We start from the raw sequence: 126437 nt of genomic DNA on the forward strand, positions 1-126437 counted from the left end.
GAGGTGATAGTAACAGCCCAGTGAAACATGACTGCACCTCTTACAAAAAGACAAAACTTTAATCCTTGCAAGTGGCAAACCACACTCTCCAAGGTAGCTGGATTCAGCTATGGACAGCAGACAGAACTGTGCACAGAGCCTGTTCACCAAAACACACAGATGTGAACTAAGAGAAATTCCAACCAGCCACCAAAAACTCCACTTACATTCCAGGTAGTATTAACAGGCTTTGTAATTGCTGCAATAAATTAATTGACTGAAAATGGACACATAGTTCTGGTCAGTTAGCAAACCAGTATTTTTATACCTATTTACTTTTTGGAAATGCAAAATCCTGTTGAAGGTTAAACAATAAAACCAACCACAAAATCAGACAGACACCTAGATACAGCTTCCTCTCAATTTGTTTTATTTGGCAAAGTAGCAATTCAGACAGTTCACACAGCATTTATTCAAGCTCTTCAAGTCTTCTGCATTTCAACTTGTCCTTGTCTCCAAGATTTTACTTCAGAACCATTGCTCCATCATGGAGGAGTTTCCATTTTCGACTCCTAAATGCTACTCCTGGATACTCCTTTCTGTCCGAGTACCTTGGCTACCATCAACCCCTTCAGTGGAATGGGTGCAGTACTCCCACCAGCCTTGGTCCCTGAAGCCTTTACACCCCCTGAAGTGGTTCTCCCCCAGGAAGTTGTCATCGGGTCTCAGCTTTAACACCACTTCCAAGTCAGGCTAGCTTATTACACTGTGTCCAGAGACAGGAATTTGGATACAGTTGAGCTCATATCTTTCATTTAACTGATTAAATTTGTGAGAAGATGTAAATAAAGCTGAACTCAAACTGAAAGATACAGCGACCAAAAGGTTGAATGTTAGCATGCATCAGTTAAGATATTTCACTTCAACACCAAGAACTAGAGTCACAGTTGATCGTGGGTTAGTACAAATTTGTCAGACGCAAGTGGATTTTTCTGGATTGTATTTTCTAGAATACACACTATATTAATTTCTTTATAAGATTAATCTTGTGCATGTGCTCCCAGGCTGCAGTCAGATCAGGAGGTGGTACATTAACTTCCAAACATCTAAATAAATTAAGTTATATAATATCTTTTACAGAGGAATAAAATGGGGCTGGCCTTCAAAAGGCAGGTTATTTAAAATGTTCTTTTTCCATGTTCAGAGGCCTTTGAATTTTTTATGCTTCCAGGGATTAATCCTATCACAAAATTACTGCTCTTCCACCATAAAAAGTTGTTTTGGTTTTTTTTTGCAGTGATCAATATGGATTGTTTTATTCCATAATCCTCCTTATCATTAAAAAAAAAAAAAAAAGGAAATAATGATAATACACTGCTTACTTTAATTACTGGTTGCACAAATATGAGCAAGATGACTGAAGACACACTTCCCCCCTTTCCCAAAGCAGCCCACCTTACTGTACTGCTTTGCAATTTGCTGTTGACATTTTACAGTACCAAAACAGAAAACTTAGGGCAGAAAAAAAGGTTTTCCCACTATTCTTCTATATGAAAACTGAACAAGTGCATCTATCTGTTCTTAGGAGTCCAGGATTCTTTTGCATGCATCCTGTGTTCCTTTTACAGCAATTTAGAATTCCCTTTCTAAAGCAACCTTCTTTTAGAACCAAAGGGGATTCTGTTTTTTTATAAAGAACCTAGCAATCCATATCTCAGACTACATACCCATCCTAATCTTCTACACAAGCACACAACCCCCCTTCTGCTTTTAACTTTATCTGGCAAAGCAGCCAATAAATTATTTGGTGACTGGAACACACATTTACAGAGTTAGATCCATGTGTATCACACCAGCACGGAGCTATAAACCAAAACAGAATTTCCAGATTCCATTAATCAATTTTAGAAGGAAAGGGAAAACCATGTCTTTTATGTCCAACTTGAACAGCAATGTTTGATAAGAGTGGCCACCAACCTCTGATGTCTTGAAATTTAATATATACAAATGCCTGGTTTTAAGGTAAAAAAGCAGCTGATTGTATCTACTACATGCTAGTCTATGACACCATGTCAAAAGCTTAGAAAGGAAGTTCATCTCCTTTTAGTAGCATCTAGCAGACATTGGAACACAGAAAACCTGGTATTACCTATGTAGTGTTGTAAGGTGCACAGAAGCAGTTTTACCAAGGGACACAGGAGCCGAGAGAAGTGAGTGTTCAAGTTCCCCCATCAAAATCAGAGTTCACAAGCTACAGGTCTTTATCCGCAGTTTTGCAGAAATTCACTTTGAACAGATGAAAGTGAAATAAAGGCATGTTAAATAAAACAGTGCCCACATAAAACTTTCCACCATTTCTTTATCAGGTTTGCCTTGAGCATCTAAAAAAATAAAACAAACACCACGCTTTTCCATGCTGATAACAACAGTATAACGAAGTCCAAAACAAGCTGCAATGCTGTTGGTTTTCAAAAAGCTTTTAGAACTGGAGATGAGCAGTCCACTGTAACACTATGTTTGGGTCAAGATGATGTAGCTTTTACAATTCATCCCTGTAGAAAGAAAACACATGCAGTTATGTTTCTTCTCCCCTTGGAAATCATATTTGAAAAGTTTTTATACTGAATCAGGCTGCATTTAAGTGCTCATGCACATCAGCAAAACTTCAGAAATCTCTTCAAGCATTTGAGAAAAGAAACAAACACCAAAGGAAAGGCAACAGCAATCCCATATTGTCTATACCATCTCATATGATTACGTGACTTATTGTGAAATATGGGTCCCTCTATTTTACATTTAATGGATCACTTGCTTTAAGGAAACCCCACACACTGCACAGCTACTAACACAGCTACCTGCCATCCAAATTCTGCTGGCTCCACGCTGGCAAGCAACTGAGCCAACTTACTAGACAGAGTATTGGCAAAATCCATCCTCTGTAGCTGCCAAAAAGGCAAGTTTAGCTTCAGCTGCAGTCTCTGAAGAAAGCTGGGAACACAATCTCACATCCCTGTCATGCAGTTTGTACCACTTAGTTTATTTATTTCTCCGAGGAACTCGATTAGCTCCTGAAGGAGCTATGATAAATCAGGAGTAGGTTATGGAAAGGTTGGGGACAGGGCAGTGTGAGAGAGAGAGAGTGTGTGTGTGTGTATTAAAAGGAGATCCAATTAGGAGAAAGGATGCATCAAGAAGTCTCTCTAAATCACTACAAGGAATCTAGAAAATGCAGGTTTTTGTTCCTGTAGGACATTTAAAACACATTGAAACAAGAAACCCATAGAACCTATATTCCAATCATAAAGTTATCATATAGTAGTGATTTAAGTATTTCTAAAGCATTAATTTTAATACAAAATGCCCATCAAATCTGAAAGCTGTGCACTGTGCCACCATGAACATTGGAAAATTCAAAGAGAAGTGTTTTGCCTTTTTTCTTTTTTTTTTTTTTTTTGCACAAGGGACAATCTATAAAATCACGATCAGTTTGCTGAAATTTTTCTTTTAGTAGGTGCATCGGCCTCATTACCAAAGCAAACAGTGTCTGAATTAGAAAAAACCTCACTAATGTGATTGCTGGCTCAATACACAATAGTATTTCCAGCTATCATGCAAACTAACCCACAAAAATATAGTTCTACATGCACACACAAAACCTTTATCCTCCAGGAATCATACAGCATGGAATGACAGCATGCAAAACATTTCAAAAGCAACTGAAAAGGCTGTAGAAACTAGTGCCTAAATGACTAGTTTTCTCTCTAATGCAGTTGGGATGCAAACCTTGTGATTTGTAAGTGATAAATATTTGCATTCTTTGCACTTTGCACTGCCTCCTCATAGTAAGGTACTAATCATACAGCTTTAGAGTACTGCAGTAATTACAGACAGCAGAAAAACGCAGGAGGCAGAAGAACACATCTTGGCAGGAATAAAGAAAAATCTGTTTATAGCTAAAGGTTTGGAAGCTCTCCATATTTGCCTATCTCACAAAATGGGTATTTGCTTACTTTAAACAGATAAAAATAAATGAACATCTGATACCCAGTTTAAAATGTGGTGCCAGTGAATTCAGGACAAGTGTTTCATTCATACCTAACACTTCCAGGAGCTGCATCATCAGTTAATTTTTACAACTTCAAAAAGTGTTTTTAAGTAACAACTGCTGATATTGCTGGCTTAGCCTCATATGCCTAATTGTGGGTGTGATTTTTATCCCGATTCCTACCATGTATTCTCACAGCTTTATATGGTCTTTTATTGTGACAAGCAATTCTTAATCCTTCAAACCTGAGGTAGACCCTCAAGTAACTGTAAGCCTAAGAAACATTCTGTATTTACTTCAAAACTATTAAACACAATAATTTTACCCAGCCACAGACGTTAGCAAGGTTTTTCCATAATGCTGGTAATGCACTTAAAGTACTTAAAGTACAGGTTTGTTTTTTCTTTTTCAAAATGGTATTTCTACTTAAAATATATAATTATTATATAAATGTGTCATTTAAAATAAATTATATTAACATGGCAATGTTTTAATTGGTGGTATTTTTCATTGCTTTAACATATTCATGACACTACACCCTATACGTGACTTTCAAAATAAGGATTTTCATATTTTGTTTTTTAGAAATTTACTGTGTTGAGGGGATCAGCTTTCCTCAAGAGATTTTTCACTTGCTCTTCACTACTCATCAATCTAACAACAGCATGCCAGCCCAAACCAATCCATGATATACGTGTTAAAATTATACCGCATTTATTTTCTACAGATAGAAGCTGAATTTACATGTGCATTATTGGACTGTATGTACTGGAAAGTTGCAAAAAAGTCTCAGATCACCTGATAGGTAACAGTTGTCAGCTTTCTCCCTAATGTAGAACAGCTTGCAGACATAAATACATATTGCAAACCAGCATCAGCTGATCTGAGCTGATCCTGACTGCATCAGAAGCTGCCGAGCTATGAAATCCTCCAGGTTTCAGCTACTGCTAAGAATCAGGATACAGGTCTATCCTTCCAATGGTAAAACAAGATCTATCTTGCTACAAAGCTTAAAAGAAGACTCTTAAAAGGAGACCCTCAAAAGTAGCAGAAAGGCTGCTCTTTCCTTGTTAAACCTATCTTCTTGTCCTCTAGAGCCACAGGAAAGATCTACTAATTTGTATTCTTTCTGGCCACAGCTATTTGTTATGATTCTTACACAACTCACATAATTTCTCTCCACCTTCATATATGCTCTCCCTCCAATCTGCTTACCAGCTCCTGCTTAGCAGGCAATATATATATTTAGGGTTTAAGTCACCACAGTAGTCCTTAGGCCTTTGGAATTCTCATAAAAGAACCACTCATCTGTCAACTGAGGCATCAAAGCAACTTTGTAAGCTCAAGTTAAAGCAAATTTCAGAAGTCATTAGCTCAAAATTATTATTCTAGAAAAAAATGTAAGAAAGTTTGAAAAATGTTGGCTTACTAGTAGGGAAAACGTATGCATGAATATTCTACATTTCCCATTATGAATATCCAACAAGAAACTAAGAAGCATTCTCATAAAAAGTCTAATAGGTAGCATTTCAGGTAAATGACAGTTTGTCATGAAATTAAAAAAAGAATCACTAATCTTATTGTTGATAAGTTCAGGATACAAGTAAGTCATCCAGCTTTGCAATCCCTCGCCACCTCTTTAGTGGAAGGCATTCAAATTAAATATTTGAACAAACGTTTATAAATCTATTTGAAGTCGGTATCTCACTCTTTTAGATCCCCTTCAATTTTGTCATTAGGCAGCATTTGACTTTCTCTTTTCAATACATCATTCATCTATGAAAAACATGCTGTCATTACTGAAAGTGAATTTCAGAATACAGCCTTTTATGAATTACAAATATAGCATCTACTCAGTGTTTCAGCAGCCAAGTATTTCTCCCCTTATAACTTTAAAGATGCAATATTTAGATTTGTAGCATTTTAATCTGGAAAGGTGCTATTTTAAAATATTTATTATTTGCTACAATCAATCATAAAATTGAGAGTAAAATGAAATTATAAAGAAAATAAATTTTTTCTGTAATCTACCATATCAGATATATCACATGCATTTTTGCATAATTCTATTGGGTTTGTCTGGCAAGGTTTTGGTAGTGGGGGAGCTGCAGGGGTGGCTTCTGTGAGAAGCTGCCAGAAGCTTCCTCCATGTACTACAGAGCCAACACCAGCTGGCTCCTAGACAGACCCTCCACTGGCCAAGGCTGGGCCAATCAGGAATGGAAGAAACACCTCTGTGGTAACAGATTTAAGAAGGAAAAAAGTTATGGTGCAGAGAAGAGTGGAGTGGGAACATGTGAGAGGAACAGCCCTGCAGACACCCAGATCAGGGAAGGAGGAGAGGAGGTGCTCCAGGTACTGGAGCTGAGATTCCCCTGCAGCCCATGGTGCAGCCCATGGTGAGGCAGCTGTGCCCCTGCAGCCCACAGAGGACCACAGGGATGCAGAGATCCACCTGCAGCCCGTGGAGGAGCCCATGCTGGAGCAGGTGGATGCCTGAGAGGAGGCTGTGAACCCATGGGAGGCCTGTGCTGGAGCAGGGTCCTGGCAGGGGCCTGCAGACCCACGGAGAGAAGAAGCCATGCTGGAGCAGGTTTCCTGGTAGGATTTGTTACCCTGTGGGAAACCTGCGCTGGAGCAGGCTGTGCCTGGAGGACTGCATCCCAAGAACAGAGACCTGCCTTGGAGCAATTCATGAAGAACTATTGCCCATAAGAAGAACTCACATTGAGAAGTTCATGGAGAACTGTGTCCCATAGGAGGGACCCCACACTGGAGCAGAGGAAGGACTCCTCTCCCGGAGCAGCAGCAGGAAGAACGTGTGATTAACTGACTGTATACACCATTCCTTGCCTTCTTGCACTGCTGGGGGGCAGGAGGCAGAGCTAAGAAGGAGGGAGAAGGGATGGAGGAAAGGTGTTTTTAAGATTTGTTTTACCTCTCAGTATCCTGCTTTGATTTTGCTTGGCAACAATTCCAATTATCCAAGTCAAGTCTGTTTTACCCATGGTGGTAACTGGTGAGTGATCTCTCCCTGTCTGTAACTCAAGAGCCTTCTGGTGTATTCTCTCTCCTCTGTCCACTTGTGGAGGGAGCAGCTTTGGTGAGTACCTGCCATTCAGTCAGGGTCAAACCATCACAATAATACACAGTTCTTAAATTTAACCTAAAATATTCTGTGCACAGATTCTTTTTGCCAAAGTAAAATAAAAACTTGAACCATAATCATTGTTCTGCACAGCCTGAGGAATTCCATGCAAACAATAACTGCTAATTTCAAATGAAATTGGTCAACTAGGTCATATGGGGCACTTGAAACACTGAGTAAGTTTCTAATCAGAAACATATTAAAATATATCCTAATAAATACATTTTCCAGAGGGGTATTAATCCTGTTTTGTAACAGTAACAGCCCCAGTTTAGTCACTGAAGTTTTTTCTCAGAAAGGTCATACTGTCATTATAATTTTGTATTTTATCAGCAAATATGAATTTAGCATGACATTTATAAATAAATTCTACTAATACGATATATGTAAGACAAAAGTAGTTGTTAACATTTTTAAGCAGCTGCCAGTCTGGAAATCAAATCCAAAATGCAGCAGAGACTCATTGCTAAGTGTTATTTACATTGTTATTCTCTTATGCCTCTGTATCAGCAATAGTGTGGCTGGCAGGACAAGGTATTCCCTGGAGGTATTTAAAAGATGTGTAGAAGTGGCCCTTAGGATCACGGTTTAGTGGTGGACTTGGCAGTGCTGGGTTGACAGTCGGACTCAATGACCTGAGAGGTGTTTTCTATCCTAAGTAATACTATGATTTTGTGACTTTTAAAATTGTCTTTCCATATACGTAGTAAGTGAACTCTCACAGAGAAATAAAACCGGAGAGTTCCTAATTTATGCAAGATTTGCCAATAAGGGAGCCATCAAACCATATTCTCAACTGTGAAACACAAGAGGCCTTCTCTCCATCCTATTTTTTAGTAAAAAAACCCAAGGCAATTGAAAAGTTTTATGTGAAAGGATATCCTTACCAGTATAATCACATAACTGAGCATTGACTGCTGGATCTCTGGCACACTGCATTGTTTTCTTTTGTACCAGAGATAGGATTCCTGTGTGTGTTCTACTTCCAAATGGCCCAGTGAGTCACATTCGAGAGGATTCCCACTAATATTTGGAGCTCAAAAATACTACTGCAACTGAACTAAAACTAGAAAGCTATGGACTAAATTTAAATAAATTTAACAGTATTCACAAATATAATAAGATGCTTTATTTAGCAATGTACTGAAATCCAAGGAATATTTTCCTTCCAGTTAGTCCAGACTTCCTTTTGCTACACGTTCCAGTTTTACATAGCAAAGCATGATACAAAATACCTGAAGGCAGGTTTGACTTCAAACACCACTTAAGAGTGTTGTGCTGCTTCACAAGAGCACCTTGCAGCCCCATAAAAGAACTGTACTAACTTCTCCAAAACATGAACGGCTCAGCAAAAATTTAAACAGCGTCTTTCCTGCCAACTGGAAGGTCTGCTAGCCTAGGAAAATGCTGCTGGCCTTTCAACCGTATTCTGTGAAGGGACACCAATTCTTCATTCAAGGTGATGAAAGAGTTACCTGCATTAGAAATGAAATCACATAATGTAAACTAAAAGAATGACAAACTAAACACACAGAATTGAGCTACTCTTAGAATGATTATTGTTTAATGAATTTGAGATTTACAGCAACTAGTCTCCCATACACTACAGATTTTTATTACAGAAACACTTAGAGATGCTTTTTCAGAGGAGTCTCTAACTGAGCTCTGCTCACAGATCTTGAACAATTTAGAAAAGATAAACTGAAATCTAGGAAGTGCAGACAAAACACCTCTTTTACCCTTGATGCCAGCACAGATAACAAATGCTGACCCTATAATTAGAAATTTCCTTAACAGCAGCTGGCTGACCATATACTTCATAGTCACCAACAAGGAAAAACAAAAAAAAGAAAGACCTCCTGTAAGGTCAGCAGTGCAGACAGTTATCCTAGAAAATGGAATAGGAATTTTCTTCAGATGACAAAAAGGACAATTAAAGAAATACCAAATGTTACATGAAGTGGACTTCTGAGATTTTCTTTAACAGAGAGTTCCCAGACTGAACCAAATTTAAATGCACATTGCAAGACACAGCCTCTATGCCATTGTAGATCAACCCTTCAGGCTAAGCACTGACCTTTTCTGATAACACCAATGTAAATTCTTAAATTAAAAATAAATAAATAAAATCAAGAAGTGTTTCAGAAAAGCACAGAAACTGGTAAGAATTTCTGGGGAAAATAACCCCACAGTATTCATGACTGAAGAAGGCCCAAAGACAAACTATTAGATCTTCCCGAGCTAGCAGACAAAATGAAATACCAAACTGCACAGAAGAGATGCAAAAAACTCAAGAATGCTAATCCTTAACACAGTACTAGTGTATCCTTAACACTAGTAGCAAAGGATAAACACTATCACTTGAGAAACCCTTCTTCCAGTGTTTTATGAACACACACTGCTGCTACCAAAAAGCCCCAATTGCTACTATAATCTGATCAGGTGGAAATGCAGAAAAATCTATAAAACCTCTCTGAGAGAAGGAAGGCTTAAGAAGACTACTTCTCCTTTTTAGAGCAAGCGAAGCATGGACTCCAAACTTAAATAAAACATTTGCCAGAGGAGGAAACTGACCACAAAGAAAAGCTTCCAAAGCCTTACAAAGGCAGGAAACCCCTGAGTACCACACTGAGGGAATACTGGCAATATTCGAGGCCAAAGTATTCATTTGCATAACAAATACAAAACATTTGAATAACAAGTATGATTCACAAGCTTTGAACTAAGCACTATCTCACTCAAGTTGTTTCAGAAGTAATTTGTCCGTGGTGGCTATATAGTTATCCAAGAAACACTGAAATGAGGTTTCGGTAAGCAGCGGCATGCAAACTGCATTATTTGTACTTTTTATGAATATTTTGATAGGTTAGACTAAGTATTCATGTATTCAGTTCACAAGCTGTACTCCAGAATATCAAGGGAAAAAAGCCAAAAATCTAAATTTAGGTTATAAAGCTCAAGAGTTGTTTTCAGAACCCATTGCACATCTCTGCACTTCATTAATGCCAATAATACATTCACAAGCACTTTCTGCCAGGAAGCAAAACAGCACTGCTGCTTTGTTCATTCACACACTAATGCCTAGCATGGCTTAAGCTGACAGCCGCATTAAGTCTACATTACTGGCTGTTCAATCCAGCAAACAGGAAGGTTTCCTACCCCTAGAAAGGCCTTTAGAGTTTGCTGTATTGGCAAACATAAATACTGCCCCATCAGAGACAGATGACAGACTTCTAATAACACATCTGAGAAAATTTTCTGAACACTACTCAACTACATTTATACTTTAGGGAAAAAGGAATTATGTTTTCCACTTTTTGCTACTTGAGTCTAAAGGAAATGTGCTTGCAAGAACATCTACATTTTCTACAACGGATTTTGCAAAAATTTTTCTTCATTTGTAGCGTTTCAGAAAAATAAAAAATGAACACCCAATTACCACTAACTTACAGGACAAACCAGTATTTATTAAGTAAAATTTTACACTTCACCCTAATTATTGGGCAAAATAGTTATAAAAAGTTCATTAAAAGTTAAGGTTAACCTTAGAAAATGCTGTGTTTATAACGACAAATAAGAATCTTCAAAACACCAAAGACTAAAGGAAAACATGTCCAAAAGAGACAAAGTGCAACCCATGCAATATTTTTCTTCTGCTTTTAATTGAACTCAAACTTAGCATAACCTCCTTTGGGTGATGTAGTAATGCAGACTGAGTCACTTTTCATGGTATGGAGAAGCAGAAAGCAATCACAGCAGCAAAGGCAGGCCTTGCAGTCTATCTGCTAAAAATTCACACCCTTTCACCTTGCATGTGTGTGGAAGAAGTAAGTGGAACAGAAAATCACTTCCACCTGGACCACTGCTTCTCTTTATCTGTTAAAGGCACATATATCACTCCCATCAGAGGCTTCATTTTGACACTGCCATCTTCTAGTTTGTCATACTGTTCGAGCATCTGGTTTCCCCCAGCAGGGCCAACTGGTAATATCAATCTTCCGCCAGGTTTTAACTGGTCTATAAGCTAGAACACAACACAGAAATTAGAATGTAACCAGCCACTTCACAGAAGCTGGATCCAAAGTTTGTTACAGTAGATTAATAGCTTTGCCATTATGTATCTATCTACTTTTATGCAGTAGATAACTATTTCCATTAGGAAAAATAAAAAGTGCACTGAAAATGAGAGTATCACAGCAACATGGTACAACAACTGGTATTACAGTAAAATAATTAACTGGGTTGGTTGCAGTTTTATTTTCTATATATGTGGGGGAAAGGTAAATAACAATATTTTTACAGCAGATTGAATCTTTTTAAATTGTTTGGTTTAACTGTTCAATAGTTACTGTGCATCGGTACAGGCCCATCGTCAAAAATTCTGGGGGTAACTGATCTCCCCTTAAGTCCTCAGAGTAAGATTTGAGATTGGTGACTTTTTATTATTTCTCTTCCTGGAATAATTTTGTCTACAACACACTCACTATCCAACAGCTCCTCTTTCATTCTGTGAATGGAACAGCCTTTTATGAAACTAGTCTAAAATATATGAATATGAGTAAGATAAGTGACAAGTAAACAGAGTATATGAGAAATGCTTGAAATTTTTTTTTGTTTTCATAGTTAAAGGAGGCTAGTCACAGTAGTCTCAAGGAAAATTGCACACTTCCTAGATGTCATGAAAAAAAACTTAATCCCCATTGCTAACAAAAGCTATAATTAAGAACTGTTTCATTCACTAATAAGCTTTCAATTACTTTTTAAATTGTCATCTGTCAACACTTTGCTAGGAATACCCCCCTACACACCTACACACAAAAAAACCCCAAACCCAAACAACAAAACCCAAATAAAGCCCCCTTGAAAAAAACCTAAAAAAACCAACCAAGTTAAAAAAAATGAAGCAAAAGAAAAAACCCCACCACTGGTCATTGTTTGGAAATGTCCAATCTGTCTATAGCACCTCAAAGTCCAGTCTTTCACTATCCTTCATTAAGATTTAAAAACCTTAACTGGCATCTAGCATATCAAAATCATGTTATGTATTACCATGTGCCTGATGAAAGGAAGAGAAAAAAAAAAATCTAATCTGCAAAAAATGGACTACATGTATGCACACTCCAAAGCCCCTAGTTACTCTTCAGCTTCTCTAGTAAGAATTGCCCTGTATCCATTTTGAAAGCTACAAACAAATGGCACTGTTTGTATTTCCAGCTGAGCATTTTACTTTCAACAGGCTCAGTGCTTTGGAACTCAGGAAACACACTTAAATTTTGTAACTCAGTGTTCGATAAAATTGAATTATCTTATGAAATAAAATGCTCCAGTGTGTTGTTGTAATAGAGGGTTGCACACATGTAATTTTAAAATATGTTTATTTAGAGCAGAGTTATTAGAACAAACAGCTTTACCGAACCAACAGGAAGCCAAATTATAACAGAGACAAAAACCCCACACCATACAGTAATACCACACTGCCCACTGATACTCCCAGCAGTGCAAGCTACCAAGTATTTTACATATAGATGTATGCAAAGCATTCTCTACAGCTAAGATATTACAGAAACACACACACAAAACATAAAGGCTTACTGCTTGGGGCACAACCGGGGCTGCAGCTCCAACATGAATTGCATCATAGGGAGCTTCTTCTGCATATCCCATTCGTCCATCTCCCACTGGAAGAAAACACTTTTTTAAAAAAAAATTTCAAAAGGACTGGAGAAAACAGCTGGTTTCCCATATCTATATGTAAAAAATAAACACATTTGTAAAATAAATGCAATGAAGCACCCTCATAGGTGCATATACATGCTTATAAAAGATATTACATACTATTGAAGCATCTGAAACTGGAAAGCATGGATTTATAATGAAAGTTCTTGGAAACACATGGTCCACCTAGAAAAGATACTGAAGTATTTATGTTTCCTACCATTCCCAATGCAGGTGAGTTTTATCCCCTCATTACATTGCTTTGCCTTGTCTTCCTGCACACCACTCCTGAATATAATGCAAATCATAAGTCCAAAGCACTTAACGTCAGAAGGACCTATCAGAAGACTCCAAAGGTGAGGAAAAGACAAAGGAAGTGTTCCCATGGACTATACGCCTACAACTACACTACCAGTTGGAATAAAAGCCCACACCTACATGCATTCATTAATGCAGTACTGCAGTAACCTCTGCACACCCCATGTTTGCCAGCAAATGGGCCTCGCTATTCTTCCGGCAGGCAATCACTGGACTAACACAGAGAGCCAGGTCAGACTCATGGCTAAAGCTCCAGGTGGCTGCTTGGAAGATGCTAGGAATAATTACAGTTTTCAGAGGTTACCAGTGCTGCTCCAGCTTTGGTGGAGAACTCATGGAGAAGCATCCTATCACAGATATCTCATACCACCCCAGTTATGCAGAAAGAAAGAGTAACAGTTTGAGGGTTTTAAGCCAATGAAATGTGACAAACTAAACTGGACCCCGAGTTAAGTTTTGAAAGAAGATGATGTGAATATGACATCCACAGTATTTACAGGAAACCAACAGGAAATTCAGAGCAAGTTAGGCAGACTCCCTCTGGAGTTATTTAGAACAAATGTAAAAAATGAGGCTGAACCATCCATAAATTCATACTCTGTAATTACAGAAGTCCCAATAATCAGTCAAGAACAAAAAACATGGAGGTTAATGGGCACAGCCCTCTGCTCAGCACAAGTAATTTGGGGTTTCCCATCTTCAGGCTGAACTTTGACTTCTGTGCAGTCACCAATAGCACAGGTTAATTAGAACTGAAAGAGTCAAAAGAACTACTACAGCCCAGTCAGAGGCTGAAAATTTGTCAACTTTTTGCCTTCCAACAACTCACAAGGCAGGAAAAATACACGGTCACCACAGCAGGCTTCACTTTGACCTCCATGATAAGGAGGGCTATTGGGATAGTAAGAACACCCTTAGGTATCCAAGACTGTACAGGAAGACTTGGACAGCTCCTCAAAACAATTAAAACTGGGGTGTTTGTCATCTTCCTTATGAGGTCCTAAAAGATGACCCTGGCAAGGACCTTCTGCACCCATGCTCTTTAAGAGCACATTTCCTCAGTAGCTGAGAAGCCTCTTAGAAGTCAGTGGCAAAAATCCTCATATCATCAATTCCGACCAGCACAAGCTCCAACCAAGGGCCACAAGGAGAAGCTGCCAGACAAGAAGTACCAGTGCTTCAAGAGAACTCATACCTATCGATCACCATTTCCACTAAGTCAGCTGGCAAGAGAGATCACCAGTAACAAAAATTCCATTATTTCCAGGGTGTAATCCTTCTGACTGCCAAAGTGGGTTCTACTGGAACAACCACCTCAACGCAGTCAAGTATGTAATTTGTACTTCTATATCTTAGTAGCACTGTACACTTCTTCTAAAGAAGCAGCAATGAGGTGTTACTGTGTCTGCTGTTCCATCAGAGACAGCAAATGAGAAAGACTTCTTCAGCTTATTCATACAGATACTGCTACAAATTATGTTAGCTACACAAGGAGGCAGACCCTCATTCCCCAGGGTGCAGCAGCAGGCATTAGAAGCAGTGATCTCCAGTACTGCTGGAGAAAAAGCGTTTGCCAAGTTGAAGAAGCAGCTGTGAAAGAAACTGCTGTCACTTCTGAAGAACAACACATGTATTCTGAAACATAAATGTCCCTAGTGCACTGTCTAGAGAAGTCTGAATGTGACTTCTGCACATCTTATCACTTCACCGACAGCAGTAAAACAGATCCAAAAACAACTAACTCCTTTGCTCTTAGAATCAATAGCTAACATCTTCAAAAACAGCACACACCCAACCAAAAGGGAAGAAAAAATCATGCTCCTTCATATGCATCAGGCACAGCATGGCTCTTCCCTTTTAAAATCTACAAAAATTCTTATGGTTACAGAAGAAATATATCCACCCACAATTGCAACACACTTTTAGACATCCAGAAAATTTTAAAAATAGTTAATTCAGCATTCATATATTCAATGTTATTCAAATTATTATATTATTCAATGTCCAAGGGGAAACAGCAGCCCAAATTTTCAGTTTGTGCTTACATCTTGAATAATGTCACCTATCCTATTCACATCTCCAGTTACATGCAGCCTGTTAGTGAAGTAATCATGGTGGTGGGTGGCATCTGGTGATGAGGAAAAGCACATCAGGACTTTTTGATATAAAAGGGTTCTGTAGATTGTTTATGAACCTAGACCGGATCTGCTGATCACAGTACTGAAGCCTTCAGTGCCTCTACACAGACCTGTTTCACACAGAGTTGTAGCATGAGCACAGAAACAGAAAACTACTTCCCTCATTTGTTTAGAATACCTCATCCCCTGCATCAGCAAATAGTGCAGTACAATAGAAGCAGATCTGTACAGCAAAAGTTTTTGCTGAGAAGCTGGTGTCCATGCAACATAACATTTCAGAATAACCGCTTCAGTCTAGATCTAAGTCTAACTGTCTTAATATCCACATATCAAACATATTTGGTTGCTTCTTGGAACACAATCTTGTCTAGTTTCATTCAAAAGGAATCAAAGTTTGTGCCTTCCAGGAGTACTCTCATGTGAGCTAAAGTGTAGTAAGGAGAAGCACTTGAGAGATTCACCTCAAAGGCTTCCTCATGATATTAAGAGTAAACAAAATAAAAGTCAAGCTATACCAAAAAAAGCACCAAAACACCCACAAACTAACAAAGTTAAGTTAATCCAAGTATACCTATTCCCAACTTCTCAATGCAGTTCTATTACTGAGACACCCCAAAATAATTTTGGTGCTCCTGAAATGCAGGTATGGTACATGTGAGGTATGACAAAGCAGTGTAGAATGTCTGAAGCATAATGTGAAAAGCCAGCAACTTCCCATCATCAATCAACTGGTTTTCGCAAGTTTTTTGTTTGTGTGTTTGCGATAGGGGTGTTTGGGTGGGGTTTTCTGCTGCTTTTTGTCTTAAAGAAACACCTGTCTGGATTCTTGCTCCACATCAAAGAGCTCCCAGGAATCCAGCACAGCTGAAACATTCTTCTCCACTTAATTCACAGAAGTATTACTTGTCCATCTGTACTTTTTAAAAATGTACCTCACAACAAAACTATTCACAAGTCTCTTAGTCATCCTGCTACATAGTCAAAAATAAAATAGATAATGATGTTTACTTAGACTTCTAGACTCGCAAGAGCACCAGAGTTTGTTTCAGGAATGACCAGAAGCATAAGTCAAAACTGCTTTTGTACAGCAACAGTGGAAATTATTCCCTCATTCCCCCTCTACAGCCCTAGCAGTCTAACTTCTTTTCCAGTAAGTTCTGAGACATAAGTGTTCTCAGCAAGATACATTGCATGTTATACATGTGTACGTGTTGATAAACTTATTAAAAAAGTATTTAGAAAAGTCCCTCATTTACCAAAAAAGACCAAGAATCAAAATGGTAATTAACCTAAGAGCCAAACATCACATAATAATTTTTCCAAGTGTTCTTGTAAGAAGCCTCAAAAACATCCACACCTTCAATTTCTTCTTTAAACTTAATGAATAGAATACTTTCCTCCTGCCAGCCTTGAATCGTCTAAGAAAAACAAACAAACAATAACCAGACAAAAAACCCCAAAAAAACAAAGAAAAAAAACCAAACAAAAAATCCCCCAAAATCTTTTTTAAGTAAAAAACCATATTTAAAACAATTCACTGTCCTTGTATCATTTTGGCATTATTTCCTCTCAGTAACTCTAACTGAATTAAAGTACTTTGGTGTCAATTAATCACTTCCCTAACATACAATTACTGTCAATTTTAAAAACAAGTGAAATAAACTTCAGTGTGCATACTGCCAATCTACTTGGCAATCTACTTTTTCCACTTGAATCTTTGCATGCAGCTTTCTCAACTACTCTATCAGAAGTGTAAAGACTTTGTTAAAACACCCAAATTTAGATGACAGGGTATTTATTCAAGAAAGGTTGTGAATTCAACCCCAATTTTAAACAGCAAATTTAACACGACAGACCTTCAGCATGTAAAGTATTTTCACCAAAAAAACATTTCCCCGTTAACATTTTCTAGTAGAATGATTACATATTCTTTGAGATTACCAGAAGTCATACTCTCAAAACTGGGGGAAGATACCATTTTTCAAAGGCCTAAAGACAACTTGGATTTCAAAGTTTTCATTTGGCTCTTCTTTCTTGGGTTTAACATCTTAAATTCGAACTTTTAACAACATCCAATTCAGCCATTTTCAACCAGCTGCTAGAAAGAATATCAGTTTAATTAGTAAGTATATCAGTCTGATGCTCACCAATCAGTTTCACTCTTCCTGAAGACAGCAATGTGGGATCGTCTTTTTTGACATTATTTATTGAGTCATCTACTAGTTCTTTGATATGATCAATTCCTACAACTTGTCCTTTGGGACCAACCTGGAATAAAAATATACAGTTGAACAATTTCTGCTAGTTTTATTTACAGAATAAGTACTTATACTTCCTGAACCCATTTCTCTAAAATAAAAACAAAACCAGCAAAGTGGAAGTATTTTCCTAATGTTATTAAAACTACTGCTTGAAATGACAAATGATCCTGACTGCTAGAAGCACCTGATAATTAAAGTGTGTCTGCATAGTTTTATAAATACTTGTAATAATGATCTTTTTGAGATGTGATTCAGTTGTGTTATAGTGTTAGTGGAGATTTCTTCTTGGAATTTTTAGAAGTTAAATTTGATCACATTTGTTTACCTGCAATAGAAAGTAACAACGTCAAGAACAAAGACTAAAACTAATCTCCTTTCACACTGAACAAAACTTACTAAGAATTAAGGTTTTTCTAGAGAAGACCTTACTTCAAAGATTAAATCATGCCTTTTATTCTAAATTATCTCAAGAGTCCTATTCTTTCAGAAGCAAATGCTGCAACTACCAGTCAGGGACAAATTACCTTCCACTTATCCTTACATTCATGAATCTACTTTCAGATTTACAGCTCTCCTCCACTGGAGGAGTGGAACTTCTGAGAGCTCATAACTCAAAAAAGGTCACAAAATCTCTGTATTCTGAAGGGGGCGGAAAGAGGTCTACTAACAAAAACCTCTCCATTACACGTAATTCTTCTAGAATCTTGCCTTTAGTATGGAAAAAAATATTCAAAACCAATCCAAATCCAAATCAAAAATCTGACCATTTTTAACAGGATCCAAAGAACACAATGGCAGAGTATGTCATAGCAGCAGCCCATGTTGCCTAACAACTGTCTTTGGACACATCTGAATGCAGATGATGCATCTGAATTGTTTATGTTTCTGTATCTTACATTTTAATGTTGTTAAGACATGGAAAATTAATAACTGGTTATCCTGGGGAGGTTTTTTTTTTTGTTTTATTATGAACAAGTCCTATGTTAAAAACATTAAAAGAGCAGTGCTAGCTTTTCTTGTCTGAGTGGAAGACCACCACCCTTTGCAACAGAGCAAGACACAGAGCAAGTTTTCACTGTGACAGCCATGGGTTGCTGTTTGGAGGAATGCCTGGCAGTCAGTTGTACTATAAGCTGTCAAAAGATCCAGTGTACTCCAAACAGTAATGTAACAGAAATGAAAATTTAGCAAAATGGTCAGAGCATGAAATAGCCTGATAAAGTAAGAGAACCACCTGCTGCATGTGACAGTCCATTTTGCTGAGTCCTCATCAGTCACCTCTGTGTATTACCTTGGAACTGTGAAATGCATCCAATTGAGACAACAGAAAGATGGCACAGTTTTTGGGATCTCCATGTTAGGAATAAAAATATACCCCACTCTTTTCATAAATCCAGTACTGACAGGATGAAAACTGCAATTAATTTGATTTGCCAGCAACCTTCAAAAGTAAATAAACTTAATTTTGCAAGCTATGTAGATAAGTCTATCACAGAAGTTCACCATGAAAATCCAAACAACAATCTTAAAGATGCTTTACTAGTCTAAGTAAATATAAAGCTTTCCCAGAGGTACCACAAATGAGATTATCATCATAAGAGTACAGTTGTCATCTATGGGCACTGAGGCACTTGTGCCACAAATGTGAGCTACTAATTCTAGATCTCAAGTAGACTGAGAAGCAACATCAACATAGTCACAAAAAGCACATCCCCAACTAAATTTTGGTGGCAAAACACTCTACCATTAATTTCCATAATATACTTCTTTCAAGTTTTTGTTACTGTTAGTAATGCTGTCAAGCAGAACGAAAGCATTTACTCAATTTTTCCAACACACATGTCTGTAAGGCATTCCACTGCAAACTACCATGGAGGATTCATAAGAGGCACATGACATTCATATGGCAATAAAAAGATAGAGGGATTAACTTCACCAAAATTGGAAAGAGATTTCCTTTTTGTGCTGGTTCTGACTTCTCCACAGCTGTTTTAGTAGAGAAAAGTGCACAACCACAATTTAGCATGTCCTACTGAAAATGGCTATTCCTTTATGCATTCATAACTTCAGTGAGAAATACATATAGCCTGGACAAAAGTTTTAATGCTTGAAGGATTGGCGTTCCCATGCTAGCACTTGATTACTGACTACACAGTCAGACCAAAAATAATAGGCAGAAAGTTGAGTTAAGTGCCATTTAAGATTTCCTCTAAACTGCAGTTTGGTTAACTACTTTTTTTTTGTTTTTTGTAATTTTGCAGCTAATACTTAGAAACCTAAATACTTTTGCAAGTGTATTGACCAGTCCTAAACATTCTTAGCTAATTCTTAACAGCGGGAAAAAGAAGTTTTTGTAGACTCAGATTGGCGCTTGAAAACAGAAAAGTAAGTAGCAAAGAAACTTAAATGAGAAATTATCATATGTATCAACACATTTCGAATTGACTTTGCAGAAAGACAAAACAAAAGATCTAGTCGGCAGTTTAATGAAGGTCTCTACTAGCCATAAAGCAATTATAAAGCCCTGGAACAGAGAAGGAAGAACTGATTATATTGCCCTTCATGAATCAGTCTAACAATACTATAGCTACAGCCACTAAACCCCAAATTTTTAAACCTTTTTTTCCCCGATGTAATATAGGAAAGAACACAGAAAATTCCTTAGGTACAGGTTGAATAACACAACTGAGATTAAGTTACTTGGCAAAGATGTAAAATACAAATTAATATCTAGCTTATAAAAGGTTAAATGGACACTTATAGTAATGTTTGTGCAATATAACAAGAAAAGAAAGCAATTAAATTCAAAGAAAATTTATATATACAAGATATTTTCTTGTATATATATAGGATTCTTTTAAGACTCAAAAGTCACAAAGCTCTCATCACATCAGGAATCCGTGACAATTTATCACAATGAGAACATCCATAGTCACACAAGATAACAAAAACTGAATTGTTCAAGACAAACATCTTTTTCCTTCAAGATATAAAGCAACAACTAAAATGCAATCATTAAAAAACTCAAAACAATCCAAAAACCCCAAACTTCTTCACTAGCCGGTTTCTTCACCATTACACAATTTATTGAACCATTTAACTTGAACATCTACTATCAGCTACCACACCAAATGGGTACCAATCACACCCAGGAGAGTAAATTATTTTCTATATATTTCAATCCACTATGAAGGATGCTTTTTTTTGCTCTGCAATTCAGTTACACTTGAGTTCAAGCAGTTCTGATGATCAAGTGATTAAATTATATAACTCACCATTCGTGAAAAGCATGCTGTAAGAATTCCACTTCCTGATCCTACATCAAGTGCTTTGGCTCCTTCATGTAACTGATCAGACAGAAGTTCAAGTGCATATGCATGCTAAGAGAAGACAGAGAGAGAAAATTTCAAATTATTTTAAATGTCTGTTTTACTCAAGATATGTTCATTTCTTCAGAGATTTTGGGAAATGCCCAGAGCATTTGTATAAGAAATTTCAGAATAATTTCTATTACAAAGAATGGGGAGGGGGAAGGAGTTAACTACATGATATAATCATTGTTACTTCATTGTCTTCAACAAATTTCATGAGTGTATTTTTTTTTATTAGCATCCATATACAAAGCCTCATCTGACCATTCAAGCTTCTAGCACAGACTCTATTTATATATTGGGAAAGACACGATAAATCAGTTTATTTCTCCTCAAGTCTGGTGACTCTTACTATTCTGGCAGTATACGGCCAATAAAGCTTATCATTATGCTATATGCACTGGAATAAGCTGGGACGAAAGCTAGCTAGGAAGAAGGTAGCTCCAGAGCATCAAGGAAAATGGCTATTGAAACTACCTCCTGTATTACCTGCACACTTGCTGTATCAAAGAATAGGAAAAAGAAGTTGTCTTTTCCAAAGGCAGATAGCCAGGCTCATGTATGGAATGCAGTAGTCTATAGATACACTTGACGACTTTTGCTTTTCTATGTGGTGGACCAGTACATAAACTAAGCTTAGGCTGCACAGTAAAAAACCAATTTGTTCTTTAATGTTTCAGAGATAGCCATTACCACACTATTTCAGCTTAATCCATCCTACCCAGAAAACAGAAATAATTAGAACATTCCCTGTTAGAACATTCACTGTTAATATTTGCTTAGAGGATATATTGCCTTTTTGCTCTGACACTTCATATACTATTAGTGTTAAGCATTGGAAAAATAATGACTGGAGGGACTTAAAATTTTAAAGCACAATTAATATTTATTTTTCCCCCTAGCAACAGTACTTTTTTCTGTCTTTTCTTGAATAATATTGTTAATATTTCTATACAAAATTCCTGATTTTTTATATTGATAACTAAGTAAATTCGAAGCCAACTACACAGCTTTTAGTCAAGAGAAGCAGACTTTTACTATGTTTTGACACTTTCCAAATAATGAAAAGACAGAATACATGCACCTATTCACTTTTTATCTCAAATAAAGAAACACAGAAAAATTACATCTGCGTTAGATGCATGCACTGGAATCCCAACTGGAACACTCACCCTGATCTCAAACCACTTGGCAAAAAAACCTGCAACTCAGTACAATGTATCTTTTTTCTGGTCCAAAGATTTAAAGGCATTACAGCAATACCGTACTACAGAAATCCCTGTCATCCACTCCTGAATTCTTATATAAATTACAGAGTCATTTACATTGGAAGATCTCTGGAAATCTTCTGGTCCAGTCCTCTTTCAATACATGGGCATTTTAAATAAGGCTGCTTAGAGCCCTGTTCAGTCAGCTTCTTTGTATATCAAAGAACAGAATTTCCACAAGCTGCAAAGCTTGTTTCAGTACTTAACTATCCTCAAAGTTTTTTTTTTATTCTAGAAACTAATCAGATTTCCTATGTTGCATTTTTTGGCCCACTACCCCTCATCCTATTACTGTACATCTGCAAGAAAAATTTTGATCAGTCTTTTCTACTCACTCCCTTTAGGCAGTTCACAACAGCATCACTGCAATCAACTACTCATTAAATTTACTAGGGTAAATATTTTATTTCAAAAGCATCTGGATGTTTATAAAAATGCTTATAATTTTTTATTTAAAAATTATAAAATAAAACCTATACTAATCACCTAGCTTTAAAGCTTACCATATGTGGAGCACTGATTGTTGCTTGGAAACCTGTAAAACAAGAGAATGGAAGATGTTCATTGTTGTTCAGACAGCAACCTTACAATCTTTATTACCTTGACTGTAAAATGCAACACCTTCATTGTCACCCTCATTCAGGGTACAACATCCACACCCCAGCAGTTACAAAGGTACTCTACATCAGAAGTGAGTTATGGTACATCAGCTCAAAGCTATGCTGTGTCAACTCTGGACAGGAAAAAAAAAAAGGTTTTATCCTTGACCACAATTACAATCTCCATTTTTCCACTATACATTGAATTAATATCACATATTGATCAAGTATGTTCAATTCAGAGGAGTAATGTCTCCCAGAATAATGTAATTCCTTTTTCACTTAGCCCCTATATAGAGACTTGAATTTGTTAGTTTGAGTTTCATGTGATGGAGACCATAGAACATTTGGAGAACAACCTTGTGCATTTTGCAAACAGCAAATGAGAACAAACACCTATAAGAATGGGAGCAATGCTCACTTATATTTATTTTTGCAAAGATACATAAGCCTTTGGGCATGTATCTTAAAATATTTTTTTATTTTCCTGTACAACTAACAAAATCCTAATAAAATTCACTCACCACATACTGTTAAAGACAGGGAGAAGATCAAGAAAAAATAAATTAGTACATTTACATAGTTCATTCCCTTGTCTTGGAAAGACAAACTGGGACCTGGATGGGAAATAACTGTCCTATCAGTACACCTAACTATACAAAGCCTATTTTTAAAGATTTCACATAATGGTTTAAGAAACTTTGCATTGGTCCCAATTGAATAATTTCTAAGATAGAGACTGTTTCTATCATAAACTGGAAGCAAATTGTTTTTAAGTATTTACATCAGCTGCACCATCACAAATTGCTGTGGTTTCAAAAATAAACACATATTAATATTGGCTGAAAAACACCTCTCTACCTGGTATATCCAAATATGCCAACTGCAACCCACAAGAAATTGAAACTTAGTTAAAAGGTATCCAATAAACTGATGAAGAACTAAACAATCTTCCAAATTAAAAAAATTATTTTCACATTCATAACACATAAATGACAAAAGCAATCACAATTACACAAATGAAAACAATCTCAATCACTTTTGCAAGATGCTCTTACCTATAGACTGTGGAGAGTCCATGTAAGGGTTGTACTTTGCATAGTGGCAACGGTCTGTAGCCAGCATTACTTCAAATACCTTGTCTGTTTTGATTATTCCATTTTCTATAAACAAACAAATATATATAGAATTGAAGGCATTGTTTCTCTTCTGCAGTGCAGGAGTCTGTGAAATGTGCTAACATATTCACAGCTTTGTGAGAAATCAAGTGCCTTACACAGATCTCTAACACTCTTCCCCTCATCATACTGTCCATGGCAGGGGTTGGACTACATCATCTTTAAAGGCCCCTTCCAGCCCAAACCCTTCTGTGATACTAAAATCAAATTTGGGATCCAGAGATCAAGCGATGCTTAAGCCAGTGAATTTTGAACAAGACTTTCCCAGCAGTTACAGGTGCTTTTCTAAAACCATTTGCAAAGATCTACCCCCTAGGAAAACTCAACTTCATGCATACTTTTGATATTCCTGAAAATATAGTCAGCAAGAAATTTGTATTACTATACACACCAAACAAGATACACTTCATATTTCTAAGAACCTATGCAAGTAATTATTGAAAAGTATACACAAGCCAAGTTAGAAATGTGACGTTGAAGCACTGTCGCTCAGTATTTTGGTTTCCAGATCTGTTTGTCTTGTGTTAGCAAAGAAAAAAATCCTTTTGTAAAGAAACTCCTACAGAATCAGAATTCTTATGCTGGGGCAGACTGAGGCCAAAAAGTTTTTATATGGAAACATTCTGAATCTTTGTTCACTTTTCAAAATAAAATATAAATGCACATGCATGTAAAATGTCACAAGCAGCCATTTTTCCTTGCAATTTTACTGAAGGGTTTTTTAACATTGATAATTCTATTTTTTTTAAGTTCTGAAGAGCCATTTATGAATAACAGAAAACTCTGGAAAACAAATGAAAGGAATTAACTAATTACTTGCACTAAAGACATAATATAAACTCCAAATAACTAACATTTCAAAGATGGATTTCTGCATTTACTACGTTCTTTAAATATGGATTTATTTGCAAAATTATACTTTAAAAGAAAAAAAAAAAGATCACTTGAGCACCATTAAAATCTAACCCAAAACAAGGAAATCAGATTATGGAACTTTTGTAAGATTGTCTGCAAGTTGCACCAGTGGGTTTTTTTGAAGTACCACCAACAAAACACACCTGTGCCCAGGACTGGGCCAACTTCTGCAGAGACTTTCCTGACTGTTTACTGGGTGCTCCCAACTACACCTATTAATCATAGGATTTTCCTGTCTTTTTTTCTTATCTACTATCTGTGTCCAGAATTAACTATCCTATATAAAATAGGCTTGAATTCAGAGAGCAAAATAACTCCCCAGACAGGACTCCTTTTTGGTCTGAAAACAAAGTATCACATAGAACTGCAAAAGGAATATACTATCACTAAGGAAATTATTAAGCAAAACCATTCCTTTTCTAAAAATATTATTTTTTAGAAATGTTTCTGTATCTGGTAAGTCCCAGTAAAAGCATACACTCCCCTCACTGTCCCCACACATTACATATATCCTGTTCTTTGACTTCATTTTGAACTGAATAGTACAGCAGTATTCAGTTAGAGGAAACTCATTTCAACGCAAAGTTTTAAATCTGAGCCAGTAGACATTTGCAGCAGTTCATAAGTTTACTTACTGAGCAAAATTGTACCCAAAAGAAAACAAACAAACCAGTCCATTAACACATTGGCACTAACAACATAGGACAGTAAGGAGAATAAAAAGTTTTCCCTGACCACTTGAAATTAGTTGAATTAGTTGTACAGTAGTTCTGTGAACAAAGCATAGAAACAAAAAAAATCAAAATTTTACTCTTAGAGTTTCATTAGGAATCACTAAGAATTAGTATCTCCAAACCAAATGTACTTTTTTAAAAAGGAGAATAATCCAGGTGATTATAATAAAAGTGAGGAGATAAAGGCTCTAGGGGGCTGAAGGGATGTCAAAAAGCAGTCGCTGAGAAGCACTCGCAAAAGGTCTAAAATAGTAATTTATTTCTTGACATGCAGATAGATGCACATATTCTAGAACTACAGGTAGCCACCTGCTCTTTCCTTTTGTGCCTCCTGGAATAAATATGCAGAGAACACACAGAACAAGGTTCCAGCTTGGAAGCGCAAGTGCAGGGCCTTATGGTAAGGCCAAGAACCTTCTCTAATTTCACAAAATTTAGTTCCAGTCAAAGTACATACAACTACCAAATAAGATGCTTACACTGACAGGCAAATTACAAAATACCCCTAAAAACAGAAAATACTAATATTCTACATTATTATCTACATAATGCTCTATTTGAGCATTCAGGATGCTGTCATTCAGCAAACACTCATGAGATTTGCTGACTGTTGTACTGTTTTTGATTATTGTCATATTTTTCATCAGTAAATAAGAATTGAAGAAAGTTACCCATACTCAGTCCCCAGAAGAACCTGTGGGAGAAGCTGAATCTGGTGTCAGCCATTGATTTCAATTATTGAATAACGCTCCATCCTCATGAAAAAACCAACACCCTCTCAGCTATTCCCCCATAGATTAAGACTGCTTTCAAATTTGCTTATTATACAATAGAAAAAACATCAAATTTTAGGTGGGAATTAAGAAAAGCAATCAAGTTCTGAACAGTAAAGTCAATATTGACTTAGCTGTAAGTTTTATTGTGTTGATAACAATACGATTTTTTTTCTTAGTCTCACTGCTGAATGTAGAGAAACACAGCAACTGCAAGGTACCGAACTCCAAAAAAAGTCCTTTCTTTCCTGCAACAGTCAGTCGCAAGATGACCAGCTGCCAGGATCTTAATTCTGTCTGGAACATGTCTCCATCAAATTCTCAATTAAGTCCAGAAAACAAGTATATCCCCTAAAGAAGCCAATAATAGAAGCGTATATTGCAAAGAAGACATTCTAATTTAATGCCATCTCTAACTACCAAAAAACCAAAACAATCAAAAAGAAATTAACTATTAATAAAATGCTAATTAAAAACATTTCCTAACTCTTAAAATGAAGCTCTCTATTGCAAAAAAATGATTCACAATTACATGCATATAGGTAGAATATCCTTTCCAATTATAATGTGTACAGAAAACTCTCCTTGAGGATACTGTTGGGTTTCAAGACTACTAATCAGTACTGCAAACAAATCAGATATTAAAGTGTTTACAAGCAAAGGATAATACACAAACACACTGACAGGTTGAAATAAAAAGTAAACTCAAATAAAACAGAGTTATATCAGTGCAACTTCCAAGCTTCAAAGGGCTGAAGGCGAAAAGTAAGTACTTAAAAGTGGAGCACTGCATGCCAAGTTCAAGAGTTACTCTCAGCAGAGGCTTTGGCAATGACAACTTGACATAACTGGAGCATGTTTTGAAAACTCTCTCTGGTCTGCCTCTTTTCCACAAATAACGCTATGAAAACAGGAAAAGAGCTCAGAGCAGTCCTTAGACTTGAAGGTGGGAATTTATCACTGTTGAGTGTAACCTGGGAAACTGGGCAGTTGGCTGTCAGAGAGCAAGTAAAGAAGAGTCTGAAAATGCACCATGGACTTCAAACAAGTAAACAAGCTATCTTTTTATTTTATCTTTTATTTAGCAACAAATGCATTACTGAAGTGCTTATGTTTCAAAGAATTGCCTACATCACTGATGGTATCCTGACTGTTGATCAAACACATTTCTAACCAAACCATAAAATACTGGCAGTCAACATTTACACCAATACTGGCTTCCAGATCGGAAAAGAGGATGTGTCATTGCCACATGATCCAGCACACATGCTTACTATACAAACTATAACACCTACTCAAATACCTCCTGTGGCTGACTTTATGTATTAAAATCCCAAAACCATGTACTGTGCAACTACTTCAGCATCTACATAGTTCAGCTTCTTTTCAGATTACTTTCTCCATAACCACTGCAGAATACTTCACTTATAAAGATCAATTTTCAGAAAAACACTAATGTTTTTAAATCATACAGAGGTCCTTAAGACATAACACAAAGTACATACACCTTTATGTTAGAAAAGATTAATTCATGTAGATTAAAATTACTGATGTGACAAATCATAGAATGGCTTGGGTTAGAAGAGACTTTAAAGGTTAACTAGCTCCAAATCCCTTGCCATGGTCAGTGACATCTTCCACTAAACCAGGTTGTTCAGAGTCCCATCCAGCCTGGCCTTGAACACTTCCAGGGAGAGGACACTCACAACTACTCTGGACACCCAGTTCCAGTGCCTCACCACCCTCACTGTAAAGGACTTCTTCCTAATATCTAATCTAAACCTACTCTCCTTCAGTTTAAAGGCATTTCCCCACACTGTCTTATCACTACATGCCCTCGTAAATACAAGTCCCTCTCCAGCACTGTTGTAGGCCCCCTTCAGGTACTGGAAGGCTGCTGTAAGGTCTCCCGGAGCCTTTGCTTCTCCACGCTCAACAACCCCACCTTTCTCAGACGGCCTTCACGGGAGAGGTGCTCCAGCCCTCTTATCATCTTCATGGCCATCCAGCCATCCTCTGGACTCACTCCAACAGACCCATGTCCTTCCTATGTTGGGGGCCCTGAAGCTGGATGCAGCACTCCAGGTGGGGTCTCACCACAGTAAAGTAGAGGGCAGAATTGCCTCCCTTGACCTGCTGGCCATGCTGCTTTGGATGCAGCCCAGGACAGGTCGCTCTCAACCAACTTGCAGAGGGTGCACTCAATTCCACTGTCAATGTCACTGACAAAGTTAAACAACACCAGTTCAAGTGCTGACCCCTGAGGAACACTACTCGTTGTGGTCTACACTCGGATGTTGAGCTTTTGACAACTCTTTTGAGTGCTACCACCCAGTCTTATCCATCTAATGGTCCATCTGTCTAATCCATGCCTCCCACTTTTAGAGACATAGATATAGTGCAGAACCGTGTCAAATGACAGTCTCCATCTGACCCATGCAAATCAGCTAGCAACTTTCAAAGTGGGCTGGAACAGAACCACATCCTGATTCGCAAGCAATGTGAAGTTCATTGGTTTTAAGCACCTGATCAACCAACATTTTTAAAGTCAAGGTCTTTTTGTTTGGGCAGAAGAAGAAAAGATGGGAAAGAACATGACTCAGTTAATAAACTTTTATTTAAGTAACGAGCATAGCAAGACTTCACTGTAAAGCATGAACACAAAGAAAGCACTTTGAGCAAGAAGTGACGCATCAGCACATAAAATCCAGTAACGGACACTGACCCTAAAACATACAAAGCTCTTTGTGCTTAAGAAATTGAAAGTAGGTGTTTGTAAACAAGTGTTTCTTATACCACTCATACATGCAAACTTCTTGTACTTTGCTGATAATTTAAGAGCTATTTGTCTCAAACTTTCAGCTGCCTATCTAACGTCACTATGATTTGGATTCAAAATAATACATTATCCAAACAGGATGTTGCATACAACTCACTGGAAGGAATCAGTTAAGAGTCCATCATTCAGAGACAAAACAACAGAAAGACTGGGGAAAGCAAGGGTGCATCAGAGCTAATCTTACAGTCCAGAAGTTAAACACAAATGTCAAATCCCATGAAAACCCCAAAGTGACAGAAACTAAAAATAATGGGAATAATAATAGTAATAATAGCAATAATAGTAATAATAGTAATAACAATAATAATAATAATAATAATGATAAATATTCAATTACCATTTAAATGCTACTCAAAACCTGCAGAGGTAAAACAACATGGGAATCATAAGCTAGGCTCGACACAACCAACTAGTATACTAGTAAGCTTCAGTTAAATACAAACTTACCTGTCAACATTTCACTTTTACTTCAAGGTAGTATTCCTTCCCTATTTAATAATAATCATCTTCAAAAACAACCCATCCATTCTGGTATAACAGGTAAGAGTTTTCTACTTATTTTCATGGATCTGAAAGTCTGTGGGTAACTAATTTAGGCATTTTAACCACAGCTGTATTGCCCCCTCCTGCTGTAGGCCAGTGTTGCAAAGTTGGTATTAACCATTTTCTTCTCTGGGGGAGGAGAAAAGCCTGCTAACACAGCCTTCCAGCACACAGATTTATACAGAAGTTCTCTGCAATGCACTCACATTTACCTTAATGGTTATTTTGATTTTGTCTCAATCTGTATCAGCAGCTGAATGAAGAAACTTTGGGGAGTACATGAAAGAAGAAAGTAACTTTAAGGTTGGTATCAGCATGCAAAACCATAAAACCACACCTTCCAATGAACTTTAACACCGGTGTGCAGATGAAGGAGACAACCTCCAAGCACTCCTCAATCCCTCAACATTTGAGAGGACTGAACTTCACCTACACATCACATGGAAACTCAAAACTGAAGAGCTCAATACAAACTGGCAACAACCATCAGTAGTAACTAAAAAATGTTGCAGAGGTTAAGATAAACTGAGCTGGATCAGACAGACAAGGAACTCTCTTCACAGCAAAGCTTGAGGCAAAACTACTTACAGCTTTAGTAGATCTGTAAAGAAAGGCAGATGGTGCACATCTCACACCTTACTGAGCAGATTCCATGCAACCACTCTGCAGATCTGTTTTCAGAAAAGCCAATGCTGTTAAGACCAGCAGCTAGACCACATGAACAGTTTGTTATTATGAAGGTGGTTTCATTAAGACAAGCACTAGTACTACACGAAAACTGAGGATCAGAAAATCAGAAAAACGTAACCCTGAGTCTTGGAACAAAATGACGAAGAGCTGTCCAACTAGCAGAAATTAGGAAGAATTTCTGAAGCTATATTTCAACAGTGCAAGCATTTAAAACTATTTTGTGCTCAAGTCCACTACTGAAGTATTCAGGTTCTGAAGTCTTAAAACATAACTCACAACTCAGCCAGTCCAGGAGAAGTCCACAGTTTACTGATCTCAAGCTTTGAAAGAGTTCACTTTGTTTTTGTCAAATGTTGGTAATTTAAATTAAAATTTAAAACATTATTAAAATTAACCTAATAAAAAATTTAATAAAATTATTTAAAGTGTTATGTAGCACTAAAGAACATGACTTTGAGGGATAACATTCAAATAAACAATAATTCTAAAGAGCATGAATATTATGCATTTCTTTCTAGGCTTCCCAGTACTCTTAGTGATCTCTTGAGACCACATCAGGATGAAAGAAACAGTAGCATTAAAAGAAAAGCTTGGAATTATATTGAAGGTAAACCATAGGAGATTCCCTCTTTTTAAAATGCCTACATGCAACAGTAATGACCTGTTTTGGACAGATTTGCAGTATCATTTCCATTTTGCTATGGATTACTAGGCAGCTGCAGACCACCAGGAAAAAATCGTACCATGCCATTATATCCACATACAAAAATAAAAATGTATCTTCAATCAAGCAAAAGAACTAAACATTTTTTAATTAAAATTATTTATTAGGCATTATAAAGATTTTGATGTAAACAATCAGCCAAAAAATGCCCTCTTTTTTCCTTGAATGACTGAGGACTTGGACTTTGATGCACTGGATTTTGGGAGTTTCTGGGAAAGTATGGGTATGTTTTTAACATTACACTGACACCCTGTCTAACATTAAGGGAAAAAAAAACATGCCAACAACAAAAGAACCAGTTAAGAACACAATCTTAATTAACACACCAATAAAACGTGATGAATGTTCTTAAATTTGGGTTGGGTTTTTTTGTTTCTGTTATCATTTCCTATTATCTGGGATATTTCGTTGTCTTGATTTACTCAAAGGCCTGCCTCTTAAAAGATCAAGGGTGTAGAAATTCCTTCAAAACATTTCACAAACACTTAAATCTTAAAAATAAAAAAGTTTTACAGCAACTCCTTTAGGCAATGATTCAAATTACTTGCTAACAAAATTTTTTTAAAATCTCAATGCTCCAAAAAATAGCATCACAGATTTCAAGTCTGCCACCTGAGACATGAACCAAATTTAAGAAATTTTAGATATTTTTAAATTAACATATCAGTGGATGTGTTCATTTTTAATTTAAAAAATAGTTCAATTTCCAACCATTTCACTACCTGGTCATAAGTTACAATGCTTAGTCACTGAAGCCTCAATACATTTATGATGAATGCACCCAACAGGCAGCGTAAGTGCTTGTACAGGGGAGTCATTAAATTTGGTCTAATTTTCCATTATTATTTCCCTTCTTCGCGTTCATCCAAGTTACATTACTCTTCCTTATGCAAAATTAGATAGATGTAAAAGAGATTTGGATAAACCAAGGGAAAAAACATGACGGGGAAAATAAACAAAACAAAACCAATGTTTACTTCTTGCTGAACCTAGCTTAGGCTTAATATATCTGATGCTTTCCCATTCATGGCAGTTCCCAAAGAGATTTGTCCTCAGCAACCAGAAACCAGCACCAAAGGTGCAGATTCGTTGTAGATAAGCCTTCATGATGACAAAGCATGCCAAGATGTCATTTTAAATTATTTAACATCTAAATAATTAAAACACTTGGAGAAATATCTTTAACGTGTTTAAAAATAGAATTCTCAAACCCTGATAATATTTGAGTATATACTGATTTGAAGCATCATTTACACTGAAAAATTAGGATTCTGGTCTTATGTGAGGTGCAAAATTCTATGGAATTTGTGGCATCTTATAAATTAGAGTTAATACCTTTTGTGATACAAGTTAATTAGGTGAGGAAGGTAAAAGAATGTAGCAAGAAACAAATCCACAGATCGTTAACAACATCTGAAGGTTAGCCACAGCCAAGCTAACTCACCTTCACTTTCACTGAGAAATGTGGATTCAAGAGCAGGTATAGGTGATGAAAACACCACTGGCACAACATGATCAGAGAATTAAGCAAAGCAAGCTTGTCATACGGCAGCATGACATACTGACTGGAGGAAAAAGGCACAATAAGGAAACTTAATGAACTTTGGTTGTTTGTGGATTGTCCTGATTGGACAGGAAACCAGTTTTTCAGTCCTTCAGGTGGGAAAGAAAAGCTGATTTCTAAGATGTTGGCATGTAAAGTAACAGGACCTGGCAAAAGCCCAAGTATGAAAGACAGAAGGAAATCGAAATGATCTAACAGTGACCTATCAGCAGATAGCTGAAGATATAGAGAGAGGGGAAAAAAAAGTTACAGATTTAAAATCAAAATACTTTCAACCAAGCAAGATAACAGTAAATAACTCACCAATTATTTTCCTCCTTCCTCAGCACCTCTATGTGGAAGATTCACAATAAAAAGAAACTCCTGTCAGAGTTATTTATTTAAACACAGGCAATTATTTCTGTGTTTAGCATGATTTCTAACCCCACAGTAACCTGCATTTAGATAGCTTCCTAGAAATGCTGTCTACTAAAAGGTCTTACTTTAAATATATTTTAGGGGCAAAATTTACCCAAATTTGAAGGTGTATGTTCAACTATTTTCAGTTAGGAAGAAGCCAAGATTTAAGTAATTACTCTGTAAAGGTGAAAAATAGGTGTTTTAAGTAGCTTTAATGCAGAAAGAATTATTCAGATTTAAAAAAGGGATTTTTTAAAACTTAGAAGTACTTTCAAGAATCACTGAAACAAAGCAGCTGAAGAGCTCGTAGCAACAGCACACTCAAGGACAGCATTTTTGTTGTGAAGAGTGTGTTTTAAACAGGTTTATTTTGTGTATGTCAAATTGTGTGTCTATGATGCCTCAAATTAACAGTGCAAAAAACCTGCTTACAAAGTTAAAAATCAGAATCCAAAACAATGAACTGCAATATTCCTTAGTCACTTGTCCCTAAGCATGTACTGAAGAAAATTCCAGGGCCCTCTTTAATAGTTTGTCCCTTTTAAGACAGGACAGCAAAGATAAGGCTTATAAAGAATAATTGCCTAAATCTGCATTGCAAATACCCAAAATTACTTGTCACTGCCCTAACACAATCATTGTTACCACTACAGAAAAGTTAATTCTATAGTTAAGGCAACAGTGAAGTGAGCACTAAAGCAAATGTCATGAAATGGAGAACTTTATTGCCACAAAACAGAAGCAATAGTAACTATCAACAACAACTTATAATGAAAAATAATCTTTATTGCTGATTTAAAGGAAAAGAACACGTAGCCTACAGGAATCTTCCAATGATGTTTTTATTTGGAAGCAAAACCAGATTAATAAATTCCCATTCTCCCCAGTCCGCATTTACCCACAACAAAGTTCACTGCTTCTCCAACCATAATAGCTCAACAGCTTACAGACACTGAGGAGTTTAAATCTTGATGTTTCACAAGTCATGAGAAAGTGACCCAGTCTTACAGCACTGCCTTCCTCACAAGCAATTCTAAAAGAATGGTCAAGAGAAGAATTGCGGCATAAAGGCAGGAGCAAGAACCTCTCAACCAGGATTTGCTGCAGTAGAAAACATACTGTGCCACTAAAACCAGCATTATTTTCTTTAAGTTATGCAAAACATACACTACATTACACACTCATTTACTAAGTTATACACAAGACAAACACCGGACAACATCAAATTAACCTCATCCAGTGTGCATTCTTACTTTTAGCATAAAATGCTGTAAATGCTATGTAGCTGTTTTTAGAGAAGGGAAAATACATTGAAAGAGTCTACTACTTCAAAAGAATTCTCTGGAACATTTTAGTCTTTCTGTAACCAATAATTTTTAAGTTTGTTAAAATATATCTGGGAGAATTGTATCATATTAAACAGGACTTTCTTCTAAATCTGTTCCCAACTTTAGCAACAAGGTATCATCTTACCTGAGGAACTCTAACTTGAAAGTTATGGTCTTAACTCAGCAGTTGCTCTGCACTGATAAAGCCCTACACCATGACCGGAGTCCCACCAAAGTTGACAACACAATCTTGCTGCAAGATCAAAAGCCTCTGTGCTTCCACAATATTTTATTGCCAATCCACTATCTCCCTGTTTAACACCATTCAAAACATTTTGGCATGCATATGCAAAACACAGAGGGGGAAAATACAGACTGTAATTTTCCAGAAAATTACCATCACAGCATACTTTGAGATTACAATATTAAGCACTTCTATTTTACTTTCCTCTTCCTATACTACTATTGCTGTGTACTAACCACAATGGTTTTTAGCTTTGTAATTGTTATTATTTGCAACACCCTAAACAGCTTCCATGTGTTGAAAAACTGTCATTGTCTTCTGCAACAAAGAAACTGGTTTTGCCTTCAGGTTCTGAGCACCACAGACTATTCTGGCAATAATTGCTTTTTGGATATATTTTGGAGCTTAACATTGATTTTTACATCAGAAAGTTTTTCCCTGCTGTGTAAGAGAACAATATTTCACTAAAACAGTATTTATAGCCCTTTCAGTTGCAGAACAAAATAAAACAAAAAAAATGCATTGCAACTCTTGTAACTAGAGAAGTTGTTATCTATTTATTAAACACATTTTTACAATGAAATTCTATAATAATTAGTAGTTTTTACAAGGAAACTGAAAGTCACTTCAGCATGTATTATTCTGCTGGATGTGATAGTTCTCAAAAGAAAATACTGGGAAAGACCACAGGATCAGATGATCTAACATAAGCAGAGAAAAGGAGAAAGGAGAAAATAACAAGGGTGATTCTCCTATGACTCCAGAATAACGAGGAGGCCACATAGCTGAACTTGTCTGTGGTCTTGTAGTATCACTAAAATAGGAGACGACTGCCATAACACAAGCTCTAAATCTACGTCCTTTTACGTCTAGGACACGGACTTGAGAAAAAGAGAAAAGGCCAGGAGCAGAGAAGAGAGACACTGTAAGTATATTTAAGACGGGTTAATTCTACGCTAATACGAAAAATGGAAGCTCTGAGTACAGAAGGTGTTGTCGCTCCGTCCTCTCAGGACCTGCAGACTTCAGGATGTACTGAAGTACACCGGCGAAGAAGGGCCCGCCCGAGACCTTCCACATTCAGCACGGGGACAGCACAAACCCTCGGTGAGCGCAAGGAGCGCCCAGTGCCGGGCAGCCACCGCAAAGCTCGGCTGTCACAGCACGAGTCCGCAACCCCGACAGCTCGTCTCCTCTCCTCGCGGTCCCAGCCCACCCCTCCGAGGGGAGCCACTCCGAACCCCGCCGGGGAGGGGGGGAGGAGGGACTGCTGCCACACGCCCCTTCCACCCAACACAAACAGCCGCGGCCTCTTCGGCGCGTTTCCCAAACACGGGCGGCTCCCGCTGCGTTGTTCAGCCCAGGCCTGAAAGAGCGGAGGGCGCCCGCCGACACCACAGCTCCCGCCGCCCGCCGGCCGGAGAGAAGCCAGACGGACGCCGATCCCGGCGCGTGCGGTGGATCACGGGCCCTTCGGCACTGCCGCCGCGGCCCTGCCTCAACTCGCACAAGGCACACAGGGACGAGGAGCCGGGAACGGGGCCGGGGAGGGGGGGGACGCGGCGAGCAGGGAACAGCCACGGCCGCCGCACGGCGCTTCCCCTCCGGGACCGCCATCGGTGCCGCCCCGCCCGCCGCATTGCCTCCCGCAACAACAGCCCGGCCCGCCCTGCGACACCGGCCGCCGCCCGGACACACACCCCCCGCCCGGGCACGCACGGACACACCCCCAGCCGGACACAGAGACACGCACATACAGGGACGGACAGACGGACAACACGGACACACGCGGCCGGGCGCCGGCGCCGCTCCCTGTGACAGTTGGCGGCGAGTCGGGCGGGCGCCGCGGCAGCGCGCGGTCGCTAACGGTCACCGGGCGGCCGGTAACGGCCGCCCCACAGCCCAGGCGCCCCGCCCCGGCACTCACTGCGGAGGTTGTGGATGAGCTCGGAGTGGCTGGCGCCGCCCGACTTCCAGGCCATCGCTAGGCACACTCTGCGGAGCAGGTACAGAGCCGCCTTCAGCGCCGCGACTGCGCACAGCAGCTTCCCCAGGAAGGACACAACCTCCAGCGCCGATACAGGCGCCGCCTCCTCGCCGCCTCCTCCCGCGGCCGCCGCCGCTGCGGCTGCCGCGCGCTCGCCGAGGGGAGGGGCCACGCGCCCACCGCCCCGCGCGCCCGACATGCCCCGGCCGCCGCCGCCGCCGCTCCGCCGGCCCGCGCTGTGCCCCCCCGCGCATGCGCGCCCACCGTGCCCAGGGGCGCGCGTGGGGAGATCCTCGCGCGCCGGGGCGGGGATGCTCAGCGGCTGCTCCCGACCCGCGCGTTTGGCTGCCGGGGCCCTGGATCCCGCGCTAGCGGCGAGACTCCGGTCCTGCCCTCGCCCCAGAAACGGCGGCGGAGCAGGAGGCGCGGGTTTATGAATTTAGGAGCTCTGTTAATGAATGAGATAGCGAAACGGCACCTCGGAGAGCACACACTTTCCCCCCTGCCCCGGCCTTGGTCGCTCCCGTGACACAAGTCGGTACACGCCTGGTACCGGAGAAGGCGGTGTCGGGGCTGGCGAGCCCCATCACGGCCCCGTGGTGGTGGCGGCGGCGGCGCCAGCTCCCAGCCCAGCGCGCGACCCGCCGCCCTTGCGACGGAGCCAATTAGCGGCGTCCCCCCGGCGCGGTGTTTTGCATGGGGCGCGCCTATTGGCCGCGGCCAGCCCGCACGGGCCAGGCCTACGTGTTGGAGGCTGCCATTGGTCAGGGGGCGTGGGAGCTGCGCGTGCCGTGTGTGTCCCGGGCAGGCGACGGTGCCGACGGGGGAAGGCAGGTGCGGCCCGGCACCTGGGAAACATTGAGAAAATTGGAGCGAGGTGGAAGGTTATGGAGAGTTGGCTTAGCCATATATTGGCTAAACGCTGCCAAAGTACCGATATTCCACAGGAGCATCTACCGGTGCAATGCCGACGACAGAGGACAGAGTTGTAAATTAAAATTCCTTTTAAAAGGAAGTCCAGGTCAGTAGCTCAGAATTTAGTAAATGCTGATGGGACTTTATTCTGTCCCAGCATAGGCCCACGATGAAGCAGCCATCTTAAGGGGAAAGTAGCACCTTCAGATCCTCCCACAGCCCATAACATAATTAGGAAAACCAGAGAATTCACTTCCTACAGTAATGTAGTATTCCTGCCTGCTCTGAAACTCCTTTATGATCAATTTCACCACCAATATTCATTTGCCACCTGTTACTTATATATGTCTATTGTTTAAAGGGAAAGCATATACCATCTTTGCTATTTTGGGGAACCCACTGTCAGTGCTGTGACTTCTGCATTTGTGCTGCCTTCTGGTCCCTGCAAATGGGCTTCACACACCTGGGAATAGTTTGCTGCACTTCCTTTCTTAACCAGGCACACTGGCACAGGTGTGGTACCAGACGGCAGGGTTTTCAGTTCTTGGCTTTTGAAACGTGATACATAACTATGGACAGGTAGGCCCTATCAATAGTATATTGTATAAACGTTGGGGAAAATAAGGTGTCATCCAGCAGATATAATTTCCAGCATTATATTGTTTTTTAAAAGCAGTTCTGATACAAGGACACAGCCTAAAATACCACCATGGGAGATTACACAGATTACATCTTCTGTCAGAGAGCACATCTTGGCTGGGAGCGTTGAACCTGTTCCAGCTCCACACAACACATGTATTTCATCCAATCATTGCTGGTTCAGGTGAAGAAAATGAGGTGAAGGTGGGAATCTGCTTCTCTACTTTGCAGTCAATCCAGGGCAAATTTGATAGTTGCTCAATGCATATACCAGATCCCATCCATAGACTTCCCATCTGATTCTTTTAATCCTGGAGACAGATCCACTGCTTCATTCTGTATTCTCCATCTAGCTTCTCCTAAGCATGATCTGGCAACTGTCCGTGTGAGGCTCCCAGCCTGTCCTAGAATATAAAAGGTCTCCCTATTACACCCAGTGGGCTGAGAGAGAAGGAAAGAAGCCATTGGAGTTCAGAGGAATTCCCAACGGGCAGCAAGTACAGAGAACAGACAGACATTGTAAAAGTACAGCACAGAACTACTTACTTGTTTTAAATGGAAAAGACATTTTCTGTTGTCAGATGCAAGCAAACTGTATTGCTCTCACATAGAGAGGTTGTTGGCAAGAAAATAGCTGGCCCATGTTTAAAAGCATTCCAGGGATACTTACCCCCTTGGGAGACCAGAAACACAAGAGAAACCATTTACATACAAACTGATGCTGCTTACCAGGAGCAGCTTGAATTAGGCCTAAGCTTGTCACAGAGCACCAAGAGCGAGCCTGCATTTCTCTCTTAGGAGTTTGCAGTCTTGCCCAGTCACTTTCTGACTGAGTATACCTATTTGCCATGTTCTTGACAAGAGTATTCAGAGAATTAAAACAAGTGTGGGCCTTCCTTAGCAATATCTGGGGTGTCTTGGGTGGATACCAGGCATGTGTGAAGGAAACAGCATTTGGCTTGGCAGGCTTCCAGGAGCTCTAAGACAAGCCAAGTTGTCTCAAAGGGCCCTGGGAAACTAACATGCACCAATAGTGGCAGGATGCACCCATTTATGCAGTAAACAAATGTAAGAGCCCCAAACTCTTTCTGTTCTACAATCCCAGGCCATAAGTCCATTTTTAAAACCTATTAGGAGCACATCCATTGAGATGAAACTAAAAGCAACATAGCCATTCTTTACTAGAATGAAATACAAGCAGAAATTTTTAAAAAAATTGTTTTCTGGCCATCATCATTCATGTGGAACCTCTCCATTTGCTCTGATACTCAGGATATCTGTATCCTACTCCCCCTCATTTGTCCAAACCAGTATGAGCACCTTGGTCCCTGGATGCCCACTGTCAATTGCAGGCACCTTCATCTTCCACACGTAGAACCATCTCCCTAGAACTCCTCAGGGAGCTGCTGCATGGATGGTCCTCTTAGGCAAGAGGCACAGGAATGCCAGCAGCCAGAGTGGGCCATCATATGATTGTTCTGACACGAAGATCCCACTAACTGTAAGCACATCGGCTCTCTCTCCTTTGCTGCACACTCACCCACATCCCAATCCTCTAGCTGTACTTACATACATTTATATATAAACCCCTCCAAGCTACTATTTCTGTTTCATCCCTTCCCTCCCACCTCATAAGCCCATTGGATTTTTTTAAAATTCTTTGAATTTAGAAAGAATTTGAAAAATTGCTCATCACTGTCTGCTCCCATCTGCTTCTGCATACCACAAGCAGAAAATTCCTTGTGAAATGTTCCTGCTGTACATTTCCGCAGTTATGTCCCAAACCCTACACTAATTGGCTTTTACACCTACACACACTCCTCTCCCTGACTCCATTCTGTTTTTTAACTTAATCACTCTCCTTCATCTCATTTCTTTTCCTATCAGCTCAAGCCAGTTTGGTGTGCACCTTCCTTTTGTATTACCATTTCAGAAGTTCACATTATTTTGAATTCCACATCCATGTTTTCCCAGCTCTGCACTCAAAGATGAGGTGAGAAGGACCCAGTCACATCAGCGACTTTCCCCATTAGGGAGCAGCAGAACTGGGATCCCTTCGTGAAGGAAAGTGAGCCTTCCAGATGACACCTTCCAGATGACACAGCAGGACACCATCCCACAGTGTCCAAGCAAAGCAAGCAGAGCTGGACTGGGGACAGAAATGGTTTTGCCACCAAGCAAAGTGACAAGTCAGACTCCAAGTCAAGCCAGCCACCAAATTTGGGCAACACGGCTGAGCACAGGCCCTCCTACAACACAGCTCAGGCCAAGAGCAAGGTGCCCCAGCCCAGATGGGAGCTCCAGCCAAGAGCAAGGCTTATGAGTGCACTCAGGGCCTGGCCCTCTGCTGTTACATCCTCTCTGCAGTACCTGGGCACGGTGACTGTACTGGTTCAAGAGAATGAACTGGGCACAACTCCAGGAATTCTTACCAGCTGTAAACATTGTTTTGGCATCTCCAAATAACTTTCTTTAAATATTGTTCAATGATGATGGGAGGAAAGCAGAATATAAGCAAATCGAATTCAGAATTAGCTTTATCCTGCCCTAGTAGAACCACTGATCTAGTAAGTGCCTTTGTTCTCAGGGCCCCTACCTTCTATCAGAGAGACAGGCATGCTTTGAGTTTCTTTCCCTTACACTCCTAGTGTTAGCCATATTTAAGGATAATCCATAGATGCTCCTTGTTGTCTCAGCTGATATGTTTGGACTCAACTCTCAGAGTAAGCTTCATCTAGACTTAACGTCCTTTTTGAAAACCTCAGAAATATCAGATAAGGCACATTTCCTCCTTTTATATGTTTATTTAAATCTGCCATTACACTGAAATTATATACTAGCACAGTACACATCTTTCATAGGGATCAAGCACAGAGAATATATTTAAAGGTTTACAAAGCAGCCCTAAATCTATCACAGCTCTCACTTTCGTCATATAACATGCTGCCAACATTTTCTTTAAAAAATGTAGGACAGGGAAGAAAAACTGTGACTGTTCTTTTCCTCTAAGTGAAAATAAGCCTGTATGTCCAACTTACTTCCCTTAATACTTCCCAAATGCTTTTGAACAAGCAATCCTAAGCAAAGAAAGAAACCATCCAAAAGCATAAGGTAAAAAATACACACAGAAATCACAAACTAACCAACAAAAATATTTGCCTAATAAAACTTTCAATAATCCCAAAGTGTTTTCTCTTCAACTTTTAGCTATCTGGTCTGCAGCTGTATTCTGAGGCTGCCTATTGATATTTCTCACAAGTGTTATAAGAAATAGCTGAAAATACCCTTGGAGTTGACAGTGACTTGCAGAACTACTGTTAGCAGCTTAATAAAGGGTGCCAGAAGCATTTGCTACTGTAGAATAACAGTGCTACTGTCATGTGCCACAAAGCTGTTGTAAGGTATGTTTGCAGTATGGTAGACTACTATAGCATCCAGCTTTTGGAATATGTTCAGTGATGGATTCTGCTGAATGTAATTACGGAAAAAAAAGTTAAACTAAGTTCAAATGATGCATTAAGCATATAAAATATCACTAATTTGGTATCACACCTGAGGGATTACAAAACAGCATAGCAGACTTGATGAGGAACTCAAAAATGCTGTATAGAAGAAATCCGACAGATGCCTTTACCAGGAAAACTGCAATAACACAGGCGAAAATTTGTCCAAGCCACTGTTAAATCCATCTGAAAGAACCTCTGAGACCTGGCAGCATCAGCTTTGGAAAAAGATGCACCAGAAAACAAAGTTGAAAAAATCTTTGTGGGAAAGACCCTTACCGGACTGCAGTGACTGGACCGATAGTCTCATCCTCTGAAATGACAACTGACAACATAACTATGTCAGCCTTTAGTTTACAACTAACCGCTGAACTTTTTATTGCATAGTTGTTTAGGTCTCAAGTGAAATACTAGAAAGGAAATACATGTGTGTTCCTGTTTGATTTAACAAACTATTTGGGACAAAAAAAAATATTCTGTTTATTTCTGTATAGGTAGGAATCTGTCAGAGCAAGGAGAGTATCACTTGGAATTATCCAAGTTTGACCCCAGCCAGCAAGTACCAGGCAGATATTTGGTCACATAAGACCTACAAAACCCCCCATCCCACCCCAGGGGGAATGGGGAGGAGGGCTGGAATAAAACAAAGGTAAAATACATGGGTTGAGATAATAACTTCTCTCTTAATGACTCTAATATTTAAATCAAAGAAGATAAATAGCCTGTCCCTGGGCAGCAATTGGTCCCTCACGGCCAATGCCCCCCAGTTTATATAGTGACTGTGATATTCTATGGCATGGAATATCCCTTCGGCCAGTTTGGGTCACCTGTCCTGGCCATGCTGCCTCTTGGCTTCTCGTGCACCTGCTCACCGGCAGAGCGAGGACTGAAAAGCCCTCGACTTGGGGTAAGCACCACTCAGCAACAAGTAACACATCAGTGTGTTATCACAGTATTCTCACACTAAATCCCAAACACAGCGCTGTGGCAGCTACTAGGAAGAAAGTTAACCGTGTCCCAGCTGAAATCAGGGCTTACTTAAAAGCAGATGTAGACCAGAGATGCTTGGTCGCCGTGTAAGTCACTCATTTTGAGAAAACAGACGTTGGTGCATGTCATGCAAAGGTGACACACAGACACAACGTTCCGGTAGACGCGGCCCAGCCGAGCAGACAGGTAACACAGCAGCACGATCACTTCTTCCTGTATTTCCTCCTCTCCGGACCCGACCAGCAACCGACGCCGAGCCGATATGCCGGTGCACCAGCACCAGGCGCCAGGCAGGGCACACCAGGTCCCGGTAAGCGCGGGCAGCTGGCGTCGAGCGGCTCCCACAAGCGGCGGGACCTCGGCCCGCCCGCGCCCCGGCCCGCGCGCGCCCCCCCCGGCCTGTCCCTCCGCGCTCGCCGTCGCGCCGCAGCCAATCAGCGCGCGCGGCGCGGGGCGGGCGGGAGCGGGCGCGGGGCGGGCGCGGCCGATGGAGGACGTGAGCGCCAAGTTCGTGTCGCAGAAGATCAGCCGGACGCGCTGGCGGCCCCTGCCCGCCGCCGCGCTCCAGCCCCCCGACCTCTTCGCCACCGGCTCCTGGGACAACGAGGTACTGGCTGGGCGAGCCCGGAGGCGTGGCGCGACCTTCCCGCCGGGGCGCGGGGCGGGCGGCGGCGGCGTCACCCCACGCCGCCTCGGTCCCCCACGCCTCCGTCGCTTGGTGCGGGAGAGCGGGGCCGGAGCCGGCCGTGAGCACGGCCTGGCTCGGCAGTCCCGCCCTTCGCTTGATCTGCCGTGCTCGCGTCCCCAAAGAAGCCGTGGGGGCCGCCCCGCCGCACGGCAGCGTTATTCCCCTGGCAAGCGCTTCCCTCCGGCCGGCGGCGGCTTCCTCGGGAACGGTGCGCAGCCCGCAGCCTATTGCTTTCCCTGGCTGAGGCTTATCGCTAGGTACTTTCAAAAGCATTTTCGAGTAAATGTGGTGTCGTTTCCGTTCAGGATAATAGGGTCTCCATTTGGTCTGCTGGCGACCTTGGAAATGCGGGCCTCAATGATGAATATCATGGAGAACCTCATCTGCTGTGTGACATCCAGCACAACGGTGATGTTATGGATATGCAGGTAAAACAGCTGTGTTGAACAGATCCGTATTTTTTAAGGGCTTGTCACTTAGGAGTAGTTAAGTGAGAGTGAGCTGTCAAAATGGTGAGATTGGCCAAATATTCTTATGAAAGAAAAGGACAAAACCGATCAGTATTGCTTTGTGGGTTTCTTTTTTTTCCCCTCGACCTACCAATAATTTAGGTTACTCTAAAATCAAAGTTATCACCTTGGTATTAACATTGACTAATAGTATTCTTATTATCTCTGTCTAGTTTTTGGATCAAGAAAGAATCGTGGTTGCCTCATCAACAGGAACTGTAACTATATTCCGTCATCATCAAAATAACCAGGTATATAACATGCACTGGGTTTAAGATGCTATTCTCTGTAATATAGGTCACTTTGATCTTAGCATAAGAAACATTTCACTGCTAAAAATATTTCTTTTTAAAGTCTGTTAAAAAAAGCTCTGACTTCATACATACAAGGAAAGAAAAAAATGTTTTGCACACATGCCACATAAACTAGATTCCAGAGTGAGATTGGGGTATCGCCTCCTGTATCTGTAACCAAACAGCCCATTCATTGAAAACTGATACTTTTAAGAGATTGGAGTGTTTTGGGGCAGTGGGTATTAAAGGACTTGTTCCTGCCTTATCAGAGTTTTTGCATTCTTGAACTAAATGACTCATGTTCAATTCTAACAAATTATGAATGAATTCTCATGAGTGTCACGTGAAGGAAGATATGTAAACTCTGTAGTCTTCTGCTTTGAATATAAATCACTGAAAACAAATGCATAATTACTGTATATGCTCACAATGACACAATAAAGGCAAATGTCTGTTAATAATTTGGTGTGGTACCTAAAATAAACTAAGTTCTTTGCAATCAAGATCTGAATCTGACCTTTTATTTTCTAAGGGCCTCAGTTCTTTTCCCCTGTCCTGAGGAAAGATTGAAGACATCAGTCTAGTGAAAGACATTTTATAGTCCATCGTGTTCTTTCTAATTGCTAGATCATGTGAAAATGGTGGTTCAGATAAGAAATAATTAACGTTTTGTGGAAGGGTTGTGTGCTTAAGAGTTGATGAAAATTTAGATCTCTTGATTCATATCTGTATAGGAGGCTCTCATTCCCATGAGATAGTGTGGCTTTCCTGGAGCTTGGTTCTGGTTTCATGAGTATTCTGAAAGCTTTGTTCTATCAGGTTCATTATTTAAGACCATAATTTCATGTCTGGTTACTATTTAGACGTTATCTGCCAACCATCGGTGGGAGAAAGCCCATTATCATGTGGATCAAGACACATCTGGTGGTGGAGCAGCCTGTACCGGAGTCGTCTGCAACAACCCAGAAATTGTCACTGTTGGAGAAGATGGTAGAATAAATCTCTTCAGAGCTGACCAAAAAGATGCAGTAAGAACTATAGGTATGTCAAATATCTGTTTAAATTAGTTGTTTGGAGGGGGTTGTTTGGTTTTCAGCTTATTATAACAAAACAAAAAAGTTAGTTGAAAATTGATTTCAGTATTCCAGGTTGAACATGTTTCTTCCAGATTATTCCTATACCCCTCCAGAATTCAAATACTTAAAGCATATTTCAGATATATTTCTGTATTCATCCAGGTATTTGTAAGTTCATAGTTTCACAGTAAAAGTTGGAGAGGGACAAGAGAATATCTTGGAAGATGCTCTCAGGTTCTTCAGGATGGAGTTCTGTGGTGTAAGCAATCTGTTTAACTGGTTCCCAATTCAGTGACACCTTGACATTTCCCAGGCACTAAGCTGAATTCTTAACATGAAGATAGAACTCTTGTACCTCATTCAACAGTTGTCAAGGAATGCCTTGTTATTTTTGTTATTGTTTAGTGGATTTAAGAGTACAGTACAAAGTGCATAGGTTTGTAGTCAGTTAAGGTAGGGAAAAAACCTCTAAAGTTAGAGATTATGTAAAAATCGTTTGGAGCCATAAAGGTGTATCATTGCTAAACCACTTAGTGTTAGTCTGTCATAAAACTTTAAATCCTCTAGAACCTCAGTGTTCAGTAAGCTAACATTTCTTTTTAATGGTGTTTCAGGGAGTTTTTTTCTTCGTCTCTGCTTTCATTTAAACAGTAGGCAGAAAAGTCATTCAAATATCTGTAACCAGGCATAGATGTAACTTTTTTGTCTGAATATCAGAAAATGTTTCCGTCTTATGCAGAAAGATAATAATTTGCTTATATTTTCAGTACGGGCTTACACAAAGAATTTTAAAATATTTGAGGTCAAAGTAGACTTAACAAAGTTGCCCTGTCATAATAAAGATGAAAAGTTTATATATAGTAACAGAAATAAAAGAAAATAGTGTGTTTTTTCAGAAGGCCTCAAAAGTTTCACGTCAAAGCTGTGAATTGTTTGACACTGTAAATTACTCTGACAAAAAGAAGCACTGGAGAAAAGGACCTGAAAAAAAAGAGCCTTGCTATTTAGTTGTTAACAAGCACAGCATAATTCAGGTTTAACTTGATAGCACACTGGCAGTTCAGAAAAGGTCTAAAAGTTGGTGAATTAAGTGTTTCTGCATACAGTTGCTTAATGTTCTCAGCCAGAGTTACTGTTTCTTGTGTTCAGAACTCCTTTATGAAAAGCTCTATAGCTGCTTCCTGTCAGTAGGTGCTGGGCATATAAAGAAAACTTCTGAAAACCATAAACTTGGCTGAATTGATTCTTCTAGGAACTACAAAAAGAAATCTTACAAATCAACAAGTAGTTCTGTAATCACCAGAGCTAATTTAATACAGATTCTTACAGATATGTCTCAGTAGTGTTTGATGTAGTAAGCAAGGGCTCCTCTTGCACAGGGTATTTGCAGATACTGGACCGTCTCTGACCCTGAAACTACAGAGGTTATGAACATGTTTAAGTAGCTGTGCTCTGTTCTCTATTAAGAGTTATTTTGTTCCCATTAAATGGAGACTAGCATTCCATAGGTTTACCTGAATGCTTTCCTCATCTCTTGCAGACAATGCAGACAGCAGTACACTCCATGCAGTGACTTTCCTTCGCACAACTGAGATCTTGACAGTAAATTCAATTGGACAGTTAAAAATATGGGACTTCAGGCAGCAAAGAAATGAACCATCTCAAATACTTTCTTTGTAAGACTTCTACTTTTTTACTTACTTACTGAAAAGCATGTGCTACTTTATATAGTTGGATTCAAGTCTTTCCTAATAGCTTCCTAACAACAGGATGATAAATTACTGATTTTTTTTAAAAAGGATTTTAATTTATTTGGTATTCAAATAAGCAAAAGCAGACTACTTAATGGCTGAACCACTGTTGTGATTAAGCATTGTGCTTAGCTGGTCTGTTTTATGATTTAACTTTTGAGGGACTATTACACCTGTGCACTTCTCTTTTTTGAGGAAAAAACTTTCAATCCTCAACCCAAAACTCTTTACCTGTTAATATTTGCTTTTCTTCACAGGCCTAATGTAAGCTTTCTGGCATTTGGAATATATTTGAATCGTAACTTTGTGCCTTACAAGGTACTGTGAGAAAACAAAATGAGCTAGATTTCAGTCCTGTTGTTGTCTGTGTAATAATTCCCATTGCTGTTCATAGACTTTGGTTTAGGTACCTAATTTTGTTGGTGCCCAGCTTCCCTTTTTAACTGTTAGTATATACTAAAACTATAATTACATCATGCCTCAGAATACTATTATTATTATTATTGTAGGTATATGTAGAGCATTATTTGCATGCAAGGCTCTCTCACTCCTGTAAAGCTGTCAGATGCTGTGTTGATGTCAGATGTGTACCATAAGGCACAGAACCTGATCCTCATGCGATTGTAGCTTCATGTTATTGCCATACCTCTGGTTTCCAGTAGATGTCATGTGCCTTCAGCCTGGGGTGGTCAAATGCTGCAGAAATTGAAGGTGCTGTTGATACTGGTACCTCACTTGTCAATGCTCCTAGGGATTAAGAAGGGGAAAATAGGAGCTAAATAAAAAATTAATGTTTGGGTTATTTGGTTGTTTTTTCTCTTTGCAGGGCAGGTGACAGAGTTCCATTGCACTGTGTGGATAGGCATCCCAATCAGCAGCATATTGTGGCCACAGGGGGTCAGGATGGAATGCTGAGTATATGGGACATCAGGCAGGGTACTATGCCAGTGTCCCTTCTAAAGGCTCATGAAGCAGAAAGTAAGTATCTGAAATGGAGGGGGGAGAAGAAGGTGGCATTTTAGAGATTTTTCTGGTTTCTGTAAAAATAAGGTGTTGTGACTGTGGTAGAAAACAATCACATACTTGCTACTTCATTGACTCATAGAATGGTTTGGATTAGAAGGGACCTTAAAGCTCATTTATGTCCAACCTCCCCTGCCAAGGGTAGGGACACCTTTCACTAGACCAGGTTGCTCAGAGGCCCATTCAACCTGGCCTTGAACATCTCCAGGGATGAGGCATTCACAACTTCTCTGGGCAACCTGTTCCAGTGCCTCACCACCCTCACAGTAAAGAATTCCTTCCTAATACCGAATCTAAACCTACTCTGTCAGTTTAAGGCCATTCCCCTTTGTCCTATTGCTACATGCCCTTATAAGAAGTCCTTCTCCAGCTTTCTTGTAGGCCTCCTTCAGGTACTGGAAAACTGCTGTAAGGACTCCTTGGAGTCTTGTCTTCTCTAGGCTGAATAATCCCAACTCTCTCAGCCTTTCCTCATAGGAGAGATGTTCCAGCCTCCTGATCATCTTTGTGTCCCTCCTCTGGATTCACTCCCAACAGATCCCTGTCCTTTTACTGGGGACTCCAGAGCCGGATGCACTCCAGGTTTGGTCTCACAAGGGCAAACCAGAGGTGCAGAATCCCCTCCCTCACCCTGGTGGCCATGCTGCTTTTGAGACAGCCCATGATACAATTGGCTCTCTGGGATCCAAGTGCACATGACTGGGTCATGTCCAGCCTCTCATCCACCAGCACCCCAAGTCCTTCTTGGCAGGGCTGCTCTCCATCTGTTCATCCCCAGCCTGTGTTGATACCAGCAGTTGCCTGGACCCAGGTGCAGCACCCTGCACTTCATCTTGGTAAACTGCATGAGGTTCTTATAGGCCCACTTCTCAATCTTGTCCAGATCCCTCTGGATGGCATCCTGTCCTTCAGGTGTATCAGCCACACCACTCAGTTCGGTGTTGTCTGGAGAATTGCTGAGGATGCACTTGATCCCACTGTCCATATCATCGATGAAGTCATTAAATGGCACTGGTCACAGTATTGACCCCTGTTGGACACAGTTTGTCATCAACATCCATCTGGACGCTGAACTGTTACTGCCTCATGGATGGGACCATCCAACCATCATCATCAACTTGAACATTGAACAGTTCACACATCAAACCCATATCTCTCCAGTTTAAAAGGATGTGGGAGATGGTCTCAAAGGCCTTACAGGAGTCCAGATAAATAGTATATATAGCCCTTCAGTTGTCCACTGATGTCACTCCCTCAGGGAAGGTCTCTAAGTTGTTCAGGTGGAACTTGCTCTTGGTGAGGCCATGCTGGCTATCTTGAATTGCTCCCTGTCCTTCATGTGTTTTAGCATAGCTTCTAGGAGGATTTGCTCCATGTTTTTCCCAGGACCAGAGCCAAGGCTGACAGGTTGGTAATTCTCAGGGCCTTCCTTTCTACCCTTTTAAAACATGGGTTTGTGCCCATCTTTCCCTTTTTCCAGTCCCCTAGTACTTCACCTGGCTGCCATAGCTTTTCAGGTGTGGAGAGTGGCTGGGCAACTACATCATCCACTTCCTTCTCTGGGATGCATTGCATAGATTTATGTACATTCGTGTTCCTTAGGTGATAATGAACTCAAGCTTCTCTTATAGCGGGAAGGACTTTGCTCCCCCAGGCCCTGTCTTGCAGCCCACCCACTTGAGAGGTATGGGAAGAGAGGTTGCCATTGAAGATTGAGGCAAGAAAGTTGAATAGCTCAACCTTCTCCTTGTCCAGTGTTACCAGTTCTCCAGCATTGATTATTGGAAGACATAAACCTTCTTTGACCTTCTGTTTCTGGCTGACATACCTGTAGATGTCCTTCCTGCTATTTCTTTTCATCTTGCCATGTTCAGTTCCAGGTTCTCCTTAGCCTTCCTCACTCTGTATCCCTCCATAACCTTCATCTCTATACCCTTCCCAAGATGCTTACTACTGCTCCATGTGTTTTCATCCAGTTGGCTTCCTTCTCTGTATAGGAGACTCTTCTTACCTAAAAGTGAACTCTGTCTAAACTAAAAGTAGACTTAGTAAGCAATTCTTTAATGAGCTGTTAGATGCATTTGAACAGAATGGCTGTGTTTCTAGCAGGGTAGGTGTATAAATAGTCACGGAAGCTGGTGCTGTGTTAGGCAGATAAGAGTAAAGCAGAATGCAGATACTGACTTAAACAGGAGGAAGGGGAGAGTCAACATTCGTTTGGTGCCTCCACAGTGCTGAAACAGCTACTCTCCTGGTAACTACATGAACAAGGTGACAAGTAATTTATGCTGAAAATTTTGTGATTTGATGTTACAATTACATTAAAGGAGTAAAAATATTTCTTGATCTTAAATTTTACTGACTTAAATGTCTTCTGCAGTTGTGGTATTTAGACAAAAAATAATGTGTGTCCTGGGAAGGAATGCATGCTGTGTGCAGATTTAAACTTAATAGCAGGGATACCTGGTAGTATGCAGAATGCCTGGATTCAGAGAAGACTTTAACAATTTTCACAGTACTGAAAATGCAACAAAAGAGCGTCTTTTGGTTTTTTTTTTTTTCTTCTTTTTTCTTTCCCCCTTTCCCCCTGCCAGCAGAGGGAAAACTGCAGTATATAACTTAGGATAGGGCTTTGGGTTTCCTACCCACACACAATTAAAAATGAAAGGTTTTGATGGAAGCATGGGTTCTTGTAAATGCATGTCTATGTCATACTATCCAATGCATTGATAGAAGTACTTGAGACTTGTTCTGAAGTGGTTTTGTTTGATACTTCCAGTGTGGGAAGTTCACTTCCATCCCTCCGACCCTGATCATTTATTTACGTGTTCTGAAGATGGATCTCTTTGGCACTGGGATACTTCCACAAGTGTATCTGAAAAACCATCTTTTCTTCATCAAGGTAAGAATTTTTGAAGTCCATCTGCACTGAATTTGTCAGTTTGTCAGTGTTCTCACATGACCGAATTAATAACACAATCTTAATACAGAAAATTAAAAGCAGGTTTCTTTTCTTAGAAAGCAATCCCTGATAGGCACTTGAGGAAAACTACTTATACGGCAAGCAGTTGCACAGGGGTTTTTGTAGTCTGGTTTGGGTTTTTTTAATCTGCTACTCTCTGGCCAATGTGTGAAGGGGCACATCTATGATCTCAAAGATAGATTGTGTTCACTTAAAAATCATCTGTATGTAGAAAAGAGACAGAGGCAGCCTGACTGACATTACTGAGTCTCTGAGGGAGTTACACTAAGTTAGAAAATTGATAGGTTAATGAGAGTGGAATTATGAATATACAATGCAGGGTAATAATTGGAACTTTCAGTGAATGAAACTATCCTTTTGCATGGTGGCAGGATTTTAAAGTTATGATACTGACTTAATATAAGCATTTATTTTCACATTCTAATCAGAAAGACTGCTAAGGGCTTGCTACTTTAGACTGCAAATTGTGGGGAAACTTTCAGTTGTCACCTGCTGCCTTTGGCCTCAAAGTTGTCATTCAAAGTAAAGTTTTATGTATGAAAATGATAGGATTACTGATTCAAGTTGCACTCTGCATGTTTTCAAGTATATGAAGTATAAGTCTTTTAGCATCACTTCAGACACCTGCTAATTTTATGCTGAATGACAGTTCTCATAGTGTGAGACTTGAATTTGAATGTAAAATATTATGTGGAAAAATTCAAAGTCAAATATAGGTATATCACTTGCTGCAGAGTAAGTAGGGAGGAGGAGCAGTAGGGAATAAGTGTTATTGAAGCAAAGCTGAAAACCCCAAAAAGAGCAAAACACTTTAAAAAGACCTTTGTTCTTCTGTCCTTGCTTTAGTATCTGGCTAGAAAAACTTGCAGGTCCTTACGCTGTCTGTTCAGTGAGATGAGTACATAGCTGTTGTGATTTGTCTCAAGTGACTGCAGAGCTGGTAGAAGGCTTCTGTAATCACCTCAAGTACTTGATTTTTTTATGCTATTTTTTCCTTAAAATGAAAGAAATGACCAAAGCAATGACATCTCAACTAATCTGAAAACTGACTGAAATGTAGAATTTTATTTCCATTATGTCTGACCCATATCTACTGTGTTTCTCCAGATTCTGAGAATCTATAAACTAAATTGAAACTTACTTCTTTGTCTTCCCTCTTTCCTTCAGGAGGAAGAAGCACTGCCTATCTTTCTCACAGTACCATTAACCAGTCTGTAGTAAGTGCCTGGCTAAGCAACGATCCGACCAAAGACCGCATGGAAATCACCAACCTAATTCCAAATCAGACTTTGTCTGTGAATAGTTTAGATGTTCTTGGACCATGCCTAGTATATGGTACTGATGCAGAGGCTATTTATGTGAACAGACAGCTTTTTGCATGAAGTGACTGCAGTATCCCTTTGAAGTATTGATCAGCTTGAACTACTGGGAAATGTCAGGTTCATTCTTAATGCTACTCGTTAAGTCTGTTTTTGGCATGTGTGGGAGAGGCCTCAGCTTGGTCCTAGTGCTGTGGAGGAAGTGTGAGGTACCTCAGATTCTGACAGCTGTCACTTGTTGATGCTCCAGGATGGGTAACTGAGCAAGCTTACATGCTGTTTCTTCCTTGCTGCCTGCTTGGTTTTGACAAGCAGGAAGGTAGTCACTAAGGGCAAGATCTTCACTGTAAAGTGATGTCCATAATACACATGCACATAAAACCGAAGAAAAGGTAAACCCTGGATTTTTATTTTTCCCTGTAAAGATATTTTTCAAGTGTTATTTCTAAAGCGAAACTGTGGGGTTCTTGGAAATTCTTTTTATGTCACCTGAGAGAGATGGGGGGTTTTTTTAAGCTGATGTTTTTATATATATATATATACAGGGGAATGTAACTTTTAATGTTGGTTCATGAGAGTTGGAAGGAAAACTGTTAAAGCTATGAAATGTGAAAGGTTCTGTAGAAATCTAAGCATTCTAGCAACATTATTTTGAATTATTTACAGCTTCATCATGGATGCTGCATGTTAAAACTTGATAATGTACTGGTAAATCTCCCAACTGAAAAGTGAGGTTTATAATTAAGGAGTCATAATTGACAGATGTGTTGGCTGTGTTTTCAGGTGTAAGAATAAGACTTTCTAAACTTGAGACAGTCTTTGTCAAAAAATTCACATCTGGTTTCTTGAAATCTTTGAAAAGTTAAATTTTATTATTAGCATTGTATCTGCTTTTTGTTACAAAGAACCCTTTCTCTTTTTAATAAAAAAGTTTTGCACAAGAGTAGTGGTCTGACTTATTAAAGTAATTCAAATAGATGTGCGTGCAGGAACTTATTTGGATTGATCCTGGGTATACAATCTGAAGGATGGAGAAACCTCAGTATTTGGGCAGGAACAGGTTAGTTATGAGGTCTTACATGGCCTTTCCACCATAACCACTCTAGAGTGTACTTTCATTCACGTCGGCGCGAGTGGCCTTGGTCTGCTGTGGCAGGAGCACCTTACCTGATGCACATTCCCTGTGTGTCTGGCTGCCGGAGCTGGACGGTGCACGGGGGACAGGGCTGTCCTCCCTTTGCAGCGCAAGGTACTGAGTTGCCGATGAGCTCCTTAGAGCAGCTTAAATTTAGCTTCCCGATTTATTTGAAGTGCAAAAGATGGAAATTAAATGGATCACTCCGACTGCTAACGTGTTGGTTTTCCTTCCTGTTGGTCTGTAACGAGTCCATCGCTCGGGCATCAGCTGGATCACGAGGCTCGGCGGAGCTTTCTGCCCTCATTAAAAGAAGATCAGAAGATCGGAATTTGTCCGTGGTGCTCGGCACTGGCCCGGGAGAAGCAAGCCGTGCCTGCCGCCGGGCAGCGCGGCCGGCCGTGCTGTGCATGTGCTGCTGCCCCGCACGGGCTCGCAGGGGTTACAGGGCGCTGCCGCTCCCCGCCGGGGCGGGCGGGAGCTGCCGCAGCTCCATCCGGGAGCGGCCGGAGCCGCGCGAGGCAGGCCGGGATCTGCCCATATCCGGGCGGCTCCGCGGCGGGGACACCGACAAAATGGCGGCGCCGAACTGAGCGGCCCGAGGCGGCGGCGGGCGCTGGCGGAGGGACCGAGCGGGCGCTGGCGGCATCGCCGAGGGGCGGAGGGAGGGAAGAAGGAAGGAAGGGAGGGAAGAGCCGTGGCCGGTCGGCGCCGCGCGGGCGGGGCCGAGCTCAGAGCGCCCGGGGCGTTATCGCCGCCTTCTCGCCGCAGGTAGAGTTCGCCGTGCGGGGCCGCAGGGGGGTCGGGCGGTAACGGGCCCGGTCCGGCTCGGCCCGGCGGTCCTGGGCCCTCTGCGGGACGCGGCCGTGACAGGAGCGACCTCAGGTCACGCCTCGGGCCGGCGGGGCGACAGAAGCGCAGGTGTCCCAGTGGGGCGCGTTCGGGATACTCCTCCCGGCGGTGGAACCCTCCTGGCCTGCGTGGTCCTTGGGAGGCTGGGTCCTGCTGTCCTGCAGGATTCGGTGCCGGCCTGAGCCAGCGCAGTGGGGTTTTGGTGCTCAGAGGCTGCCGTACTGTTCTTAGCCGTGAAGCTCGCTCCGAGGTGCGCCTGAAGTAAGTCCTGCTGCTCCCGGGAATACATGCGTACGTAGAAGAGCTGTATCCTGCTAAAGGACATAGCAGAGCGTAAGAATGGAAACAAACCGAGTGAATGCACAATGTTCCTAGTGTTCAGCTGGCCTCCGGTTCTTTCCAGCTCTTGCTTCTCTGACCGTATGTAGTTCTCCCTATGTGCTAATTTCAGGGTCCATTTTTCTCCTCATCCTATGGAAACTTTTAGCATTGGAAACGCATCCTTTGGGAAATTGCTGTTGCAGCTCAATGACTTGTTACCTGACAGAAGAGCTTCCTTTAGTTGGTCTGAACCAAGTCCCTACAAACTTAATTTTAGGATTTGCAAAGTCTCTGTTACTTTCTTTATCCCTAGCAGTGAAGCATTCTGTTTATGTATAAAATAAGCTGTTAGAATAAGTACATGACAGAGGGTACATAAATAGATTTATATGTGATGCTCAGTACTCAGTTGGAAATATGAGCATTGAAAGTATTTTTATAAGGAATATTAGAGTTACGTTACAAAGCTCTGTATTTTTTTCCTCAGAAAATCGTGGGATTCATTGACAGTTGTGTGTTGCCCTTCAGAGAATCACAGACTGGTTTGGGTTTTAAGGGACCTGAGAGATCATCTGGTTCCAACCTCCTGCCATGGGCAGGAACACTTCCCACTAGACCAGGTTGCACCAAGCCTCATCCAGCCTGGCCTTGAACACTTCTGAGTTTTCATTCAAGCACTTATTTATGTAAGTCCAATCTTTCATGATTATAATGTTAAAAAGACAAGGTGGGTTTTTTTCCCTTACAGTTTGACCTGTAGAAGAAAATACTGTATTCCCAGATTTTGAAAGGAAGTAAAAGATTATTTTATTCAACTCCTTTAGAGAAGGGAATTTAATCAGCAGAAACAGCTGCATTAACAAACAGATCATTAAAGGACACAAAACTACAAGGGGGAATAGACATCAGTTCCCTTGGATACAGTTGGTGTTTGCTAGTTAGAAGTACAAAATTGAGATACATTTCTTACTCAGCAGTCAACACTTTCTTCCTTTAAAATGTGTGCAAATGTCTCTTAAGTAGAGGTGACAATTTTGAGATTCATGTATAAAGCAAGGTGAACTGTAGTAGTTCCTGCTTTCTGGAGGACTAATTAGATTTGTTTTCCGAGAATTAAATGCTGCCAAAAGGAACAACCCACCAAAAAAAGTTACTTATTTGGGTAAGTTCCTTAGCTTGGTTCGTGCTGTTTGGCCTTACAAACAGTTGTGCTGTCTTTGTAAGTGGTGGGAGATCAGTGGAGTGGCTGGTTTACACTTCTAAACCTAAGCTGCTGCTAAAAATTGAAGGGAGAGTGCAGCTTTATTTTCCAAGATTGCTCCTGATTTAAGTGTCCCGTTAATTTAACTTTGATTTGTTTTAGGGGTGTTAGATTTGTCTATCTCAGCTACCTGAGGTAACCGTAAAGCAAATACTGAAATATGAGATGCAATTTGTAAAATATGTAGGTACAAACCCCTTGTTTTCTGCTGAATTCCAGGCCTGTGGAATTTGTTAAAAGCTTATGGGTATTTTGTCAAGTTTTCGCTTTATTTTCTTTGGAAAAAGTTTTCCACAAAGTATTTTCGATGTGGTCTTAAATATGGCATGTTTGGAAAATTATTTTGAAAGTGGCCAAAATTAAATTACATTTTATTGCTCTCATGCTGTACTTTCTGTTGATTTCTGGATTTCTTAATACTTTGAGCAAAATTTCACTGTTAACTATTAAAATGCACTCTTATGTCTGATGATCTTTTTCTTATTCAGTGAGCACTGAAGAATTACATGCTATCAGACTGCATTAAAAAATATATATAACTACCCAACTACACTCATTTAAGGTTTCAAGCCTATCACAGTGCAAAGAAAGCTTGTGGGTGCAGTTATACCCATTAAGATTTAGATAGTTTCTAAGGGAAATTCTGTTATTTCTAAAATGGTTTTCCTAGGAGAATGGGATTAAGTGGATGTCCTTTGTGTTTCTTTTCGCAGTCCTCATTTATGTATTACTTCCCAGCTTTCAGGTTTTGTTCAGGTAGCACAAGTATTTCTTTCATATAATTTCCATGTGTTTTAGAGAGTTCTTTTTCCTATTAACTTGTCATATTCTTCCTCAATTGCTGAGTCACTAATTGGTTTGTGGCAGTGCGAGTATTATAGAAGTGAAACCTGAATGAAGAAAGAGTGACTTTTTTGTAGACTGTAAAATTTAGATACTTGTTTAATTTATGTCTAATATGAGAAGCACTTAGCAACACAGTAGTAAAGGAACAATGTTAGTTGAGCTTCACCATTTTTATTGCCTGTGAGGGAAAGACAGTACTGAAACATTTAGTTTATCTTGCACTGTCTTAGTAACCGAGCTCCCTCTGTGAAGCAGTAGAGACTGAAAAAGTTTTATTTCATGGTATTCTAAAGAGGCAAATGCTCTGCAATTTCTTCAGTGTTTCACTGTGGTTGCTTTATTCTTTGCCATGGCAGTTGCAGTACTAATGCCCAGCCTGGACACAGAGATTTGAGTTCTCTGCAGACACAGGGCTCTTCCCCTGATGAGTCAGCGCCTTCAAAATGCAAACGTTTTTTATTTGGCTTTTGGCAGAAAATTCCGTTTCCCTTACCAAATGTCATAGCTATGCTCTCAGCGAATTTGATGCTTGAGTTGGTGAACAATTTTACAGTAAAAAAAAAAACCTGATTAAATTTTCTTTGATTCTCTTCCTGCTCTCATCTTCCCTTGTGTAAAATAAATTTTAAAATTAATTAACCATTGACAAAGACTGGTTCAAGGAGACTTGAGCTAAGAGACTGTGACAGCCTCTGAATCTGAACCCTTAAAGAGATTCAAGTGGCAGGTGGTACAAGAAATCATAAAGGTGTATGTGATGAGCTAGGCAAGTGTTTACTTTTTACATATGTGACTGCTAGAGAATGGATAAAATCACTGTAATTACATGCTCTTACTGATCTACTTCTCACTTCCCTCTTTTTGTGGAGCTTGATGTCAGAATCATTGAATAGCGAGGTTATTTGGCCCATATCCTGGCTAACTGGGTAGTAGAGTTGGCTCTTCTGGCTGTAAAGGTGTTGATGGAGAGAACATGGGTGACAAGTGGACACAGGAGAGAGGGGAGGGAAGGAAGCAGTGCTTGGGTAGCACAAACCAGTGGTTCACGTCTGCTCTTGAAAGCTTTTTCTGCCACACAGAGGAGTTGCTTTCCACTCTGTCCACATCCTTTGCAATTCAGGACTGTTTAGACTTGAGGCACCTAAAACATTTGTTGTTAACAGACAGTTAAAAACCCAACGTAGTTTGTAAATTAGGTTGAGTAAAGACTGCCTGAAGAATTTGCTTAGCATGCTTTTACTGTCTGTGAAGGCAGAACTGCATGTGAACATTTCACTGCCATCAGTGCTACATTGTGAATTATTTTACTGCTCTGTTTAATGTGATTTTTTTTTTTGGTTTGGTTTTGTTAACAGAATAGCAGTTTTGGCTTGTGACAAACTCCAGCGCTACAAGAACCAAGTTTTCACGGTGAACAGCCGCTGCTTTCACAAGTTCTGACATCAGCCAGTCTTCCTCGAATTCTGGTGTGCGCGAGTCCTTGGTGGAGGTTGCATATATACATGTTTTCATGAAGAGAAGTGAGAAGCCAGAAGGTTATAGACAAATGAGGCCTAAAACTTTTCCTGCCAGTAGCTATACTGGCAGCAGCCAGCAGATGCTACAGGAAATACGAGAGAGCCTCAGGAATTTGCCTAAACCCTCAGATGCTGCTAAAGCTGATCACAGCATGGGCAAAATGTTATCTGAAGATCCTAGACAAGGCCGAAATCCCCCCAAATTTGTAACATATCATAAAGTTTTGCAGGAGATAAGAAACTCACTTCTGCCTTTTGCAAATGAAGCAACCTCAGCTGTCAAAGGAACATCAGAAGTTAATCGACAAATGCTGCAAGACTTACAAGCTGCTGGCTTTGATGAGGTGAAGTGTATTATTTTGAAGATTTGGTGTTCTGCTAGCTATAAACTATTAGTGCATGTTGGAGGGGGTGTTGGTGAGGGAATGTTTGAACAGCATGATAAGCAAAAAGCTCCTTCAAAATCTGGTAGGTTTCTGATTAGGACATGAAACCAGTAATAGTGGGGGATGTAGAAGAGGACTAGAAGGATTTAGAGAGACTTGGCTTTGTTTTTTTTAAACATCTTGTCCAGGTTGTTCTTATGTGGTAGGTTGTTTTAATTATTTATATAATTTTAGGCAGAGAGGACTGGACTCTCTATAACATGGATTTTGCCTCTGATACTCATAGCAATTTTGGATTGTGCTCAATTAAAATAGGTAGATACAATATGGCTGTTCTAAATTGAAAGGCAATACCAATTATTTTGGAAATTAGTCTGAAATATGGTTTCCAGGAATGAAAAAGGAATACACTTACAGCTCCTGTGTTTATACCAGGACCTGCACGTCAAAGTAAATCACGCTTGTTTTCATGCCTTCTTTGTAAACCTGGGTACAAAACAGGTTTACAAAAGAGCTAACAAACCACTCATCTTTCCAAAGGAAAAAGGCACAGTACCAGAACAGGGATTAACTTTACAGGCATGCACTGCTTGCAGTAGTGACCAGCTCATGAGTTCTGCTGTCTGTGATGCTTTTGGTATTTACAGAGAGATCTACCTCTACCAAGAGTGAGCTTCTCCAAAACTACCAGCTGGCTTTCCCTTAGCATTTGTTTTTTCAAAGTAGATTGGTTCGCAGGTCCATTTTTACAGATTGAACCTGCAGCTGGTTTTGCAAACTGAAGTTTTTGGTACGTGGCTGGATAATAAACTAGAAAGGTGTCTTAAGTTGGTATTTTTGTTGGATCCTTCATATCTTGAAGCCTTTTGCTCCTACCGTTTGTTCTTGGATACAACTGCGAATTCCCATGACACTTGTGATTATATGGGGCTTTTTTCAAGCATAAGTCCTTTCTGCCATGTGTTAACCTGCAGTTGTGTCACCACAAAAACCTATATGGCACTCATCCACATATGCCACTAGGAACAGATACAGCTGAAGGAGGAAAGCATTTTTCTTGGTTGGGAAGTTTCAAAACGTATTGAATTTTTTTATTTTTTTTCAAATTAAATATAACAAACATTCTTGTTATTTCCCCCCATCCCTCAGGTAGTAGGTAGAATTAATGGTTAAAGTGGAACAGATAGATATCAGATGTGTGTATATAGATAGTTTTTTTTATATATATATATGTGTGTGTGTATAATAATCAGGGTAGAATGATGTTCATTGTGTTTGGGGTTTTTTTATCCTAAATAGCTTACGGAAAATCTTGTTTGCTTACTATGGTGTAAGTACATATGTTCTGCGTAAGGTGATAACTCTTTAAGGCATTGAATACTTCATATCACATAGGTAACCAAATTTTTGAGCTGAAAATACTGTATCTGCTTTTTATTGTATCAGCTGGTCTGTAAAGATTGCAACAACTTTACTGTATGGGTTTTTTTTAATTTTAAAATCCTTTTTTAAGGTTCTGCTTTGTTCACTTAATATAATTACTGTTTCTGAAGGTTGTATGTAATTTTGTATGTTTGAGTGTTAAAAATGATGAAAGTTGAAATGTGGCTTTGAATTTGAAGTTGGTACTGACAGCTTCCCTTCTGTGCCCTCTTTGGTGTCCTGTTGGTTTGAGTAGGAGGTGAATGCTGTCATATGTTTGTAGTTTGCCTAACAGTTCAAACATCCTGTGAACTGAAGTGATTGCTTTGATGCTGCAAAATATGGCCATAACAAATCATTAAAAAGAGTGTGCTTTAGCTATAGGGAGCTATGCTGTTGATTTGTCTCAAAATTGTTGGGTCAGCTGTACAGATCTCATTCAATATAAATGGGAGAGCATCATCTCTGGAATTCTGCCTCGGTTGCTTGACCTTATTTCATTCAAGTCAGTGGAAAAGCCACTGGCCCATAATACATTTTCCATTGACTGAGATGGGCTTGTCCATCAGATCAAAACTTGCGTTTGGATCTCTAAGAACACAGAGCCTAAATCTACGACAGAAGTAATAAAGAGTTTCTGCTGGTAATGTTGTATTCATCAGGAGGAATTTTTGAACTAAAAAGATCCAAATTTCACATTAGGCTATCTATATTTATTTATATCTTTTGTAGAATAACTTGGGTTGGAAGGGACGTCTGGTCATCATGTAACCTGTTAGCTGGGTAATGCACTGCAGTAAAAAATGCTTGTATGACTAAGCTGTTGTATGAATAGCAAGATGACATGATTCACATCAAACTACAGTGCTTCAACAAGTTAACTTTTTTTCTGAACATTGAGACTGCTGTACTGTTTTGCATGATCTCTTCTGGAGAAGACATTTTAAAATTCGTTTTAAAACAATTGAGAGAAATTGATACTTTGTACTTTGGTAAAATTAGTGGAGGATATTTGGCTAAATAACCATGATTTTTTGGTATTTTCTGTGATTTTCTTGTAAATTATTTTTGTATATAATTTTCTCTTTAGGATATGGTTGTACAAGCTCTTAGACAAACTAACAACCGTAGTATAGAAGCTGCCATTGAATTTATAAGTAAAATGAGCTACCAGGATCCTCGCCGGGAGCAGATGGTTGCAGCAGCAGCAAGACCTGTAAACGCAGGTATGAAGCCACCAGGTAGGTGTCTCCATGGTGACACAGTAACTCACTGAGTGTATTCTTATAGGAGATAAATAGAACATAGTAAATTTTGCCTTCACGTGCTCACAGTGGAACACAGATGCTGAGATACAGGTTTTTTGCTTTTAAAAACAGCATTTTTAACATCTAACGTAATCCTTCCGAAAGTTAGGTCCATTTTACATGAATTTCTTAAGCATTGTTTTATAACTGCATGGTTTTATTACTGTGCATAAATATTTTATACAAGGAATGGCATTCAGATCTCGTTTTGATAATTCTTGTCCCTTGTTGATGTGGTGCCTGTATTTTGTTCTGTGTCAGGTGCCATTTAGAAATAAATGCTGAATTCTTGTTTTAATTTTTTGTCTCTCTTCACACACACTCCCACACAACAGCGCTCTGTATGTGTATTTTTGTGTATATATGTGTGTGTATTTATATGTCATACAACTACAATATTTGTATTTTAGGATGTTACGTTTCAGGATCCCTCTCAGCTTAATTTCCTGCTTGGTTCCAGGTTTTGTTTGTATAGTTTTTAAGGCAGGCTTCATGTTCTTAGAGGCGTTAGAGGACAGACTATGTCTTTACTAGCAGAGTCAGAATTTTGCCTCTTGCTATTATTTCTTTCTTAACAGATACTACCACATTTTTAATGCAACTTGATGTCTTCTTTTCAGTAGCATACACCAAAACAAAGGGTAACTTTAAAATGCATCAGAAATACTGAACTTTTATTTGACTAAAGTTGGGTGCTGAGCTGCTAGCACTGGAGTTAGATTTTAAATTAGCAGTATAGGTAGGAGAAAAAATTAGTCAGGAGTAGCAAAGAATAGTGTTATTTTTCTTTAGTCTGTTAAGCAGGATTAGTTGGTGCTTGTGTGAAGTTCATAGGTAAATTCCACCATTTAGACAAAATTTCATTGTTACTTGCAGAAATATAGTAATTAACACATTTTTTTAGTGAGGATAGAGTGATTTTCAGCAGCTAGACTACTGTATGTGTTTAGACATATCTTAGTGTTAACATTGTAAAAACCACAGTAAGACTGCTTGCACTATCAGTTCCTTGTATATTTTGTTTATATGATGCAAAATAGCATCTGTGAAGTAAATATCTAACAGGGTTTTGCTCTGTAAGTTTTGAATTTGTACAGTTTTAATTCTTGCCTCTCTATCTATAACACTTTTACTCAAAAAGACACAACTTTTAAAATTGAAGTAGTTAGTCAAATTCTGCATACAGGGAATATAACAAGTCTGGATGATCTGTATGCATACAAGTGTGCAAGCCTTGATTTTACGGCATTCAGTTAAATTTATAATAGTTTAAGAACGCTCAGTGTTTTGCAAGTGTTAACTGGAAGGGATAGCAACATAACATTTTTTTCCGTGCTGTTACTTTTTTTGCATTTGTGCTGGACATTCTGAGAGTTTCTTGTACATGTGATTAAAAATATGTTGTGTGCCTAATAATTCTGCATATTACCATTTTTTCAATTAAATTTTGCATTTTTACTGAAACAAAATGTATTTTCAGGAGGGTGATTTCTAAAAAATCACTTTCTAGTATTATATAGTTTCAATTTTTTTTTTTCTCTTATATGTGCACTGAGTCTATTACCATGCAGTGCTGTGTATTACTAGAGAAAGTTTTCATGTGAAGTACAGTGGATTATATTGTGTCAGAGAATTCAAGTCCTGTTTCTGTAGTAATTAATGCAGAACGAAATATTCAAAGCAGTAAATAGGAATAAGTTCTAATAATGTAAATGCTGTGTTTTCTTCTCGTGGAAGCAGGGGCTGTCCAGCAGCCAGTTAACCGCAAGCAGAGCTGGAAGGGTTCTAAGGAGTCCTTGGTTCCTCAGCGGCACGGCCCTTCCCTGGGAGAGGGGGTTGTTTATCGCTCAGAAAGTCCCAGCTCCCAGCCTGATGTAGGAAGGCCGTTATCTGGATCCGGCATTGCGGCATTTGCTCAGGCTCATCCTGGCAATGGACAAAGAGTGAATCCCCCACCTCTACCACAGATAAGGAGTGTCACTCCTCCTCCTCCACCTCCTCGGGGGCAGACACCCCCTCCAAGGGGAACTACTCCTCCACCTCCTTCCTGGGAGCCAAATTCTCAAACAAAGCGGTACTCTGGAAACATGGAATATGTGATCTCCCGTATTTCTCCAGTGCCACCAGGAGCGTGGCAGGATGGTTATCCACCTCCACCTATGAATCCTCCTCCTATGAATTCATCCACACAGGGTCAGAGAGGCATGAGTGCTGTCCCCATTGGCAGGCAACCAATAATCATGCAGAGTTCTGCCAACAGCAAGTTTAGTTTTCCCTCAGGAAGAGCTGGAATGCAAAATGGCAATTGTCAGGCAGAATTCATAGTTCACCAGAATGTGGTGTCCGGGAATTCAGTGAGTCGCCAGCCACCCCCATACCCAATGAATCCAACTAACAGGCAGAGTCCCACAGCACTACAGATGCAGGCAGGAGGATCTGCTCCTCCTTCAGCATACACCAACGGGAATCTTCCTCAGGCAATAATGGTGCCAAACAGAAATAGTCACAACCTAGAACTTTACAACACAAATGTAGCTGGAATACCTGCGTCCTGGTCACAGCCTTCTCCTGTGCAGCCACAGTCATCGCCGGGCAATGGGCACGACATGCCTACATGGCAGCCCAGTGTTCCCATGCGGTCAAACTCCTTCAACAATCATCACGGCAGCAGGCAGAGTCACTCTGGCAGCTCCCAGCCTTCAGCCACCACAGTGACAGCCATAACGCCAGCTCCCATTCAGCAACCAGTGAAAAGCATGCGAGTGTTGAAACCAGAGCTGCAGACTGCCTTGGCACCCACTCACCCTTCTTGGATGCCACAGCCCGTGCAGACTGTTCAGACCATTCCCTTCTCCGACAGTCCCTCTACAAACATGGCAGTTATGTCTCCTGTTGCGGAGGCTCCAAATTACCAGGGTCCCCCACCACCTTACCCGAAACACTTGTTACATCAGAATCCTTCTGTCAATCTGTATGAGGCAGGACCCAAGCTCAACAAGGAGGAGCCACCCCCTTTATCCAGGGAGGATGAGAATGAAAAGAATTACGAATGTGTTGATTCAACAGATAAAGAAAAGAAACAAATTACAACCTCACCTGTTCCTGTTAGAAAAAACAAGAAAGATGAGGAAAGAAGAGAGTCGCGCATTCAAAGTTATTCCCCTCAAGCCTTTAAATTCTTCATGGAACAGCATGTGGAGAATATACTCAAGTCACATCAGCAGCGTTTGCATCGGAAAAAACAGCTAGAGAATGAAATGATGCGGGTAAACTCTTCCTTCTTTCTAAATCTATGGCTAAACTGTTCCTGTATTAATTTTATGAGATATGTCTTAATTGTAGAATTAAATAGCACAGATAAGTAGAACATTTTGGTACACTGTGGTATTGAAGTCTATTTTTAATCTTAGTATTTATGTGGCAAGTTCCTTCCTTGTCTTGTTTACCTATTTAATTTTCTTCTTAGAAATTGATTTTCAATTAAGTTTTTTGCACGTCTAAATGTAATTTGTATGGCCTACATACAGTAAAGCAGCAGAAGCAGAATAATTGTTGCATGAACTGAGATGTAGCTACATGACTCATAGCTTTTTGTTATGGGTTCTATTTAATCCTGATTTTTGAGTTATATGCAATATTTTAATGGTTTTAAAAAATGTTTCTTTTTTTTTTTAAATGCATAGTGCAGATACAAGCAAAATGGTGACAAGTGGCAGGCTGGTTAGTGCACTAGTATAGTCACCCAGTGATATTTTTTACATTCTGCAGTTTGTTACCAGTAGGGATAATTTTTTTAAGTTTAAAAAAAAAAAATTTTAAAGGTTATTCGGGGGGGTTTTTTTAAGAGTGAAAGAGACATGCTATTTTTTGTGTAATTATTTTGTAATCCATGCTGTAAATGTATCTGTTTAAACAAGAGCAATTGAAGGGCATAATTATGAAACAAATACATGTGAAATCAACTGTTTTCTGCCTGCATGGAGTCAGTGGTCTATTTCTGGTATTTCAGCATTCTATTAAACCAAATCAAAAGGGTAAAAACTGGAGCTGACATAGGCATATGTCATTTCAAAAGAGAAAATACTGAGAAGTAGTGAAACGAAGATTTACAGAAAGGTGAAATTGAGATGTGTCACATATATATATATTTCTTAACAATTGTAGTTGAAAGTTTGACATAAGTATGATGTACCTTTTTATTTATTCTGTGAGAGGATGTATTTGGCTTATGCCACTTTCTTGACATGCTGTTTTTTAAATCTGTTTTCTTACTCTGAAAATTCTTACTGTAAGCTGTAGTCTTTTGTTAGTGTTTGTTTAATCACGAATATGTAAATATTAGCAAGATTTCATCCTGGAACTCTTACTAGATCTTTATTCTTAGTCTTCTCTCTTTCCTTTTTCACTTCACTAACAGCTGATTTAAACTGTTAAGGTGCGGGAAGCTTTCCTGAACACTGTAGCCTCCATCCCTGTGTAGACAAGTAAGATTCTGAAGCAACAGTGTTTCTTAAGAATAGCATGATCCCTTTTTAGAGGGCTTTGCATGCAATCCTGCATCAAAATTACGCATGAATTTATTTTGGCTATTTTTGAATACTTAAATGTAAGATTACAATTAATGTTGATTTGCAAACTTCACTTTCCCTTCTTACTGTGTTGTGTTCTGTAGTATCTCAGAATAGCTATTACTTATATGAAAGCACTGATACAACTTTTCTTGATATTTTTCTTGTGCATTTAAAGCCCCTTAAGTAGGGGTATTTTATAATGTTTATAATGTTTATGCTAGATTTTTAATAGTTATGCTAGATTTAAAGCTGGGATGTTAATTACAGGCTGAAGGGTGGAAGATGGGATATTATGCTTCAGCAGACCTCTCCTTTTTCATAAGCGCATAGGAGAGGAATGCCACAACAATAAAGTGTATTTTGGGTCTTCATGAGGAGGAGAAAGGAAAACGCACTCATTGTTTATTTTCAGAAAGTTTTAAGAAGATTAAGCAAGTTTTGAATTCCTTCTTTTCTCCCCTTTGAATTTTGGAAGAAAAAAACCCCAGAATGCCTCCCTATGACAATACCTACTTTCACAGGATGCTGTATTTCTAACATGTGACATATTTCTATGCTGTCAAGTTTCCTAGTAGTCTCAAAAACGTTTGCTTTAGATGTGTGAATTTGGCCAAGAGTTATAATAGGTGTCTTTCTTGCAAAGAGAAACTGAAGTCATCCTTTAAGGCAGAGCGAGATGAGGAAGGAGCAAAACGAGAGCAAATTGTGTGATGATAGAGAGCAAGTGAGGAGCAACACTCTGGTGTCTGGCATTTTTGTAGAAATAATCGGAGATATATATATGCAGAAAAGTTTGTGCAGCTGACAGCTTGTTAATTTTTGGTAAATGCTGAAGCTAAGGAGAGTTCTAGGGAAAATACAGCAGCAATTCAGAGAGAAGGTTTGTCATTAGCATTTGGTTTAGTGGATGACATAGGGAAAAATGAAGGTGGATTGAGGGAAGAGATGACAAATTGCAGTACTTGGGCTAGTCTTTTACAATAAAACTGTTAGCATGCAAGAGATAGAGAGCAAGTAGAAGAAAGCAAAGCTACGAGGGTTTTAGAGACTCTTCTCTGTATGTCCTGCAGTGATTAATTACTGTATTGAGTCTCATTCCTAGGGGATTGTTGCCATCTATGTTTTATTCATTGCTACCTTTGTCAATAATGGGTGAAGTTCAGGTTGTGGCAAGTTGGTCTGTACTGAGGCAGACTTTAGGGTTCAGGTGGGCTTTGAGAAGGTGACCCCACCATTATTTGAACAGGTCTTCAGTTGTCTTCTTGACATTTGTAAGTCTTTAAAAAATCCGTCCTTCTCTGTTGAAGTGTGCCTTAAGCCTGTTCATTCACAGAAAAATTAAGATGTTTCTGTCTTGGAATACAGTACACAGATATTCCCACAGTAAGACAATTTTTTGGTTCAGAATAGGTAGTTGAACCTATTTCCCACACCAGTCTTGAAACTACTGCTACCCAGTCCTAACTACTGCCTGAGGTCCACAAAAAATTTTGTCTACAAATTTGAGACAGCCTTCTCCATTTAAGTCCTACCAAATTTGTATTCCTTGTGAAGTTTGTTTGCATTTTGTATGCATTTTCCTAATTGCATCTCCTTTAGATCCATTTTTGCTATGATGCCTGTAAGAAATTTACTGTGTTCTAACGCTATTTTCCTTACTAGGTGACATATAGTAACTTGTAAAAGCATTTTTAAGATACTGAATGATATCTAACTGATACTTTCTCTCACCTTTTTTTCTCGGTCACATCTATTATATTTTGTTTCAAGTTATCTTGGAAGTCAGGCAAGGCCGAAGTTGTCTATTAACATACAGTCTATACAGGTCTAGACTTAGTTACTTAGTCCTATTGATGGTCCTGAGTACTGCTGTGCAGACAGTATCTCAGATATTTAAGCTTTAAAGATATGGAAGCAGCAAGATTTAGTATCAAGAACTGCTATGATGTGACAATAAGAAATGGAAAGCTTTTAGAATAGTGCTTGAGTACAGTTGTGATGTTTGCAGGGATTCAGTGTGGCCATGTTTGAGTTTATGATCAACATGTCCATTAAAAAATAAGGAAATGTGCTACAGGTTGAACTTGGAAATCATTGCTGTGGGATGGTGATTTCAAGCCAGGTAGGCAGATAAAATAATTGAGATGCTGTGAGAAAGGGAGCATATAGTAATTTGAAAGTGCTGTCAGAAAACCAGGACTGAACATCAAGCTGTGTGGGGATAGTGTCACAGAGAAAAAAATACAGAAAATTGAAGACAGATTGTATTCACATTAAAACAAAAAAAGAAGGGTTATTCTATTTCCAGGCCATGAAATTTGCCAAGAAAAATGGCACCAAAATTGAATGGGACTCTAAGGGAATTGAAACCAGCAAAAATACACCAGGAAGCACCCATGTTGGGGTACAATGAGAATGATCAACATGGTTCTTGTGGATAAGGGTGTCCACGCTGTAGGTGATGAGTTGCATGTGGCCTGTGAGTGTTTCAGCTGTCAGAATGTTGGTGGCATTGGCTGGAACACCAGGGATGTTCGGTCAAGATAGGGATTTGTACACAGATGGGAGCCAAGAAAAGATACTGTGGGGAGGAGCGAGCCACTTCAAAAGAAAGTACTCTGCTCAGCTGCTTGGTATGTAGAGTGGAGAGCAGTGGTGAGAGTGTGAGCAAAGTCCTGTTAGAAAGGGGTGGGTTGTGTGATAAGAGGGAATATCAGGCCCAGGCTTGTGGTGGAGGCACTGGCTTGGTGTGGGCGGGCAGTAGGAAGCAGTGCCAGTAAGATCTGTTTTGGGTAGCTACATGTGGAAGTGTGAGAGTGAGAAGGAATGCGTACTCCCTCCTGCAGCTGGAATTCTAGAGCATGGTCAGTTCAGTGACTTCTGTTCCAGCTAGTCTGTCTTTCCTGTGGCAGCTCCTTAGCCCTCAGCAACTTACAGCTCCTAGAGGTATCTTGGCTTTCTTTAACCCTGTAAAGAGAATTGGGGAGAGAGCTGATGCACACTGTTACTCAGATAGTATTATTTGCAGTGGTTTTTATCAGTAATTTGTAAATTACATTTCTTAAGAATATAGTAGTCCCTTCTCAAGATCCTCCTGGTGCATGGCACCTTGTGCATTTTGCTGTTGAAAATGATCACATTTCAGTTTTTTATCACTCCTATATGTTTTCATAGAATCCTAATGTGTAAATTAAAACAAAACCAAACCCCTTTAAGTATTATTTCTTGTCCTGTGTATAAGTATTTGGTTTGCTTTGCCTAAGCCTTGTAATTAATTATGAGAAGATCACGAAGAATTAAGAGTACTGTTCACTCTTCAGATTTAACTCTGTTTGCTGCACAGGTTGGATTGTCACCAGAAGCCCGGGATCAAATGAGGAAAATGTTGTGCCAGAAAGAGTCAAATTACATTCGGCTAAGAAGAGCTAAAATGGACAAGTCAATGTTTGTAAAAATTAAAACCCTGGGAGTTGGTGCATTTGGAGAAGTTTGCCTAGCAAGAAAAGTGGATACTAATGCTCTATATGCAACAAAGACTCTGAGGAAAAAAGATGTCTTGCTTAGAAATCAAGTTGCTCATGTTAAAGCTGAGCGGGATATCCTTGCCGAAGCTGATAATGAATGGGTGGTTCGCCTGTACTATTCATTCCAAGATAAGGACAATTTGTACTTTGTAATGGACTACATTCCAGGAGGTGATATGATGAGTCTCCTAATTAGAATGGGTGTCTTTCCAGAAAATCTGGCACGGTTCTACACAGCAGAACTGACATGCGCAGTTGAGAGTGTTCATAAAATGGGCTTCATCCACAGAGATATTAAACCTGACAATATCTTGATAGACCGTGATGGTCATATCAAATTGACTGACTTCGGGCTCTGTACTGGTTTTCGATGGACCCATGATTCAAAATACTACCAGAGCGGTAAGAGAAACACAAGTATTCTTTACAAGGAATTAAGTGATAAATGATAGAAAGATGACTGTGCCGTTTCCTTTATGAGAAGGTTTAAGTAGGCTTTTAAAAATTCTACTTCATTACTTGAAACAACAGCTGAAGAAGAAGTTGGAGCAAAAGAGAAGTTTTGAGAGTGGTAAAATACAGATTATCTGATAACTTGATTTTAGTTTTCAAAAATAAAAACATACCTTCAGAAACAAGTTTTAAATTACTTTTGATTGGTTTTTATCAAAATGTCACATATCTTAGGCCAGACTGTTATACAGTCTGGTGAGAAGATAGAGATTTAAAATGTGATTTTATTTTTTGATGATTTAAATGTTAGAGGTTTTATGTTTATGTAAGTGTAAAAATAATGTACACCCTGTACCCCCAGTGTGGTTATGTTAAGAAAAATCTTGAGAAGTGTTGAGATTGGTATTTTCTCATAGTTATGTCAAAAAGTAGCTTAAAAAAATTGTCCTCAGAGGTTGGTATTTTATATCATAAATAAAAATCAACATCCTGATGTTGATTTCTGTTTTAACTCCCAGGTTGAGTGTTGAAACTGAAACAAACTCTGTCTTGTAACATGAAATGTTAACAGAGAAAGAAAATTTCATATTAGATAAGAACTAAAGTAATCGTCCTCAATTTTGCCATCCTTGTCACTCCATGGCAGGTGATCATGCCCGTCAGGACAGTATGGATTTCAGCAGCGAGTGGGGTGACCCAGCGAACTGCAGGTGCGGGGATCGGCTGAAGCCGCTGGAGCGCAGGGCTGCGCGGCAGCACCAGCGCTGCCTGGCCCATTCCCTGGTGGGCACACCCAACTACATTGCACCAGAAGTGTTGTTACGAACAGGTGATGAATGCATTTTTGTACCGCAGTCTCGCTGCGAAGTAACTGGTACTCGGGTGTTCTGCTTCACCTTTCTTACACCGCCGCTTTTCCCAAGGACAGGATATTTTAACAAATAATAAATAGTTGTTAATATGGAAATCTTACATAAGTATTGAAGAGAACTCTTTTGTGAAGTTTTTTATTCTTAGAAATTCAAGATTAAAATTATACGAAGGCTTGACTACCTTATTTGAACTTTATTTCAGGTTACACACAGTTGTGTGACTGGTGGAGTGTTGGAGTAATTCTCTTTGAGATGCTAGTGGGGCAGCCTCCATTCCTGGCACAAACACCACTAGAAACACAAATGAAGGTAACTTTAAATGTCTGGTATTAACAGTCTTAAAAAGGCTTGAAGTTTACATAGTCTTTCTAATTTGTAATGGAAACAAAGGTGATGTTTGAGAGCACTGCCTATTCAAGCATGTTACAAACTATGGAGATTTTAAACTTTATGTTACTGTGGAGGTGCACTTAACTTATAAAGGAATTTCTAGAATCACATTCATAATTTTATCTGGTCATACAGTGAACATGCCAACTAAAAATCATGTCACATCTCAGCCTTTCACTTTTTGTATCTGTTCCAGTTATTATTTCCACTTTCTTTTCTTCTCCTCTTCCAGTATCTGGGGGTTCTTTCAGCAACACTTTGCTTCCATGCCTGCTTGCCTGCAGAGGATTTCCTTTGGTGATTTACCTGCAGGTGCCTAGCATGGGAATGTGGAGGAACAGCAGATGACTGCCTGCTCAGGGCTACTGTCAGCTCAGAGCCTTTGGTCCTTTCCTTCCTGAGCCCCTGCTGTTTCAGTGAAAGCATCAAGGCAGTCTTTTGCAGGTGTCATTTTTGCAAAATTGCATTCAGTTGGTTCAAAAGTAGTGCAGTATTGATTTTTTTTTGAAACTTGAAATCTCTTAGTCTTTACAGTACATCATATAATTCATCTCCCTCACCTTTCTAGGATTGTAAATCATGTGCCTAATCTCAGGTTCCAGGTGCTGGATTTTATAGCAGGGGTAGTCCATACCAGACTAGTTCAGATTTGGAATGTGAATGAACTTTACCTGGATTTTGCCAGATTTCCAGACAAAACATTCCTTGTGTTTCTGAAAGAGCAGCTTCATGTTTTCCCCTCTACTGTGAAAAACCTTAGACGTATTGAATTATTTCTTTGTGGTCATTTGTTTTATTTTGTTTTTCTAATGTGTTGTTTCCTTTTTATGAAATTATAAATAAATAACACATCTTTTTGCTTTTAAGGTTATCAACTGGCAAACTGCACTTCATATTCCGCCTCAGGCTAAATTGACTCCAGAGGCCTCCGACCTTATTATTAAACTCTGCCGAGGGCCAGAAGATCGTTTAGGCAAAAACGGTGCAGATGAAATAAAAGCTCATCCATTTTTCAAAACAATTGATTTTTCAAGCGATCTACGGCGACAGTCTGCTTTCTACATTCCCAAAATTGCTCATCCTACGGACACATCAAACTTTGATCCTGTTGATCCAGATAAATTGTGGAGTGATGATGATAAGGAGGGGAACAGAAATGATACCCTTAATGGGTGGTACAAAAATGGAAAACATCCTGAACATGCTTTTTATGAGTTTACCTTCCGAAGGTTTTTTGATGACAATGGCTACCCGTACAACAATCCAAAGCCGATTGAGTATGAGTATGGTAGTTCCCAAAACTCAGAACAGCAGTCAGATGATGATGATGATGATGAACAGGCAGGTAGAGGAGTTCAGAGTCGTGATCTGGTTTATGTTTAGTAGAGGAATAAAGGTCAAAAATGAAATAATCAATTTTGCAGCTATAGCTTTTGAAAAGTCTCTTCCTTTAAGAGAATTGAAAGAAGATTGCTAGGGTAAATACATGCACACTTTTTTTTAAACGCTAAAAAATTATGTCTTCACTTTCCCTTTTTTGTACATTTTGTTTCCCCAGAATACAGGGAAATCCTTCTCAAAAATTAATTTATTCCAGGAATGTTAATTGTTTAATTTAGAAGAGGTTTGATGTTAGGTAAAAAAAGTATCACTTGAATATTGTTATTGGTCTGCTGTACTCTAAGTACTCAAAATAGGAAATAGTGATTTTTTTTTTTTTTTTTTTCTTTTCCCTAAGATGATGCCTGGTATCTATTTGTACATATATTGAATAATTTTAGAGAACAAATCTCTGCTTCAGAATTTTTAATCACAGTTTTTCCATGCATTGACCAAATATAAAACGGACTTTACACTAATAAAGTTCTCTGATACATTTCTGGAGAGAAAAAAAAAAAAAGGCTGCTGTACCCTCACTTCTCACTGTATTTAGCGTTATTATTCACAGTGTTGGAAAAACAGCCACCTATCTGGTGAAACGTTTCCAGCTGCTGTGGGAGTGGCCTAGTTCTCAGCTTTGAAACAAGTGTCAGTCCTGGCTATAGTATGATCGTAAGATGATAAAACATTAGAACTAGTATTTTATTAAATAGTAATTGGATTTGATATTAGTAACACTGTAGCATGTGAGTGGTACTCTCAAAGCAGGACTGCTCACTCGGAAGCAATTTGTCTCCTGTCATCAGTTCTCCTATAGATGTAAGAGGAAAAGAAGCTTTAGAAACAACACTTTCTGAAATCTAGTTTAATTTTCTGACTAAAACCAAACTGTAAAGTGTGTACAGTGCTGCTTTAGGTGGAATTTTTAGTTTGAAAAATAAATTTTAGAATAGTGTCTTTATGATAAATTTGAGATAGTAATGGGAAAAGATTATAAATTATGACTTTTGAGACTTGTTGTGGAGACCCATTTCCCTTGGCTGGAACAGTTTTCCACCTGCTTACACAGGCAGTGAGGAGAAAGGCTGTACATGGGATCTGTCTGAGCTGGCAGTACAGTTTCAATGCTCTTTCACAGCCTGGTTCAGAACAGAATTAGGAACTTAGAGCTGTGCCTGCTGCCTTCTGCATTACTGTTGGCATAATTTCCAGCAGTAGATGATCAGGTATCTCCTAGGGTCTCATGGTGGGACGGTACTGAGCCTGTTGAGGTTACATGGAGCAGGAATGGGAGCGTCGCTCTAAGCAGCTTCACCAAGACAAGACCAGGAGTTAGAGTTGAGAGGCAGAAAGAATTGTTTTTGTCTCTATCCTTCTTTTTCCTAAAATTAACACAGTGGTAAAAAAAAATGCACTATTTTTAGTAAAGTTCATGTCTTTCGAAACATTTCTTCTTCCTTGGAATTGAATTCCAATGGATAATATAATAACATGTGTGTAAGCATTACTGCTTTCCTAAATTATTATTTGTGCCATTGCACTGGCATTGCAACTGTCTAAACATCATGAAACTGATGTTCATAGCTGTTCTTGCAGCAAGCATCAGTTACTAGTTTACTTTTCTCACCAAGCTGGTTTGTTTGCTCATGGCCATTTGTTCTCTTTCTGTGCTCCAGTCCAGTGTCTCTCTTTGTGCCAGTGCAACTGTCTGTAGTACTGTCCTCAATACTGGATCAGCAGAGGAGGTGCTTGTTGGTTAGCATTTGGAGTTTCCTTTCCTGTAAGTGTGGTCATTTGAGTGATCCAGTTTCTAGTGTGGTCCAAAAATGATTTATATTGACATAATGGAGGAACTGCAGCAGGTTAGCAGTGAGGAAACTTCTTAAACATTGTCACAGAAGAAAATGTTTGTGGAAGTTCACCCCTCTACTGTGAAGTGTTTATAATGGTTAGAAGGTGGTTATGAGAAGTTGTTTTCTCAAACAAGTAGTTAGTTGCTTTCTATAATGAAAATGAATTTGCAGCTTAATAAAACAATTCCTGTTCTGCCTTTTCCACAGCTGTTGAAATAGAGTAGCTTTTAAAATTAATTTCATTTAGCTTAAATACTGTAAAATGGCTGCCGTGCATAACTACACCATTTTATATATTATGTACAAAAGATTGCTTTGCATGTAAATAAACTTTAAAGATTATCCTCCCTCACAGTAAGTATCCCAGTAAAACTGGTCTACTTGTCTTGGAGTAAAGTATAATATATTACTGGATAAAGGTAATTTAATCAAGCCTGCCTCACCATTTGTGAAGTGTGCAGAGAAAATAATGTCAATTCATTAAACTGACTCTTAAAATTGCCGTTCTTCTTAGTATATCTCTCCTCTGCCTGCACTATACAATGGTGTGTTCCTGTTAAATACTATTACTGATCTTAGGCAATTTAAAATTAAGTTTTAAAAAGGATAGGAAAGTGTCCTGTAAAAGCACTATTGGTCTCAAAAGTGAAACCAGTTGCTTTTATTAAAGGAAATTACTGATTCTTTTAAGGACATGTGCAAGTACTGAAATACTAAATACTCTTTTGCCTTTTTAAACAAATACAAGAAGTGCTCATCTTTAGAATTTGGTAGATGATTCTGGCATTTTCTAATATAATGTATTAGAAGCTGTAATGTACCTTGTTTGAATTTTGCCACCTATATGCTGCAGTATTATATATTTCCTTGCAAAAAGTGCGGTTTGTTACGGTCCAGGTTCTCCTCTGAGAAAGTTAGTTACACATGAATGTTGTCACAATTCTCCAGCACGCTCTGCCATACCCATGTTTTGAAACTTGATGTTTCATACACAGATTCAGAGTCTATTGAGATTCTTCATAGTTGCTGCTTAAAACATGGGTGTTTCACTGGTGACCTGTGATGGGGATTGGTTTGTACAGGCAGTGGAGAACAGAGGCTCCTAGCCAGCAGCTGTGGAATTCTGCAGTAAGTTTTAGTTCAGGTTACTTTTACTTTGTAAAGCATGAAAACAAGTTTCTCTTTTATGTGCCCTTGTATACATATTAATTGTATTTATAAAATGTTCTATAATCCTATAACTGTACTGTAAATACTATTTGATATTCAGTGGCATTCTATCCTCGGGCAGGCCCTCTTGCTGTATCTTTTCTATCCTTGATTTGTAATAGAATCTATAGAATATATGGCTAGAAAGTCTCTTTGAGACTGATTATCTTCCGCTGTTGCAAAGCTGTGAGTGGGAATGATTTATTTAGACTCCTTTTAATATTATTCATCTGATAGGCAGTGCAGTGGGTGGGTTCTTAGATGACGCTGTTGTCACTGAAGATACTATTAGGCTTTTGTTTCAGATGATGTGGGTGTTTCAGATCAGACCTTTAAATCTGTTTGCTTTATTTCAGCCAAAGCAAAAAGATACTGAATTGGGTCAATGTCGTAGTAAAATGTTTGAATGCCTTAAGATGCTCATGGTAAAGGCACTATTCAAGTTTACTGATTTATATATATCTATATAGATATATATAGACTTATTCCATGTGTGTATAATGTATATATAATGTCTTTTTTTGTATTATAAGACTGTCAGTTCTTTTGGATTCTCCAATTAAATACATAGACCATCCCACAGTTCTGCTTAAGCGGATCGTTGGTTTATTCTGTGTCTAGTTAGTAAACTTAACAATCTTGCATTATGTCATGGCCATAGTAAGTTATTCACTGGTCTTTTGAGTATTCTTTACTTGTCTCAATCATGACTGGGCATCCCCTTTTGCCAGGTCTCTGCATCCCTGCAATCCAGCTACATGTGTGGCATGTGATCTCTGAATGCCCCTTGGTACATCTGGCTCTTAGACGGTTATGGGGTGGTGGCTTGGGCCATGATCTCCAAATCTGCTGATGTTCATATGAAAAGAATGTGCATCTTTGCTGACTTTCCCAGTAGGTACACTGGAGCATCCATCCTCTTCATGCAGGAGTGCCAGGTTTCCAGTTTGTCAGTGCCCAGAAGTTGAGGAATGGAGGCTTTCTTGCCCTTGCTGACTGAACACACAGCATGTGTTTGACCTGGGGATGGGATGTGAGTGGGTGGTTGCACTGACACCTTAAAAGTTACTTCAGAATAAGAGAGAGAATTCCTGCTCTTGTGAGCAGCCTAACTGAATTACTGGATACTGATAGTCAGTGACATTCCTGAGTTACAGAAACTGTTTCTGTTTTCTCAGAATCGGTTTCTGTAGTGTAGCACTTCATGGAGTAATAAACCCCACACTGAATCTTTATAAGAAGTGAAAATCACGTTCTTATTTTTCACTATTCAAATATGAAAGGTAAATGCTAGTTGTCCAAATGAATTTATTTTTCTGTCCTCCTTCACTTCCCTCTTCTACAAGTCCCCTTTATGCTGCAACAGCTCTACTGTTTAACAATAAAATGGCACAAGTGTAACAGTAGAAATGCTATTGTACTTGGCTGTCATCTCATGTTCGTAACCTGTTCTCAAAAGTATGTATTTTGATGTTCAAGTGTTCAGTTTGATGGTGTTCTTTCCATGTCCTCTGCTGGCTCTTTCATCAAAATAAGTAAATATTAGGAATTACTATTATGATTTTTATTATTTACGATACATTATGTATCATGAAGCTGTTCTTTAAGAGGACAATGTATCATAGCTTTCGTCTGTATTTGTCTTTGTGAAAATCCCCTTCTTTAGGTAGACATCTCAAAGTGCTAATGCAGAAACTAGTGTGTTATTGGAGAGACTGAATTATATCCTAATTCTTCTACATTTGGGGAGGAGGTTGTGGAAGTACAGCACCATTTTTTATTCATTAGCCCACCTACAAAGGGGAGAAGGGAAATTCCTCCAGCTCTCATCAACCAAGTGCTGTGATACACTTAAAATTTTAGAAGCTCAGCCGCAGCTTTCTGTGTCTTTACAGCTGAAGTAATGTAGGAATTATTATTTTAAATGTAGACACTTGTTAAATGGATAGACTAAAAGTGCCAGTTTAAGAATGGGTAGAAATACAAGAACAACACGTAAGAATGGATGTGATATACTTAATTAGAGGATGACATACTGCTGTGGGGGTTTGGAGTTCACCCTGAAGGACTATCATAAACCTCCTGCATTGTGCCCAACCTTTAGATCCTATTTGTTGCTAAGCAGCTGAGTCTATTTAGACAGGTGATGAGGTCCTGCTCCATCAGGACACTCAAGGGCAGTTTCCTGGTCTGACTCCTCGGCAGCAGGTTTTCCTCAGCACCCTCAGATGCGTTTTCTTCCCCGGAATAACACCATCTGCGAGAGTTTGAAGAGGTGCAGACAAGTCACAAGCAAAGAACACGTAGATAAAAGTGGGTGCGTGCTATTCACTCGGCAAAACTCACATTTGTGAGTTACGGAAAGGAAATAGCCGAAGGAAGCCCCTCGACCACCACGGCAGGATCTCACGTAGGTAAAGTGGTTGGGGGGGAATCCGCGTTCGTCGTCTTCGATTGAAGAAGGCATAACCTTTCTTCCGCGCAAGCATTGGTGGTTCAGTGGTAGAATTCTCGCCTGCCACGCGGGAGGCCCGGGTTCGATTCCCGGCCAATGCAGTTGCTCTTTTATTTCCACTTGGTTTCTCCTCGCCTTTTTAAATTTTTTATTTTCACTACTCCTTAAAATATAGAACCAAACCAGCTCTTCCCTTTTAGTAATAACTCTCAAACAGACACCGGCTCCTTGTCGGCCTTGCTGGGCGGACCTTGTACCCCGTCCCACCAGGCTGGAAGTGACGCAGCCGGATTTGCCTTCAAAAATTGCCGGCGGCGGCGGCGGCGGGAGGAGGTGGCGGGCAGGGCCGGGGCGGGGCCAGTGCCGCTGCAGGAGGAAGGGGGGCGGAAGGAGTGAAGAACTCGTGGCTGTCGGGAGCTGCTGCCGCCGCTGACGGTGCGAGCTCTGGGGAGGAGTAAGTGAGCGAGAGGGGCCCGCGGTGTCCGCCCGGGCCCGCCTGTCCCTGCGGCCCGGAGCGGGGGGCGATGGCCGCGCCCCGCGTGGCGGGGCCGCCCCGAGGGCTCCCGGACACGGGCGGGCTCCGCTGCTCTGTCCCGGAGCCGGAGGGCGAGGGGCCGCGGTGGTGGCTGTCGCGACAGCGGTGACCATGACCACGGAGCTCGGCGGTGTCATTATGAGGGCTGTGGCTCACACGTGGTTGGCGCCGCACGGGGCATCGCCGTCGGGGGCTGCCGCTGCCCGCAGGTGTGCGGCCGGCGCTCCCGGCCTCCGCAGTCCGCCTGGGTGGGCTTGCTGGTGCTGCCGGCACGGGCACGGAGCTCTGCTTCCTACTTCTCCCTTCACCCTCCACCTGCTTTTTGGGTTCTGGGGGTTTTTGTTAATATGCAGGAATCTGCGACGATGCAAATTTTCTGTCCAGACAGAGAGAAGCTGCGGGCAGCAATTCCAGGTATCCATTCTGCCGCGGACCTCTCTAAACTTCCGAAGAAATTTGCTAATTTAACATTGAGCATCAAAAAGAATGCTAGCCCCCCTGAAGCGGGGAGTAAGTAGCATGTTTAATAAAGTCTTCTGAAAGGCTTAGCCTGGAAAACATAAAATCATTTGCTACCAGTGTATCTCTGCCTAGTGATTGATTTTTTGTTTGTTTGTTCGCACAAACGGCCAGGTATATTTATATTTGTGGCTGCTGTGGTCTTCTTTTGCTACCGTTGCTGTTGAATACAGCAACGGAATGAGAACCATTTTGTTTAGTGTCCGGTAAGTCTGGCAACTCTTCTTCCCAGGTAATTGACATAATCACTTGTCAATACCAAATGTTGGCCGTGGATATTATGAGGAAAGGTGTTAAAGCTGGAATGGAGCTCGGAGATGATGCAAGGTTATGTCTTCAGTAAAAACTGATTCCTGAAAGCTGTTACTTTGGGGTGTTTTTTTCTCATCTGGCTTGCCAAGAGAACTTTGCAAGTATTACACGGTTGCTTTGATGTCAGAGCCTGTATAGCAGGCTGAAATAATGGAAACATGTGTACTCTGCCAAAATTCAGGCTCTGGCTTAGTGCAGACATTGAGGTTGGAGCGAAGAACTCCTTGGAAGTATTTTCCATGTATGGCTCGTGCTGTTCTTCGAGTCAGCAGGTCCACCACAGTAATTGATACACTCCAGTGTTAATCTTCACTTCTCATCTCTGCATATCAATCTCGTATTTTATTTTTTAAAGTTTTTCTTTGTGTTACAGGATTGATGCAGTGTTCAGTTACCGTTTCCCGGATTCTAACATATCACTGTGAGCAGAAATTACTTACAGTTATTCCTTATGCTGATTTCTTGAAGTCATTATGGAAAACATGAAGTATCCCCCGTGTTTTCTTGATAATGGTCAGGCTGTTATCTTTCAAATGAAATACAAAAAAAAGTTCCAAAACCTCATTCTCACAAGCCGTAGGGATCTTGAACTTTTGTTAGGTTCAACCCTCACTGGACTTGGCTGTTCTGTAGTCTAAAAATATTTTAGGTCCTTGGAGCAAATGATAAAATGTATTTTGTTACTAGAGAAGGGTTGATTTTGGGGAACCTTACATACTCACAGCTAGTGTGAAGAGTGATTATTCTTGTTGTGAAGCGTGTGTGTTTGTACACAGTGAAGAATTAAACTGGCAAGACAAAGTGCTTAGGTTATTTTCCTTGTATCCTGTTCACTGTAAACTTTACGAGCTTTTTAGTGCTTTAGTGGCTGTTGGAACACAGATAACTTCATTGGTCCATGATTCATGGAAAGGTCATGGCTGATAAGTGCAGACCTGCTGCTTTGACATCCTGTTATGTGATAGCACCAAGGACTTGTAAACATACGCAATATTGCTAAGTGTTTGTAAATACTTTAAAAATTATTGAGTAGTGTCGGATTCGTTTTGTGAGAGTTTTAATCCCTTCAGTTCTGGTTTAACTCTGGATTTGTGTGTACTCATGCCTCACACATCCTACACCCGGCTGAGCTGCCCCAGTGTATTGTGACCTTCTGCCACAAACTTCAGTCTACTTTCAGATTAGTACCTTAACTCTTCTTTTTCCCCCTTAGAACGGCTTTAGCATCTTCAGTTACAGGTGCAGCAGAGCCATGGACTCTGATTAGTGTATCAGCTCTGACACTGCCAGAAGTCAAGTGGCAGCAGCAGTGGCATGTCCAGACATAAGCAGAGCCAGCAGCTTTTTCTGCCTCACTTGTACTCAAGAGTCTTGCATTTGAAAGCCACTTCAAGCTCTTCTGCTCTTATGAGTCAAGATGAAGTAACAAATTAAATTTGTTTTCTAGTTTAAACTAAATTATGTTGCATTTTCAATACCACTGATGAAACAGGTGGATTCCAGTAGCATTATAAACTTGCGTGAGCACCTTGTTTTTTCTTTTTTTCTTCCCATGAGTTACTAGCTCATTCTGCTTACATGTCTGTTTCTACTTTCTGTCCTTACTTTCTCTGCCTTTTCTAACCTGAAAATCTCATTTACTCTTTTATTATGTGCAGTGTTACCCTTCTGTTCCCAAGCTTTCATATATTTCTGGCTTAGCCTCTTCAGTTTTGGGGTTTTTTTTAAAAAAAAATAGTTATTTTCACATTTCCAAATGAAAGCTATTCTTACAAACTTTTTTTTTCTTTTTGTGGATACATAGAGTTGCTGTTCTGCTTGGATTGCTCTACAGCATTCAATGAAAAAAAGTTACCTGTGACTTCCCTCTGTATTTAAAAGTCTAGTTTGGTTTTAGTAACTTGCTATTACTTGATTTTTAAAATGTCTATTAGCATCTTGCTCAACTTGTGATTTCAGTAGTGTTAGTCATCGGTTCGAATTCTCAGGACAGGCAAACAGGTGTATCTGGTAGGATGAGCAGGAGTGGAAAAGCTTGCTCCTAAATATAGCAGGGAAAACTTTGGTAACATCTGTGTGATGATCCATACAGCAGCTGACAAACATCTTCAAGCTCTTTCTCCTGAGGTTAAAACCAACAAAACTCCCAAGCCAAACTCTGTCTCCACAGCCTAATTAGCCTGGGATATGTTAGTCTTTGTAGTTGGTGGTCACATTAACTGTATCAGCTTGTAGACATCATGGCCAGCTGGGCGAGTGTCTGGCTGGAGTGAGATTACACGGTGGAGGTTGTGTGATAGCAGGTTTCCAAGCTCACCCCCACGGGTCCCTTCTGCAGGGATGGGTGCGGGCTCTCAGAGGCCTGTCTTCAGCTCCCCTGCTTCCAGAGTTTTGCTGTTTCAGACCGAAAATTTTGACAGCAGCTATCTGCTCCAAGGGAAGCTGGGGAAGGAAGAGGATGGAAGCAAAAAAGAAGAGGATGTTGGCTCAGGAATGCCTGAGCTGTGTGTCTGTGCATAAAACTACTTGGAAAGGGGTCAGAAAAAAGAGTGAAAGCCCTAAAATGTTTGATTTGTACTTAGCAGTCCCTTTTAAAATGGAGAGCTCACATTTTAGCAGTAGGTTGGCAGGTGTGTGCAAAGTGTGGCTTCTGAAACCTCTGATAATGTGTCTGAATTGGACCCTGACCTGGTCTTGAAATATATTCCGTCTTAGGTCTGTTTATGGCGCATGTGAATTTAGTGCCTCTTACATTCTTTAAATAGTTGATCTGTATCAAGTGTGCTTCATCCCAGGGCTTAGCTGGAATTGCTTGTCTGCAGTTGCTTCTTCCTGGCACTGGGTACAGGTACCAAAATGAGAGCAGGACAACTCTCTTGCAGGCATGTTTATTTGCTGATTTTAATGTTTTCTGTGCCTGGTTAAGAAATTAGGAGGTGAGTGGCATTCTTGGTGCATAAGAGGCAAGAAAAGTGGAGACAGTGCAGGTGTCTTAGAGAAGGGGATGGGGTGTATTAAAGACACTGACAGTAACATGGGAGACTGCTCTATGGACAGTGGCACTGTAAAGAATGAGTACTACTTCTACTCTACTTGTGTAAATAATACTTCTGTGCTATTCTAATCTAAAAGCACAGATTCTGCTAGTGCTACAAAGTGGAAGTAGTCACAGTCTATGATGTTTGCTCCAAAAAAACCATGAACAACCACCACTGGCAGGGAAAAATAGCATGGTTTGAACAATATGTTAAATAAAATGGGTAGTTACACACTAAATGTTTAATTGTGGCTTTTGCTTACTTTCAGTGATAACTTAAACAGCCTCAATGTTTTTCAAGGGTTTATTTTTAAGTGTAAGAAGGAAAGTGATAGAAAGATGCAAGCTTGGCATGGAAGATGGATATTTGTTACAAAGAAACATTAAATAAAATTGAAGAATTGTAAAATCAAACTAATGGAAGAACAGTGTTTTCCGCAAGGCAAAAATTAGACTGTTAAAACTCACATGCATGGAATGTTAAGACAAAAAAAAGTTAACTAAACACAATGCACTAGGAAGAAGAGCTTTGATTTATTACTTGATGGGTGTTTTTTGTTTTAAACCACAGGCCAGCACAGTAAAATACTAATTTATCTTACAATAGAATAAAGAGGCAGGGAGAGTATGCAATTGTGACTTGAAACAGTGCATTTAAATCTGCATATTTTATATGGGCTTTTTGACAGAATCTCTGTGACAAGAAACAAAGCTGTGACATGAAAAGTTTAATTTCTAGTAACAGAATATCAGTTATCTTTTTATACAGATGACATTAATTTTAGGCCTTTTTTTTCTATCTGGTATTTTTTCAGCTTCTTTATTTTGGTATGCCAAATGAGCTAATAAGCATATGAAAATACTTCAAAAAAATTGTTCCAGTACTGGGTTGGTTTTTTTACTTAATATTTCCTGGTTTTTTTCAGCTTCATGTTGAACATGAGCCTTGTTATGATCATTGAGAATGTGAAGTTGGCCCGTGAATATGCCTTACTGGGAAATTATGACTCTGCAATGGTCTACTACCAGGGAGTTCTTGACCAAATGAATAAGTATCTGTACTCTGTGAGAGATACCTATCTGCAACAGAAATGGCAGCAGGTAAATTACACTTTTCTGGGACGTTTTGGGGGGAGGAAAGCATTGAAGTAGCAAGAATTGCCTATCTTATTGTAAACAAAAATATAAAAAGACCTACCCCTATTCTCTAATAAACAAGTGTTGTTATATATAGGCTTCTTTTTTGTTACATAGACTTGTTTAAGTCATCTTTATGACTTGTCTTTCAGTGGCAGAACAGTCAATGCAACATGCTCCTTGGGAGCCAGTGCACTGTCTGCCTTGTTGTCTACTTGCTGATGAGTGCCTGTTATGCTGAAATTTTTTAGTCTGGTATCATTTGGGTCTTATTTCCCCCAATGTTTTAGTGGGGCTAAGGTCTTTAATAGCAAGTGAGTTGTTAATTTGTCCTCAACAAAAACCATAATTTCTTTTCATTGGTATTCTGTTTATTAGGTTGATACTTCTGATTGATATTTAGTCTGTTAGGTTTTGTCATACCTGTTTAATCTGCAGAATTTGTCAAAAGTCTTTGTTAAATCCAAAATCTCTCAGTTTGTCCTTTAAATGTGCTGAGGAAGGCAGAAAAACCTCCTTAGTATCTAATGTGCATAATTCTTGTTTATTGAAGTAGAATTAGGTAGCTTGTTAAACCCTGTGGAATCCATCCAGGCATTACATGGGCTTGAACAGAGGACTGTTACAAACTTATTTCCAGTGTGCTTAATGTGCCTAATCTACCTTTTTTTTTTTTTAATCAGGTTTGGCAGGAGATAAGTGTGGAAGCTAAGCATGTGAAAGATATAATGAAAACACTGGAGAGTTTTAAACTAGACAATACTCCATTGAAAGCCTCGCAACAAGAATTACCAGCTCACGATGCAGAAGTCTGGTCTTTGCCAGTACCTGCTGAACGTAGGTAAGAGGAAACCTGAAGACCTAAATTAATATTTATCAGGACAAAGTGTGCTTTGACTTCAGCCTGTTGTGGTGTAATTTTTGTTCTTGAACTTAGATGTGTAACACTCGCACCAGCAGCTTGTGGTGAAGGAGGTGTCATTTTGAGGCAGCCTAATCCAGAATGTTCTGGGGGTTTTATCTTACATTGGCCTGACTAGTGTCAAGCTTCTTCCCCTACCCGCTGTTGGCTGAGTTGTTTGGTTTTGACTTTTTATTTCCCTTTTGTCTTTGTTGGCATTAATTAGCTGGTTCAGGATGCTAAAGACATTGTTCTGTGTGTCTAGTTGGTTTTTGTTTGGCTTTTTTTTTTTTTTTTTTTGTGAGTAGCTGCCTGAGCTGGTTCACTGGAGGTTCTAACATATGCCAGTGGTAGCACAGAGGAGGGAACAGGAGTACATGCAGAGCAGACACAGAACTTTGCATTTTGACATAAAGTGATTGTCAGATTACTTCAGCTGTATTGTCAAATTATTGTTTGAGGCTTTGAACTTACAAGGGTTTTCTCACAGAGAGATACCTTCAGTCTTTATGGGTACATTTTAATGTCTATTTTTAAATTGATTTATTTTAAGCCTGCCTTCTGAAAGAAATGGGTCCTGTGTGATCACATTATTTCTGTATATCTCATTTAATAACTTTAGAATACTCACAGCCAAATTCAGTCAAATGTTATGGAAGGATAAAGTCTGAGAGGTGGAACTTTCCTAATGTTTTGAGGGTTTCTAGAGAAAAGATACACAAATTCATGTTTATAAAAAGGGAAGGTCTTGAGAGAACTGTTCCTGTTCCATTTGTCTTGCCAGCTGCTGAAGTATTGAATTGTGGCAATATGAAAAAGCCACAGTGAAAACTTGGGCTGTGTTGCATCAATTCCCATCTTGAGATAGCAGAACTCACAAACTGAGGTGGAAATTAGGTGTGGAATCACACTGTGTATTTTGAGCTTTGGGGTGGAATCCGTAGGTGTTCATAAATACAAATAGGTTGGTAGAAATTCCACTTGGAGAAGGAAAATACTCCTAACACGTATGGTCTTACCATCAGCATATTCATGTAGTGTAATATGCATTTCATCCTGAAGAGATCTGTAGTGTTCTGACAAACTCATTGCTGTGAATCAATTAAAGACAATTTCTGTGAAGGTATTATGTGAAGGATCCTGACACATCTTAAACGATGCATCAAAACACATCATTTAGTTTCAGTAAATGCTCTCCAAATCAAAGATTTAGATTTTCCGTTCTCTGGAAATATCCCTGAACTTAAACTTGGCTAGTAGCTTATTAATGCCGAAGTTTTAGGGGGGCCCATGGAAAAAGTGTATCTGTGAGAGTAATGGACTTGTATGGGAAAGAAACTGAATTTTAAAAAAGAAGTCCATAATACCAGTCACAATAGTGGTTTATTCCCAGGCACTTCTAGAAGCAGTTTCATTTCCAGCAACTGGAGGCCTCACATACATGTTTTTCTTCAAAGGAAGTGGGAGCAAAAGGAAATGAAAATAAAATTGTCATTCCCACAAAACCTTTACATTTCTTTGTGTAGAGAAGTGAGGACCATGGTGATAAGCAGAATTTTTTTGTTTGTTAATTTTTTCTAGGTTGCATATTACTTTTACTGATGAAATATACAAAGCAAAGCACTTGTTTTAAAAAGTGGACCCTGAGCTTGTGGCAAAGGGAAAATGGATTTTTACTGACTATCTTAAAATACCTGTTCTTGACATATAGCTGTTTCTGACATACAGATTTTTATCTTGAGCAAAATGGCTTTTCAGTTTGTAACCAGTTGATTTGGTTAGGTAGTGCTCACCAGTGGCCTTACACTGAGGCTTTTTGCATATGTTACAACTAATTAGACCTTCGCCAGGACCCAGGAAGCGTCAGTCTGCTCCGTGCAGTGATTGCAGAGCTCACAATAATCGTGTAAGTGCAGCTGTCAGAGGCTCTCACCGTCCATCCTCTCGAAATCCCAGTGATAAAGGGAAGGCAGTCCGCAGCCGGGAAAAAAAGGATCAGCAAAATAAAGGAAAAGAGGAAAAGGTAAACTTGCAAATAACTTCATGGAGTTCTGAAAGTCAGACTTGCTTTCTTACTACTGAGTGTATTCTAAAATGACATCCCTATAAAATGTTTCTTCTGTTCATGTCAGCGTGCTGATTTGAATCTTACCTTGTAGGGTGTCTTTGCTTTGTGCACAGTGTTGATTATGGATTAATTAAAAACAAACAGTTGCTCTGGGAAGTTGGGATCTGGTAAATGTATCTGAAGGTGGGTGTTTCCAAGCTCTTCTTGGTGGTGCCAAGCAGTAGGACAAGAGGCAGTGGGCAGAAACTGATGCACAGGGAGTTCCAGCTGAACATGAGGAAAAACTTCTTTACTGTGCGGGTGACGAGGCACTGGAACAGGTTATCCAAAGAGGTTGTGGAATCTCCCTCACTGGAGATACTCAAGAACCGTCTGCACGCAATCCTGTGCCATGTGCTCTGGGACAACCCTGCTTGAGCAGTGAGGTTGGACCACCGCTGTGGTCCCTTCTGACCTGACCCATTCTGTGATTCTGTGACGTGTTTACGGCAACTTGAAGGCAGTCGTTTAAAATTAATACCACTGGATTTCTGAGATGGAGCCTGGTGGCACTCATTCAAGTGGGACATCTTTGTGGCTTAATTGCTTTGAGTATAATGTAAAGCAAGATTGACTTGCCTCTTCAAAGCATTTCAAGATTTACTTAATCCTTAAAGGAGAGTCTTGTGGGGGTTTTTTTTGTTTTTTGGTTTTTTTTGAGATCTGTTGCTAGCTCCATACTCTATTCAGTTTTAGATGAACAAAACCCCAGCATACTTGAACTCTGATCTGTTCTTGGCAATCAGAGTGCTTTAATTTTCACTTTGTGTTCTGGTCTCCATAAATGTAGCTGATGACCAAAGTAAGAGACCATACAGGAAACAGTAGATTCCTAGTTTTCCAGAGTCTAAAGAAATCAAATATCCATGCAATAGTTTGTTAGCTTCAGCAGCCTTAAGTTGTGGCAAGGTATCATGGCCTGTGGAGATAGCATAATCTACAAGGGTGGAATTCTTTAGCTGTGTAAGCTGCTACTTTTATTAGGAGCTAAATTAGATTGTCTTTGAGTGATAATACTCTCTCCATCAGAATATACCCACAGAGAGACAGGATAGGTCTCTTTTTCTCTTTTACAGTTGTTCTGTCATCACCAGTGCTTGCTGTTAAATGTATAAAACCAGGGTATGTCTAGTGCATTTTATTTCCCTTCAGTTGCATGGTTTCTGCTGTTTGAGCCCTTTCAACTGTGTAGCTTCTTTGCTTCAATTCTGCTGCAGAGCTGCTTCTCTGCTGTTCATGTCCATGCTTCTGTATCAGTTAATTAGCTCTGGTTTTACCCCTGTGGTCTCCCTGCAGATCACCTCTGCTCATTCTACATATGGAAATCACACTTAATTTTGTTTTTTGTGTCCCACATACATGGCATATTTATGACACTTAGAGAATTTGAGATACTCTCAGTGTGATACTTCGTGGTCCAGTCTTATGCATTATTTCCCGCTACCTTGTCTCAGATAGTTTTAGGTTTCTCTGGGAGAAGAGGCAGAAACTGTTACACTGGGATAGGTGTATGCAGTTTTGATTAGGTACCAAAGCAAAGAAACTGCATCAGTGCAATATGCTGGCTTTGGGGAGAAGGAAATGGAACAAGGGCAGTACAGAAATCTGGGTGAAACACACAGATCCATCCTGCAGTGCAGCTGTAATGTGGATGCTTCATAATAATTCATGCTGGTTTATGTTGCCACCTTCTAAAAATATGATGCTGTTATGGAATTGTGATAAAAACTAATTAGTAGCATAACCATTGTTATGTATTTACATTGTTATATCCTTTATATGTAGAACAAATCCGCATCAGAGATTTCAGAGTCTGAACCAAAGAAATTTGATAGTACTGGATATGACAAAGATTTAGTAGAAGCTTTGGAAAGAGATATAATTTCTCAGAATCCCAACATTCGATGGTAAGTTTGAGTACTGCTGTTTAGCCTCTTGAGTTGTTGTTTCTATTCCCTCTTACATGATATGACAAGAATTAAGTATTTTATCAGATACTTACGTAAGGAAAGTATATACAGCTTTTCCTTACTGCCTTTGAATAGGCAACTAAACTTCTTATGTAGCTGAATATTTCTAGAGCTCAATTTTTTTTTCCCCCCCACACATAGCTTCATATAATAGTTGGGGCTGGATGGGACCTTTAAAGATCAGCTTAAGCAGTCCTTGCCATGGGCAGGGACATCTTTCCCTAGATCAGATTGCCTAAAGTCCTCTCCAACCTGGCCATATGAAGCTTATCAAAATTTTCTGAGAGTCCTAAAATCAATTTTTGAGATACTCTTTTGCAATGTAAAACTTTCTAATGTCTGTCAGTGTCTCTTGATTTGAAAAACTGTTTTGCTACTCTGGGGCATAGCAAGACAGAAAACTGATTATGATGCCATGAAGATTTTTTGCCTTTTCTTTTATACCCCTGTTACACCTTTTTTACAACTTCTGTATTCTTTAGTGCTTTTTGCCTACATTCTTGGACTTGTCAAGCTAGGAGACTAAACATTTTAGAAGCTTTGTAGTTAGAGATCAGTGTGTCCCAGACCCCAAGGTCCTCTCCAGAACACATTCTGTAAACTAAGATAGAACCATCCAGGGTGAGGCTCCTTGGGGAGGGGGGCTCATTGGAGTCTCTCATTGGGGAATTTTTGATAGATATGCTAATTAGTAAAACCTATAATGTTATACCTGATCTTTTGGGGGTGGGCATTGCAAGGTGCATTGAGGTGCATTTGACCTGGACGTGTGCACCTAAGGATCCTTAAAATAAATACCAAGGTAAAATCCCTTTTCCTTCTTCTAACCGTGTCTGACTCTTGATTTTAAGACCAGGAAAAGGCATCAATTAACAAAGGAGCTATGTCAATATCAGAACCCTTTGAAATGTTGCTGGACGTGATGTGGTCACTAGTATAAAATAAAATCCTGTGCCAGTACCTTTACATAAATGTGTTAAACCTTATACAAAGGTTGTTTTGTGTTTCAAATGTTTCCAAGCTTAGGTGGTTTTGTGAGGATTAAATGAGCAAAAATCTTTTGGCAAATAAAGTAGGCTTTAAAAAAACCTGAACAGCCCCACAAAACACTTTGTGTGCATGCAGCTGTCCTGTATTTCAGTTTAATATTTAAATATGTTTCAGTTTTTATATTGACTCTTAAATTACGACTTCAGATTTGAAACTAATTCTTCATATAGATGTGTTTTGAAACCAAAATGTTACTTGGGCACCTGCTGATAAGAGGAATGCCCTGAGAGTTACCCTCAAGGAAATAAGACCAGCCTGTAAGGTATCTAAGAATTAATACATTTGTAACTCTGAAAAAGAATTCTAAAAATTCTCTTTAATTCTACTCCATTTACTAGTCTTCAGCAAGTTGTTCTTGTAACAATGAAAGAAGGTATTTAAGTTTCAGGGCCATCTCAGCAAAAGAAGAAAGCATAATCTGTAGTTAGCCTAAGTTGCACCAACTTGCTTTACTCTGCTTGTTCTTCTGTGTATACTGACAGTGGTGCTCTAGTGAAATAGTTCATGTCGTTCTTGCTTTTGCATCCAGCTGGAGTCTACCTGCCAGATGCCAATTGTAGTTGTTACAGGCTTTTGCCATTAGAACGTAAATAATTCAGGAAAATGCATTGGGTTTATGGGAGAGCTGGTGTGTAAGTTTAATTGTGCTGTGGAGTGACTCTTGCATGCCATCTGAATCTGTCAAACAACTTTCTCTTTCTTGTCAGGGATGACATTGCTGATTTAGTAGAAGCCAAAAAGCTGCTTAAGGAAGCTGTAGTTTTACCAATGTGGATGCCAGAGTTTTTTAAGGGGATTAGAAGACCCTGGAAGGTATGAAAAAAACCTGCTTCTGTGATCATAAGTAGGATTTTGAGATTGCATCTTGGCAGAGTAAGAAATGTCAAATGTTTTACAGTTTAAGTAAATTCTTTCCACATTTTAGTAGCAAAATTTATGGTAAATAATAACAGCAAGACAAACATGTCAGCCAGATACCTGCACTGTCTTCAGCTACGTGTTTGCAAGTAAGCAATAGTATTCATTACTTACCTTTGAATAACTTTTCAAGGGAAAGTGTACATCCAGTATTTTACTATTACACTAAACAAACTGTAAAGTTCTCTGTTTTGGTTCTTGTCCTAAAAGTGGTTCTTTTTCATATTAATAGGGTGTGCTGATGGTTGGTCCTCCTGGTACTGGAAAGACCCTCCTAGCAAAAGCTGTAGCCACTGAATGCAAGACAACTTTTTTCAATGTTTCTTCTTCCACACTTACCTCAAAATACAGAGGAGAATCTGAGAAACTTGTTCGTCTGCTGTTTGAAATGGTGATTTAAATTTCTGAATATGAGCAGTGAGATAATGAAGTAGAATCACCTCTGGAACAATGAAACCTTACCAAGGTTTCATACTCATAGCATACATAAACGGCTCTCCAAGCTTCAAATGCTTGGGGCATTTCTGATTTGCCCATTTGCATTTCAAGATTATTCCTAAATAGATTTATAAAAGCTGAAAAATTAGGTCATCTTTAATTTTCAGGGTTAGCTTGCTATGTTAGAGGTAGCTCACTAAGCTGGTGAGTGCTGCAGAACATACTTGAATGTAAATATAGGGATGGAATTAATTGCTTTCTGGGTGAGAACCCTATTTTTAGGCTGTGTTTTGTTGTTTTTGTGGGTGGTTTTTTGTTTGTGCTTAAAAGAAGTGGCCTTCCAAACTGTATTTGGCTTCAGAGCACATAATCTTGAAATGGGCTCAGAAAATAGTTGCCTTATTTTTCCATGTGTTACCAGGTTTGCATGCAGTGTTTGCACAGTACTGAAGGGGAAAGCAGAGTTGCAGTTACAGTAGTCAGAAAAGTCAGGAAGTAAAAGATCTTTCACATTATGGTTTGGTAGGTCTGGTACCAGCTCATTTAATGTGATTAGTCAAAAATGCAGATACACAATGAACAGCATCTCAACTGCTCTTTTTTATTATCCTGGATCCTTGTCTTTAAATGCTCTTGTTTTCAAAAAGGTCAGTTATTTTGCAGTTGACCTCTCTTGGACAGGTTCCATGTCATGGTGTCCCAGCTTAACATTCATCCTAACTTTAACTGAAATCTTATTCAAGCATTCTGTGATGACTTTCACAGCTAAAAATGTTACTCCTAATGTGGAAAACTGCCTATAGCTTATTAAATGTTTTTTTATAGCCCTAGCAACTACAGGACTTTGCCAAAAGCTCTCCTACTCAAATGCTGTGAATGAATGCACAGCTGCTCTGTACCTGAGTGCTGGGGTCCAAGAGAGGAAAGGGTGGGGATTGTTCAATACTTGTGAGCTGATAGAATGGGGTAAATACATCATTACTCAGCTCTGAATATGCTGCTACTTCTTAAATGAGAGTAGACTGCTATCTCAGCTTCTTCTTTATCTTTTGCTTTCTTCAGGCTCGATTTTATGCCCCGACAACCATATTTATTGATGAGATAGACTCCATCTGTAGCCGCAGGGGAACTTCAGAGGAGCATGAAGCCAGCCGACGTGTGAAGGCAGAACTGCTGGTTCAAATGGATGGTAAATAACCTGATCACTGGGAACTGCTGGACTGGAGGAAACTTGAGGGACAAAAACCAAAAATCATTCAAAACTTCACTCTTCAGAAGCAGTTTTTTGAAAGCCTTACATGAAATTTGGGTTAAAAGCTACAAGTGATGTTGTTTAAGTCTTTTGGCCTCTGAGCCAAAAGTGATTCAGAAAAGGAGGATTCAATAGAAAATACATGATTTCAAAAGAGCAGCAGAAAAACCCCCTGTTTCTCTCAGTCTTCGCCTGGCATGTCACTCACTTCTTCAAAATTTAAGTAAAAAGTGGTTCAAAAGAACTGTTACCTGTTCCAATTTAAACTTCAAAGGCAGCATTACACTTAACTTCTTTGGGATCTCTCTTTCTCCCAAAAATATAAATAAAAGTGAAGATCATCTATTTCATAGAAGTGGTTGGGAGAGTTTTCATTTTAAAACACTGAATTCACTACAGATGTGTGGCTAGTATTTCACAAATCAGCGAAGTTCAAAAGCAGGTAACAGCGCAGAGTTGCTGTAGAGGCATCCTTTTTATATTCTGGTGAGCACAGAGAAGGAAAGGAACTACTGAAAAGTGCTAATCTATGGACTGATTTGTGATAGAATTCCAGGAGTCAGAAGATTTGCATATTTATTTCTCCTTCTCTGATGTTGGTACCCTTTTATTTTTGTCTTTAAAGAGCAGCAAAGCTGTAATACTGTTCTCATGTCAAGTATGTACATAATCTGATTTTATTAATAACAACTATTTGAATCCTTTTACTTAGGCTTTCATAAATAGTGTTTTATATGCAGGTTCTCAAGCAGACTAGGTGCAATGGCTATCCCACAGCCCAATCCTGTTGTTCTAAGCAAAAACAGTAGATACAGAGAGTAGCAACTTTAAGAAAATTACCTTCTTCCTATTGTAGCAGGTTCATACTGTTTAGAAATTGAGGTATTCTGTCTGTCTCTGAGAAGTTGTGATTTAGTTCACCAAATTTAAACATTACTTCAGCAGTTTGTACAGTCCATCTGTACACGTGGAACCTTTGGCCTGAATTCAGAAGTGAGGACACCTTGTAGGGAAGTCATGCTGCTTTTGTGTGGCTGTTGGTGAATACTGTGAGGGACGTCTGGTTTTTGGTGTGGTGGTGGTGTTGGGGGTTGTTTTGTTTCCTTGCATGCTGTTATAAGGTGTCGACATGAAAACTGAACCACTGTTTTGGCAGAAGTACAAACAACCTCCTGTGAAACCATTCTAGCTATGATAGAGAGGAACTTCCTGGTCTGAGCAGTGGCCTCTGCCCCTGCTCCTGTTTAAACCAAGTTTCCATTTATGCTTGCAGGCTGTCATAGAGATGAAAAAGCGAACTCTGTTGCACTTGGTGATTCTATTATGCTTGGGCTTATTAAAGTGCAGTAGAGTAGCTGCTTTAATACTACAGAACTGTTTTCTCCATACATGAAATTTCAGAAAACATATGTATATTTTACCTCCTCTTTTCTCCATTGCAGGTGTTGGGGGGGCTACTGAAAATGATGATCCTTCTAAGATGGTCATGGTACTTGCTGCTACTAATTTTCCTTGGGATATTGATGAAGCCCTACGACGGAGACTAGAAAAGAGAATTTACATTCCTTTACCATCAGGTATGAAGAATTCGGGAGAGGAGTAGAGGAGTAGTTAAAAATTCTAAAATCTAAACTTTATCAATATTGCTTTAGTTTTGATCACTTGGTTTAAAAATCTAATTGATACATGTATGCAAATTCACTTACGGATTCAGAACCAGGCTGAATTTAAACATAAACATTTACTCTTGTAGCAAGTACAGTGTCCTTTTTCTCATTCTTCTCTCTTATCCTCCTTCAATTTATTATTTATCTTCAGAAAACAAATTGTATAGACTCAATTTTGTTTTCTCTGGTTAGCCAAAGGTAGAGAGGAACTCCTGAAAATAAATCTGCGAGAGCTGGAACTGGCTGACGATGTTGACCTTGCAAACATAGCTGAGAAAATGGAGGGTTATTCAGGTGCAGACATTACCAATGTATGCAGGTAAGTTGACATTGCATCATTTGTGTTACTACTGCTGCAGACTCTGGGAAAACTGTAAGGTAACCAGTTTACATGATTAAAGTTATTGCATAAAAATGGACTGTAACTTGTCTTTTATGTATGGCTAAAAGGTGAAATACTGCATTAATACTTACCTAAATTTCCGTTTGAAGAGTAGTTGCAACCTAGTAATCTAATCCGCTGTGGTTTAGGTAAAATTCTACCTTCTTTCATGTAGACTAAATTCCATGCATGAGGACTATCCAGAGGATGGTAAACTTTAACTTGTAGAGTTGAAGTCATTCTGCTGGGGTTGTACAATTTCTGCAGAAATCCATGTGTAAGAGGCAACAGTGATAGAGGCTGGAATAACTAAAGTAAAAACACAGGGTTTTCTTCCTTCATGACATGGAAAAGGTGTAGAGTCTTGTGTGATGGTGCAAGAGCTGTGTACTCAGCACGTTGGTTTTTGTGATGAGACTGACTAAAGTTTTCTGCTACCTGCTCCATTTCCCTATCTTCTCTGTTCTATTGGCATACAATTGTGAGCATATTCTCTAGCCTAGATTCCTGAAATAATTGACTAAAAATACCTTCTTATCCTTCTGTTATATTTTCTTTGAAAAATTGGAAAGGGAAGGAAAGGACTGATCTATTAAGAGGTAAGTGTCAGTTGTCCCATGCACATTAAAAGACTTGCACTGGCACAGTTGCAGCAGTGGCAAACTCTGGGATCTGCAGTACGGGGCAGAGAACTGAAGCTGCTTAAGGTGCTGTTGTCATCTGATAAGCACCTGTGTAACGCTGCTTTCAGGCTTTGGAGGTAGCATGGAAGTGTGGCAGGGCAAGGCTTCAGCTCCTAGTTGTTCCAGCCCAACTTTTGTGGGGTTGTGCTTTGAGCATGATGAGAGAGCTGGAGTAAAGGCACCTCCTGGCTACTTCCTCAAATGTGGATCCGTTTCTTGCCTAGATTCCTAACGTGGCTCTGCAGACACGTGTCAGCACAGCTGAGAGGACAATGTGCTGTGCTACAGGGATGAAAGCAAGTAGCCTGTACACAAAGCTGCTGCCAAAGGCTCTGTCAGCAGGGCTGCTGCAGGCTGAGCTAAAAGTTTGGAGCCTCCTTGCACAGTGTCTAGGAAAAGAATGGTATGTTAGTTGCTCTGAATCTGTGTTGTGCAGGTTTGTTTCATTTGTAGGTTTGTGAGATGAATTTGTGGTGTTCTTTTGATCAGTCTTGGTGTTGGTTCTGCTTTGAAAGCAGTTTGTGCTAATAGGTTCATGTTGTATGAAAGAGTGTTTATTTGATCTGGTGCTTTGTGCATTTTAGCTGCAGTTTGTCTCCTCCAGTCTGTTCAGTGTTTGTTGTTTGTAATTAATTTTATACTGAATATCAATACATTGTTTTAGAAGTGAAAATACTTGTGATGTTTTTCAGTGAATTTTATGTGTATGTGTATTTGTACACAGTTACATTTGATTTTTTTAACCAAAGTCCATTTGTACAAATACTATTAAAAAAAAAGGCAAACAGATAAAAAAAAACCACAAAGAAACATCTGAATCTTCCACTTGTGGCAGTCTCTGAAGTGATGACTGAGGTGGCAGCAAGCAGAAAACCAGATGAACTGGGATTTGGATGTCCATGATTTGAAATCACGAAGAAAGTACTCATATTAGCCTGTGTATTTACACTTTGTTCATGGTGTCAGCTCTTGGGCATGATTGTTTCATTTACGTTGAGACAAAAAGATGTGGATGATTTAAAAGCGCTTTTTTATGATTCAGGCTCTCAGTATGTAAGCATAGTAAAGTCCAAGCCTGTATACTGTGACAGTCCTTGCTAGTGACACAAGCAAAACCTAAGAATAAGTGGACCAAGAGCTCTGGTTTACTGAAATGACCCTCCTATCTTAAAGAATTTGAGGTGAAGTCCAAAGTTTGCTGAGCCAGAGTGAAAACCAGTCAGAGGTAACACTACAGTTCCTAGCAGTCAGCATATAACCATGGGAAATGAAGGTGAACCTTCATTTTAAAATGACTTTCAGGAAATACAAAATGCATCTAAATTGCAGATTAGATGTGAGTATGAACTGACTTTGAATCGTTGTTTTGAGTGGACTGTGAATGTTGAAAGGCCTTCAGAACAGAACTGGCCCCTGCTGGCCCCTCCAGTGGGTGGCTGCATGTTTTTTGAATACAGCTTTGGTGCTTCTCCAGGCACCAAGAGTGCGTTTGAGAAAGCACCAGGAGTTCCGTTTGGAATGACTGTCCATAAAATGACTTTACAAAAGGAAGTGGTGGCAGCTGCACTTCAGTTCTTTCTGTGTGTTAAGGTATGATGGGCTGGTTGGTTGGATTGTTGGATTGTTTTTGCTGGACTTTCTGGGGTTTTTTTAACTGCTGTCTGGAAGCAAATTAGATGCATGGAATGTTCCCCCCACCCCACTGTGTAACAGTAGCTTATGGTTTATAAATGATGATGTAACAGCAAAGCATGGTGATATTTGGTTGAGATGGAGTTCAATGAGGCAACCTTTTGGTTGGTCTGACATTTTTGCTCCTGTGTTACAGGTTTTAATTTATTAATTAGCACTGAGATTAGCTCGGTTGGTCAGAGCATGGTACTGATAACATCAAGGTTGTGGGTTCGATCCCTGTAAAGGCCGTTCATTTAAGAGTTGGACTCGATGATCCTTGTGGGTCCCTTCCAACTTGGAATATTCTGTGATTCTGTGAATTATTTAGTAAATTCTGTGAATTATTTAGTAAATTCCTTAAGTCTGTCAGCTATGGTTTCCTTTCAGGGGGGAGGGGGTGGTACTGAAACAGAATATGCTCAAACCATCTTCCTAAATCCTTCTGGAAGACAAACGTGTAAGTTTTTCTCTCTTTGGATTCGCACCTACTGATATGACACAATATACTATTGTGACATCACCGAGATTACACTTCCATCTTTTTTACTGCTAGACAAATAAGCAGCATTTTCTGGTTATTATAAGATATATAACAATGAATTAGCAGGAACTTTAGCCTTCCAGTGTTACCTAATTATCACCTCACCAGCTCATCACCTGCTGCTACCAGATTTCCTGCTGGAAATCTAAATGTAGTCAAACCTAACATGAAAGAAAATGACACACTCATAAAAACACTCAGTGCTTATTAAGGCCAGAAGTTTGAGGAGCTACAGACAACAGATTTTGTCATTTAACACTGAGATGTGAGCATACCGGTTAGAGGTAGATACTGTTGACTTCTCTGTCTTTGAAGTGGGATTCCTGTTCAGACATTCAAAACACTCCAGCTACTCCTTCTATATCTAGGAGGAGTGAAATTGTTATTGCCTTGTTGCTGTTCAAAAATACTATAAATAGCAGCTGCATCATAGGCATGCAGTGACATCAGCGAAACCAGTTTGTCTTTACCTCTTTTGCCTAGCCTGTGAATAGCAGCTGTTCAGATAATGCCATGTTTGAAAAATATGGATAGCATGGTATTGTAGTTTGTACAAGCACTTTGAGATCTTCCCATCAAAGTTTACAATTCTTTATTGTATCTTTCTGAATGCAGCAGCTTAGCTGGAATGCCATGTTGAGCCTTTCAAACAATTGAACTTGCCATCCTGCATTGAGTAATGATTTTATTTTCTTACCCTCCGACTAGAGATGCATCGTTGATGGCTATGAGGAGGCGTATTGAAGGCTTGACACCAGAAGAAATAAGAAATCTTCCCCGAGATGAAATGCACATGCCAACAACTATGGAAGACTTTGAAATAGCTTTGAAGAAAGTTTCTAAATCTGTATCTGCTGCGGACATTGAGAAATATGAGAAATGGATAGTTGAGTTTGGATCATGTTGAGTTGTCTTCTCTTGAAGAAAGACCACCTTATGTCTTAAAACAGCTTTAGAAGTAATCAGTGATGTGTCACTGCACTGCATGCTCTTTTTAACTTTTGTAATTTAAGAGTAACAGATGTCTAAATAAATTTTTTTCGAAAATGCAAATTCTGCCTACCTCTCTTTGAACTAGCTCAAAAGTCACCCATTTTTCTCACATGCTGATGAGTATCTGCTTTGATTTTCAAGATTTTAAAATTACTTCAGTTCTAGAACTCCTTTCATCAGAGTATTTACTCTTGAAAAATTGCTCTTGTGTCAATAAAACCCCGCAAACTAGCCCTGCTAAGTGAGTCAGGGATGCTGAGAAAATGGGACAAACAAGATGCCGATGGTCTTCCTCGCTGATACTGGCGAATTCTGCCCTTAAATGGTTGTTAAAGAACCTGTGCAAAGGCTGAGGTGTGGAACAGCAACCCTCACGCTGGAACAGTCAATGGAGTCAGTGAAGTTTGAGCAAGGGGTAAGATCATCACAGGTTTACAGTAGCTGTTAAGTAATATTAAAATACATCCAGCTGGTATAAACTAATTCTGTGCAGCCAGCAGTGATGCTGTCACAGGTGTAGTTTCCTTGTTAGCTTGAGAAATGAAAAGCTTTCTGGCATTAATTCTGAAATAGTTTTTCTTCCTTGACTGTCTGGTACTGCAAGCAGCAAAACTCCAGACTGGTGAGTTGGGTCCTGGTTTACACGGTTATTCTGGTAAGGCTGTTCTGATAAGGCAGCATGTGTTGTGTTTGTGCTCAGTTGATAACCCTGACTTTACAGTTGACATCTAAATTCTCTTTTTTCATCACTTAGTAAGTGGCATGTAGAAGCAGTTATCTGAGAATGGTTCTGCAGTAACCATCCAGGTGATTTAGATTTTGCTGAACAGTGGTAATTGTAACTAAAACACCTTTAATTTCTATTCATCTTCTACTATTTTGGAAACTCGTCTTCCTGCCAGCTCCTCCCAGTGGAGCCAGCTGTAGTTCTGCTTATGGGTAAACTTCATGATTTTTTGTGAATCAAATAGGTCTGGACTTTTTCCAGCTGGTAGATACATGCTGTATAAAGCTGGCTGTGGAATTCCTGCTCAAATGTCTCTTCAGATGCTGCAAGGTAGGTGGGAAGGACAAATGGTAACGCAAAGTTGCAGTCTGAGTAGGAGGCAAGTGCATTTCAAAGACACAGCTGTGTACATGCCATTCATCACTGTGTTGTGAGTGACAGCTGGACACACTGAAAAGGGACTTCCAGCAGCGTCAACAATGAGAGGCTCAAGTATGACACAGATCTTGTAGAGTTCCTGAATCCCTGGGTGGACCTGGCATGATGAACCCAGAAATGAAAGGGAAAAGTTGAGGTGAGTGTACAGGTATGTACATTTATAGACTTCCATTTCCAGAACGGAAAACAAATTTACTACTTCCGGATAGCCATATGTGTCAGAGTTAATAAAAATATGCAAGATTTTGAAGATGTGGGTTCTCACTATTTATTTTCCTGTTTGTATGTTAGGGTGAGAGTGTAGCTGTCAGCTGTTGTTGCAGGAGGAGATTTTTTTCTCGTAATTCACTGCAAACAAACCAAAATACTCAATCTGTCCCCAGCGTAAGAAGGGAGAGTAGGCAAGCTTTGGTCCTTGGCAGCAGTCCAGTAAGGGGCCACTTAGACTAAGTGTGATACATTTTGAGAACTTCTAAAGTAAATCTCAATTTAAAAGCAGTAGTTTAGTTTTCAACCAGCCCTGTTCACTCTAAATGAACAAAATTACCATCTCTGTAATGTGTGGTACAGGGAGGAAAAGGTGGTAGAAGCTGAATTTGTAGCTCAGAGGTTCATTTTGGTTTGGAACACTCAACGTGGTGATACGTGGTTCTGAGGGCAAGAAGGGCTGCAGTGAGAGCCATAGTTTGAGAGATGATGTTGCTCTTTCTAAAAACCTGCTCCCATCCTACCAGCGATGTTTTTGGGTAGCTGGGTTTTGTTGGGGTTTTTTTTCAGTTCCCAGTCCCCCACCCCAATTCCTTCCCCTAGAGGGCACATGTATCGTGATCAGTTCCTGTCTGGAAAAATGAGACCTACCATGACTGGCACGCAGGACAGTTGCCCTTTCCTTACTGTCTTGGCTGAGGTGGTTTTTAAATCTATTTACAAAATAGTTCAGAGTGGTGCTAGGTCAGAGTAGCACGCCTCTGAAAGGCATGAGACTTGTGATTTGGGAAAACCATGTGCATGCTAAAGCAGAAACACAAATGCTATTAGTTTTTTAAGACTTGGTAACTCCAGCTTCATAAAGCAGCAGAAACTGTCTGGCAGTTCCTGTATTCAAGATTTGCACTGTTTTTAGAATTTCAGTAACCTCATGGTGATACTTCTTTCCTGGTACTTCCTAACTTCACAGAAATCAGCCAAGTTTTGAAGCAGTATCAACACTTTCTCAGGCTTAACCATGCATTTGTTGCAGCTGTTTAGAACAGCTAAATCTCCTTGTGGCTGTTGCAGGTGCTTGGTTTCCAGTTTCATAAGGAGGGATGCAAAGAGCACGTGCAAACAGCTGCTGAGTTTCCATCTGCAGCATAATTCCTACTTGGTGCTTGTGCACTAAGGAAGAACTATTATGAATGAAAAGCTAAGAAAGAAACGGTGCCCTGCGTCTGAAATGTTTGGCAAAGTGCTGTTTTACCTAACTATAAATGCACACATGAACACAGATTAATAAACAATTTAAATGTTTATTTGAAAAATGTTAACAGTACAAACCGGCATGAGCAGACTGGGCCTACTCAGCAATGGTAAGCCAGTATTTCTGTAGACTTTAATGGAATTTTTTGTTTTTCTCTTGGGACTTTATAGAGTACTGCTGTCACAGATATAAAAAGCAAGCTGGTTACAATGGCTAACAATTTTTATGAGTGGAAGGGACCATAAAAATGTAAAGTGCTTGAAATATAAATCTGCCTTTTAGATTTTTGTTTTGCATATATAAAATGCCAGATCTTTTGAGTAACACAAATGTTTGGTAGTGGTATCTTCCTTGCAAGACACACTCAATCCTATGAGAGCTGGAACCAAGTGGGGCAGCTTTGCTTAGGTTTGCAGGCACAGCTGATGTTTGCAATATTCCCTCATCTTTTTCTGAGGAATGCTATCTGTGGACTTAAGGACACCCTGAATTTCATCGTCTTGCTAAGTGAGGACAGCTGACTTGGTTTATGGGCATGAAGGCAGCCAGGATCCTGTCCGAGGTGTGGAAAAGTGACTTCACAGAAGTTAAAACCAATGGTAGCCCTCAGGGTGGAAAGCTGCTCTATTCTGAAGCTTCTGAAAAGGCAGCTGTTCCATTTTGAAGCTTCTGGAAAGGCTGCTTGTTTATGGAGAGGCACAAGGAAGTCAGCTTTGGGCCTCGGCCTGAGTGGCCCTTTATCAATTAATCAACTGACTTAGTTTTCTTAGTAGGAAATAAACAAGGTATTAAGATCAGGTGCCAAATATCAGATCAACTAAAAGTGTGTTTTTAAAACCAGTAACTCCAAAGTAAATAACAGTTTTAAGTACATGCTTTCTCATCTAAATTATTTTTCCTGTCTGAAAGTTCTGAAGGCAGGCTGATGGCAGTCACAGGTACAAAGCTGACTTGATCCAGGAAAAGGATGCCTCTGAAAGGTAAAGTTACCTGGCATTAGAAAACAAGACACAAAACAATTCTGTGTTCTAAAAATTAGACTTAAACTCCCCAAACTTAGTTTAAATCAATGCATCAACTAAGTAGTAACTTCATAATATCTCTTACATGAGGCTGCAATGAAAAATGCTTCCAAAATGTACTGGCTGCAGTTTCTGAGGGCTCCCTTTGCCCAGTTTCTATGTCTGAAATGTCAGCAGTGTAGGCTCTATCTGCTCAGTTTCATTAGTAGCCTACAACTGTCTGCTGTCAGGACCTACAGCTGATTCTCCAAGACTCACATCTGCAACTGTGTCATTCACCAGATGAGATGTTCTGCTCATTCTTACTAGTTCACAATAATGAGTTAAACCTTTGCCATTTTTTAGAGGACCACTTTACACAGGTAGGAAGAAAATAACTATGTGCTTTAGGGGTTGTTTTTTTGGGGGCTTTTTGGGTTGGTTTGTTTTTTTAAAGTGGAGGGGATGGTTGAATTTATTTAACAAGGCATGAATAAGCCCCATGTTCTCCAACTGGAAGAGAAGTATTACTGCAAGCTGGTTCCTCTGCTCTATACTGACCTCTGCTATGGACAGGCCATCAGCCACTTTGCTGAACAGTTTGCTGGGATTAGAATTTTCTTCTTAGTTCTACTTAGTTCAGTTTCACATGTGGCAGTGTTATGCTACTTACTGCTGGGGGAAGTACAAAGTGTTTCTCCACTCTTTCTGCCCTAGCCAGGGAAGCCCTCCCATCTGACAGCACGCTGTGTGAAATGTCAGGGGAAGCACTGCCCCTTTTATCACTGCAGTTTCCAACCTTCCTGATCTTTCAACCCTCCATTTTTCTGGTCTGTCTGAAGGACCAAGGCCACTCGTACCCCTGAGTGGACACATGAATTAACTGCATGCAGGGCCATTCAGAGGCACAGCTGATCAGCTCTTCCAGAGCTGACTAAGGTTGCTTTGAAGTGCACGTGCTTGCCCATTCCAGCACTAAATCTACACTGATTTATTACCTGCAGTTACAAATTCATCTTTCCACCCCTTGTTCTGAGACCTTGCTTTCCCAAAAAATCTTGGTGTTGCTGGTAACATACCATGTGGAATCAGCCATTGCAGGCGATCAGCTTTATTTGTGGCCTCTTGCCAGCACCAGTTACTGTGACTTGGAAGCTGCCTACAGAGGTAGAATTCCCTTGGAGAATTCCCATGCAAATTTGGAAAGCCAAATTTGAGGCCTTTCAGAGCTACTGTAAAACTCCAACACCGTAGGAGTGTAAGATTTAGGGATGTTGGAATTGTTTAGCTCTAGTTTCTACCCTCCTCTCTTGGAACTATGTTAATAGTGTCTCACAACCTAGTCCCTAGAAGACTTAATAAAAATTTGGCAGTGTGACAGCTCAGCTAAAGATATTTCCATCAAAATACTTTCCCATGTTTCTCTGAAATGCCTATGTGTCAGAAGTACACTTGGAATGGAAAGTTACCACTAGCTTTCTCATTGAATTGTTGCTACCATTTTCCTACAGAGTGGGGCTGCTTCAACGATTTTTTTAAGTCACTGTTTTGCCTTCATCACAGCAAAAAAAAAAAAACAATTACAAAAATTACTTACTTGTTTTCACAGGAAGGGAGAATCACCTTTAAGACTTTGATAATAAGAGCTGCTCCAACAACTCCCACAACAACAACTTCCATGAAACTAAACAAGATAGGTAAAGATTGAAACCAGAATCTGCACAACCCTTTTCTCAAGTCTTCCACCCACTGGCACATCACCTACAAACAGGTAAAAAGACAAAGACAGATTGCAAAACAAATTAACTGCTGGGTTTTCAGGGGTTTTATTTAGCTACCGATAAATCACATTACATGGTGATAATTTTAAATTAAACTCATACATGCTTAAACATACATAAAAGCATGATGGAATTGACTGGTGGCTCAGCTATCTTTATCCTTCAAAGTTTGAAACAGGTGAAGGTTTAGTTCTGTGTTCATTAAGGGCCCCTCTGGAAAATAAAGGACACTTGAACAGAGCAGGCAGTAGGTTATAATGGTGAGTGTTTTGGCCACAGAGGAGGCCATGAAACCCATCCTTGCCTAAGATGGAATTGAAACTTCTCCAGCTCTTACTGTGTTTCCTACAGCAGGTAAGACCAGTGGTCTATTTCCCAGAGGGGTAAGCACTTAAGCAGAGTCAGAAGAAAATGGTGTAATTTAAAGCTAAGCAATATTTCAAATTGTCATAAATTCTTAGCTCTGTATAATGTAAATATCACAACTGACTATCATGACGTATCTGTGTGGTCAGAACATTGCAGGATTCAGAAGCCCATTGGATTCCTACTGGACTTGTCACTGGTGAAGGGTAATTTAGGTGGGGGCATTTTTTGGTTTATTTGGGGTTTGTTTATCTGCAGAAGTCCACTGGTCTTAGTGGTTGTCTGTCTTTAAATAACTGTACTTATAAACTAATAGTTATACTAGTAATTAAACCAAACAAAAAAACAACAAAAGCACCTTGTAAGAAGATGGAGGTTCTATCCTAAGAGGGGTCTCTGGTAACTTGCCAGGTAATGTCTCTTCATCCACTGTAGTTTCTACTTGCTGGATGAGGTACTGACTGGTAGTTTGCAATGGATCTTGAATATCTGAAGAAGAAAACTAGATTTAGTGGGGAGCTTGCTTTTTATTTGACTCACTCTGCAGGAAAATAGAGACATGCTGCATTTCTCTACTGTACATTCCTGAGACAATTACAGCAAGAACACAGAAGGCTTCTCTTTCTTTTGACTCGAGTAGTGAACTTGATAAGAAGCAGAAACAGTGTTACAGTGCAGCCTTTAGCTATGCCCTTAGCTGTAAATTTCAGCTGTCATCAGATTAAAAGGTTATAGACTAGATCAAAGTATTCTACTCCAATTAAATCCTTGAGAGATTTTGATGAAACAAAACTGAAACAAAATTAAGGCACCAAATAACTTCTCTTGCTTTTAAGTTATTCAAGTTTAATTACAGAGAACTGTTCTGTAGTTTGGAATTAACCCAGACAGGTATTTCCTCTACAGTTTTCTCTTTCATTCTCAGGAAATAAGGGGAGCTTTAGGGAAACTTCCATCATAGATCTGAGAGAGAAATTTATTCCTGTCAGATGTCTGGACTGCAGATTGCCAAGTATCAAGGACTTCAAAGGAGAACAGATTTGAAAACAAACAAAATACCTAATAACAAGAGCTGAATTTAGGTGTTTAAAAAAAATAAAAACCAAGCCGTGTAAAATAAAACTCTTCCCTGTTAATGAAGAAACTGTTTCACTACATAAAACAAGGGACTAATGATGCTTTTTTACCCTGTAAAGTAATACATCAAATATGGATGAAAATACTACTTAACAGCCGAGAGATACCTTTTCCTGAGAGGTTGGGCAGTGTAAATAACACATCGTTGTCCCTTGGCATGGAATACAGCATGCTCTCTTTCAAAGGGACGGTGTAGTTGGAATGCCTAAGTACTCTCAGGTCCTTTACTAAAATATCTATTTCTGTTACTTCTTCCTGCTGAACCTACAAGAGATGCAAACATGACATTACTGAGTTTAAAGCAAGACTGAAGCAGGCTGGCAGAGGACACCAGTACATTCCAGAAATCTCCAAGCCACTAAGATGTAGACATAGGGCTGTTATAACATGAATTAGTACTCTTTGTTTTTACATACCACACTTCTGCAGACCATACCATATCAGAAAATATGCTGAACAGACAAGGTCCCTCTCCCTGCAAAAGCATGTGGTAGTCAGTCCATGGGCTTTTAACCAAGTCTTACATAGTACATCACTATCCTCGAGGCATTTTAGGGCATGGAAAACTCAAGTATGTAATGAAAGCATTTGCAAACATTGAAAGTGTTGCTGAGGCAAGACTGACACTTCTGCTTTTGCAGGAGCATTGTTTTTTTTCAAAAGCTGAAAGCCAAGTGTCACAACATTTGACAGTGTCCTGCTTGACATCCTTGTCTCCAAACAAGAGGCATGCACTGAAGAGGTGGACCAGGCACTGCATAAGGCATTGGCTGGACGGTTGCACTCTAGAGTTGCAGTCAATGGCTCAATATCCAAATGGAGATCAGTGACAAGTGGTGTGCCCAGGGATGGGTATTTGCACTGGTGCTATTCAACAACTTTGCTGGCACCATGGACAGTGGGATTGAGTGCACCCTCAGCAAGTCTGTTAATGACACGTTGTGGTCAACCTGCTGAAGGGAGGAGATGCCATCCAGAAGCAGCTACAGAAGCTTGAGAGGTGGACCCCTCATGAATTTCAACAAGGCCAAGTGCAAGGTGCTGTACCTGGGTTGGGGCAATTCCAAGCACAAGTACAGGCTGGGCAGAGAATGGAAAAAGAGCAGCCTTAGAGAGAAGGAGCTGGGAGTGCTGGTGGATGAAAAGCTCAACATGACCTGGCAATGTGCACTCACATTCCAGAAAGCAAGCTGTATCCTGGGGCTGCATCAAAAGCAGTGTGGCCAGCAGGGTGAGGGAGGTGATTCTGCTCCTCTACTGTGCTTATGCGAGACTGCTTTTGACTTAAAGGAACAATCAAGGAAACAGTATTAGCCTTCTGGTTGTTCTTACTAGGTCCCTATGAAAATCTGAAATGCATTGTGATGTCTAGTTTGAGGCCTGAAATACAATGCCACTGTTGTGTAATAACTGAATCAAACCACGGTATTTTAGGCTATTACCAGTGGGATAAAGACGTCATTGGAAAAGCTACAGACCTCTCAGTGGGGCCTTTCATTAACAGAGTAAGATTCTGACATGATACAGATCCCTGTAAAAAATATTACATGCTGACCAATTAATCAAGGGTCAATGGTATTATCATCATAATCCTTTAAAAAAAGAAAAAGGCAGCAGAACATAAGCCAGATTCAAAAAAGCCTGCGCACCTGTAAGATGCAGATGTGCAGAAACAGAAATATGACACTGCTGCTGGCTTCAGCATCTGGATCTTCTCTACAGAGCCTCTTTAGTTAGTTAATCAACTACACCATCCAGGTGATTTTGAGAACTCAGTTCTGCACATTTCCATCTCAGCTAGAATTGCAACGCCTCACATTCACTGGTATTTGTGCAAATACAGCTAGAACTGAGGGGGTGGAGGTGTTTATTCATCTCAAAGTCCATGTTCATTATCAAGATTCAAATTATCTTCTATGCAAAATCTTCTAAGGCTTAGCTCTCAGGTGTAGTGGGCTTTCACAATAAGCCCACCTGCCGTAAGAGTTTCCTGCTGCAAGCTGTTGCCCATTCTACATGCTTGAAACCTTTTGTTAGCTTGGAATAAACAATGGGGAAAACCTCAGGACTCAGAATGAGCCCATGCCCCTTTTGTTTGTTTTGTACATTATTTTGTAAATCAGCTCTCACTTGTGAGTCTGGCTTTGCTTGCACAAGTTCACGTATTCAAAGAGCATGTGATACAGTTAATGATAATTATGAAAATATGAATAGAAGCATTAAAACTTGAAGTTTCCTCTTGAAACAGCCCCACTAATATACTGCCAACTTTGCTGTTATCTCCCTCAGTACTGTGTTAGTTAACATTAATTATATACTTTGTGTTCTAATCACCAGCTAGATACATGTAAACATTTTAATTCTTGGGAACTACTTGCCTCTCCTAAATTAAAAACAAGCAGAATGTTGCAGCAGGGGTTTTTTTTTTACCTGTTTTCCATCAATTTCTGTCACTTCTTCCTGAATGACAATCCGGTGCAAATCAGAAGTGGATGCCAAAGGCCACTCGTGAACCATGATGCGAACACTGACAGTTCCCAGGCGCTGCTGATCCGGTAAGTTATCCAAGCTTCCGTTCTCCACTGTTAACACACAATGTCACAATTTTCAAAGAGAAACCACCTCAACCAGAAAGCAGGACCCAGCCATAGAGAAAACAGGTGCAACTCTGACACAGATGCCATTGCACATGTAGCACCTGAATGGAGAAGTCAGGGGACCACTAGCATCAAACCAGAGATGCCAGAACAGCAGTAGCCAAGTCTGTGCTATGCTGATGTCCTTAAACACTTCCAGTAACTGCTTTTACAACCAGTACTAATCTGGGCAACAAGTAAAACAGATGCCAGGATTTTTTCACCAAATCAAACTCAGAGCAGGTCTCGTAACACAGCAGAGCTGTACAATCCCCTGACTCAGGCAGCCCGCAAACAATGTCGCATCTGCATCTCTTCCTCTGAGGTTTGCATCTAAGCACTCTAAGCAGAGCTCTTTGGCTTGGTTATTGCTGCATTTGTATTTTAGTTTTCCAAAGAAGTTCGTAAGAGTAATGCCACAGCCTAGCCAGCCACCTGTGTAAACATCTTGGTTTGCACAACATTCCTCTTCCTCTGAATACAGAAGCAAATATGCTCTTTTCCAGGCACACTGCATCTACTACTCAAGATGAGTGCCAGTTCCCTCCTACATATTTTTCTGTCCCCCTCTCTGTTTTCATATGTGATTGGTGACACCTCAACCTCTCTTCCTACCCAAAAGCTTTCAGCTATTTCAAAAACTTAATATTCTACAAGTACACACAGAACTGCCTTTCTACCCTGGCTGTTTCTGCATAGTCTTAGTATCCTTCTCCCAATTAGCACACCTCTGCTTCAGGTGAGGGCATGCTAGAACTGAAGTCCTGCAGAAGCAGGAGAGTGGAGGTGAAGGGTCTCTTCAGCATTCAGGCAGCAAGGGACATGAACTGAGACCAAACCCTCCCTGCTGCTAAGCCTTTGGTGCTGTGTGTGTCACTTGCAGTGCTGAGCCTGTCAGGTAACGTGGGGTAAGGCTCGACTTGGGTCTCTCAGTCACACAGTAACTACTCATTGTGTCCATTACTTTTATGCTGTGATCCCTGTCCTCATAAAGCTGTTTTGCTTATTTGAAATGTAGAATACTTTTTGGCATAATTTAGTAATATCTTTCATTGCCAAAATTAGTGGCAGAAGGAGAGAAAGTTCCCTACAGGTGTGAGCCAGGGCACTAACCTGGTTGCTGAGTGTTTTCTGATTTAGAGCAGTAAGCATGCATTAAAGGCCCAAAGCCCCTAAGATGCCAAGCAGCAGAAGCTCCCTGTGCTCCCAGCTTTTACCATATGTCAGGCTGCTTAACCACCACTACATGCACAGGAGTGACAGATACACTTCCAAAACTGACATTTGGGGGTACTTCAAGTGGGGATGTAGGTGCCAAGAATGATCTGACAATTATGTCAGAGTATGTCATCTGTAATATTCCAAAGCATGATTATTAAGGTCAAGTTTTGTTTTTATATACATTCAGGAGTATTTCCCCCCTCTATCAGAAAGTATCTTGATATTTCTTCAGCATTTTACAAATACTACCTGAATCTGTTGTCAATAATTTAGTAAGTAAACAGTATAAACATTACATTACAGGTAACAGAGGAAGGTGCTGTGCTGGGGACTCAGACCCAAACAAGAGAGACAGTTCCAGGTTTCTAGTTCTCAGGTCAAATCAGTATTTTCCTCACTGTTTCAGATTCAAAACTAGTCAGTGAAAGCTATAAAACTATGATTTGGGAAATAAATATGAACTACAGAAGAGTGTTCAGGACCTCTCAGAATTAGTCAATAAAATCATATCTATTTTTCTGGACTGAGTTATTTTGCAAGTAAATGACATTTTGCCATGTTTTTTTACCAGAAAAAGAGAAATTGATTACTGCTCTCCCTCTCCAGAAAAGAAGTCAAATTAATAATTGATGATGCTTGGGAAAGAAGGGTTCAAGAAAGAAGGTTATGACTCAGAGAAGCAATTTGAAAAAGTGTTAGTATTCTGTAAGTGCCTGATGAGGATGACCTCAGAAATCAACCTAGAGATTGACTGAACCCGATGCAGCAGCAGATTGTTCTCAGTACAACAGAAGCTTAAATCAAATAAGCATAATGGTCTTTGTTTAATTAATTATACACTATGCTCTGTGGATCTCCAAAAAAATCACAGTACTTTCTGTTTTTTCACAAAAAATGTGGCATTGAATCAGAAGAAAAATAGCAGTTTCAAGACAATTTGAAGTCATTAACCACTGCAGCACCCTAGCAAAGGTGCTGTATTTGTGCTATAATACCTTATCCAGCAGAAACTTGTTTGTCTAATAGACACAGAAGTGAGATCATTAAAAGATCTTCCTAACAACAATTCATACTTTTGTTACTGAATCTCCTTCTGAATATGTGCCAAACAACCTAGGGACACAGCCATTAGCAGGGTGGAGTTGCATCCTTCTGTTTACATTGTCTAGCCTGTAGTGCAAAACATTCTTTTGAAAAGATGGGCAAAGTCTGGATTTCAGATTAGACCATTTACACACAAGCCTGTTAATGTGACTTGAGATGAAGGCAGTAAGATTTTTCTGATCCATTTCAACACAAAAATTGTCCTACCTTGGGAAATGTTTTGCTTCTACAATGCTCAGGTTTGCAAAATACAGAACACATAGCCATTGTAAGCTTTGGTTAATAGACAACAGGGAAGCCAAATACCCCGGGGGTAGGAGAAAATTTTTAAAAACAAGGAAAAGAGAATACTCACATATTACTGTTTGACATGTTATGTGGGCAACCCCGCTTTTCATGGGGAAGTCATTTAGATATATCTGTCCATTAACATAGGTGATATTAAACAGAACCTGAAAGAAAGACAGCCAGAATGAGTGTATGTTTCCTGCTCCTGTGCTGCAACTCTACTCTCAGAGGAACACACTTCATACTGACTGACGTCAGAATAAAGGATATATCTGCAGCTGCTGCAGACTTTGTTTTGCTACATATTAATTCACTGAATAAATAGAAAAACCAGACAAACCTGTCCTTTGTGAAATTCTCCACTGGTGTTCAGCATCGTAACACCAACTCTGATTGCTTCCTGGAAAAAAACAGTGAGAAGAGATCTAAGTTTGAGAAAACACATAAGCCACTGCAGGCAACTTTCGTGCACTCTCCTGGCGCATTCCCAGGCTTTCTATCCAGCAGATAGAAGAAAAAGGAATACGCTTTCTTGTTTCATGTAAGGATTAGTCTGGTTTTTTCACCCCTCTTTTTAATAGAGTATTGATGAGAAAGAATGACATCTGCATCCCCCTATGTATGGTTTCTGGTTTTTTGTAATAAAGATAAAATAATAAAAATCATCATCATCATCATCACTTGTTTCACAAGGATATAATGGAAGTCTCTCATATTAGCTGAAAAATAATAGACCATAAAAGGTAAAAATCAGATTCTCTGTAAATGTTTTTTTAAGCACTCCAGTTAGTCTTCAAAGTGAAGTTTAATACATGTTAGTCTATAGTAAAGAACATTCAGTTTTTTCAGCAGTAATCCTGTTTCTTTGGTTATGATTCCCAAATTATATCACATGGGACACCTCAAACTTGCAGATAATTGGGATTTGCTTCTTTCTTTCAAACCCTAATTGCTGTAATTTATGGAATCACTCATTCTGTCCTCTCATTTCTCCCTTGTAATTTCAGGGACTGCTTTGCAAATGGGACCTTAAATCTCCCAGGTCTGCCCCTGAAAAATACTTCATACAAAAATCAAATCTCGCTTGCACATAGCCAAAAGTAAGGATTGCCACACTGCTTTTCTCAGACGCCTCTTCAAAAACAATGTTAAGCTCCATATTTGCCTTGTGGGGAGCCTTAAATCATTACAACTTCATTTCATTAACACCTGGACGTGGCACTTTGTGCTATGGTCTAGTTGACTGGGTGGTGGTCAGTCAAAGGCTGGACTTGATCTTAGAGGTCTTTTCCAACCTAAATGATTCGGTGATTCTGTGATCCATTTTCCTCTGGAAAATGTCTCCATACCCTCAGCATCTTCTTTAGCTTTGTAGCTGGGTCATGGTTTCACAACCAACAGTTAAAAAGTGAGTCATGTCTCAATAAAAAGTTGAACATGCTCAGAATTTAAAATAAATAAAAATGTAAAGACACAAAAAGACTTTTCATCTAGCATTTTTACACAACACTAAATTTTTAGCCAGAAAATATGTGAAATACACAGTACCTAGCATAATACAGCCCCATTCATGAACAGAAAGCTGCTGAAGTGTGACTACAATGTCAAAAAAGCATTGAAACAATGGGTGTTAATGAGCACACTCAAGTAGCCAGAACTGTCAAAAACTGAAAAACAACATCCAAGTCTAATTCAGCTGCAATCTGGCATCATGAGAAGAACAGTTTAAAACCTAACACAGATAGCCTTTGGGTTGGAAGTGACTTGGAAATAATTTTTTGTATTTCCCCTTTGCCCAGACCCATTTGCCATATCAGTAAGAAGGCCACCGAGACCAAAGAGAAATCTCTTCCTCAATGCCCCTCCTATGAAATAGGTTTTTATATTTACTTTTCCTCAAAACTTAAATCCTAGCTATTCACAGTAAATGAAAATTACCAAGTTAGTCAGACAACTGAAGTCTGTAACTCAAAATACAAACTGGATTAACTGTATAAACATAGGATGTATTCTATCCTGTCTTACTGTAATTTCCTCAAACCACTTATTTTCTTCTCATATTTTAAGAATTGTGTGTATTAATAACAAAATAAAAATCCACCAAACTTTTAGATCTTTTAGCTCTTAGCATTCAGAACTCTTAAGTCTTTTATACTCTCAAACTGTTTACCAGATTACCAAAACTTTGTATCATTACTTCCTAGGTTTTTCTGTTTTCTGGGAATTCAAAGGGCACAAAAGATGGGATTTTCCAGGAAGTCTTAACAGTCCTTCATTTTTTAAGCCACAACTTACATTTCATTTTTTTTTCACAGAAAGTATTTTGCAATCTTTTTTCAACATCTACAAAGTGAATCAGTTTACAAGAAAAAGGAAAGGACTGATGAAAAATAGGAAAATCCCCTCCTACCTTTTTTCTTTAAATCAAATGCTTTATTTGAAAGTGAAGGGCATGAAGGAAGCTAGGTATGCTCAACAATTGACTGTTATATGTACAGAGTGAGCTATACATACAATGATTCATTTCCTTCAAAACAGCTGTCAGTTCCGTTGACACAGTATCCACAAGCACTGTCATGAATTCCAGAACATACTTAGAACTTGCACTTGAAGAGCACGTTAAATGTTTAAGAAATGAAATATTTCAGTTGATCTCTTCTGTGCTGTCACAGGTTCAAAAATCAGATGGTAAGGTGCAGACAAATAAGCCAGTTTAACCACTTGCTGCCTCTGCTACTGAGAGTGCAGATCTCTCCTACACATCATCCTCCCCTCTCATCCATGCCAAGTCAGCGAGGTAATTTAGCTCATTAATGGTACAAAAACTTTCCCTTTTTTGCCAGACTATTTTTTTGTCAGTTGAACAAGCAAGGAAGAGCCAGACAAGCACAAGAGGTCCAAGAAAACAGCTGGGAGGAATGAGCCGGGCTCCTTGTTCTGATGGACACAGACTGTTGGACTGCCTCTGCTGCGTGATGTCTCTGTCCTTGCAGCATCTCCTTGGGAGATGTCTGTCCTCACCATCATCTCAGGTGATGGTGATGCATCTCCTTAATGGTACAGGTTCATAAAGCTCCTCAATAACTCAGAGCAATGATTAATATTCCCCTACAGCAGCTGTATCATGACCCTTACAATTTTTTGGTCACACACAACAGAGAACTCATGCTGTTGCCATTCCTGTGACTAGTCTGTTCACATCCAGATCCAACAAATTCTACTGATATCTTTCCATGTGCTGTACATCCATTCTACTCAGTTGTCATATGTTCTTCTTTTGCAATCTACGAACAGGTTGTTCATTAGTCTTCGTATTTCCCCACGGAAAATAACAGTATTCCAGCTCAGTCTTAACCCTTCCTTGAAGGCTAGTTTCACACTGCTGTCTTCCCATGGCTTCCCACTGGTCTCTCCTGCAGTGTCACACTCAAAACTCAATGGGTCTTGCTGTGGCCATCTTCCTGACCCTACACACCCCATACCAAAATCTACAGGAGGGCAAAAACCACCAGATGCATGCCAAATGCAATGAAAAGCTGGGCAGGAGTGCTGGGGGAAAGGAAGCAGCAGCTCACAGGAGAGCAGAGCACCATCCCAGCTGATCCACTTTCACCCCCAGCAGGGAACAGGTGATGCATGGCACTGCCCCTGTTATCAGAAACCTGACTGGTACCCCTTCAGTATCTGCATGTTGAAAGTGCTCAAGAGCCATATGTTGTTTATGCCTCCTAACAGGGAGGGAAACACATGTGGCAGGCCAAGAGCTCTTGTCCCAGGCTTTCAGGATGAAATGCCTGGTCTGACAAGCCACACTTGCTAGAAAGTGCTCCAGTGGTAACTCAAATCCCCATCTTTACAATCCTAGGGCTGAAGACTCACAGACTTACAGAACATCCATTAATTTCAACAGAGGAAATTTTTTTTTATATTGCCATAATAAAATTCACAACCTGAGGGTGGAGGGGAAGAAGGTGTTTTATAGTGCTTTGTAGATTTGTCTTGTGGTTATGTACTTCATAATTTTGTAAACGCATAGTTTGCCAATCCTGCAGTAACAAAGCCACTGAGAGCAGAACATGGGAACTCTGCAGAAATCCATACTATTGCACCATCAATTCCTGGAGAAGCCTCAACTATGAGTGTAAAACTTGGTTGTATAACTTACAATACACTTTTCAGTATTAACAATATCATGAAAGTTTGCACAAATTTCAGACAGTCCTGTAATTAAAAAGGTTCTGAATTCATTGGAATATGTGAAAAAGCAGTGCTTTAACAGAGCCAGAATGAAAGGACAGCCCCAAGAAGCAATCCAGGTCTCTAAGAATCAGGGTGTGCTTTCAGCTTATTGAAGTACCGATCCCTGTTCCATATTTCACAGCCCCTTAGCCCCTCCTGTGCTGATCAGTGCCTTCACACAAACTCCAACCTGCACTAAAAATGGCCCTATCATTCTTAATGCTCTTATAGGATGTAAATGTCTCTCCTGAGTTTTCCTATGATTTCTCACCCGTTTTAGTGCTCCAGCAGTGATATTTACAGCGGTAATAGCCACAGAACCTGCAAAGAGGACAGCACCCCTACCACAAATAAAAGCCATTCTGTTCTAGGACAGCTAGGCAGCAGCACTGTGATGACATATTCTACAGTGAACCACTGAATTTTTGTGAGCTTGGATCAGCAGAGGTAAGCATGTAGTGATCATTTTCTAATCCTTTTCTCTTTCACTGTGTGCTGCAACAGAACCCAGGACTGCTAACTGGGGCAGTATAATCGCAGTAGCAGCAGAAGAACAAGAAGGGGAAAAGATGTCAGTAAAGAACATAAAGCATCTGGTATAAGTTAAAAGGGAATATTCATTAATTCTCAAAGACTAACCACGCCACACAAATCCACAGAGAACATTTCACCTAATATTGCTTTTTAATGAAAAATGCCACACAAGACAAAGCTGATGGGTCTAATCATGCAGGAACTTCAAACAGATCTGATTATCTGATTAAGGAATCACGGAAAAACTCCTTCCACAGGCAGTGAGTACCTGATGAGGTGCACTGTACAGTTTCTCCCAGTACAGGGTAACTGTTCAGTCCTACACAGCTGCATCACTCACATGAACCCCATCTAGATTCAGCTGCTAGCAGCCAGCCCACTTGAAGCACAGCTGTTCTCTACTGAGGCTCTCCAAACAAGGCTCTTTTGCACCACAAGGCCTGTGGGAAGCCAAGTGGGCAGACCTAGGAACAGATGGCACAATGCCTTGTAAGACAGCCAGCTGTACAGAAACTTGAAAGGCAGACAATCCTCTCACAGGCATTACACAGGCACTGCTGATATCCTGTTTGCAACTGAAAAATGTAAAGTCTGATGCAGGTTGCCACAGAGGTAAAAAATAGACAAAATTAATAACTTGTTCTTACATCTGAGAAGAGATTATGGGAAAAGAAGTGTCTGAATAGACAAACAAAACCACCACACAAACTCATTCCACTTGAGTCCTGGCACTCACATGGACAACAACTGGCTCCAAATAGTGTAACTATATATTGCAGTCGAGGGCTCTGTGATCCATGCTTCACACAATTCTTTTGTCAGAATCAAACCAGAGCTGTGTTGTAGGGTGAATCTTAACTGCAATCAGGCGTAACTGGATTGAGAAGTAATCATGGTACAAGTTTGACATGACAAGTTAGAATTCACAAGTTTGCAGGACAATAATTAGTCCCTCACATTTCACAAAATTTTGATACAAAATTTTCTCCATTAAGGTTTGGCATGACAGTATTTAGGGTAAGAAAACTACATCCAGTATTTACTTAACTAGCTAAAGCTGAACTCTTTGTTAATATAATAATCTAACACGATGCTTTTGCTTTACTTTGCTTTTCTGAACAAGCACACTTACTTTCATTCCTTCCTTGTTTTGCAATGACTCTTACTATAACGTGGCTTATCCTTCCCTTTGCCCTATGTATGTTACTAGCATGAACTGCCTTTGTACCCTCCCTATTAAACCAACTCATACCATGATATTTTATCATGAGTTTTAAAGGTGAATACTCAGTCTCCCATCACAGAGACATGGTTGCTGATATCATAGTGCTTTAACTTAATCAAATACACATAGGAAGATGATGTCAGCTCTTTTAGGCCTAAAATCCACATGTGCTGGGCTGTTAATAGAGAAACTGGCATAAAGTGATGGAAGAAACATTTCAGCATGTTGCTATTAACAAGTTTCTTCTTTGATTAAAATACATTGTACTCACTGCATCAAACGGTTGATGTAGTGAAGATTATTTCCTGCTGTTGTAAAATGACCCATCCACACAGAGGTTTCTTGCAGGCAACAAATAATATGAAAACATTTTTTTCCAGGCAACTGAACTGAACTAAAAAGAAAAAAAAGTCTGGTAGGCAAGTATGTTATTTAGAAAGAACTCTGCTAGCCTAAATTATCGAGAGGTAAACAGAGTAAGCAAATAACAGAGCGTCAGCTTTGCTTTTAGCTAGTTCCTATCAGCACATTAAAAAAATACTCTAAAGCACAAAACCTTATTCCTGACCTTGCACCAGAAACATTACTTTAATGTGAAGGTCAGTTCTCTTATTGCATCAGTCCCTGTATTTTTTTTAAAGAAAAAAAAAAACCAAAACAACAACAACAACCCCTCAATTCTGTCTAAAATCAATCAATTTTTAGTCCAGTTTTGCATATCCAAATTTTATGAGGAGAAATAAAAATCTAACCAGACATGCTAATGTTTAAAAAAAAAAAGGTCCAGATTTCCAAACAACTTTTTTAAGAAATGACAAGTATTGCCCAACAATTGAGGCGTTCACATTCCAGAACTGAACAAAGCATTTCAGCATTACAAAACGCTATTTCAGGGTCTTAAGTGTTTTTTCAGTCCTTTCACTACGGTTTCTGTAACATTATTGCCATCAGCAAGGAGGTAAACTTTAACACCAGCTTTAATTCCCACATGGAAGAGTTAACAAAACATGAAGCACCAGTAGAGTGCAGCCAGTGGGCTCACAGAGTTATAGAGCACAGTTGTGGTGTCCAGCCAAAACAAAGCTGAACATGTTGATGCTGCCTGCTCCCCACCAGTCTGTAGTCCCAAGCCATCCTGGGGAAACAACAGAGTTATTCTGATCCCATCATCCACTGTCACTGAGCTCACGGCTTCTGAAGGCAGCTTGACAGCATGGCATTCCCACTCTGCCTATTCCCACTGCCTAGGCACTTCTGTTCCTAACAGGCCACCAAAAAACAGCTCAGTGTCAAAAAACATTGATTCTTCTACTTAAAACTTTCTCAAGACACATTGTTCCTTTTGCATCAAAACCAGTCCTGTATGTACAAAACTAAACAGTGCAGGAGAAAACACAAGTTTTTAGTTTGCTAAGTTTAAGATTTAAAAAGAAAAAAACCACTAAAGTAAAAATTTGTTTGTCCCCTTTTTGACTCTTAAAAGAAATTTTCTGCATATACTTACGCCACCAGGCCTGTATAAAGCTAAAAGAGTGCAGACACTTCCAAACTAGCAAAACATGAACTGACAAGACCACCTGAGCAGTACAGCACAAATGGACAAACTCAACCCCACAAACAGCACATCTGTGCCCGTAAGACACTGCAGCCCAGTTCCTAAGTCAAGCCCATAATATTATCACTCTAAAACACACCTGTTCCATCTCTGACCCCAAGATGCCTTACATGAGACTGCCCCAGCACCCCTGTGCCCGGCTCAAGCCTTCACATCCAAAGACAGCAGACACAAACGTGCCTCCGTGTCCTATAAAACTGTAGTGATAAATAACTTTAATGCCATCAAGTTGAAGTTTCAGTGTGGAAGTGTGAGTGTTTCTGGGTAGAAGGTGAGCAAGAGCATAAGTCTATATTACACTGTCACTTCATCTGCCTTTCAACAAATCCAAGCCAGCAGTCCCTTTCTCAGAGGGATAAGCAAAGTAGCCACAGTTGAGCTCCCTCGGCTCTCTTTAGTGCACCTGACTTCAAGCATTCAGGCACTTTTATAGGTATATGAATATCTAGATCTCTGTTTTGAAATCAGAGCTGAGGAGGTCTCTCTTCAAAAGCTCATACAGAGAAGCAGAAACCAGGAAGTAAGACCAGGAATGAATCCTGCTTTGTAACACAGGATGTGCCAGTCCAGGGCCTCCATCAGGCTTTCTTGGAAATGTTTTACTTAAATTACATTACTAAATAACTCTGGAGGGAAAAAAGACCGATAAATTTGCTCAGGTAACAGTAACTTCACATTGGCTAGACAACTTGACTACAAACCCCTCACAACTCGTCCCTCTGTGATCTTACACTTTGGGTTCACAATTACAACCATTTTAGAGGATGTATCTGGTCATGATTCAAGTGCAGGCAGAAGTACCCAGGTCTTCTGTAATTCTAGAGGTCAAAGCTCACCTGCTTCTCTGGCAAACCTTTTCATTCCCACTGGAAAGATCTCCTACATAGTACCCAAAACATTCCTCCCACTCTTTTAAAAAGATTTCACCAAGCTACAGCATAGATATTGGAACAGAAAAACAGACAACACAATGCCTTGTGTATTTATAGATACACACGAATACATCAAAACCCTTTTCTTGGTTCGATTCAAGAATAGGCTAGGCGCAAATGTGGACCTAATGCAGTGCATACTTCTACGGCACTGAACTATCGAGATGTAGGCGGACAAGCCTGAAAATACAATAGAAACACATCTACATTGCATAAAAGTAACCATCTCCCCCCCTCAGACCTGTCAGACACGGCACATCCAATCCTACACAGACGAACCAGCAAAGGGAGAGGGGAAATCTTGTCGCCCCGCGGCAGGGTCCGGCTCACCCCCGTGAGGGAGCGGGGCAGGGGCAAGAACAGGGAGAGGGACAGGAACGGGGACAGTGGCAGGGGCAAGGAGAAGGGCAGGGAAAGTGGCAGTGGCAGGCAGGGGGTGGGCTGGCCCCGGCGATACCTGTCCCAGCGGAGCGGCCGGGCCCAGCAGCGCGGCGGCCAGAGGCGGCAGCAGCAGCGACAGCGGCAGCAGCTCCCGACGTCCCAGCACCGCCTCCATCTTGCGACCCGGGAATTAAAACCAAGTGAAACATCAACAGGCGGGGCCGGGAGGAAGCGGGGAAGGCGGCGGGAGGGGGCCGGCCCTGGCCCGGCCCTGCCCCTGCCCCTGTCCCTGTCCCTGTTCCTGTCCGTGCCCCTGGCCGCGCGCTGCCGCCGTCGCCGGGAGGTGCCGAGTTCGGCGTTGCGGAATAAGGCGCGGGCACGGAGCTGCGCCTACAGGAGCCCGTCATGCTTAATAGGCGACTGCAGCCTTTGAAAGCACTAAGAGAAGTACCCGGATAGATAGTGTTAGTAATTGCAGCTGTGTAATGGCCTGCGTATGTCTTGAGGCTCCCGTAAGGCGCCTGCTGTTGTCACCTGCTCTGCGTGGAGAGGGTCGTAGGGCCGGAGCAATACCGCGATGAGCCCTCAGCACCACACTGCAGGAAAGGGTTCTGGAAAGCAAAAGCAGAGTACTCCAGGAGGGAGCAGGAAGAGTCATCGGAAAGGAAGAAAATACAAGATAAAGTTTTCAAGAGCTAGAGGTCATCATCCTAAAGAAGAGAAAGCAGAGGGAAAGTTAGTAGTGGCAGTCAAAACCATGGAAATCTCAGGCAAAGACAAAGAGAACAGGCTGAACCTCCAAGTCCTCAGTGGATTTGAAGATAACGAGTGTTTTATTTGCAACAAGAAAGATTGCCATTACCTATTAGCAAAAAACCTCCCAATGGTAAGCGTGGCAAATACATTAACACCTTGTCTAGGGAGGTTTTAATACTGCCGTAAATTAGCTGTCCTATTGAAGCAATCTTTAGCTTGATTTTATATTGCTCTATGACTCCCGATTGGTTGATAATGAAGATAAATCATAAAACCCACAAAAACCGTATTTTATATGCAGTTTGTATTCATGAGACATTGATACAAATATCTGGGACAAGGTGAAAGGCATTGGAAAATGACGCCTAAGAGAGTCATAGATTGTGAAGTATGTTTCACACACTTCCATTAAACCCTCAAATATTTAATCCCTGAACACATTTATCATCAGCAGTTCCTAGTGTTTTAGAGATCGGAAAAAACAAAGCTGACTAATTGCCTTTGCAATATCCACAGAAGTCAGGAACAGAAGAAGGGACAAAAGCTGACATCTTAATTTCCACCGCATCTCTTTACCATCACCTAGTTTACCTAATTTCTCTCATGCCTGTCCCTAAGATTTTTTTTTTTTTTTTAATCTGTTGTGTTTGGTAAACTGAAAGCAATGGGTAAAGGATCTGTTCACTGTGCAGTCTCATGAGGCAGAGAACTACGAAGTAAGTGAGCTCCCCAACACGGTGTTTTGCTGCCTCTCGTGACGGCTGCAGGAGCACGTTCAGGGATACGAGGGCTGTCAGAATGCAGCTCTTGTCAGTACTTGCAGTCATTTGCATGTGCTGGTGGGAGGAAGTTTAAATTACCGAAATTCCTAACTCTGAGTTGCATTCTCTATAATTCAGAGTGGGTGTTGCCTCCCAGCAGGAGAGTAGTACAGTGTTTTGTGTAATAGATTCATTACGTCAAATGTTTACAAAATGTACCAGAGGCATAATAATTAATGTTATCAGGGTATGTAAAAATGTAGAGGAGCAAAGATCCCTGATCTGCAGAATTTATAGATTCAGCAAAATTCAGGCTGGGTTCTGAGCTGACCTTGAGGAATTTAGCATCTCACTGAAATGGAACAGTAGATGATGCAAACTCTCTCCGTTTGCAAGTTGCCTGGTAAACTTACCTATCAAGTAATGCTTTCCTTCTCTTTCTGTTTCCATTGTTCTTTCCTTTTTCTTCAGTCCTTTGCACCCCATTTTCTTCAATCCTCTTTCTTACTTTCTTTTTATTCTCCTCGAACTTAGTTAAAACTTCAAAAATTACGGACTAAAAGTGCTTTCAAGTACTTCTGTTTTCTTCAAATTTCAAAGCTTTCATTAGTCTCATAGCATAACAGATGTCATAACAGTTTTAATTAATGTAAATGATAAAATTCCTTGTGATGACTAAATAACTCATGATCAGTTTCACGGTGAACTGTCCTTGAGTGAAAGAGGAGCTACTCAGTGCTAGGAAAAGCTGGGAGCATAACAGGGCTTCCCTTTGGGCTCAGCTGCAAGGCTCTTAGGCTCCTCCGGTCTGCCAGTGGACATGTCCTGACATTTTTAACTATTATTAGAACATGTAACATTTTTAAGTATATGGTATTGAGACTGACTACTGCTTGAGCTGCTGTGTGCCAGAAGTGCTGTATTTCATTAGGTTTTTATTTAAGTTAGAAGTGATGTCTTTGACTTTTTTAATTAATTGTGAAAAGCCATTTTCTCTTTGAACCTTCATTACAGGCTCAGGTTATTAGGAGGCAGAAGCTAGTGTAAAGAAAAAGGATAAAAATTAGGATTTAGTTTCGTTTATGACTAAAAAGAGTGCCCTCAGTTAGTATGCTTTCTGACTGAAGTGCAAAGTAAGAGTACTTAAAATAGTAAGTAAATAGTTAAATTTTAAGCAGCACAGGTTTGCATGAAACTGAGGTACCATTTACATCCCTCCTAAAGTTTCAGAATAATAAATGTAATGTATGCTATAGTGCTTTCTTCTGTCGATAACTGCCATATGGATGGCTTAAAAGCAACCTTGAATCAATTCTGGATTGACATACAGGCTGGGAATAAGCTCACAAAAACAATACAACACTGCCAACCACTCGATGACAGCACAAACAGCTTTGAGAACTAGCACAATATGGAGGCAGAATACAGTGTCCTGCAGTGCAGATCTTGGTCCCAGGACCAGCCCACTGTCTCCAGGAGCATCATGCAGCGGTATAGTGTTGAAAAGTGAACTCTCTGCTTGGCTGTTTATAAAGGTGCTGCTATTACTTTTTCTGCTACTGCAAGAGGAGATCCTGCTCTTACCAGCCTACACATACCTCTGCACTCCCAGCTCCTGCTACCCCCTTTCCCCTTCGCTGGTTCCATTTTACTGTACAGTGAGTCAATTCAGGTCACTAATCTGGCAGAAAACAAATTCAGCAATAAAAAAAAAAGAAATAGTTTTACAGCAGATTAGCGACTTGGATCAACTCATTATGTGATGAGTACCAGAGCATGATCCGGAAAGAGGTGAAGACAGTGTCCTGAAGCACTGGGGAGCTGTGGATCCCTTGTTTTGAAGGCAACAAGCCTATTTAGATGAGTTCAGCTGTAACACATAAGCCCAAGAACATACTACAGCATCTGCATTACAGGAAGGGAATAAATTCTGTTTGCTTGTCTGTCCTTTCAGGGGTGTCCACTGTACTGCAGGTCATGTTGTAACCATGTACTCACAGTAAATATTGGCACTGTTAATAGTTTTGAAACCCTCTAATTAATATCTGTGAGGTAGACTGGGTAAAATAAGCACACAGCCCTTCAGTTCTCACCACACTCAAAAGCTGAGTGCTCCACATCAAAACGAGTACTCTGCCATAGGGGGTTGCTTCTGGGGCAGTGTGGGTGTGTGTCTTTTGCTTTCCACACCCCCTCCAGGACAGGCTCCCTGGAAGCCTACTCACAGCATTGTCCACAAAATCAGATTCATTACCTGATGTGCAGCGAGTCAATAATTACATACTCAAAAGAGGTGCCCTACTTCAATTGATAAAAGGTTATGTCCTGCCTTGGAGGTGGAGATCAACGCCAAAAAGGGTGTATCCTATTAAAAACATTATAGTATTGTAAGGAAGCATTGTCTGTTTTCTTTGAAAGGTGGCCAGTTTAGGACTAGGCAGTCTCATAAAAAGAAGTTATTCATTGTATTCTAGTGCATATGATTCTGAATGGAGAGGGGACGCATCCATATCACCATCACCATAATCTCATTCCACAGGAGTGCAAATCCTCTTGGATGTGATCAAAGGCAGGGAATGGGATAAAATCCTTTCCTTCTCTGTGAATCAGTCCGGTGGCAATGGCCTGCACTGCAGCTGTGACACTGCAGCTGATTTCTTTTCAGCTAGTGGGATTGAAATTTTTTTTATATTCTCATGGAATGCACCTGAACATTTCCATGCATATCTATCTAGAGAAAATGCATATTTGGAAAGGAAATTTAACATGAAAATAGATGTCAGCAGCTAAATTTAATTTTTTTGTATTTTGCAAACAAACTGTTGTGATACAGAGTACAGTAAGCAATTAAAGCTCATTGTGTGTAAACAGGACTAATATTTTATTTCCAACTTCATATGATTGTTGTGAAGCTGCATATGTGAAAAGAATATTGAGTTCCTAAATGCAGATTTTCATTGTGTATACTTAATTTTCTGTGAATATCAGCACTAAATAAACAAGTAGAATAATTGTCTTGCAAAAAGCATATGAAATGTGAAAATGAGGTGCTCTGATGCTGTTAGAAAAAAATGGGGGACATCAGTAGTTTGGGAATTAAGGTAAAGCTTCTCTGCGTGGGAATTGATTGTTCCTCCTTGTTCTGACCTCATCACTCCTGCTGCACCTGAAATCTGTTCAGGGTCACAGTGCAGCCAGTTCTGGCTCACCTCACTGTGACCTGTGCAGTCAGAAGCTGCCTGGCTGGTGCAATAGAAAACAGCTCGTACAGAAGCACATGCTACTGAGGCCAGTGCTTATGTTGGGAAATTCTGCTTTCTCCCACCTCCTGTCAGTCTTTACCTTTTTGTATGAATATCATCTGCTTCTGAGTGTTCTCGTTTCCAAACTGCTGGGAACATGAGTCTCCACAGAGCAAAATACTTTGCAATAGACCTGGTTAGAAGCTTTTTAGATGGAAATCGGGCGGGATTTGTGTTTTGTTTAGACTCCTGTAGTCTTAGCAGAATGTGACAGCAGTTCCAGCAACAGAAAATCACAATGACTCTGGCAGTCTCCTAAGAAATGGGAAATGCAGTGTAGGGCCTGCTTTCCCAGATTCCAACTAGAATCTTAATGTGAGACTACTAGAAAAGAGGATCATGTTGCAGAAGTCCCAGTGGTCTGGCACCAGTGCCAGTGCTGCTCAGGTTCTGCAGAGCCCTGGGAGGAGGCACCAGGTGGTCTGACAGTGTTGCCTGGTGTGCTCTTGTGGTGTGTATGTCCAGAGGACTGGGAGCCAGGGTACTGGGAGCTGGACACTAGGGGCTAGTATCTGGTATTTGGTGCTCATAGAAACAAACACTGACAGAGACAGACCAGAAAGAATAAGCAAAGCATTATGTGCTGAAACAAGTTTCTTTATTTCAGTGCAGTACAAAGAAATGGGAGTTACTTTGCTCTGAATGTAAGTACTGAAACTAAAAAATGAAGCAGATAAAATACATTTGTGTAGTACTAGGAATCCTTGGATATCAAAGTAGTGAAATATAATTGCTATTATGCTGCAGCATTCAAATAAATATTTACATATCTTTAAATTAATGCACTGCTAGCTTGATTTATGTTATATCACTGGTAACTTAGTTTCCAGCAGTATAGATACTACCACTGAAAATGCTGTCTTAGCCATCGGTCTTTTAGCCAGTGATTTCTTTATGTTTAAAATGCATTGGTACAGAAGTAATGCTCTGTACCAAGCCAGCTCTCCAAAACCTCAGCAAAATCAATCAGTCTCTTTTTTTTTTTTCCCCCCCAAAAGAATGAATTTGATCCATTTTGTTAATTACACTGACTTTTGGCTATGTATAGTAATACTGTAGACAGCAGGCCAGTTCACAATCAAGTAGCATGAACTCATTGTATTGTCATGAGAAAGTATTGTTTAAAGAAAAAAAAAGATTGCTACACTGTCGTCCTGCAGCACCAAACACAACGGCTGCTCAGGATTGGGCTTTTTCAATTACAGCTCTGTTTTTCAGCTTGAATCAGGACAGGTCATCTGTTTTCCTAGTAAATGCAGATGATTTACATTTTCAAAGGTACCAAAGCAGATTGACAGAGTGGTTTGCAGCAGAGTCAATAGCCCCATTTACTGATTCAGGGATGCTTTTTAAATAAATAAACATTAATTACACAGGTATTGCTGTGAACCAAGCCCATTGTCCAAAGGAAGCACATTTCTTGCCTAATTAAAAGTCTTTACATAAGAATATATTTTTAGAGTGGATTTGAGTAGCTGCTGTGCAAGTTATTAAAATCGTGTGTCTTCCTTCCTTCACACTTTGTACCAACACGAAAAATGAATAAACAGTAAAACTTAGCACCATTTAGAAAATAATTTGTAAAAAATGGTAGGTATTTCCTAGCGCTGTGCTGGGACATCTTGCTTCCTTTGCTGGGGAGGAGGATAAAGGTGTTAGTAATGTAATGGCTTCCCTCTCTTGCAGGTGTTCAAAGAAAATCAACAGATACTTTCACGGGTGCATTTGGGGAAAAATGTGGTCCTTTTTTGCGTTCATAATCTTCTCCCAAACTGTAGTGAATAAAGACTGTATAAGACTTCTGTTCTGCTATAAGTTATGGGGTTAGCTGCTTTTTCAGGGCAAAGTCAATCACCTAAGATCGTGTTGAAAAGGAACATCTTTATTAAAATGATTGTGCACTATGTATGCACAGTATGTAATGTGTCACGATTTTCAACCAGCCTTTCCAGATCAGTTTCCAGTGGCTGCAGTCGTTAATGCTGCTGAGCTGCCCTTTTCTCTTGATCTGAAAGTGATGAGCTTTAGCCACAGCACAAGCTCCCCCCTGTGGCACCACAAATTTTATTGTGCAGAGAACACACTTTGCTTTGAGGGATCATGAGCAAGAGCTGTGAACTTTGAGAAAGTACTTGAGCCTATCCGGGAATGATTTGGATACAGCTCATCCTCATGAGTAGACCTCTGCATCAGGGCAGATAAGCCCAGGTGTTTG

At 40.0% G+C, this 126437-nt stretch overlaps 5 protein-coding genes, 2 long non-coding RNA genes and 1 other non-coding gene across 23 annotated transcripts; 4 read left to right on the plus strand and 4 right to left on the minus strand.

Annotated features, from left to right (window-relative positions):
* Positions 1–386: 386 nt before the first annotated feature.
* Positions 387–37362, minus strand: PCMT1 (protein-L-isoaspartate (D-aspartate) O-methyltransferase). Of its 6 annotated transcripts, none has more exons than XM_039569142.1 (8): positions 37239–37362; positions 23901–24005; positions 22747–22778; positions 20880–20984; positions 17491–17611; positions 12765–12850; positions 11027–11196; positions 387–2531 (listed from the first exon to the last, which is right to left on the minus strand). In XM_039569142.1, exons 1-8 carry the CDS (start codon positions 37345–37347, stop codon positions 2519–2521), a joined length of 741 nt encoding a protein of 246 aa, XP_039425076.1. In that variant the 5' UTR covers positions 37348–37362; the 3' UTR covers positions 387–2518. The 6 variants fall into 6 exon arrangements, with proteins under 6 accessions (XP_039425076.1, XP_039425077.1, XP_039425080.1 ...); XM_039569143.1 differs by having other exon boundaries at positions 10980–11196; XM_039569146.1 differs by lacking the exon at positions 37239–37362 and adding an exon at positions 36701–36884.
* Positions 37363–38315: 953 nt separating this feature from the next.
* LOC109145267 lies at positions 38316–43187 on the minus strand. Its single transcript, XR_002046559.3, has 2 exons — positions 42856–43187; positions 38316–38718 (listed from the first exon to the last, which is right to left on the minus strand). It is a non-coding gene; the product is annotated as an uncharacterized LOC109145267 (long non-coding RNA).
* A 79-nt stretch (positions 43188–43266) lies between these two features.
* Positions 43267–53392, plus strand: NUP43 (nucleoporin 43). Its single transcript, XM_039569141.1, has 8 exons — positions 43267–43414; positions 43801–43923; positions 44178–44255; positions 45161–45338; positions 46914–47049; positions 47951–48102; positions 50927–51049; positions 52298–53392. The coding sequence occupies exons 1-8, from the start codon at positions 43295–43297 to the stop codon at positions 52510–52512; spliced, it is 1125 nt and encodes a 374-aa protein (XP_039425075.1). The 5' UTR covers positions 43267–43294; the 3' UTR covers positions 52513–53392.
* On the minus strand, positions 46513–46970 carry LOC120411693. Its single transcript, XR_005604197.1, has 2 exons — positions 46888–46970; positions 46513–46789 (listed from the first exon to the last, which is right to left on the minus strand). It is a non-coding gene; the product is annotated as an uncharacterized LOC120411693 (long non-coding RNA).
* An 875-nt stretch (positions 53393–54267) lies between the features above and the next one.
* On the plus strand, positions 54268–76341 carry LATS1 (large tumor suppressor kinase 1). Of its 6 annotated transcripts, none has more exons than XM_010401020.4 (9): positions 54268–54355; positions 55245–55443; positions 58220–58725; positions 61280–61430; positions 63234–64762; positions 69411–69993; positions 70691–70873; positions 71119–71225; positions 72174–76341. In XM_010401020.4, the coding sequence occupies exons 3-9, from the start codon at positions 58375–58377 to the stop codon at positions 72687–72689; spliced, it is 3420 nt and encodes a 1139-aa protein (XP_010399322.3). In that variant the 5' UTR covers positions 54268–54355; positions 55245–55443; positions 58220–58374; the 3' UTR covers positions 72690–76341. The 6 variants fall into 6 exon arrangements, with proteins under 6 accessions (XP_010399322.3, XP_010399340.3, XP_010399359.3 ...); XM_010401038.4 differs by having other exon boundaries at positions 63237–64762; XM_010401057.4 differs by having other exon boundaries at positions 61280–61415.
* A 1593-nt stretch (positions 76342–77934) lies between these two features.
* Positions 77935–98379, plus strand: KATNA1 (katanin catalytic subunit A1). Of its 6 annotated transcripts, XR_005604127.1 has the most exons (12): positions 78566–78657; positions 83533–83707; positions 84427–84584; positions 86484–86667; positions 88537–88658; positions 90479–90584; positions 90922–91080; positions 92190–92316; positions 93822–93956; positions 94239–94365; positions 95336–95514; positions 98035–98120. XR_005604127.1 is itself a non-coding variant. In XM_019289648.3 (11 exons), exons 2-11 carry the CDS (start codon positions 83537–83539, stop codon positions 98231–98233), a joined length of 1488 nt encoding a protein of 495 aa, XP_019145193.1. In that variant the 5' UTR covers positions 77935–78162; positions 83533–83536; the 3' UTR covers positions 98234–98379. The 6 variants fall into 6 exon arrangements, 5 of the variants coding, with proteins under 5 accessions (XP_019145193.1, XP_019145198.1, XP_039424697.1 ...); XM_019289648.3 differs by lacking the exons at positions 78566–78657; positions 95336–95514 and adding an exon at positions 77935–78162 and having other exon boundaries at positions 98035–98379; XM_019289653.3 differs by lacking the exons at positions 78566–78657; positions 95336–95514 and adding an exon at positions 77935–78158 and having other exon boundaries at positions 98035–98379.
* Positions 78234–78304, plus strand: TRNAG-GCC. The gene has a single exon. It is a non-coding gene; the product is annotated as a tRNA-Gly (tRNA).
* Positions 98380–100972: 2593 nt separating the features above from the next.
* GINM1 (glycoprotein integral membrane 1) lies at positions 100973–119622 on the minus strand. Its single transcript, XM_010401109.4, has 8 exons — positions 119480–119622; positions 110818–110877; positions 110545–110641; positions 107659–107810; positions 105336–105492; positions 104450–104580; positions 103542–103705; positions 100973–101916 (listed from the first exon to the last, which is right to left on the minus strand). The coding sequence occupies exons 1-8, from the start codon at positions 119576–119578 to the stop codon at positions 101808–101810; spliced, it is 969 nt and encodes a 322-aa protein (XP_010399411.3). The 5' UTR covers positions 119579–119622; the 3' UTR covers positions 100973–101807.
* Between the last annotated feature and the right edge of the window lie 6815 nt (positions 119623–126437).

Source organism: Corvus cornix, chromosome 3, assembly GCF_000738735.6.
Source record: "Corvus cornix cornix isolate S_Up_H32 chromosome 3, ASM73873v5, whole genome shotgun sequence".
Classification (NCBI taxonomy): domain Eukaryota; kingdom Metazoa; phylum Chordata; class Aves; order Passeriformes; family Corvidae; genus Corvus; species Corvus cornix.

What these genes read in the sequence shown, in the direction of transcription:
- PCMT1 (XM_039569142.1), bottom strand. Translation starts at nt 37,347, where the DNA reads ATGGGGCTCGCCAGCCCCGACACCGCCTTCTCCGGTACCAGGCGTGTA. An exon ending in CAGCATGCTTTTCACGAATG is followed by an intron (nt 17,612 to 20,879) that starts GTGAGTTATATA and finishes TTTTTATTCCAG; the next exon opens with GTTGGTCCCAAAGGACAAGT. An exon ending in CCCCGGTTGTGCCCCAAGCA is followed by an intron (nt 11,197 to 12,764) that starts GTAAGCCTTTAT and finishes GTTGTGTTCTAG; the next exon opens with CTTATAGACCAGTTAAAACC.
- NUP43 (XM_039569141.1), top strand. Translation starts at nt 43,295, where the DNA reads ATGGAGGACGTGAGCGCCAAGTTCGTGTCGCAGAAGATCAGCCGGACG. An exon ending in CCGGCTCCTGGGACAACGAG is followed by an intron (nt 43,415 to 43,800) that starts GTACTGGCTGGG and finishes GTTTCCGTTCAG; the next exon opens with GATAATAGGGTCTCCATTTG. An exon ending in AGATGCAGTAAGAACTATAG is followed by an intron (nt 45,339 to 46,913) that starts GTATGTCAAATA and finishes CATCTCTTGCAG; the next exon opens with ACAATGCAGACAGCAGTACA.
- LATS1 (XM_010401020.4), top strand. Translation starts at nt 58,375, where the DNA reads ATGAAGAGAAGTGAGAAGCCAGAAGGTTATAGACAAATGAGGCCTAAA. An exon ending in AAGCTGCTGGCTTTGATGAG is followed by an intron (nt 58,726 to 61,279) that starts GTGAAGTGTATT and finishes TTTTCTCTTTAG; the next exon opens with GATATGGTTGTACAAGCTCT. An exon ending in CACTAGAAACACAAATGAAG is followed by an intron (nt 71,226 to 72,173) that starts GTAACTTTAAAT and finishes TTTGCTTTTAAG; the next exon opens with GTTATCAACTGGCAAACTGC.
- KATNA1 (XM_019289648.3), top strand. Translation starts at nt 83,537, where the DNA reads ATGTTGAACATGAGCCTTGTTATGATCATTGAGAATGTGAAGTTGGCC. An exon ending in ATAAAGGAAAAGAGGAAAAG is followed by an intron (nt 86,668 to 88,536) that starts GTAAACTTGCAA and finishes CTTTATATGTAG; the next exon opens with AACAAATCCGCATCAGAGAT. An exon ending in TTCGTCTGCTGTTTGAAATG is followed by an intron (nt 91,081 to 92,189) that starts GTGATTTAAATT and finishes TGCTTTCTTCAG; the next exon opens with GCTCGATTTTATGCCCCGAC.
- GINM1 (XM_010401109.4), bottom strand. Translation starts at nt 119,578, where the DNA reads ATGGAGGCGGTGCTGGGACGTCGGGAGCTGCTGCCGCTGTCGCTGCTG. An exon ending in GCCCAACCTCTCAGGAAAAG is followed by an intron (nt 104,581 to 105,335) that starts GTATCTCTCGGC and finishes TTTCTTCTTCAG; the next exon opens with ATATTCAAGATCCATTGCAA. An exon ending in CTCCCTTCCTGTGAAAACAA is followed by an intron (nt 101,917 to 103,541) that starts GTAAGTAATTTT and finishes TTTACCTTTCAG; the next exon opens with AGGCATCCTTTTCCTGGATC.